General features: G+C 37.5%; 7 protein-coding genes across 8 annotated transcripts; 4 read left to right on the top strand and 3 right to left on the bottom strand.

Annotated features, from left to right (window-relative positions):
* Window positions 1-9,420: 9,420 nt before the first annotated feature.
* Window positions 9,421-14,631, bottom strand: LOC149010741 (caffeoylshikimate esterase-like). The gene is made up of 9 exons (XM_089161582.1): window positions 14,504-14,631; window positions 14,223-14,310; window positions 14,009-14,102; window positions 13,880-13,912; window positions 12,639-12,785; window positions 12,321-12,451; window positions 10,823-10,960; window positions 10,245-10,343; window positions 9,421-10,151 (listed from the first exon to the last, which is right to left on the bottom strand). Exons 2-9 carry the CDS (start codon window positions 14,280-14,282, stop codon window positions 9,708-9,710), a joined length of 1,146 nt encoding a protein of 381 aa, XP_089017708.1. The 5' UTR covers window positions 14,283-14,310; window positions 14,504-14,631; the 3' UTR covers window positions 9,421-9,707.
* A 9,112-nt stretch (window positions 14,632-23,743) lies between these two features.
* LOC149010740 (large ribosomal subunit protein eL22z) lies at window positions 23,744-26,375 on the top strand. Its single transcript, XM_089164054.1, has 3 exons — window positions 23,744-23,852; window positions 23,966-24,210; window positions 25,968-26,375. Exons 2-3 carry the CDS (start codon window positions 23,981-23,983, stop codon window positions 26,110-26,112), a joined length of 375 nt encoding a protein of 124 aa, XP_089020180.1. The 5' UTR covers window positions 23,744-23,852; window positions 23,966-23,980; the 3' UTR covers window positions 26,113-26,375.
* Window positions 26,376-33,949: 7,574 nt separating this feature from the next.
* MHX (magnesium/proton exchanger) lies at window positions 33,950-45,676 on the top strand. The gene is made up of 9 exons (XM_089163169.1): window positions 33,950-34,405; window positions 36,032-36,486; window positions 38,640-38,815; window positions 40,606-40,724; window positions 40,860-41,002; window positions 42,663-42,793; window positions 43,592-43,808; window positions 44,049-44,178; window positions 44,975-45,676. Exons 2-9 carry the CDS (start codon window positions 36,090-36,092, stop codon window positions 45,270-45,272), a joined length of 1,611 nt encoding a protein of 536 aa, XP_089019295.1. The 5' UTR covers window positions 33,950-34,405; window positions 36,032-36,089; the 3' UTR covers window positions 45,273-45,676.
* A 1,519-nt stretch (window positions 45,677-47,195) lies between these two features.
* On the bottom strand, window positions 47,196-55,702 carry LOC149010738 (blue-light photoreceptor PHR2-like). The gene is made up of 4 exons (XM_089161856.1): window positions 54,596-55,702; window positions 48,525-48,739; window positions 48,330-48,431; window positions 47,196-47,530 (listed from the first exon to the last, which is right to left on the bottom strand). Exons 1-4 carry the CDS (start codon window positions 55,580-55,582, stop codon window positions 47,449-47,451), a joined length of 1,386 nt encoding a protein of 461 aa, XP_089017982.1. The 5' UTR covers window positions 55,583-55,702; the 3' UTR covers window positions 47,196-47,448.
* Window positions 55,703-63,053: 7,351 nt separating this feature from the next.
* On the top strand, window positions 63,054-98,976 carry GCP4 (GAMMA-TUBULIN COMPLEX PROTEIN 4). 2 transcript variants are annotated; one of them, XM_089161231.1, is made up of 16 exons: window positions 63,054-63,445; window positions 63,929-64,220; window positions 64,642-64,778; window positions 65,349-65,447; window positions 73,718-73,829; window positions 75,437-75,709; window positions 76,882-76,962; window positions 77,032-77,115; window positions 77,734-77,820; window positions 83,822-83,877; window positions 83,965-84,165; window positions 84,300-84,525; window positions 85,469-85,557; window positions 89,890-90,043; window positions 98,099-98,221; window positions 98,395-98,976. In XM_089161231.1, the coding sequence occupies exons 1-16, from the start codon at window positions 63,276-63,278 to the stop codon at window positions 98,461-98,463; spliced, it is 2,253 nt and encodes a 750-aa protein (XP_089017357.1). In that variant the 5' UTR covers window positions 63,054-63,275; the 3' UTR covers window positions 98,464-98,976. The 2 variants fall into 2 exon arrangements, with proteins under 2 accessions (XP_089017357.1, XP_089017358.1); XM_089161232.1 differs by having other exon boundaries at window positions 98,398-98,975.
* A 9,936-nt stretch (window positions 98,977-108,912) lies between these two features.
* Window positions 108,913-110,648, top strand: LOC149010736 (dormancy-associated protein homolog 3-like). Its single transcript, XM_089161896.1, has 3 exons — window positions 108,913-109,087; window positions 109,204-109,332; window positions 109,625-110,648. The coding sequence occupies exons 1-3, from the start codon at window positions 108,973-108,975 to the stop codon at window positions 109,726-109,728; spliced, it is 348 nt and encodes a 115-aa protein (XP_089018022.1). The 5' UTR covers window positions 108,913-108,972; the 3' UTR covers window positions 109,729-110,648.
* Window positions 110,649-113,167: 2,519 nt separating this feature from the next.
* Window positions 113,168-114,069, bottom strand: LOC149010735 (protein LURP-one-related 8-like). Its single transcript, XM_089162476.1, has 3 exons — window positions 113,812-114,069; window positions 113,400-113,633; window positions 113,168-113,302 (listed from the first exon to the last, which is right to left on the bottom strand). Exons 1-3 carry the CDS (start codon window positions 114,067-114,069, stop codon window positions 113,168-113,170), a joined length of 627 nt encoding a protein of 208 aa, XP_089018602.1.
* Window positions 114,070-119,086: the final 5,017 nt, after the last annotated feature.

Below are 119,086 nucleotides of genomic sequence, written 5' to 3'. Positions count from 1 at the left end.
TCTCTCTTTCTCATGGAGGATTGTACAATGTGGGCAGTAGAGAAATTTGGTAATTACTATGTTCGATCGGCATATTAACTACTTAAGAATATGCAAGATGAGGAGGATAGTATACAACCTTCATCATAAAGGATAGATGCTCAGACAATGGTCCCTACAGAGGTATGGAAGAAGGCTAATGGCTTGACTTATGGTGAAGCATTTTAGAAACAAAACATGAGAATAGACTCATCGTGCAATTGTTGTGGATGTCTAAGTGAATCAGTGGACCATATTCTCCTTCACTATGCTTTTGCACAAGTAGCCTAGTTTGGAAGTCCCCTCTCCATCAACTTTGGCCTAAATCCAAATTTAAAGCTTGCTGATAGGATTTTGCAGTGGAAAGCTTTTTATGCAAGCGGTAAAGAAGAAGGTCAATGGTTGGAGTGTTTTGCTTCCTTTATGTTGTGGTCACTTTGGTTGGCTAGAAATGATTGAGTATTTAGGAAAAGTACACTTCTTCCATTTGAGGTGATTGAAAGAGCTGTCAGGTGTGCTAATGAATATATGGACAACAGATTACCAAAACATAGAGGAGAGCAACCAGCCCAGGCAGATGTTAAATTGATTCCTCCTAGAACCAGTTTTTACAAATTGAATGTGGAAACAACACTTTCTAAAGGAGATGATAAATCAGGAGTAGGCATTATTATAAGAGATGTGGGAGGCTAAGTTGTGTTTGCTCGAATCAATCCCAATGGTGTTCATGGATGTGCTTGATGGTGAAGCTATGGCTGCCAAGGGACTACAACAAGTTGTGGAAATGGGTCTTGGGTCCTTGAAAATGGAATCTAATAGCCTTGATCCAAGGTACAACTTTTCACGGAATTTCAGTCATTTTGGTGAACACCAAACCAAAACTAGGGGCGATATTCGAGACTGCAAAATATCGCCGATATTTTGCGATATATTTCCGAAGCGATCAAAATATCATTTTTTTTGCAATATTTAGGCGATTTCTCGCAATTTTTAGGCAATTTATTTTGCGATTCTATATCGAAATCTTCAATGTCAATGGACGATCTTACCAATTATATCCCAATGATTCAAGATTCAAAAGACAATGTGCCAAATGTGGTTAGGGAGGAGAATCTACATAGAATAATTTATGGAAATAATTCAAATTAGGCAAACATTTTGTAGCAAAATTGTCAAGATTAATGAACAACCTTATCAACCATATCATGTTAAATGATATATGGAATCTTCAAGGTCAACGGGTGATCTTCTAATTATGTCCGAATGATTTAGGTCTCAAGAGGTAACATGTTAAATGTGATTAGGAATGAGTATTTATATGGAATAATCTATAGGAAAAATTATTCAAATGTACTAAATATTGGCATCAAATTAGGGTAGATACCAAATTTAGGCCCAAAATGACCAAAAATACCCCCCGAAATGGGGCGAACCGAAATCTGCCGATATTTGGGCAAAATTCGGCGAGATTTTGCCATTTAGGCCGGTTTGTCACCTGGGGAACCGGCGATATGGAACGAAATTTCGTTCCTTGCCTCGATCTCATTTCTATTATGAGAGGAGATAAGAAGTCAATACCACTCATTGCTTAGCCGATGATCTCAAACATTAAGTTTTTAGTCTCTTGATTTGTTAATTGTCTATTTTCTTACATTCCTAGATTGGCCAATTCTGTAAAATCGCCTAATTCCTAGCACGAAAACCCATCATTTTAGGACCGCAAACCCGGAGTTCTAGTAGGAGACAACTATGGGTCATGCGAGTTGAATCCGAGAGTTCAGAATCAAGCCTATGGAGTTGGATAAACTAGAAGAAGACCCAACCACCCTATTTGACTTCAAAATGAGAGATGAAGTTAGTTAGGAAGGCATAAAAAAAGAGATTTTGGTATGCACGAAAACCTATGTTAGAGTTTTCAAATGCCAAAGTAAATTATACCATTGATTGAGAAATGTTTAGAAGTACCTACCCTTTGAAGCCTATAGAAAGCGGATTTCACAGGTAAAGTTATGGGGGCGGTTGATTGGAGCAGCAGGTAAGTTTCTACTCAAAAAAGGGGTATTTTCGAAAATCTAGCCTTTAAAACCCAATTTTATTGCTCAAGTTGCTCACAAACAAATTCTTTAAGGGCCTGTTTGGTTACTTGAGTGTGTAGATTTCAAAAATCTAGAGATTTCAAATCTATAGTCTTCAAATCTCTGGAGTCATGGTTCATAAAATTAACTGTTTGGTTAGCTTGAATTTTTTGAATGAAATTTGTAGATTTATCCTAACAAAAATAATTTATTGAATTATGGTTCAAATGTTTAACGTTTTGATAGTAGGAGCGAAATCTCTGGATTTCACCTCATACCCATAAATCTATAGATTCACATTTTTAGTGTAAAAAGGTGAATCTCTAGATTTCATGAATCTAGGGATTCACACAACCAAACGAGTAAAAATCTCACAGTTGTGAATCCAAAGATTTCAAATCTCTAGATTCACGTAACCAAACAGGCCCTAAGATCTTTGGGAGGCTGAAAACTTAATTTGGGGAAGATAAATGTGGAGAGTTGAGTCAAATGATTGTGGATTGAAATGTGCTGAAGTGTGAATTGCGGAGTTTATCGCGTGAGAAAGTAAGGAAACCATCTCTCTTCATTTTCTATAGGTTATTTAGGTTGGTGGTTAGCATTTTATGTTGGAGAATGTTGGTAGAAAATTAAATATTTGCTTTTGAGTATTGTTTGAAGCTTCCTTTTATGCTTCTTAGTCTTATTGAGTGTTTGTTGGTCTCATTTCACCCATTTGAGACTAATCGAGCCTTTATGAGATGCTTGCAAGCGACTCTCTGATAACCAAATTGGGGCTTTTTTATTTGGAAATAATTGGGATGATTGGAAGATATTTTTGGGACAATATTACTATCACATTGAAGTCCCAAAGAAAAAACCCCCCAATCAATTTGATTTCGAAATGAACTCAAAATGGGGCATTGTTGGTCACGACCCTGGGGAGGCGGTCGACCAGCCCTGGTAAGCTTGACCAACTGGCCCCCTATCTGGGAGCTCAAATTGGGTTCGTTTGATGATCAGTTGATTTCCAATTAATATGTAATTTAATCCTTCCATTTTCTAGGGTTATTGTGGTTTGTTACACTTTTGAATTGTGGATTTCTTGGGCATTTGGAGGTCATTTTGTCTTGCGTGAGATACCTCTCATATATTGTATATTTAATTTGAATATAATTCTTATGATTACAAATGCTATGTTTATATTCTTATAAACTGTTGTGGGACTTTGCACAGACACGAGGTAATTTGATGCTTTGTACTTATGATATTATTAAACTCATTCTAATGATGTTAAAATTGTGATGTGTGATGAAATTGGGTGGTATGGTACTACCATGTGTATTCTGTGTGTATAATATATGTACCAACCTGGTTGTGAGTTCATCCATCCCTGGTGCCTTGCATCCTCGCGGACTCATTGGTGCATGGTCGTGTGTCTGAGGTGTTCGCTAGTTCTGTTGTGCTACTCCCTTTTGGTGGGTTTGGTTGAGTGCATGTGATGGCGTGGTTGGGTCCTGTGACCATATTTGCAGCCCACCATTATCATGTGTGGGGTTGCATATGTCGTGTCGTGCTCTGGGGCATCCAAGTAGCTTGGTGTGTGGGGAGCTGATGCTTTGCCCCACGTATTGGATGGCCATGGGTTATGGTGGTAGTTGCGGCTTGTGCCATGAGGTATGCATTCTTAGGTGAAAATGATAGCAAACCAAAAGGGCACTAGGCATGAGGAAAGGTATTCAGATCACATGTAGTATGAGACATAATTAACATAGCATTTGGGCTAGACTTATCCCTGACATGCGCCATTTCTCAGGCCAAATGGTGTCGGTGAGAGAGTAGTGACCTAATCCCCAGCCACGGTATGATGTGACTTGATCCCAATTGTCGCGGAGAATCCGCGCTTGAGTATCATGAGGAGAGTGCGGCCGATGAGGGGCTGATGTTGTAATTTAATGTGTGCCTACCATACAGACTATACTTGTGATTGTTGTACGATGTATGATTATGTTGACTTCACTAAGTTCTCCAGGAACTCATTCCTCTATATATGTTATTTTTAAGATTTTGTTACAAATTATGAGGACCCCATTTACTTGGAGAGTCTGTTGCCGGCAGAGTCCAATGAGGGACTGGCGGGAGAGAACACAAAGATACAAGAAGAGTCGTGTCCATGCTCGGACTGTACTTGTGGAGTCCAACTATTTTGAGGCTTTGGAGTGTTTAAGAAAGTAGTTGTCTTAATTGCGATGATGTATGTTCTTTATTTATTTGTTAGGCCGGGGCACTACTTATACTTTTAACTTTCCTTGACATCATTTAGACTTCCGCTGTTGAATACATTCTTTCTTTTATCCTCTTGACTTTAACTTTGATTATAAATTAAGGATGACTGTAATAACAATTTAATACTTTGATATTTAATATTTGATTTCTTTTTCTGCTATTGGATTATGTTATGTTGTGTTTTATGGTTATGGATTGGATGTGAACCTAATCTTATAGTGTTATACCCCCACGGATATTCGGGTGTGTTCGGATTAGGCTAAGTGGGGTGTGACAAACTCAATTGTTGATAATCTTGCAAAGGAGACCTTGTCGAACCTGTGTGCGACAACATGGCTGAATTCCACTCCATGGTTGGTTGACTTTATTTCTCCACCCCATGTGTAATTCACGGTTTTATCCAAATGGAGTAATTTCATACCAAAAAAGAAGAAGCAAACAACAACAACAACAACAACTTGGATTTGATTTTCACATGTCTAAGCCACAGCCCACAGGTCCACAGACAAGGCATCCTTTAACTCAACTCAAACAACCATAACCCTAAGTTAGGGTTGATAAATCTCAACCCAAACATGACCTTTTCAAATACAATCTAGCCTAGATCTGCCTTAATTGATTCTAGGTTGGAGGGGATGGGAAAATATTACCCTTGATTCAACTATTTGGCCCTGCCCCCTTTTTAAAAAAATTTGTACCCTTCTAAATTACAAAATCATATCTTTATTTTCAAGCTTTAAATTAATAATGTCATCATAATTCAAAAATAAATGAGTACAAAGAGGAAGAGTACAAGAAACATTAAAAAAAGAAAAAAAAAGAAAAAAGAGAAAAGAGAAAAGGTAATGATACGGAAAATTTTAAAGACTAGGAGACTCATGACTAATTCAATTTGAACAGCGCACAAAACCTCAATCTTAGCCCAACCAATTCCATTTAGACTAAAACAGGTTCAAGTTGTCAAGGCCAAACTTGCACTCCTAGCATACAATCCATAAAGTGTATGCATACCCACCTTGCAACTAGGGTAACAGATAACAAATTAAAACCAAAAGAAGGAACATGTAAGACGTCTGTGAGAGGTAAAGTGGGTATAGAGCTGCAATTCCCAATATGTGTACCAGGAGCAAAACCACCATCTGGGAAACCAATGGATTGGGTGTGGGGAACAAGACTATCTGAATGAAATAAAGACAAATCCGAAACCATATGAAGACTGGTACCAAAATCAATAACCCATAGAGAAGATACTTTACCTACAGCATTTGCCAAGGGTGTAATGTTACCGGATTCCAACAGAGATAGGAGTTTATGGTATTGATCTGTAGTGAAAGATGGTCAACAGAGAAGGACCACGGTTCACAGGTGCTTTGGAGATGGCGTGCGTGGCTTTGTCCTTTGGGAGGATACCCTGTTTCTTAAAACAACAAGATTCCAATGGCCCCACAAAGTCACAATGATGTGTTTCTTGGTACCATTTTTGAACTATATCGAGAGATGTACCCAGCGAGTGTTCGGCATGGCCTCATGATTGTGCGATGACACTCGTCTTGAAATAAGAGAGACAAGCATGATTCACCTAGGTAGGGTAATTGGCTCGTGGAGTGAGCCGTAGGATCATTATGTCCCTAAAAACTAAGAAGCTTATCTCTATGAATAAGATCGATGCTTCTTTAGAAGACCACATGTACAAAGTGGTAGATCACTATACAAGTTCATCTTGGCCCTTTAAGACCGTATAATAAGAGCCATGAGCATGCCTTGTTGTGGTAGTGGCACGAAGAATGTCAAAGATGCGTGCATTTTGTTGAGAATAACGCCCCAAGGTCATCCCAAACCTCATGAGCAGAGAGGCTAAGGACACTATGAGCAATATCTAGAACAAGAGCATTGCGCCGGAGAGAACCATATTGTTATACATCCATTGAGGAAGCAACTGATCAATATGTTTTGAAAGAGGCCGTCAATGATTGAGTTTCTTTTTCACTTCGAGGCCATATGCATAGTGCGTTGCCGTCGATAATTCTCACCCTTCAATGGTTGGGTGACCAAAATGGCACCCGGATAGTCCGAGTGATGAAGGAAATATGGAGAAGAGGAATCCAAATCAATAGACTTAGTATTGGTAACTATTGAAGAGGAGGTAGAAGATGCGAGAGAGCGTGTGACTAAGATGTCAATCTTGTTTGGCTGATATAATATTAAGACACAACCTCGGAAACGTTGATAATTTCATATGAGAGAACCTCAATATATCTCCTCATCCCATGTTGTTAGGTATTATGTACAATAAAAGAAGATATACTGGAATACAATACACAATGTTTGTATAGAAATATATACTGAATGTTTGTATGGAAATACATGTATGAAATGATTTAATAAAGAAACCAATCAGCCAATTAGGCTCGTGAATGGAAGGATGGCGTTGGAGATTTGAATTGAGGATGATGATAAGAATTCAAATGAGAGGAAGAATAATATGGAGGACTCATGATGAACAAATATATGGAAATAATTCAAATTAGAGACTTAGGACCGCCTATTTCCCCACTTGCTTTATGCCGGTGGTAGGTGATCATTATTCATCCGTTGATTCTTGGGTTTGTCCTTTCCGTCTTCATTTATTCCGGGTGATGCATTTCGTATATTTTCATTGTTCATGATTGTTCCATTATATTCCCCAAAAACCAAGACAATATATTCTCGTTATATTGGCATATGATGGTGGATTGGGTTTTCCTGAGAATCTTTCGTGGGTTTCCCCTTTTTGTGATATGATTATAGTCTTCGTCATATCATATCAACTTCTATTAATGGTGCGCTCGTGGCTATGATCCTTCTCGTGGTATCGTCGCTCCTTGTCTCTGCCCGTTTATTTTTTGCTCATGCCTTTCCGTCTCTTCCTGCCGGTGGGTGTTGAGTTCGAATAGGGTCCTGTTTTCTCATTTGCTTTTGCGTGTTCCGCTATTACAGCTTCTCTTCAACAGTCATGCATTAAAGCTTTGTTCGTGTCTTAAAGGTTCCCGTGCGCGTCATCTTTAACTTTTTCCCCCACTCAGTTTGGTTCCCTTTCTCTCGTGTTGCATATTTCTTATAATTCCAAATATCTTGGTTGCCCGTCTTGGTGGTCTAACTGTTGTTCAAAGATCTTGCGGTGGTGTGGTCTGTTGGAGTCAAAACTATTAAGCCATGCTGAAGAAATTCTTCTCGTCGTGGTTGCGATAATATCATGCTTCGCTCATTTAAACTTCCTCATCATTCTAAGAAATCGAGTCCCCGCAGGTTTTATTGGGGAGATTCGAAATCAAGGGAAAATTTATTGGCTTTGGGACAAGATGTGCAAATCAAAACAGTCTGGAGGTGTGGGTTTCCGAGATTCATATCTTCATAATCAATCCCTGCTTTGTAAAATAGCATTTCGGATTTGGCCTAATCCAAACTCTCTTCTTTCTTCATTCTTGAAGGCTGTGTATTTTCCATGTACAGATTTCCTAAATGCTACAGTGGGAAATAATGCTAGTTGGGGATGGCAAAGCATAATTGGGGGAAGGAAGCTCTTTCTCAAGGTTTGGGATGGTCAATAGGGAGGAGAGATCGAATTCACCCTTGGGACTGATAACTGGTTGCCTATGGATGGAGGTATGAAACCGGCTTCCCCTCTTGATCCTTTTTCCACAATTGCTTCTATTGAAGATTTTATTGACCATGATTTGAGATCTTGGCGGGAAGATGTTCTGCGGCAACATGTAATTCCCTCTGGTGGACCAAATCCTTTCTATAAATTTGAGCATCTTCCAACATGAAGATGTACAACGTTGGTGTGCATCTCGTAATGGAATTTTTTCGGTGAAGAGTTGTTATCATATGTTAAAAAAATTGTAGGAAGAAAGGTGGGCAGCAGCAATGACTTCCTCACAGGGGGTGTTTCTATAATTCCAAAATTGGTGTGGAAGACCATTTGGTCGTGCCAAACCTTGCCTAAAATTAATAGATTGCTATTGAGATGTTGTGTGGATGTTATTGCAACTGAAGACGCCTTGCAAAAGCGACGAGTCCTATTAGATCCATCATGTAATCGTTGTGGAGAACTTGAAATAGTGGGTCATATTTTTCTGGGTTGTAGCTTTGCGAGAGCCGTTTGGTATGGCAACTCAACTGGATACTCAGATGCCAAGTTCCTCTCCTTCTTTATCTGATTTTATTTTTGAATGGTTGAGTTTCAAGCAATTGGGTAAGGAGGAGTTTCGTGTAATCCGTACAAGATTTGGTTTCATTTTATGGCATACATGGCTTGCTCATAATTTGTTGATCTTTCGACAAAAAGACACACATCCGATTGTGGTGATTCAACAAGCACAACAGGTTGCTGATGAATTCTTGACAGTATTGAAGAAAAATAAAGGAAATGATGGTCATACGGTGGATTCTCTACAAGAATATAACAATTCAAATCAAGTGTCTTCTCTTCTTTTTTCTTCCCAATCTATATCTATAGTTCTTACTATATTATATGATGCTAGTTTTACAACATCTGAAGAGCAAAATGGGATTGGTTATGCTTTTCTTTCTCCAAGTGGAAGTTTGTTGCATGTTGTTTCGGATCCAGAAAAGATTTCATCTTCTTTAATGGGTGAAGCTTTGTGCCTTCGTGATGCTCTTCCAGAATGCAATTCGAAGTGGATATAGATGCATCCAGAATATGTTTTGATAATCAATCGATTATCCATTTCTTAAATGGCATTAATTTATTTTTAGATTGGGATGTTAGTCTTATTTTAGGAGATATTTTAAGGCTATATCAGGATATTGATGTTTGTAATTTTCTTTTTATTTCAAGAGTGTCTAATGCTTTAGCAGACACCTTGGCTACGAGGGTCTGGTTAGTGCCGAGTTTAACTGTTTGGCCCGTTTCCTCTCCCAAATTGGTGGATTTCTTACCTTTAGGTTGTTCCTCTCGGTAGTTTTTTTTTATAAATACAGTTCTATTACCCAAAAAAAAAAGCATACAATTGGTGCACCACAGCTACAATATCCAACAACAGACCAACAGAAAGGCACATGCATATGCATTTAGGTGGTTCATCATTATATTCACAAGTCACCTCGATCTACAAAGTAATACACCTTATATGTTCCTTGACCATCCTCAACACCATACAGAAAGCCTACGAAACGCAAGACCAATATATTCTATCTATACCTGATTTTTAGTCTATTGTATTTCTTCATTTTATTTCATTTAATTTGCAGCTTTCTTTAACGTTGATGAGAATTATAGGGGAGCATGAGATTAAGAACAGCGAGGGAAGGGAGGACAGACAACAACATCTACATGAAGAGTTTTAACTACATAGCAGAGTGGTGATGCTGGTGGTGGTGGTGGTGCATACGTCGTCCCTTCCAGCCACATAGATAACTACCCAAGTGGCGTGTGCTCTGTTTGTGTCGCCGTCGTTGCTCTCTATCCTTCTCCATCGATGATGTCAAAGGTGTCAGACGACCCAACTGCTCTAATGGCGGTGGGTCAGAACGTAGAATCAGGTGTTGATCCGCCATGAAGACTGCATTTTCGTCACTGATATCAGTTCGCTTGTCCAGCCAAGCTATGATGTCTGCAAAAACGATCTCTATATTGTGATCAGGTTCACCAGATGTAAGGCCATGCCACATTCCGGCGTACAGCTTCATGGTCTTGTCTTTGCTGGCTGCTTGTTCGTATAATGCTCTACTCACTTCTGGATCAGTCACTGTGTCTGCTTCCCCATGCAGCACAAAGAACGGAATTGTCACCTGTTTGCAAGAAAACATAAACCCTAGCTTAGCAAATGAGCCACGGATGATGAAACTCTAGGACCCAGAGAGCGAGAAAGAAAGGTAATTAACCTGGTTCAAGCTGTGCTCAAGGCTCATGCTCGTTCTGAGCATCTCCAGAGCTGTCTTCAGTCTGGGCTTGTCTTGGTATATCAGCCTATTGTTTCTTATCTACAAGTCAATGCCAAAGTGAACCTTCCATTATTGGTGCAAAATGAAGAACAGCTCCTAGTGTTGTATGCATGAGATATAAACATATTGGGTCAAATATCTTTCTTTGCGACAATTAAATAAAACATATTTCTTTTTTTTTTATGTTATGTGGAGTAACTTTTCCATTTCCTTGTCTACCTCTAGTTTCCTTTCTTTTCTTTTTTTTGCCAGAATCTAGAAGTGGAGTTCTCTCCTAATGTGTGATAAAGATATGCGAGAAGAGCACAAACTCCACCGAAGATTAGATCCAACTCATAGTATCAACCATGGTATCATCTCTCTCCTACAGAAAAGTGTATAATAGTGCTATTTTCATATTTTCATCATATAGAAGCTGATAAAGTAACATCCCATGACTACTAGAGAGGATGAAAAATAATGTTATATACCACGCTTTATTTTTCAAGGGATGATGAAGAACTGAGATGCATTTGTACCTCTTCTCGCTTGAAAGGATCTTTAAAGGTAGAGTCAATGACATCCTTGGTAGGAACAATCTTCCATTTGGGAATGATATCTTCCACTTGTGTCAACAGATTCACAACCATCGGGTGCGGCTTCACCTTCTCCGATATCTGCACCCGAAACAAATACCAACTTAACCAATCATTTTCAAAGCAACTAAGTATGATATCGTGCTTCACGCAATTAATGCATAGTACCACATAACCTATGGTCGAGATCTACGATTGAGATTAAGATCTTGACTGAAATTTCAATTTCGGCCATCCGTCCGCACAAATAAGTTTTAACACTTTTGCAAAACGGATAACCAAAATCAAAATCTCAATTGAGATCAACCCCCGAAATCTCAATTTCGATCCTCAAGATCTCAATCTCGACCGTATACTACTGGTGTTGTGCATTAATTATGCAGTACCTAAGCAAAATCTAGAAGAATTTTTCTAATGAACTCTTTCAAAAATTAATTGACTGCCAAAAGCGAAATACTAAATTACCATCCGAGTCAGTCAACTGAAATAACGTTTGGCTTCGATCTAGATATAAAGTGGGGGTCGAGATTTTTTTTTTATTCAGTGGTGTAGTTCAAAAAATACAAAATACAAAACATCTACAACAAGTGGTTAAGATTCACGAGATTGATGTGGAGCATAGACAGCTCAGCAGCAGTGAATCTCAACCACCGAATTAAGTCAGCCATTATAAGATTATAAAACCTGGACCTGAAGTACATAAAATACGGTCTCAGATATAAATTATCAAATATGAATTGACAATCACAAAAGACTCAATGTTTCAACCGTTCACATGGAACGGGGCCACATGCAATCATTCTTTGTAGATATGGCGCTGATCAAATCGTGACATTTTTTATTCAACTCGGATTAGTCAAAAGAATCATATATGTTCTTCCTTGGTGACTCAGCTCTTATTCCTCTTACGTTTCCTTCTTGTAAGTTGTAACAGACAACTGGGTCCACTTCACGGTGCACACTTGTCCTTTTATCTATTTTCTGGGTCTGCAAATCGAGGAGATGACTACACATGGGGCTGGGAGACCTTATCATTAATTATTATTATTTTTTTATATATGAGAAATATTATTATTATAGGTGTTGTCGGATAAGTGCAAACCCAGAACCCAGGACCTCTCTGTGGAAGGGTAGCTTATTTTATTGTTGGTTGCCAAACCCGGTTTTCAAGGCATTGTCCTGACTAATCCGTGTTCGATCCGAGTCGCACACCTGGCTGTGGTGGGTGAGTCTCCCAGCGGAAATTTTTTGCATCCACAAGATTTTGATACCGGAACCTTGCTTAAGTGGACCAAGCTGCTTACCACTTGGACCAACCCCATTAGTAAGGTGGCTTTTAATTGCTCTACTAATCCACCTTATTTTTAATTTTAATAACGTGGCCCATGGAAAACCCTCAAAAGATTTTTTGCATTGAAATTTGCAAGAAATTAAACGGTACCTTACACATGGGAGCCACGAGTACAGCGCCGTGCCAGAAGGCTGGGTCCTTCTTGTGAAGGAGAAGTGCCACCGCTCCACCCATCGACTCTCCATACAAAAACCTCCGTTTCCCTCTGTGCCCTTCTTCCTCTGCATCACAGTAAATGCTATAGACTATCAGAAACAACATGTTCCAACTTCCAATCCTGAAAATTGGAAGAGAATTGGTCGAGCCAACTCGGGTCTTACCCAGATCAACCGATTCAATCCATATTTTTCAGAGAAAATTAAATCGATATTTTCAAGACAAGAAAAGGTTGATGGGGGGTTGGCTTACCACACACAGACTTGAAGAAGTTGCTGCAATCAGAGACCATATCATCAAACCTCTTGATGTAACAACGGGACCCCATAGACCTGCCGTGCCCTTCATAGTCCATACCTACCACACCATACCCTGCACTCGCCAGTCTTGTCCCACACCCTTAAAACAACACCAATTCAACAGCAGTATCACCATATCATTCAATTCCTCACACCCCACAAATAGTAACCAAATCAGAACTTAAAACACAGAAAGGAACTCAATCAACACCCTGCACAAGGCTTTGGGTTGGGATCAGATCTCCCAAATCCTAAACAGCTACAGTAACAGGACTGAAAAGGCAAAATGTGGGCAAAGTCAACTGGTATTTGTTCTATTATGTTCTACCAAAAGAGAAAGGAAAAAGAAAAAACAGGTCCTTGTGTTTCGTGGCCAACTGATATTTTGTTTGGTTTATTGTAGTTTAGCAAATACCACCAACCAATTAGAAATTAAACAACTAAAACATCACTAACTCTATTCAAAATCAATGCAAAACTACAAGTCTAACACTGGGATGGGAAGCTGCAACCATAATTACACACCCACTTTCATAAACACCTCATTAATTGAATTTGAAGATTTTATACTACTCTTGTCTTAGAAATTTATTGAGAAGCTTCAGAGTTCCCCACCTAAAGCTTCTAGTTTCTTGTCTAGAGAAAGTGACCCAAGATTCAGCATAGAACGTTAGAACCTTACTCTCCTAGGGGGAAAAAAGGAAACAGAAATAAATACACTCTACTGCATAGGTGTCAGGTGAACGGACAAGCTTTGCAGTTTCACCCTAGGGCTTCAATGGTGTTTTACAAGAGAAAGGGACCAGAATTCACCCATTAATACTTACAAAGGGAAAGAAAGAAAGAAACAATATTCAACATTACTGCATAGGTGTCAGATGAACCTGTTTGTTTACCCAAACTGGAAACTGAGTGAATATATTCATGGTTGGTCTGCTGTTTACTTTGAGTAGTTGCTATTGGTAAATGCAAAATTCAGAAAACATTGCAGGAAAAAAGAAGAAGAGAACAAAGTAGATGAAAAGGCTTGAGTAAAGGTTTCCAAATCCAAATTTCAACTTTCAATTTACTTGGACATTTAAAAGGAGAAAAGCAGGGACGGTGGGGTTGGAATGAAAGAAGAGAAAGGGAAGAAGTAGCGTATTGATTGTTTTATTGCGAGTAGAGGAAAACATTGATGAATTCATTAATTACCTCTCATGAAGCCGCTGCATTCCATGCCATAACCTGCAAAACCATTATGAATCAATTAGTAAGAAGATGACTAATGGGGGAGATAGTGGAGTGACGTGATGGCCTGTGAGAAACTAGAGAGAGAGAGACCATGGCAGAGGAAAACTAGGGCCTTCGGTGAAGAAGATGTAGGTAACCATCTGCAGGTAAAGAGCTGCACTCCTCTGGAATTCCTGATATACTCCTTCACAATTCCAACACAGACATCCATTCACCAAATCAATCTTGAATTTAATCATATTGATTTCAACAATTTGAAAGAAAATTGAAATTATGGATATTAGCAGGAAATTAATTCACTTACCTCTTGATATTCCACATCCATCTCTAAAGTAGTAAATGTCGAACACTCTCGATCACGCATCAAATGTAGAGAGATCAATTCTGTGAAACTAAGCATAAAATAGGACACGGAGATTCAAATGATTTGAAACTCACAAACATAAAAAAATCTACACTAGATACGAAATTAGAAGAGCACTGCTCGTGAAAGAGCGAGAAAAGGGAAGTTGCAGAGACAGATGACATTGAAGATTTCAAATATTGTTTGAATAAGAGATGATGACAAGAAATCAAGAATCTTACTTCGTGCTGATGATAAGTGTTGGTGAAGCTATTTCCTTGAATCTTCTGATCTTTAGATTGAGAAGAAAGAGAGAACAAGAGACAGAGACGCTGCAAAAGGATGGAGAGTAAGGAAGGGAGATGGGGAAAGCGAGCGAAAGATAGGAAGCTTTTATTAAAGAAATAAGGCGGCACTTAAGTATATGTAATGTCATATGTGTTATGTTTCCCACGCCCGATATGCAATGAATCCGGATCCTCACCCCGTCGGAGTAGTACAGACTGCTCTCCGACGGGTTCCGACCACACAAAACAGTGGGCCCACTGATAAAATTTTAAACTTTTTTGTTTTTTTCCAAATAGTGTTTTTCACCGTGGGCCCCACTGTTTTGTGTGGTCGGGAACCCGTTGGGGAACTGATCCGAACTCATCTGCAATGGGTTTAGTTCCGGCCTTCCAGGTCAGCACAAATTGGAACGGTCGATTTTCTGATCCATCTGACATTGAATCGGTGGCTCCTCGTATATGGGACACTCTAAAAACGTAAATCGTATGCTTCTCTTCAATGTGGGGGAAGAAGGACCATTATCTTGTTCATTTCTGCTTGTAGATATGTGATATGTGTCCCAACATTACATTAAAAGGTTGAGGTCCATTTATAAGTCACATCATTTAAACGATTGATGTAACTTATAATTGGATTTCAACAATTTGATGTGATGTTAGGACACATGTCATACATCTACAAGGAAGTGGATGGTATAGACGTACAATAGAAACTAACGTCTCATAGTAAGAGGTAAAGAGATCAAATATTCTTTTAGGGTGTAGTCTCGCCTTATATATTATCTTAGGGCATGTTTGGTTACTTGAGTCTGGAGATTTCTAATCTATAGAGTCATGGTTCATAAAATTAACTGTTTGATTAATCTGAATCTATGGTTCGGAGAGTTTTGTCAACGTGATTTTGTGAATGTGCAAATCGGCAAATGTTTAGCGCTTTTATAGTAGAGGTGAAATTTACAGATTTACGTTTTTAGTGTAAAAAGGTGAATCCCTAGATTTCATGAATACAGGGATTCACACAACGAAATGGGTATAAATTTTCCATTTATGAATTTAGAGATTTGAAATTTTCGAATTTATGCAACCAAACAAACCCTTAAAAAATGTAGTTGACGTTCACGTAAATTAACTCGGAAAAACCTCCTTTATGAAAAATAAAGGAAACAACAACAATAAATTTACACAAATTTAATGATAATGAATCCCTTTAGTTCCTCACTTTGTACAAGTTGGATTGGGATTCTTGTTAGTGATCGCAGGTCGATTGATCTCTAGAACATATAATGGAAGGGGATTTGAGGGGAGTCCAAACATCTCTCCTCTACCCTTCATCCTTGCATATATGATGAAAGGGTCTGAGGAGAGGGAGTATAGGAGTCCAGATCCTCTCCACTTGGACAGACCATCCTTCTATCCTTCCATCCTTCTACATTTACACAAAACTTTCCCACGGTACATGGGTGAGACCTATGTCAGACCTTCTGTGAATGTGGGAGGATGGATGGACGATCCCTCTAAGTGAGTACAATTCTCTATCTTCTACGTTGCATGCAGAGGATCCATAGTTCATATCCTTTCTACCCAGTCAGACTATCTACCCATTCTTCACACACACTGAGTCCACACACGAATTGATCTATGTGAGAGTGTGGGAAGACAGGAGGACGAGCAATTGGATAGAAAAGACCTGCAGTATAAGTTCCTATTACGTAGCCTACATGTTGACAAGAAAAGAAAAAGGTTGACACACAATCAAATCTAGGGATATCGCCAGTTAGGCGAGAAAAGGCGAGATATCGCCGATAATTCGGCGATATCTGCGACAGGGGCGGACCTGCATTGGGGCCAGGGGGGGCCATGGCCCCCCCCCGGATTTTTTAAAATTTGTTATAAATTCCTTAATTTTCTGGTTTATATGTTAATTCCTTTATTTTTCTTCAGCTTTTTCTCTTTTTACATGTGAAATGTCACTATTTGGCCCCCCCCAATATTGAGAACCATTTTTAAAGGTAATATAATGGATATAAATGTCATTCCAAATTAAAAACTAGTTCCTCAATCCCTATTTATTCTCCCCTTTTTTCTCTCTCATGTTTTCTTCCTATTTATTCTCTTATCTTTTTATAAACGTGGGTTAAGGAAAATTTTTGAAAAAAAAATCTTGTTAGGTATTCAAAATTTCATTCCTAATTAAAAATTAACTCCTCAATCCGTATTTATTCTCTCCTCTCTCATATTCTCTTTCTATTTATTCTCTTCCCTTTCTATAAGTATGGGTTAAGGAAAAATTGGAAAAAAATCTTCTCCACAATTAGGTATTCTTTCTCTTTCTCAATTTATTTATCGTTTCTATTTTTTTATTATTTTTATTTGATTTTATACTATTTGTTTCTTTATTTCTTTTACAATTTTTGTTATTTGATTTTATACTGTGAATAAAATGTCTATAGTTAGTAAGGTAAAACTACCATTGGTTTGCATCTACTAACAAAGAAAATTTTGGTTTGTGTATGACTTTCTAGGGTTGAATTCATGTTTTTTTTTTTTTTTTTTTTTTTTATCTATATTTGTCAAAAAAAATTATTATCAATAATGGGCCCTACATAAATGAGTTTTTGGTTTTTTGGTGTTGTTGTTTTTTTTTTTTTTTTCTCCCCCCCCCCTCTCCCCCCCCCCCCCCCCCCCCCCCGCCCGGGCGGCCCCCCCCCCTCCTTCCTTTCTTCTTCCCCCCCCCCCACAATCCGCAAAAAAAATTTTTTTTTTTTTTGTTTTAAAAAAAAAATATTTTTTTTATAAATTTGCCATAATTAACAACACATTGTATAATAGCAACTTAAATGACAATACAATTAAATTAAAGAAACTAAAAAAGAAAAAAAGAGATTAAATGATGTTGCTGCACATAACCATCACCAACTGCTATTGGTTAATTATTAGATGTTGAACAAGACAAGTACACTCAAAGAGAAAACACTAATGTGGGTTGTAAATAGAGTGGGGTTCGTCTACTTATTGAGTTTCGTGTTAATCATACTTCAAAGCTCCGTCTACGTATCAAAATAATTCACATTTAATGTTTGAACCAACTTAATTCACCGAACAACTCAACCAATTCGTTGTAATTTCTAGAATTTGATCTAGTATTTTCTCACAAGAAAATGAATCATGCACAAGTCACATCAAATAATTTTAATTAAATTAAAATATAAAAATATTTATATTATAAATTTAATCTCAACATTTTGATGTGATGTAACGACATATGTTACACATTTACAAGAAAATCGGCTCGACGATTTCTAACATGGATAAAATCATGTAAATTCTCCACCAATTTAACTCGGTAAAAATTGAAATTCTTACAATATCTTATTAAACAATGTGTCACTTTTGTAGAGATCCCTATAGAAATCCATTGCCTACGTTTTTTTGGATGGTTACGTAGTTGTTTTTTATTGAATCTTAACATATTGCTAAATATTAATTCGTTTTTAGGTAGAAAGGTAAAAAATGTATGAGACAGTCAAAGACAAAATTTCATCTATAATTGTTTGATTACTTATAATATACCACGGTTAATGTATGAGACCAAATCTTTTTTATTGCAGTTTCACTTACTACATCGATCAATAAAAAATGAAGAAAACCAAAAGTGCAAGGATAAGAAAGAATGTGAAAATTAAATCCTTAAATCCTCTCGTGCCGTCTTTTTTTTTTTTTTTTGTAAAGATTTTGACCATTGTTTGATTACTTATAATATACAACAGTTAATTGATGAGATATTTTAGTATTATGAAATATTATTTAATTATTTTTCTCTTTTAATAATTACACTATAGAGATTAGAATATATGATCTTAATTAAAAAATGGGGATCAAGATCCAAATAACTTTATAATGGTAATAGGTAGTGATGAGGACAAAAGAACATCTAACCGGGTTTAGCCACGGTAGGGTCGTGGACTTTGGTTAGGACGGAACGATCATGGTTGAGACTGGTTTAGAATTTGAACCAATCAGTTATGTAGATGAAAAGGAGCTCCACGGTTATGAAAATGAGCGTGATCTCATAGGAATATTCGGTAGATGTGATCGTGTTATAGAAGGAAAGTACCATTAATAAGAGATGGATGACCGTGCTAGGTAAGGTAACTGTCCTTACCATTGAAAGAAGGGTAAAACCCTAAGATTGAACATCTATCAAGAAGAGGCATTAATGAATCAAATAGTTAAGAAATGAAGGTAAATCCTATATAAACAAATGCCTAACACCCAATAGAGATATTTTAATCATTTCTCTTCATTATTATTTTCAATTAAAGCTCTACAACTAACTAGAACTCTGTGATCTAATTCATTACTGACTTAGCCTTTAGAAGTGACCATTCGATCCTATGGTTAGACCATCCATCTTACAGGTTTTTCATAAAGGATCTGGAGGTTAAACAGATTTTGGACGCATCATACAGTTTTCAAAAATTGTGCTATTTCAAACAATAATTTTCAAAATTTTCTAAGGGCCTGTTTGGTTACATGAATCTAGAGATTTCAAATCTCTGGATTCATGAATCTGAGAATTATACCCGTTTGGTTGTAAAAATCTCTAGATTCATGAAATCTACAGATTCACGTTTTTAGTGTAAAAAGGTGAATCTGTAGATTTATGGGTAAGGGGTGAAATCCAGAGATTTCAAAAAAGCTATACAATTGTACATTCACAAAAATCACGTCGATCAAATAGTTTTTTAAGATGAATCCATATATTTCATTCCACAACCAAACACTTAATTTTATAAGTTATGATTCCATAGATTTGAAGTCTATAGATTTGAAATCTCTAGAATTTGAAATCTCCCAGACTCATGTAACCAAACAGGCCCTAAATTTACTTGACCATGCAGTCTCTATTATATATACAAGGCAACAAGTAGCAAAATAATGAAAACAGGAGAAGTTTTAGTTTACCCTCATGACTGTTCTTAACTTCTGAATAATTGGAAATTTCGTGCCTGCACCGAATAGTTCAAGCTCGTATCCAAAATTTAGTGGGCCTTCACAATTTCCTTCTATCTGTGAAGCTAGGTCTTACCACATTCACACATTCCAAGTCCGAATCCCTTTTATTATTCAATATATATTCTTCACTTCCACTCCAAAAAAAAAAAACACAATACATTGCATTTTCTACATTCAATAGCTGCAAACATAAGAATAGGACATTTTTTTTAATCATGGTAGAAAGTACGAAACATAGTCATTAAATCTCGAAAATATTGTGTCTCGGGATTGCGACAACAAACAAAGATTTAGGTTGAAATTGGTATAGCTCTATGCATCTCTCACACTTCTCCATCATAATGAAGAGACGGGCTACCATTAATTCTAACATGACGAATCACAATGGAACCCTTCTATAGACCCCACTTATAATGTGCGGTGAAGATGTATAAGGGGATCATAGGCTAAATCCAAACTCCGACGATTGTGACTGAGGTTGAACCAAAGAAGATCTCAAGTGGTTCTTTTGAGGCTCTCAAGTGAGAGTTATGTAATGGTTTTTTCTGAGAATTACGTTCGAATCGTTTTCTAGCGTTTTTTATCAAAGAACGGTGGTCTGAATAAAATTTTGATCGTTTCGTAAAATTTGTATTGAAAACACTTGAGATGATGGATATTTAACTTATGAAGCCTGGAAAGGAATTATAAGTTGTGTGTGAATGAAGTTTGGGTTGAGTGTCACTCTTTGATGTGATTTTGACGTTCTTTGACTTAAGTATCCATCATCTCAAGCATTTAACAAGTAACCTTTTCAAATACGAAAATTGACTGGTTCGTTTCCTGAAAGCGAAAGAACGACCCATTTTACCAAACGCCTTTTGGTGTTCTTTGGCATTCTAAAACTGTTATTGGACTGTTTTCAAAAGTACTATAGTTATCCCACTATTATCTCATAAATTACATGGAACCCACATGTAAATTACAAGTTACCCATAATAAACTTTGTTGTTAAAAAGGATTATGAAATTACCTAAATGCCATTACTTTTATTTTAAACATTTAAAAATTTAATTTACCTAAATACCCTCGGGATAGGAAAATGAATATAATACCCCCAATTTCGATTCAGCAAATGACACTAATACCCTCACTATAAATTTAATGATTCAAAACCTGAAGTCAAATTACAAAAATGCCCTCCCTTAAGCGAAACTACTAAAATACCCCAAGCATACCCCCCGTGTCTCTTGCAACCCATGTTATCCATATTCTCCAACCACCCCTCCGCTACTCTCCACTGTGCTACTTCTCCAGGCACAATACTACTCACTATGAGATGATTAATTTTGGGCTACTCAGTCTATCAGATGGTGAGAGAGAGCTAGAGAGAGAGATTTTGAGAAGAGAAGTTGGGGGTGATGTCACACCCCACCTAGCCGGATTCAGTCATACCGGATACCTATGTGGATGATACATTGCAGACATAGGTTCAATGACAATTCCATACAAATATATGATATAGCATAATCAACAGTACAATAATAAATCAAGTTCAAATATCTAATTCTAAAATCTGAAATATCAATTACAATCATCCAAGACTCGAACCCAAAAGTTAAGCATCAAAGTTCAAACAAAGAAAGAAAGAGTGTTTATAGTGATAAATATTCAAGAATCTTAGTAAAAGATACCATCGCCTTTCTCAAATAAAATCAAAGTGTAGATATAGAAAAGTGTCATAAATGACATAAGAGATTTCCTAAGTACGGCGAGATCTCTACTACTAAAGGCCAGCTTCGTAGGAGCAATTAAAGCACAAGCACGAAGCCTCGTGCACTTCCACTTATTCTTCAATTGTTCATTCCAAATAGTCTCCCTGCGACGAATCCTCCATTTGAGAGGAGTCCTCATAACCTGTAGAGAAATCTAAATAACATATACATATAAATGAATGAATACCACAGAACTCAGTGAGGCCAATTAAACATTAATGTCATGCATTCAATCATAATTTCTACATCATATTCATAAATGATGATAATAGTAATAATATTAATATATAAATGCAAGATTATGATGTATGCCCCTAACTCTATTATGAAGTCTCTATGGTAGACATGCATTAAATTTAAACACCAATTTCCTTTGGGCGGTCTCAGTCACTCTTCCTCAATAAGAGATGTCTATTGGGTTTTCTAAGTTTGTTTGGTAAAATCTTGTCAAGCCATGGTTGGTGTATAGGTCACCACTTTCTTACATCACATTTTGGCATGAAATTTGACGTATGTTAGGGATAACTCTAGGCCCAATGCAAAGTCATATGGTCTCGTACTACATATGGTTCGGATGTTCTCCATGTCCTCTCACGGATTGGTTACCGATCTTGAGTGCCTAGGAGCCTTTATCTATTATATGCAACCCTACAGCTCTATGATGACAGTGAGCCTGCTTGATACTCAAGACCATCCATTGACGTCACGCGTTAACCGGCTTCAATATCTCTACCAGAAGGGTAGTAGCACTCATAAGGGTACTTAGCCCAACACGTATAGACACCTAGCATTCATTTATTAGGTCTAGATGCAATCATATAAGGTCACTAGGGTAATGGGTGGACCCACAACCCTAGTTCGTAAAAATAGAATAAAAGGGTAATCTCATTCAATGTTATTCATTCTCATACATTCCCATATTATTCTCATATCGATAGTATATAGTTCAAAATGAATAATAATACACAATCATATAATCTTACCTTCCATTCGCTCAAAGTCACAGACAAGCATATCATAATATATGTAACTAAAGCAATTTATATTATTAATATAATGAAAATAATAATACTTAAACATACAAGACATGGTTAATTTATTCATCACTTTTCGATTTGATTTTCATTCTTCAAATTCACAATTTCGCTCACAACAATCGTTGGTTATACTCACAATCAAGTCTTTAACCACTCTTCTCCTTAGTTTCTCCTCTTCTCTTAGCTTTAGTCTCGCACTAGTATTATATAATTCGTGTAGGGTTTTAAAACACAAAATCCTGATTCTACCTTGTCATTGAGGAGGGGCGGTCGATCTAGCGCAATCGACCTATTCGATCAACTAGCACTGGCTGACCCCTCAACCAAGGTTAGAATCTAGTGATTTATGGCTTGAAAGAAAGATCTTTTGATTATCTTTGTTTGGGTATATTTACCTCGTCGATCGAACTCTCCATCATCGATCTACGGACATGCCAAAATCGCCCCTTAACGCCGTCATGATTGACATTCTCTCTCCTCTTAAACCATATGAGAGAGGTCGAGTCATCACAAGGTTCAACCACTTGCATTGGGTTCACTTTAGAATTTTCGGGCTCGACTTAATGATCCATAGTTGTCGGCTTGTCGCAGATTCGAGGCCTGGGTTCGTGGTCTAAAAATTATGGGTTAATCGTTAAAGGGTTAGAATCCGGGGGATTTCACAAAAGATGACTGTTGTGAGACTTGATGGAGTTGATGAAACCAATGGTGTGGCCCGAGAAGACGGTAGCGCGAGAGTGGCGGAGGGGTGGCGAAGAAGATGGGTTGCAAAGTGAGAGAGACGAGGTATGCTTGGGGTATAATGGCCCTATTGGGTAAAGGGGTATTTTAGTAATTTTGTTCAAGTGGATTCTATGCCGAATTAGGAAATTTGGCATAGAATCGTTACCATACAACCCCTAAATTTATAGTGAAGGTATTAGTGTCATTTGTTGTATAAAAAATTGGGATATTATCATCATTTTCCTACCTAGAGGATATTTAGGTAATTTGAAATTTAAATTTTAAATGCTTTAAATAAAATTAAAAGCATTTGGATAATTTCATAATCCATTTTAACAACAAAGTCAAGTGTGGATAATTTTTAATTTATATATGGGTGTCATGTGAATTTATGAGGCAATAGTAGGTGATTAAGAGTTTTGCCCCAAATATAGCTGTGTTGTGTAATTTGCTGTGTAATTTCTAATGCTAAAAATAACAAAAGAATTCAACCAACTCCTGCTTGGCATATTTTTTGGGGTGCTAAAAATAAAATTGTGGTGTCAGCAGTGGAAATAAGAGATCTCGGCGGTCCGTTTCGTACATCACAGATTTGTGAACTTTAGATGATCCAACGGTGTATGTTACAAAGTGCTTGAACTGTTACTAACACCGTCATGAGTAACCAAACCCTCGAAACCCTAATCTTGACCTCTCAAAGTTTTAAATCCAACCTCCATTGCTAAACTTCCCCTCTTCCCTCGCAGCTGCGGCGAATCTTGTTTCATCAGATCGGTATGTGGAGACGGATTTCAATGTGCTTATGTGAAAGCATTTGGGAAATCACTGTTTAAGAATTGTGAAGCTAACAATGGTTGTTATTTTTTTTTGGAATTTTTAAATTGCAGGAGCAGAAGTAAAAAATGGCTCGAGGGAGCGTAGCAGTCACGAAGGGAAAGAAGAAGGGAGTAACCTTCACGATTGACTGTGCTAAGCCGGTGGAGGATAAGATCATGGACATCGCATCGCTTGAGAAGTTCCTCCAGGAGAGGATTAAGGTTGGAGGCAAGGCAGGTGCTCTTGGTGATACCATTACTATCTCCCGCGAAAAGACCAAGATCTCCGTTACCTCTGACAGCAACTTCTCTAAGCGGTATTTCTGGTTTCATCATTTGACATTATCTTGATGTTTGTTCCTTTTTGCGCTATCTGGAAGTGAAACAGTGAAGTTCTAATCCAAACCATTGCTGCAAACTCCGTATTTTGTTAAGAATGTTCTAGGATTACAGCTAGTGGAATTAGATTAGCTGATGGTGATGAGCTGGGTTTCTAACTTTTATCTAATCATTTAGGTGTATAATCTTAGCAAATTTCATGATTTTGACCAGTCAGTTTCACCTGATAACTACAAACTTCATCGAGGAAAATTTGATCCTATTTCTTCTTATCCGTTACTTATTGATTAATTCTGAATACCTTGATGAAATGCTGATTCAGTATTATCAGAAAAAGGATGGATCACAATATGTATAGAAGTACAGAGATAGGGAATCAGAATACAACGTGACCCACTAGATAAATCTATCTAACTGTATAACCGCAACAACAAGAAGAGCTAGGTGACACCTGTTAGTTTAGTCTTCTCCACAGCATCATTCCACTCGCTAAACCATCAAACACAACCTTCAACTGATTTCTAGACCTATTTTCCTTTAGGTTCTTTGTCATGGTGATCATATTTTAATCTGGCTGATGATTCTGTTTCCTGTGTTTCATATTGTCTTGCAAATGGTTCATACATGATTGCTCATTCAAATTTTTGAGGAGCAATTTTGGTGATATGAATAATGGACACGAAAGAGTAAAGGAGCCAGATAATGAGATAACCAGAGTCATTATATTGGTTATGCCTTCGTAAAGATTGATATCTATAGTTGACTGATGGACTAGGTTAGAACATGTTAATGATAACTGGATTGCAGCATTTTTTGTGAAAAATGACTTTTGTAACATGATAACATAGGATGAAGAATATAAGACTGCTGAATATCAGATACCTCCGAGGACCTGTTTCCATGAGTGTCTTGATCCAATTTTTCCACTAGTGTTGTAAAATTGTAGTTTATCGACCATTTGGTTAAGTGGGTGTATAAACTGGGCAGGTGTGGTTTCATTCAATGTGATCTGCTGCATTCATTATGGCCTTTAATGCTGGGCAACCAAGGTTCAGCACAGATGCCAAACAGTTTCTGAGATTTGATCACTAAGATGGATCAAGGACATAATCCTCCTCCCACCCCCATACAAAAAGAAACGTCAAAAGGAATTAGGTTGGTGGCAATTGTAGTAACATGTTAGACTATGAGTAAGCACTTTGTGCTGTCATCTTTGTTTAATTTTGTTCCCCCCTCCCCCATATTTGTAATCTCAGATTCAATCCATGGGTAGTAATTCTATTGCTAAATAATGTGTTTTCCCCTTTTGTTCCTCCCTTTCTTTCCTCTTGAGTATTGTAATTGGCTCTTCCCCAGAGTGGGATGGTGTGCAGTGTGCATCCAATGACTGGAAAGTGGTTCTAACTGCTAAGATCTGTGCCTTATGGCTCCCCAGCAGTTAGATGTTTGCTATCCACCTTCCTGCATTGGGAAGGAGCTCAATCCTTGAATAGTCTCTTGGTGGGTTCACATCAAGTGGATGCAATCATGTGTTTCTTTGTTACCATGCTTAAACCAGAAGAATGATGTTTTGCAATTTCTCTAGTTAATTTCAAATTGGATATGTTAGCTAGATGGTTGTCAGACCATGACTAGATAAACTTTTGACAAGATTTCACTTATATAACTGACTGGTCTTTGAGAATTTTGTTAGAACTGCCATATATGTAAACTGATTCATTGCATCTTATTTCAGGTACCTAAAGTACTTGACCAAAAAATACTTGAAGAAACACAATGTCCGTGATTGGCTTCGGGTGATCTCATCCAACAAGGATAGGAATGTCTATGAACTGCGTTATTTCAACATTGCCGAGAATGAGGGCGAAGAGGAAGAATGAATTTTCTTTGTTCATCTCTCCTGTGTCTTTCTTGCATTAGAGTTATTGAACTTATCTTGAGATGATTGCTGGTAGCTTGTTTAGTCTCTTGTTTTAAGGTTTATCTCTTGGTTCTTTTTGAACCGGAGGCCGCATTGAAATTTTGTTACTAAGTTGACTATATGATCTTCCTTTAGTTGGTGGTTAGATAAATTGAAATTTCTTCAGTCAGTCTGCATCATCTTGGCAGAGATTCTTTTCTTTCCTTAGCTTCAAAAGTTTACTGTCGTAACTGTGTTTTCAAGGATTGAAATCAGATGATCATGAAATTGAAATGTGTTTAGCATGCAAGTCATGCTTGCACATGTCACCAGCATCCAAAAGAGAGAGACAAAGAGAGGACACGGAGAAGGGAAGGTAGGGTGGAGCCTTGGAGGTTCCGAGGGTGTTGGGTTCATGGGTCCTGTCCTGCCAATAAATGCCAATAAGTCATCTTTCCTTTTATGTCCAGTGCTGCTGCCCCTTTTGGGGGTTTTATCAGTGTGAGCTGTCTGGTTGGGTGGGTTTGATTTTTGTCTGTTGGTTCTGTCTCTGTGTGGTGGTCTGGTCGGTATAGTCCTGCTTCCATGTCTGTTACGTTACAACCCAGATTCGTTGTTTTGCTTGGTTGCAGACGGTTGGTGGGTGATTTTGTTATTATACAGCTTATATTTCTGCTGTACTCTGTTTCTCTTCACTTTTTTGGTCTATTTCTCAGGCTGGGGATCGTGTTTTATTGCTTGTCAAGTTTTGAATATTGATTCTTTCTACGTCTTCTCGGATGGTCTATCTGTGGTTGGAAGTTTTCAAACTTGCAACACAAAATTAATTGGCCTCTCGGCCCTCTCGGATTGAATTGGAAGACATTTATCTTTTTACAAACTTTTCTTACAATTCTTCTTTTTACTGTTTTATTGTAATGGTGATGAGCACATTGTAATAAAGGGAGCTTTAGGTAAGGATTTAGAGTTAAATTCAGGATCAAACATGGTGGGGGTGGGATCAGGTCCTTAACTTGAACCTGAGTATTTCAACCTTTAATCTGCCTTAAGGACCAAAATCTTAATCCTAGACATTCTATTCTGGTTCAGGCCTCAGAGTGGGTTAGGGTGGATTTAGGCCATGAAAGTTTACCTCCTTTATTAACCCCTAAGTCTTACATGGTTTTGGGTCATCCTGAAAGATTTGAGTTGCTCACCCACCTTGGCCTTTTCCTTTTACATTGTTTCCTTTCCTTTACTCAACTGGAGTTTTTCCTAAACCCAACTCCCTACTCAATAGCTACATAGTTATAGACTCTCCCTTAACCAAGTGGGGCTGGCCCATGGTTCAGCCCAGCTGTGAAACCCATTAGTCTTTTTTATTTTTTTATTAATTTTTAGTGGACCTGACTAAATTAGTGCAAATATAAGTGGTGCACACACGCCTTCCGTGGTATCGGGAAACCCTTAAGGAAATACCCTTCAATTCTTAATAATGTGGTTCATCACTAATGCCTTTTAACTATTCACAAAATATATAATTTTTTTAAGATACCCCTCATGCTTAATTTAACTATTCACAAAATATATTAATTAAGCTTTTTTTTTTTTTTATTTTATAGATGTATTAATTAATTTATTTTTTGTCATTAAAAAAATATATATTGTGAATAGTTAAAGAACATTTTAGTCATAACACATTGTATTAAATAATTTGAAAGGTATTTTGATCCTTTAAAGTTTTTTTTTTTCGTACTGAAGCTGAAAAACTTCATTCATGAACTTGAAAGGAAATACAAACACATATCAAAGAAAAGAAAGAAATACAAAAGATAAATGCATGAAAACACAAGGTTTGGTCTGAACAAGGAATATAAATTGACCATGTGTCAGACATGCAATAGACAACGTCATCCTAGCTAAGGAATGGGTTGAGCCCAATAAGCCTTTAGAAAAGTGGTTGTAACAACCACAACAACAATTAAGCACAAGGAATACGGCATACGTATTTTCCATCACAAACACCCAAAGAAGCAACACACCACAAGGGTAGGAGAGATGACACGTCACAAAGGTCGGAAATAATAGCCATGACGAAGACATATTGACGGCGACCAACAACACGAGACTCTCGCAACAGCAGAGCTTTTAGATCCACGGGAGACACTTCCAACTCCGGCATAAAACCTTCATATCTGCGGAATGCACTACTGAAACTCGCATCTACCTTTTTTTTTTTTTTTTTTTTTTTTTAAGCTGAACCTTCCACCGGTTGGGGGAAAAGCGAGAAGCGGAGAGAGATGAAGAGAATGAGTAATTGAGAAATGATTTTTAATTTTTAATTTTTTCTAATCGGAACTTCAAGGGTTAGGGAAAGACAGAAATGGAGAGAAACAATGAGAGAGAAAAACTGAGAAAGGAGAGAATCGAAGAGAAAGAGGCAAAGATGAACGAAGTGTGAAATACCAGAGGCAAAACCAAGCAAAAAAAATGAGGCTAAAGCAAAAAAAAACTAAAGAAAGCAAAAGAGAAGGCGGAGAGAGGGAGAGATGGAGGCGAGGAAGCAGAAACGGGGTGGGGGTGGAGGTGGAGAGAAAGAGGCTCTCCACCTCAAAGCACGGCGGCGTTCGTTTTCCTTAGACCGGCGCTCCGCTAGGGTTTTCTCTCTTTCTTTGTTATGGCGCTTATCAATATCAATTGCCAAAGTTTGAAATTTTAATGTACTTAAAAGACGATGTTAGTCTAGTTGGAATCCATAAGTAATATATTGTACTAAAAAAAATCTAATATTAGTTTATTGTTTATTAAGGAGACCCATATGTATTTTTTTTAGTGGTGGAAGAAATAAATATTTCAGTCCAAGTGATCAAAACAATTTTCATTATTTTTAAATGAATAATTTATTCGCTGCTTGTCTTCACGAAATCTGTCCAGATGTCCTAAAGTAAAATACAAATCGTATTAAATCTTACCAACTACATGTCTACATTATTATTATTTTTTTCATCTGATATTATCTATTTCTTCTATTATTTGATAGTTATGGGGACAATGCGTCAGAATCGCAAACCAGAGAAACCATAATCTAAAGTAGAAAGCTCTATAGTTTACCAAAAGAAACAAAAAAATTAGATAGCTCTCTATATTGTTTTCTTCAAGGGAGGATTGAATAATTTGATCCCCTCATACTACCATGGTTGTAATTATTAAAAGTATAAGAGATAATTTTCATCTGGAACTCTGATATTAAAATGAAATTTTTTGGGGGCGCGGATATTAAAATGACTTGGATCAAACTTATGAGTACAAACGATAAAAACAAACAAAACTCAAGCGTATCATGCACCTTGAGTTTGGATCTACTCATATCGAGGGAAGGAGGGAAGTTTCACACATTATATTGGATGGGTTCCCCCACTTATGAGTGCAAGACCCATGAGTCCTGGGAATAGTGGGTCCAAAAGGATTTAGATCAGCTATATTTAGTAGTCTGGTGCTTTCTACTCTTCCAGTCGTCGAATGAATGCCATGTGGACTAGTTAATTTTGTAGTAAATTCCACATATACATAACACTTCTAACTTGAATACTATTGAAGGGTGCTTTAGTCAGTAATGACTAACAACTTTGAGTGAAAAGATTGCGAGTTTGACTCTTCCTTTAATGTATGTGGAAGTCCCCTGACCACTCCCTAATACAAAGCTACAAAAAAAAAACTACAAATTAAAATCCAGTAAAAGTGCATTTAAAGACTTTTAAGTTATGATTTTATGCATGTATATGTATACAAATAATTCACTTAGCCTTCTCTAACAGCCAGAAAGAAAGACATATAAACTGAACCATATGTATTCGGGGTCTAAACTCCATGCACCCTTTATTGAGAACGCCCAAACACTTTGATTAATTTATTTTCAGATTAGAAAATCACGATGATCAATTTCTAACGGGATGGGGAAAATTTTTATCTATACATTTTTGTATCAAATGATTGACAGAGATTAAAAGTTTAATTTAAAATTTTAAAAATCCTCAATAATCTTGTATTTTCTTTGTTTTTTCAACCAATTATGGTATATATGTGTACTATTTGTTAGGGACAACGGATGCACAATCACGAACAGAGAAGAACACAAGCAAAGCACACAAGGGGAATTTAACATGTTCGGCAAAACCTTGCCTACGTCCACTAGAGAGAAGAAGTTTCACTATTTCCAGAAAAACCTCACACCTACAAAGTACTATCCTTTGCTTGCCTCCAATCTTTATCCTCAAGATGGGTTCCCCAATCTCCTACAGAGATTGATTCCCCAATCTCCTATAGGGATTGATGCCTATAAGTTATCCCACAAAGACTATTTATAGATAAACCTAAAAACCCTAATCTCAATGTAATTATAATTTTACCCCAGTATTAATAATTAACCAAAATCATGTTTCAATTATAAATACAACCAAAATCATAATTATATGAACCCATAAAATACAAGACATCCAAACCCAACACTGCTGTGTACACAAGAGAGACTTGTAAACAGCCGAAGATGTTTTCCCACGGGATGAGCGTAAGTACGATTTTCTTTTGATAAATGCAAATGAATTACTAAAGCTGACCCCAAAAAAAATCTTATCCACAAGCTTTTGTTTTATTGTTTGAATGGCATTACTTTATTCATCTCCTGAGTATGAGAATCTTCGAGATCAATCTTTCCTTACTTCATCAAAGTTGTTGCTTTTCAATTTTCCAGATTCTCATTTCTCTTTCAGAAAATGAAAGTTTCATGCATGGGAGATCCACATGTCGATCGATCTCCAAGCCTTACAAGGCTACAAACATATTCAGAGTCTCATTTCACGCGTCTCTCTCTCTGCATTAAGTAATAATATTATAGCATAGCACTTCGAGTTCGATAGAAGCAAACCTTTATTGTTTTCTTCATTCCACCAAAAAACGGTGGAGATCTGTGATAAAAAAGAAACAAAAAAAAAGAATTGTGAAACTCATGCATCTCATCCACATCACACACGTCGGCAGAGAAACCGAACAAGAAAACTGAAAACTACAACATCAAACACCTTTTTCCATGTTTGTTAGACGAGCTAGAGAGGAGATCAAGCCAGCAGCTATACTTTTCATTACGTGGTTCATGCATATAGAAGATTTGAGAAGAAATAAAATTCGGATAATCAATATATCTAGGGGCGGACCTATGAAGGGGCCGGACCATGGCCCCCCGGATTTTTTAAAATTTTATGCATATTCTCCTAATTCTTTTAATTTTTCGATTTTTCTCTTCCCCGTGAATGTCCTATTTGGCCCCCAAATATTGTGCATTTTAAGGTAAATGTGGGTATAAATGTCATTCATAATAAAAAAAATTAATTCATCAATCCCTATTTATTCTCCCATCTCTTCTCTCCATCTTTCTTCCTTTTATTCTCTCCTGTTTATCGTGGGTTAAAGGGAATTTTTGGAAAAAAAAAATCTTATTAGGTATTCAAAAATCAAAATGTTATTTTAATTTAAAACTAACTCTTCATCCCTATTTATTCTCTTATCTCCTATTCTCTATCCTCTTTTTTCCTATTTATTCTCTTCCCTTTCTATAGCGTGCTTGAAAATTTGGAAAATCTACTCCAAAATTAAGTCTCTTTCTCTTTCTCAATTTATTTATTGTTTTTTTTTTTTTTCTTTTCTTTTGTTATTCTTTTTATTTGATTTTATATTCTATGTTTCTTTATTTCTTCGCATTTTGTTTTTGTTTTTTTGTGAATAAAATGTCTATAGTTAGTGGTAACTAACTACCATTGATTTGCATCTCTTATCTAAAAAAAATTTTTGGTTTATATCTCCTATCAAAGAAAATTTTGGTTTGCATTTAACTTTTTAGGGTTGAAGTCATATGTATATTTTTTATATTGTTGCTTTAATTTTCGTATATTTTGTCGGAAATATATCATTATCAATAATTCATCATTTTTTCAATAGTGTGGGCCCCACAAATATATGTGGGTCTATTCTTTAATTTAATAAAATAATTTAGCGGTGGGATCCCAAATAAGAAGGTTACTGGCTTTCATTCTTCGCCCCCCCCCACTATTGAATCCTGGGTCCGCCATATATCACGTATACGCAGATATTCTCATATATCATAGTAGTCGAACGCACGCCTTGCTCGGACGCTGAGGATCTGATTTTGATCAACCATAGGCAAGATTCAATTGAATATGAAATCTTAAAATATCAATACGTGCTGATGATAAAAATCATAAAATCTAATCACTAGGAATGAAGAAGGTAACCTCATAAATTTGAGTCTTTGTCTTTGAAAAATTTTCAAAACTTACAACTCAACCTCTCTCCTCAACTTATTTCTAGTGATAATTTAATTATTAGTCTTTTTTTTTACGAAGTAAATTATTCGAAAAACATGCAAAATGTTAACTAATTATTAAAAATATTCTACAACATAAGGGTTGATTACTAATTGTAAGAGACTAATAGTAGAGTAAATTAATAAGCATGAAGAATGATAAAGAGCTAGATTGGTGCACTCTATCATGTTGTGTTTGGAGATTTTCTTCTCTCTTGATGAATTAAGTTTGAAGAATCTTATTTGTAAATCCATTGAATTGGAGCTAGTCAATTATCTATAAAAGTGAGGCTAATTCGTAAAAACTAATATCTCATAGAATGAGGTGAAGAGTGATTTTTTTTTAGTCGGAACACTTCTCATTGTATATTCAAATTATACAGAAGGCTACTCCTAAAGATGTAGTTGAAAATGTGCGTAAACTAACTCAGAGGAACCTCAATTCTTAAAAAAGTGAGGCCAACTCCCTCCCCATTGAAAGTGAAGTAGTAGAAACCAACAGGAACTTTAAGCTTAACATTGCTAGTAACTGTAGAATGCCCTTGTTTTCAAGCCTTTGAATTCGTCATCGGACATTTTACAAGTGAACACTTGACCGACATGCTAATAGATAAAGAAAAGTGGTGACCTCTTTCCTTGAATGATGCCTCACTTATAATCATTTTTTTTCAGAAATTACTCCCTACTTAATCTTAATCACTCCTGGTAACAAGGACCATGTTGCCATGTCGGTGGCTGGCGACATCAGCGACTTTTTGCAGGGTATCGATGAAAATTCGACCCTTCGCAGGGTGTTTAGGATCATTTTGGCTTGAATTTTGTTGTATAACCTAATTTGATGCTAATAAACACACTGATAACATTATTTTGGTATGAAACATCACTTGATCTAAAGTTTTTTATTGGCACATGTCCGGCTATATGCGGGCAAAACTAGAAGTTTAGAAAAATTCATATAAACTAATGTAAACATGCAAAGAGAGCACAAATACACAACTAGTGAATAGATGTACTAAAGTTTACAATTAATTATATAGTTATGTTGAGTATTGCTCATGCTTCACATTTTGTTGCCGACGGACACGGGGTCCATGAATTTTTATTAAATATGGTGAATTTGGTGATATATCGCCGCAAAATCGACTTTTCGTGATATATCGGAGATATATCGTCGACTTTTTGTATAAGTCGTGTTGCCCCCAGCAACTTGGCAACATATCACCGACACACTGTATCATATCTGGTAATAGTTAAAAAAAATACAGCAAGTGAATATAATTAAACCAGATTATAGGGAGGTGATTGTAAATACAGCAACTTGGGAGAAAGGCTTTAATCAGTTCGTTACATCCTTGAGTGGTCAGAGGATTTCCATACCATAATAGGAAGCATCAACAAATCTCAAATATATATTTATTCACATCAAATGAAGAATTTCACATTTTGTTTTATGAGAACATGGAAAGGAAACAACAGAATGATCTGGTTCTCTGCTTCTTGCCACCCGAACCCTCTTCCTCTACCACCTCCTCCTCCTCCTCCTCCTCCGGTGATCATCAGTCGAAAGGTGGAGTAACAGCGACACTACAAAACATCCTTCCATTGATTTGAGAATCAGTAATCTTTAATTTCCAGCTCCGGCGATATCTCTCTCTCGTAGTCGAATGATGATTTGCTTGCACGTTAAAGAACGTAGTATTATCTCTGAAATCTCCTCCAGCACCGTGAAGTTGTTTTTGTTACTTTCCAGCTCCGGCGATCTTTCTCTCGACCTCGCTCTCTTGCTTCTACGTTAAAAACGCAGTATTATCGTTAAAATCTCTTCCGGCATCATTACAGGGCTCCATAACTGGAACTTGGCCTGAGAGCAGAAGCGCAACTAATTTCTCGACTCTGTTATTGCAGCTTGTATGCTTGTAAGGTGAGGCGTTCTCGCATTGTCATTTTGTTTATGTATTTTTCGATAACCGCATTTCTTGTTCTAGGTTTGGGAATGAAATGCAATATTAGAAGAAGATTGGTTTTAGAGTCTTTATTTTATTGTCGGTTTGGTTGGCCACTACAAGTCACTATAACCTTCTGATTTGGAAAGACGTGGGTCTGATGAGCTTTTTCAAAATCTGCAATATGTAGTTGGATATATAAGGAAAGGATATTTTATATATATCCGAAGCAAGAAAAGGGAAAAGAGTGATGTTGATATAGCAAATTTTGCAAGACGAAGAAAAGAGGAATTGGATGAGATTTTTGATTGAAAAAACATAACCCAATTCAGGTAAACATCATGCTGGAGAAATGTTTGAAGTACCCTTGATCTAAACATAGTGATGGCACTGCCACGGGGTTATAGTGTCACTGGTAGTCTCATTGGGATTCAGATTTGAAGTAGCTGCTCTTTGGCGTTTTGATGTAATTCGACTCTGTAGGATTTTTGAAAACGGCATCAGATTTCCTTCTCTTCTGCTTCATTCTCCAGTCGTTTGCTGCACATTAGAGGATCACTGTTTCATGACTAGAAATCATTGACAGGAAAATAAATTCTAATATGGTACTATGTTTTCACCATAATCTGATTTACCTTACTTTTTCAAGACTTACCCTGCTTGGATGTTAATCTACTTGGACTTCCGTATGCATTCAACACCATGCTTGGATCTTAACAGACTTTCCAACATTAATTCGTGGTTTCAATGGAAAACCACGATTTCCCTATATATTGTCATCCTAGCACTAGTTTTCTTCAACAGATTAGCAGTTTAGGGATGGACTGATGCACATAACATAAAAGAAACACCCCCTGGTTCTGCTTCAGAAGCAATTGCTTATGCCATGAAGTAGTAAACAAAACTTTTCTTATCCATATATTTTTCTGAACAAATGTAGCTTGGAGACAAGACTGGACAACAAGTTCTTAATATCCTATTTTGCTTGGTCTGTAATTCTTATAGAGTTTTGACGGTTCAGATTCTCCTTGTTTTCCAATGAATGAGACGCCATTTTTTTTTTAATTGTACTGTTTTCACATGAGACTTTGGTAGTCGATCAATCTTCTCTATGATTATGTAGTCTTTGTATTGCGCCCCACCCAAAAAAGATAAACCAAAAAGAAAAGAGAAAATATATTAGAGGGTATTAATGAGAATGTAAATAAGTAGATTTCTGACCTGGAAGAGAACAGTAAGAAACCTTCGAAGGTTTCATTGGTAGAGAAAAGCACTACCTATATCTTTCTAAGACAGAACCATCACTAAATTTTTTTTTCTGGATTTCACAACCCTAGGCTTTATCCACATCATTTGCCATGTCACTGCTGTCTATCTTTTTCAAAGAGATAAGCATGATCAATTCTCCTGCTGGGGGTGGGGATACTAGTAAGTAGGGGTGATTTTTTTGCTAATTATTACTTAATAAAATAGCCACCATTCACTGTTGATTGGTCTTATATAGACCTGCCCTCTTACCATGCTGCACCTTTGTCTTCTATTTCTGACTTTACAACATGATACTCAACTTGTTCTGAAATTCTTTTGTTTTCTATGAATCTCAGGTCAGTATAATGCTTTGTTCCCTTGTGATATCACTTGTGCATGTGATTTCATGAGGTGATGATGGGTCCAAGATATAAACATAAACTAGAGATGTTTTTTGAAAATCCCAGCATTTCAAGGCAAGAGCAGTGTGAGAACTACTTGCTTTTTCATGCTGAAACTTCACTCAGTGATGGTTTGCGAGCTTCCTTGTATCTTCTTGGTCTTGCCTATTGTTTCTTTGGGTTGTCGGCCATTACTGTCCGTTTCTTCCGGTCAATGGAGAATGTTGTAAAACAAACTCGGGAAATAGTGGAGGTAGATCCTTGCACAAATACTGAATCAATTAGACATGAAAAGTTATGGAACTACACAATAGCTGACATCACTCTTCTGGCTTTTGGGACGAGTTTCCCCCAAATTTCTTTGGCCACTATAGATGCTTTTCAGAACCTTGGTCAGCTTTCTGCAGGAGGTTTGTCTCTCTTTTATTTGTTAGTATTATGGCAGTGTTTTAACTTATCTGTAATGTTCCATGTAGAATAAAAATGAGGCACCTGATCTTATTATTGTGAGCAATCATACAGCACTGTAGAGGGCAGACATAGGATCTCTGTTGACCTTCTGGCTGCAGTTTCAAGTCAATAAACAGCCTCTCTGTGAACTGGGATAAGGCTGCATACATTATGACCTCCTCAGCTCCCCTAGCAGTGGGAGCCTCATGCACTTGTATGCCCTCCTGTTATGCAATGCTGTATAACTAAAATAGATGGTTTGATAGTGGTCTCATCTGATGGAGTTTATGTTAAGGATTGGGATTTCTTGTCGTATTTAGCTCCATCATAACTAGTACCTACCTGCACCAACTCTCGAATGGTCATGCATGGCCCTGGTAGTTTCTTGTCTCACTTCTACATTTCCAAGAGAAGTCATGAGGAAAGACTTGCGTGGTTTTGGTCCTGATTCTAGTATGATGTCAAATAGAACTAACTGAAGTGCTAGGATCCACATAGCTATTTGTTTTTGACTGATTCATAGAATTATAGATGTGGTTGTTGTGTTCTCTTTCCGTTATTCTTATAAATTTTTTTGAGAGACTCATTAAAGATCACTGTAGCCAACCCTGTTTAGTTGGGGTAAGGGTGTAATGGTACTGACAGTAAGCTGTAAGAGATCTTTCCATTGAATTTATGCACCCACTTTGTGGTATCTGTTGAGAATTGTCACCTAAGTTCTCTCGTAGGAGAGCATCTTGGTGTGTACTACTACATTTCCAGATACACTGTGTTCCTTCCAGCCTCAGTCTGGTCTTTGTTTATTTTTATCACCGTTGGTCCTCCTGCTATTATCTTAATAGTTGATTCTTATTTTCATTTTTATCTAGATGATGGATTTCTAGGTGGTAAAGAATATATTTCTTAGGCTCAATCAAACATGGTTTTGCTGGGAGCCTGTGCCAACCTCAATATAAATGGAGCCTTTGAAAAGATTAGTTGAATGTGGGTTGGAGGAACAATTTCTGAGCTAGGGATTTCATTCACTTCAAAGGGTTACAGCTCTTGTATCTATACTTCAATGAAGTCTTGAAAAATATCAAGGAAAAGTGAAATGACAATTAAGGGAAAATTACCTCACTTTTGTCCTCCAAGACCCTGCAGTGTGAGGGCCTTGTGCAGTGGGTGCACCCTATTTTACCTCAGTATTCAATTTGATAGTACAGATAATGAAACATATAGTAAAAAAATGCCAGTGGAAATACGCATTGTGAGAAAATATCGATGGAAATATACAAGATTGGAGACTTATTTTGTACTCAAAAGCACCCCATGATTCATAGAACTGGCATATCTTTTCACTTCCGCTCCTACTTATGTTCAAAGTTTTTGGTCTTGTTTGTTTTAGTCACTGAGACTACCATGTTGACCATTGAAGTTATTTTTCCTGATTTGATACTTGATGTTTATTATTATTTTGAATGTTAGTGTATTTTATATTATTTTATTTTTTGCTTGTTGATTATGATGAATAGACTGATTGGAGGGTAAGGATCCATGCTAACTCGATTTAGTTGGTATAAGGCTGAGATTTTGTTGTTGATTATGATTTATAAACTTGGGACGCAACACACTAGCATTTTGGATTAATCATGAGCAACTCCGAGTAATATACATGACTTCCTTTATTGAAAATAAATATTAACTTGTGGTTATACTACTATTACAGGAAATGCCATAATGAAAATTTGATGATCTTATTGTCTCCATCCTTTGCAATTTCATAATTTAAATGCTTTAATTGAAATTTCCCAATCTGATCTTGACTTTTAGTTATTTACATAATGTAACTGAAGTCTTGTTGCTAGAGAAACCAGTAGTTGTGCTTCTCCTGTGTCTTGACTGTTCAAAGTATTCACAAGGAATTTGGTGCTGCGTGTATATGGGTGTAACACAGATAACCCATCATCTATGCATTTCATCCTTGTTTGGATACTTTTTCATGTTATCAGTATCACCACATGATTTCATATCCTACCTCTTTAGTTTATGTTAAAATAGTTGTATATTCTGTTTAGTAATTACTGGTTATGGAGTATACCTTATTGACACATGGTATCTGTCTGACGTGTAGGTTTGGGTCCTGGAACGCTTATTGGTTCTGCTGCATTCGACTTATTTCCTATCCATGCTGTTTGTGTAGTTGTTCCTAAAGCAGGAAAGTTAAAAAAGATATCAGATATTGGTGTCTGGCTAGTTGAACTCTTTTGGTCATTTTGGGCTTATGTTTGGCTTTACATAATACTAGAGGTAAGTCCCACATACCTGTTGAGTCTTAGATCCCAATGGATGTTTGTTTGTTTGAATCTGTATCTCAGTTCTGGAGAAAGCTACCATACTATGACAAGGCGTTGTGATTCACCTGCTTTCAACTCACCTTGTAATGTTTTTCAATTCATGCATAAACACCTCAGGGAATAGCATTCCTCAGCCAATTTCTATGATGAATCTATAGTTATATTTATTGGCAGTGTGACAATTTTATGAACTTTTTTTGTGCTCTTGGATTGTTCATTAAGTTAATTGGTTCTCATCACAAAGGGTTAGTTGCCACCCCATCCCCTCCTAAAAATTCTTTCTAGAAGTTAAGATTAGCCAATCTAGGAACCTCCGGATGTGTAATAGTAATGGGATAAACATTTGGGCTGTCCAAGGATACTGTTTAGTTGTTTTGTTCAGTTAGCTACTGCTTCACATGCTGGTAGGGAAGGCAGCGTAAATGTATATATACAACCATAGTTAGCAAAGTGGTAAAGTGACCAGGTGTTTGAGGGCTCTCCAGAGCACCTTAGTGATTAGATGGCTGAATCGCGTCACTGTGGTGAACAAAGCATTCTAGTTTACATTTTCTTTCATACAAGTGTTTTATGTGGCACAAATAGCATATTAAACTTGTATATTTTTACATGTAAGCTAAACAAATAGTAAAGAGTCATAATAATGCAAGATATTCATGAAAAGAAAAAAACTAATGTAATTTCATCTCATCATAATACAATTACAATATCCATAGTGACATATAACTACGTTTATATTTATACAACTCATGTCATCATGGATGTTGTAATTGTATTACTTGGTAATGATGAATATAAAAACCATCCCACAGTCCAACAGATAATTGGTGGTTTACTTTGTAATGATAAAACGAGAAGCATGGGATCAATTAGGATACAAAAGAAGGATGGGATCAATTTAGGATCAAACACGAAGGTTTTTTACCATCATTCTTGTTTATCCTAAATTGATCCCATGCTTCTCGTTTTATTATTACAACCACCAATTATCTGTTGTACTGTGGAATAATTTTTGATCAATTAACAAAAACCAAAAATATAAAAACTAAGTACAAAGTGTGCAAAAAGTAGCCACTCGGCTCCTGTAGCATCATATGGCATCCAAGGCCCTCCAAAAATGCCTTGACACCTAGGTTACACTTTGATAACTTTGATTCTAACACTTTCCTGTACATGCAGGCCAAGATCACATGTTTGTTGCATGTGGCCATTCATGCAGCACCCAGGGAGAAGAAATGTCAGGGGAGGGGGGTGGGGGAACTTTAGATGCACTTTCTAGGGAGATTAACTCATGACCTCCTTATCTAAAACAATGTTAGCTACCATCTTAACTAAAAGCTCAAACAATTAGGGAAGGGCAGTGTAAATGTATACATCAACACATACCATATGATGTTATGTTTAGTCCAATATAGGACAGACTTATAGCCATTCTTCCCCAAGGTATGAACCATGAAGCTTTAAAGGGTATTTTCCCTCAATTATGAAGTTTTAAAAGGTATCTTCCCACAATTATGGATTTTTTGAGATGTGCCAATCATCTGAATTGCTCATGACCATGCTTGATATTTTACTAGCGTTGAAATGAATATCTAAAAAAATGGTTGAATGTTTGAATCAAATGAATGTGAGAGACAAATAGAACCCATATATAAAAACGCATCGTGTGGGATGTCATGCAATTCTTGATTACTGTTGTAGAGTGCATAGGAATTTAGGAATGTCTTAAAAAGTTTTCTGTAGGTATGGACCCCAAACGTGGTTACCCTGTGGGAGGCCTTGTTGACAGTGCTGCAATTTGGATTACTGCTCATCCATGCCTATGCTCAAGATAAACGCTGGCCCTTCCTATCTCTACCACTGTATGCTCTCTACTAAATTTATGCTCATGACCTCCACCTTTGGGTTTTCCAAACGGTTGGTATTTATCTGTATGAAACTACACATGACACCCCTTGCATCTAAGCAACGATTGGTCCTTCTTGTATATATCACAGGACAAGAGCAGACAGACCTGAGGAGTGGGTGCCAATAGAGACTTCCCCTTATGAAGATAAAAATGACTATGACAATTCTGAGATACTTCAAGTTGTTGAGGAGGATGACAGGAACATAGCTGATATCTTCTCCATTCATAAAGGTATTCAAAACTCTATTCTATCAAATTTTTGGATTCTGATTGATGTTCTTTTAAACCATGTATAGATTATTCAATCAGCGGTTACCATTTTCATTGTCCAATCAGTGACTTTTTTTTTTGACTTCCTGATGTTGAATATATTTTCTGAACTTAAGAGAATGTCTACATTCTTATAGAGCTTATGAAGCAAATCAAGCGATTTCATTTTACAAGTTTATTTTAGATGGTTATCGGATGTGCATTTGAAAGGAAAAACAAAATTTGAGATGCTCTTATGGGCACAAACTTGATGAGCAATAAAGTTATAGGATCTTCTAGGACCAAGCTAATCTATCTTGATATTTATTTACTTTTGGTGAATAAAATTTTATTCATATTCTTTCTATATTCATTTTAACCGATGTGCATGTTTGATTGAAAAAAAAAAATAGGAAACTTGATGTGCACATGTACTCATAGGAACTCCAAATTCTAGGTAGTTCAACCCTGTGTTTTCGTTCCATCCTTTTGCAGCCTATAAAGGACAAGCATTGGTGCAATTGTTAAGGTTACTCCATTGTGATCAAGTGGTCACGGTTCGAGTCTGGAAACAGCCTCTCAATGAAAGCAGGGGTAGAGGGTTGTGTACATTAAGCTCCTCGGAGGAGCCTTGTGCACTAGGTGTGCCTTTATTTTGGTGAAATACTTTATCTAGGATCCCCATGGTAAATGTTTTTGCTTTCTCCCCTCATCCATTTCTCCAGCAATGCTTGCTGCCAACCTGATCCCCCAACAATCCTTTACTCCAGCTTGGGACCTGGACTCAAAAATACATGCCTGTTTTCTAACACCTTCAATCATGCACAATTATAGGTGCATTCACATGGGCCCTAGATGTTTCCTGTTTTGTTAATTCTGTACCATCATCTCATTTTCAAAGTTTAAGCAGTGGATGTACAAAGAAATGATTCCTCCACATTTCGCAATCACCCGAACAGTAGTCATTGCTTCCGTACCTGTTGTGTAATGCTATTGGATGCATTTCTGTGTCGTATTTCTGTTATTTTTTCCTAAGATATGATGATAAATCTGGGTTGCTATGTAATGGAAAATACCCTGAAATGCCTGTTCTCACCTTCCATGGCAGCTTCTCAAAAGGGTATCAGTGATAACCACAGAAGACCTTGTACTGCATCAGGCGATCTACCTTCCACAGGATATAGCAATGCTCTTATATCTACCCTTTTCTCTATTGAGAAATAACTGCTCAGTGCCATAGGATACATTAGAGTTTCTCCTTAGATATACAGTGTACAGTACTTTAACATAAAATATGTATATGGAGACATAACTATCCATTGATCTACTAGTATTAGGAAATTACTGTTCCCTGACCCATCTTCATTCTCCTAAAATAGAGGTATATGGTATCCTGTGTTTCAATATAGTCAGAAAACTGGAGAATCTTATTTGTTTGGTATCCAAATAGTGTAATTTCTCTTAAACTTTATAGCTTGTATTTACAGATAATCTGTTTAGAAGGTCTTTGAAAGAGAGAAGGGGTAGGCAAGGATTATGTTCAGTGATTCAACTGCATTTTCTGTGTGTTTTTATTTATTTTTATTCATTATGTCCTATAAGCCTCATATCTAAATGTATTTTAGGAAATTTTCTTTGGCAGATCCAGTGTATCAAACCGTGCCAAATTCTGTCCTTGCTGAATCATGTAATCAGAACTTTCTCAAGAAGTCCATTCAAGAGGAATTTGATGTGGTCTCAGCTTGGAAACAGCAATTTCTTGATGCATTTGTGGTGAGACTCTTGTTATTTGTTATGAACCATATTTGTTGAACTTCATATTACATTTCCATAGGATTAAGCAGCGGATAAAACTAGTATGAAAAAATATTAGTAAGATTAACTGTGAGTTTCTTAGTTCCTGTTTCCCAGTGTTTGTTGGATGAGGCCCAAAGGAAAGAAAATTTATAAATAAATGTTAAAAACTTAAAATGTCAAATTTCCTTCCATTAATTACCAGAGGATGTCTTGCATAATTATATGATTTTAGGGAGGAAGATTTAACTCATCTTTCTTGTACAAATTTGAAGACTGGATTTACTTCGAACTGTCAGACAATTTGTAAGTCCTCAGAAGTGGCAGCCTTCTCCAGCTGAATAACACAAAACTAGAGGTAGTCCAAATATGTTATTTTGTCCTGAAGCACGGGAATTTTTTTTTATTTTTTTATTTTTTTTTTGGGGGGGGGGGGAGATCGGAAGAAATACTGTGAGGCATTCTGATCCCAATCTTAATTGCCTGACATGCTCGACAACCCTGATACCTGAATTGTGGGCACTCGGGCTCTTGCCTTGCATTGCAAGACTAGGAAGGAAGGCATGTTGCAGGGTATCAGTGCATCTTCCACTGCTGTAATGTGTGGCAAGGGACTCTGACACAGGGTCACCTTTGAACTTCAGTGCTAGTACAGACTCAGGACTTCACTTTGCCTAACTTCTTGGCCAAGCTGTTGAATTCATCATTTATCAAATACCTTTTGTCCTTTTCTTGGTATAGTGCAATGGACTTTTCTGATTTCCCCTCCTTCGACAGTTACAGAATATTGAATCAAGAAAACTGGACAATTTGTATTTACGGGTTGCAAGAATTTCCTGGCAAGTAATCCTTGCACCATGGAGAGTTCTGTTTGCTTTCGTGCCTCCTTATCAAATCGCCCATGGATGGATTGCCTTCATATGCTCTCTGACATTCATTAGTGGAATAGCTTATATCGTAACAAAGCTCACGGATTTAATAAGCTGTGTCACAGGTACCTCACCCTAATTTTTGTATCCCTGCTTCTCTCTTGCTTGGTTTTTATGAGTAACAAAAGATGACACCCCCCCCCCCCCAACCCCCTCAAAAAATAAAAGGGGGGAGAGAGAGAGAGAGAGAGAGAGAGAGAGAGAGAGAGAGAGAGAGAGAGAGATCCTTTCCACATATGGAGAATTACCCTGCTTGGACAGTGCAGTATAATCTGGAGCTACAAAATTTTTTTTTTTTTTGGCAGGAATAAATGCATATGTCATTGCATTTACAGCACTGGCAGCTGGGACCTCATGGCCAGATTTAGTTGCAAGCAAGATTGCTGCTGAACGTCAAACAACAGCAGACTCTGCTATTGCAAATATAACTTGCAGGTTCTATTTTTTCTAACTTCTTTTTAGTTAATATCTTATGAAACCAGCTTATTGACTTATGCTGAACAAAGTGGAAGTCTTAGTTACATGAGAAAAAGGCCCCATAAAGAAAAGATCACTTTGTCAGGCATGTCATAGGATATTATTATAAATGAAAAGCTTGAAACAATGTTAAATCATTTCAGAGAAGACATCTCTAAATGACTTTAGAACAGAGGTTTGCCAAAGTGGCAGAGTGGGAAACCTCGCCCATGCAAGGGTGGAAAGCAGATAATTTTGTTAGGGAACCCCACATAAAATTGAGAAGAGCGAGTGTCTTTTACCAAAAAAAGAAAAGAAAATTAACTTAGTGTGAGTCTGGTCTAATGTTCATTCTGCGAGGGGTCTTGGAAGGAAGCAACACTGTGTCAGTGTGAGTTTTTCCCATTAAATTTATATTTACTGGAAAATTTGAAATTGAAAACTCATTTGAGAAAATGATAATGGAAAAAGTGTGTTTGGGTACGTAGGCTCTAGATGTTGTAATCCATGTAGACAATAGGATGAGTAGTAAGGATAATTATAGGGTCGAAGATGTAATTAACATAGGGTGCTTATTGTTCTTCACAAGCATTCTGTTTTTTTGGATCAATGTGTGCATGCATTTGTTTTCCACTTTGAGCTAAATACCAGTAAATAGAGGACATCCCAGTAGATTGTGATGTTGCTTTACCTATGGATGCCTTTCTTTCACGTTTTGGTCATGTAGCCTATGATGCTGATTTGTAGTTTTTACCCTTGTTCCTTTGTTATGCAGCAACTCTGTCAATATTTATGTTGGAATTGGATTTCCATGGTTGATCAACACAGCCTACAACTTCATTGCTTATAGGGAACCACTACGAATCCAAAATGCTGAAGGTCTCAGCTTCTCATTGCTGGTTTTCTTCTTGACTTCCATAGCATGTATTGCTGTCCTGGTATTTAGGCGCATTACACTGGGTGCTGAGCTTGGAGGCCCAAGGATATTGGCATGGGCAACCTGCATTTTCTTCATGTTCCTCTGGGTTGTTTTCATTGTCCTTTCTTCCCTGAAAGTTTCTGGCATCATTTGACAGCATCCGTCTCTCTCTATCTCATCTTCCCTGAAGGTTTCTGGCTCATTATACCGTTTGTTTAATTTGTAAAACTTGTGTAAACAACGGTAATAAGTGAGAACTATAGCCACAGGCTCTTTGCAAGTCCAGATTTCTAAACACTGGAGTACAAAGTCGTCAATATACCTGGTCATTGGTGGAACTACCAAAGTACCAACAGCTTACTCTTTCCCTGAAGTCTAATGACATGGAAATAACAGAGAATTGTCGCATTGACAAGTTAGCTTACATTATATTTCACTAGTTGATCATTCACAAGTTAGCGTAAATTATATTTCAAAAGTTGATCATCGACAAGTTAGCTTAAACTATATCTCACTAGCTGATCATCTGGTAAAGTTGCATTTTATTCGTGAAATCCTCTTGGATTCAACATTAAGCACTAATCAAATTAAACAGACTTACAGATTACAACCAAAAGCAGACCTGCCGAACTAAGCCATATCAAATCAGTCCCAGAGTAAAAGAAAATCCTGTATAATATACCTGAGATGCCTTGGAATGTATTGAGTCTTCCCAGTAAGGAGACTCCCGTTTTCACTATTAGGTCTGATTCCTATCTCTCTGAGCAAAAGAGGGCTTGCTGGATAAGCTGCTCCCTCTGCCACAGAAGTGTGTAATTGCTCCCACAAAACCCCTGCGGAGGCAACTGGGTACGTACCTACTAAATGACTGACTTAAAACCTCCTAACCACTGCTCCAGATTGTCATATAAAATTGAGTTTTATCGCACAAGCATGCATAAAAGCTTCCCTTGATTTGAAAGGATAATTAAGGCCTGTGTTGTATATCCTGAAGTAGTTAAGACACACTAACTTCAGCCAGTGCTCATAGGAAAGGACCTTCAGTGTTGCTGAGTTCCCCACTCCACATTCGCAAACAATGCAAGTTAGACAGAGTGACTAGATCAGCAATTATCTAGGAAATTGTGTTGATCCCAAAAATTTTCCTGATAAATATGACTGTATCCATTGCACCTAAGGCTCCTGCAATTTGGAGGGTCTTAGGAGTGTCAAAAGCACATAGCCTTACCCTTGTCTGCTAGCACTGCTACTGATACAATAAGAAGGCAAAATCTCAGAATTACCGCCAATAAGAAAATAGTAGCTTAGATAATGAGAACCTGAATTGGATTGTGCACACTGAGTTAAGAGTAACTAAGCGCCTAGCCAAAAAAGTTGATGTGAATGCATTGAAGGGGGTGGAATGCAATACCACGTTTGCTCTGCCCTTTAAAAGACGTCTTGAGATCTTAGGCAACTTGCTGGTTCTCAGAAAATGGTCAAAGTCGAGCGTCTCATTTGGTCATGTATGAGGAATTGAGGATCCTCAAATGGAAGAGAGGATCTATGATCAGTATACAGTGCTGCAACTTCCGCTAGGCAGTTGGAAAGAAATATGAAACATAGTGAGCTCATGCTTCCTTGTCATGCTAAGAGTTTCACCTATGGGAAAGTAAATATTTGCAATCACATGATGTAACCAAAGAGTCAATGGTTTTGGAAAGATTGCCTGTAAAGATAAAATCTTCATGATCCATGGTGGATAAGATTACAGCCCATACACTGATCTTTGTGTATTTGGAGTCAGCCCACTTATGGAGGCAATGGAAGGCAAGAGTTCATACTCTCATCATTAACAACAGGTAGATTCTGGGTTTATTTCTCGAGCACAAATTCTTCCTTCCCCCTCTCCCATGGCATGGAGGAGACAGGGCACAGAAAAAAACTGTTAGGTCTACAATGGTAATATGCATACACCGACATTGATCATTAAATTTCCTAGCTAAAGAAGAAAATCACAATCATAGATGACTACAAAAGATCCTTATTCATTGAACCACACAGGAAATCAGGATACGCGATTTAGTAGAGAAGAATGTTAGGTGCAATACTACCCTTTCACTTTTAATATTTAGGTGCACTACTACAACAATAGATATCCAAGAGGTTTTCCTCCCTTCAGGAGTTGTCATTTTTTACGATATACAAACATACAAAACGTCATTGGACAAAAAATTTCACATCCCAAGAACCAGGAAAAAAATAAATGATGCCTGTATGCTCTAGTGCCCTTTCACTGAAAGCATTAACAGATAATTGGAGTTTATTTTTCAACCCTATTCTGAGCTCTCTCAAGCAAGGGCACCGCTACAAGTTGTTGCTGGAGCACCAGTAAGCTGTTTCTTGGCAGAGCTGTATTTCTTGGTAATGAATCTGAAATGGAAATGTAAGATAAGCATGAGACAAGCCAACTAACCCAATGTCAAATGGCACTGTGAGACAGAATGTTAAAGTCCTAGTGAATTCTTAGCTGGTCATTAAATTCAGTATGGTCTCATATGTGCTATAGCTTCTAAAGTAAGCTGCATTATATTTACTCTATGGCCACTCGCTGGACATCTATAGACCTAATTGATAGCTGTACTATTTAACAGTGGTCAGTGGTCACAATTGTCAACTAGTTCACTGATTCAAAACTGTTTCCAGCGACAAAATGATGATGGATTTAGTATCATTCAGACTCAACCAAAATACCCACTAGCAGTTTAGTCCATTTTGATCCAGAGCTGGATTTGCATATTGAACCCACAAGCTTAGGTTCCAGGAAATCTAGCCAATAAATTGGCTGTAACAATGCAAATACCACTGTCGGTCCATCAGAAAAGCACAGTAATCTTAACCTAATCCTAACCAGGGGTTAAAAATGTACATCAGCTTGTAATGTCAGATATCCTGAGCTGGACTATCACTTTCAGCCTCCTCCCTAAAGCTGAAGCATATTTACTGCTATGCTGTGAACTAATGTTTCAGCAGCCTGGCAGGGATCAGTCTTACATTTCCTCATCCCAAGAACATAGTCAAGATGTACAAACACTATGTTTTGATACAAAGGAAGGGGAGGGGATTGTGAGTGCAAATATCCTTGCTTTGCTTTAGAATGGAACAGAAGGGCAGGTAAACCCTACATCAGGGGGGCAAGGCAAGCTACAAGGCTCCATGATAAAGAAATTACCTGAAGAAATCTCTCCATAACAACTCAAACATCAGCCAGTTCATTCCAGTATCAGATGGGCTGGAACCACCATCTTTCTGAGCCGAAGCAGCAGAAATTGGCCTAAAATTAAAATTTTGTTCAAGTAAGAACATTTAGTGTAAAGTTGATATAATTAGAAAATTATATGCATCAGAAAGATAAAGAGTATGGCACCTGGTGGCAGATTTCTTTAGCTCATCAAACATGAAACGTGGAGAAAGGCATCCTGTGGCCAACCACGGAGAGATTTTACAGGAGAAGTTTGCACCATATATACTATTGTCTCCCTTTTTTGGTTGTACCTGGCATTCCACTGCAAACTTGCTAAGCCTCTGCAACGCATTGGTCTCCCCTCCGACAAAAGATGCATTGACAGTTGGCTTCCCATCCTAGTTAACAATAAACAATCTCATCACTTAGAGCAATAACAGCCACCTCATTGGATCAGCAGTAATAGGTAAGTTCCCCCCCCCCTCCCCGCTTTTTTCATCTTGGAAAGAGAAGAGCATTGATCCATCTCAACACCTTAATGTGGTAAAATCCAGAATGAGAACAGGAATTTTTTACCAATGCATGATCACTATAACACACCAAGTCTTAAGACATGATCATATTAAACATCATCAATTAAAAATTTATATGTACATAATGTCCTTGTAAACAATCCCAGAACCTGCAATCAAAGCTTCGTAAAGGGTAGATATAGAAAGAACTTGAGAGATACCGGGGATGAAAAAGGGGAAAAGAACAATGGGAGAAAAGGGCTTATTTTAAAGCTAAAACAGAATTACAAAAGGAATATTATTTTTATCTAACCTAAACACATGAGGAGGAAACTAACTTAGACTGTCAAACAAACAACTAATGACATAAGCAATAAAAGAAACCACAACAGGAGGACTACCCCAACTGTGTTATATATATATATATTCAAAGAAAAGCTACAGCAGGGATGAGAAAGAACAACTATGAAAGGCAGCACCAGTCTTGAACACATTTAGTAATCATAGATGCCAGCAAGCTCAAGGTGGAATCCCTGACAATTTTCACAAATCCATCAACAATAGCAGCCTAATCAAATCCAGTTTGTAAAAAGAAAACTTGCACCAAAAGCACCTCGCAAGGAAGACAACAAAAGGCAACATTCAATGGTTACATAAAATGTCTTCCCAACGGAAGCAACCAAATGCAGGTAGTGACCTGCTCAAACAGAAACATATAAAAGTGTAGCTCCAATAACTAGACAAAAGCCTATAAATGCAACCCCAATGACTAAACAAAATCCCAAAAAGATGCAGCTCGAATAGTGATACATAAACCTCATCTCAAAGGCTGGGTATCTCATCAAATCCTTATAGGCAAGAGCACTAACAAATAAGATCTCATTAAATTGATCTTTCACTGAAAGCAGCCACATATATTCACCAGCACCCCTCAGAATAGCAAATAGTTGTCCACTGATACAATTTCCAACCTCCCCTCATGGTAGCAAGAAAATATCACCATTCTATACAAAGCAAGTATAGAAGGCCAATGACAAATGTGTAATTAATCAAAGCAATTCCAGATTGAAAACCAATTATTCGCTATACTTATGGTCCCGCCCACGCAAGATAAAACTTAAACCAAGAGAGAAGTGGTAAATTATAGGTAAAGCAAATGTAGGAAAGAAGCTGGTGGCTGATGGGTGCATGGGTTATATGAGTGACATTGTAGACATGCAAGGTAAAGAGTACCAAAGAGAGATTGGCAAAGATAGATGATGAAGGGAAAGAGAACAATGGGAGAAAAGGGCTGTGTGATAAAATTTATTTACCACGTACCAGTCAACGTAAAATTATACTAATGGCGAAATAGGATTACAGAAGGAATTTAAGTCTCACCTAATTTAGCCTAGAGAGGAAACTTACTCAGGTAAGAAAACTAACAATTAAAGACATAAGGCAATAACCACAATAGGATAACTTTATATTATTTTACACATTGTAACACTCAACAGTTCTAAACAACATAGAATGATATAAGTAACGTGAAGCATTTCCTAGTACAAGAATCAAATCTGTCTAAGTCTTCATTATTCCAGTGTCCCAATGCACTGTAGATCTAAAAAAAAGTAATGCACAACTAAACGGAATGGTTAAGTGTAAGCAACTAAGCATATCACAGTTCATACTGATAGATCATAAGTGATTACGTCGTAATAAGACTATCCCGTCTACCTCAACGAAGAAAGAATGAAAAGAAAAAGAAGAAAAATCAGCTGCCTTGTCCTCAATAGAGAAAGGAAAGGAAGTAGACCAAAGAACATGGAAAACTAACTTTAGGTCAACATATCCACATAGCGTATTCTGTTTTTTGAAGAGTTCAGGTCATGAATTCCCTCTCTTGAATATCAGGATGCATAAGTGATGCAGAATTGGCAGCATATACAAAAAAGAGAAAAGCCCAATGGTCAAGCCCATCAAAGCCTAAGGATATTATCCAAAACAGCCCATGGCTTGCATGGGCTAGGACTATTGTAGTGGGATAAAATGAGCCCATGGTTTCATGGGCTTGGATTACTTTAGTGGGAGAATATCAGCCCACTATTTTGAACTAAGCCCAAGTCAAGCTTTGAAAAGTCAACAAAAGGAGCTAGTAGGTGGTGTAGGTTAGTGGTGGGTGTAGTAGGTGGATGTTTCCATTATTGTTTTGACTAGTGGTGTTGGGTAGTAGTTGGATGTTCCATTAATGTTTGTAGTAAGTTGTGTTAACTAGTGGTTGAATGTTACTATTAATGTTTATGTCTCTTTAGAATGCTATATAAAGAGACTTATGTAAGCATGGTAAAAAATTCGAGGGAAACTCAAGTTTTGACCGGGTGAAAATGGGAAACTTAGGTGGAAACTTGGGAAATTTCGAGGAAACCGGGGACTTTTTCGTACAAGTTTCGACATCAAATTTTGACAGGTTTTAGAGAGAATTTTGGGGTGGGATCCTGTATTTAAGCTAATTAGAGTATAAAGAATACATTTGTTGTATTTTGCTAAAAAAATCAATGTAGATATGTCATTCAATGTACATAACATCAATGTAGAGTTGTCCAAAAAGTACATTATAAACTTAACTACTTAAGCACATAACATTCAATATATAATTTCTAACTTCAAAATAATTGACAATAAAAGGAAAATACAACTTAGTGTTAAGAGGAGTGCCAAGAGTGGATTCATCATGTGAGTTGAGTAATACTATGCCTGTATCATCCTCTCCTCCAACCAACGAACATAGACATCCCATGACATTTTATGCCTATGGTTGTTGTTGACAACTGTAACTTCATGAGTCTAATCATCAATATGAGTCTAATCATCAATATGCTTAAGATAACCAACCTGAGGGAATACGCACTTTGGATAGGGAAGTCCTGATGGAGGGGGTATTTGTCGTGGGTATTTGGGGAAACATGAAATAAACAAAAAAATCGAAAATTTGGGAAAGCTACAAAATTTACAGGAAAAAGTCCCAAATTTCCACAAAATTTCCCAGGTTTCCACAAAATTTCCCAAGTTTCCACGAAATTTGGGAATCTTTTTTCCCTTATGAACCAGCTGGTCCAACTGGGTTGAACCAAGTTTAGACAGGTTTTGAGGTTTCCACAAGTTTCGACAAAATTTCGACAGTTTCGATCGAAACTGAGGACTTTTTTTCAGTCCTCATGAGTTTCGTTTCACATTTTCCAAAATGGAAAGCTTCGGTGGAAATTTCGCAAGTTTCGATGGAATTTTGTTCTATATATGTAAGTGGTGAAGAGACAACTTATGAATTCAAATCATATTGCTTGCTAGCATTCCTCCTCTTTGGAGAACCCTTGTGTTTGATCAAGGTAGGTTGGTATTCGATCCAATCGATCCACCTTGCGGTGTGAACCCGAGTGTTACATGTTACATTGTTATTGTCACTTTATTCATTATAGTTCTACCCCTATTTGAAGATCTATTCAACCCGTTTCGTTATATGCTATTATCCTTATAATACCATTCTAGTTTCAGCCCTGTTTCCCATCTAAACTCTATTTTCACCTTAAGTCCATCAAATCTGAAACTGATTCCCTGTGAAAGGTCCTATTTGGCTTCTGTTTTGATCAATCAAATACAGTAGTACTACATTAATAAGATAGCTCTTGTAATCCAAATTATGAAGGTTTGAGCTGCACAAAAGATTTGGTTATTCTGTCCACCTGTTCTACTATCTTTTACCAAAATTTTAGTAACTTATCCACTCCTTCACATTCAGAAAGACTAAAAGCACTAACATTTCTGCTCATGCTCAATGGTCTATGGAGTGATGATAACATGCAGCAGTTAATGAAGAAAAAGACACATTGGTTATAGAAACAACAACAATAACTCATGACTAAAGGAATTACAATGTGTTGGGTTTGGGCATGTCTTGTATTCTACAGGTTCATATTATTAGAGTTTGACTATAATTATAACTGGAGCATAATTTGGGTCCAATACTTGTATAGAAGTAGAGTTCTAATTATATAAGGATTATGGAATTTGGGTTTCCCTATAAATAGTCCCTGTGGGATAATCCAAGTAAGATTTGTAATGATTACAAGGATTAGTTTTATGTAATCATTATGTTTTAGAAAGTAAAAACAATCTCGGTTAGGTTGAGATCGTGAAAGAGACTTGCGACTTAATTTTACTGTATATATATTCTTTTCGCCAATTGAATTCGCCTCTTAATAAGATGAATAAGGATTTCACTTTTGCTTCAAGAGTTGTTGAATAGGTTTTCGACCGACCAGAAGAGAACATAAGAGTTGTTCGTCGCGATGGTTTTCTGCGAAGGATTTGAAGAGAGCTGGATCGTGGAACGATGAAAATAAGAAAAGATAACGATCAAATGAGATCGTGGGAGATAAACAAGGAAGAGCTTGTTGTGATGATTATTATAGGTGTAAAGGGAGAAAAGAAAAGGGAAGAAGAAAAAAAGAACCGAGTCCAAAACACCCTAAAACTGGAGTTAAAAAAAAACACTTAGGAATACCTAACCCCATACCAAAATCTTGTGCAAAACAACTGTATGATATTGATTCGATAGAAACAAATTCTTTTTATTATTTTTATTTTTTCCTCCACCAAAAACTTTTCTGTCTCTTTTTCATTGCCACGTTTCCACTTCTGCAGTTCCTTCTTCTTCTTCTTCCTTTTCCCTATTCTTTAGACTAATAATCATCACAACAAACTCTATCTCCCATGATCTCACTTGATCATTTTATTTTTCTTCCTTTTCACCGTTCCATGATACAACTCCAAATCATTCTCTCGCTCTCTCTTCCCTTTGCACAAAACCATCGTACGAATGCAACTCCTTTTTTTTCCCCTTCTCGTTCGAACTACTATTTAACACCTCTCAAAGGAAAAATAAAATTCGATTTCATCTTATTACCAGATGAATTTAATCGATGAAAGAAAGTAAAATTAGCCACCCAAAATTCTCTTTCACGATCTCAACCCAACCAAGAAATTTATTTTATTTTTTTTTCACTTTTAAAACATAATGGTTATAGAAAAGTAATCATTGTAATCATTACAAGTATCCCACAATGATAATTTTATAGGAAAACCCTATACTCTAATCCCCATATAATTAGAACTCTACCCCTGTACAAGTAATTGACCTAAAATCCATTCCAGTTATAATTACAATCAAACTCTAATTATATATGGAGTTCCTTGATGTTGTGAGTGTGTTTGTTGGTGTTCTTCTTTGTACTTGTGCATCCATCCCAACACAATGTACCAACTCCATGCTTGCAAAATCAAATAAACAGAGAACTCAAGAATACTCAATACAAACTAGCAAATATTGTGGAGGTTAAAAGGCAACCCAAAAGAAAATTGCGCAATGGCTTTGAGTACGAATTGAGGTGTTAAGCCTACAACAAATAATAAATTATGGGAACTCAAAAGCATGACTAGACAAAATCCAATCTGCATTTATGTTAACAAGATGAGATCAATCTTCGGTTGCATAGTGCTACATTGAAAATGGAATGGTGGGATATCAGAATCCATCTGTACCAAAAACATGGTTCAGTCCCGTCACAATCAAACTGAGCACTATCCAGCTTTTCCTATATTCTTGATTGTTCTTTTTTTTCTTTTCACCAGAGGCAAGGAAAGAGGAAACCATTGCTTAACTAAAAAGGAAGGAAATTTTGTATAACAATAAATGAGCAAAAGACGAACCTGAGCAATTGTTGCAGTTGGGCTGACACCGAGATCTAACAAGGTCGGAATCTCTCCAGGCTCAACATCTCCTCCAGCTGGCAAGCCCCTCAATTGATCCAAAGCCGCAATTGTCTTCCTCGTTTCTAGACCTTGCACCTTCTCCTTGAATGCACCATAATTGGACGGCATTTCCTCCAGCTTAAACGGCAAATCATCGACGTGATACAATGTGCTACCCCAGAAAAACTTCACTTCCACACCTTCCTCCTTCATAGCCGCCTCAATCTTCTCCTCCTCCCGAACCTCATTGTGTGAGACCTCCTTGTGCGCATAGAGAGCATCAGCCCCAATAGCCTTCGCCATCTCAACCAAAACAATCTCTGGCTTCCCAATCCTGACCACGAGGTCAGAGCCTCTAGATTGCAAGTTTCGCCGGAGATCAGAAACGGACTCAATCAAGAAAGCAGCGCGATTTGGCCCCGTCTTATCAAATCCCGACGAGGACTTGCCGTAGTCCCTCGGGTCGAAGCAGTAGACTGGGAGTACTGAAATGGATTCGTTGTTGGCAGTATTAATGCACTCATTGTCGTGTAAACGGAGATCATTACGGAACCACACGATACACGAACGACGAACTCCGGCGAGATTTGATGGTTCTGAGGAGCGACGGGGTCCGCGAGAGAGAGGTGCTTGAAGGGGGCTAGCCGAGAATGTAGAGCTGAAAGATGATTTGGGAGGAACAAGGGATGAAGAGAGGGAGATGTGAGACAGAGAGGAAATCTGAGAAGGGATTTTGACTTTGTTGTTTGGAGCAGAGATTAGTGAAGAGGGTTTTGGATGGATAAGGAAATTAGCTGGGAGAATGGATGAGAGCGAGAGAGAGATTGAAGCTGTCAACAATGGAGGAGTGGATTTGGCTTTGGAAGATGATGAGACTACAATTTCTTCTTGGTCTTCTTCAACCTTGCCCTCTGGCAGCTCCAGAATCTGTAGATTGGCATCCATTTTTAGGGTTTATATTCGGTAATGGAACTTCGACTTTGAAGAACTCTGGCAATTAAACTTATTGTCTGCAACTTCCAACGTCCTTTAAATTTGTTAGATTTTTGTATCTCAAATTTTTTCAGAGTGCCACTCACTGAGCTACCCCTACCTACCGTCCATTTCTCCACCAAACATAGGATTTGATAACATGAGAATCATCATTATAGTGGATGATGTTGCTGTGCATTATTTACGGTTCCTGATTCCATTGAACTGAAATTTTCAGTTTAATCACGTTTTTCTTTTTTCTATCGTGTGATTTTTTACTCTCCTAAAACTTTTTTTTTTCCGGTAGAAATGGGTTTATCCTTAAGCTTTTTATTTTTAAAAACTTTATTTTACCTCTAGTAATCTTACATTAGAGAGTGTAATATAATTTGATATTTAACCTGAAAAAATGAAAAAACACTTAAGCTGCTTTTGTTTGCAAAGGTTGGGTGAAAAAAAAAAACATATAGGTCCCATGTGTAGAAATGTGGGGGAGAAGAAAAGGAAAGAAAAGGGTTTTGTGAAAAAGTGATAGTGGTGGGTCCTACTTTTTATTTTTCCCAACTTTCCCACAAAGTTCCACCAAATATGTGGAGTTTTAAAATGGCTTGAGATGAGAAAATTGGTCTGCCACATTAGGAGACAAGTTTCCTCTCTTACTTTCCCACCTCAAGCAACCAAACAATCTACCATTTTAAAATTTAAGGGAAAAGTAAAAAATATGCACTATTTTCAAGAATTTTTCCATCACACATTTATTCCAACAAACAAACGCAGCTTTATAGAGTTTAAGGTAAAGCCCCAACGGAGGACTATGGAATTATATTAGGCTCTCTAGTGTAAAATTACTAGAGGCTAAAGTAAGGTTTTGAAAACAAACGGTGGTGGGGACTACAGCCAAACTCTAGACAACCTAAATTTTTTAGCCCCCATGACTAAATAATTTGTCAAAATTTTTTCATCTTATCCTATATATGTATGTAACGAAAACATAGAACATTGAAACTAGATTTAAACTACTTCATCTTATCTTATATATGTAAATAACGAAAACATAGAACATTGAAACTAGATTTAAACTTCTTGACCTCCTCAGATTTGCTGCTACTAGTCAAGACTAAGAATAGGGATGCTCATTTAGAGGCATCACAACAGACTTGCAATTTGTATAAACATCTAATTTGTTGATTTATAGATATATGGTCATATGGACTGCATCACAAATTGCCTTAAGCTCTAATGTTGCTATAGACAAACCAACAGTAGCCACTGCTTTAGAAGCCATAACCTTCACCAAGATCCCATAATAAATACCCGAGGCTTCCTCTTTTTGCATCATAGTCTCAAATCGCATTTTTAGATGCCTTGAAGAAGTTGCCCCTTAGTTGTTTAGACCAGAGGCGGAACTGGGAATCAACTTTGAGGGGGCCCAAAGAATGAAAGTCCATAGATAACATTTTCATTGGGGAAGCATTAATGCTTTTTCGCTGCATAGGTCCTTATGAAAAAAAAATAAAAAATTGATGTGCATCTTCAACCAAAGAAAATGTTGGTTTGCATTTAACTTTTTAAGGTTAAAGTTATGTATATATATTTTTTTGTATTATTGCTTTAATTTACCTATATTTTGTCGGGGAAAAAATTATAGACATTTTATTCACAATATAAAATCAATGCTTCCATGTGTAAGATGAACTCAAAGAAGGCGCCATGTGTAAGATGCTAATCTAAAGGTAAGGATTAAAACCCAATTATCCCTCCCAACATGATTTGGTTTCCAAGCTTTCCACCCCTTTTACATCCCTTGGAGGCTTCATCCCTTCATCTTCTTCATACAAAGCTCGCAAATAACTTGCTTTGGAGATTATTGCTGATTATTGTTGCATTCGAATGACCTGGGGGAGCTCCCAAGCAAAAAAGGGGTTCCCATCTATGGCAACAACTTGAAGAGATAATAGCCTAGAAAAGAAATCTTCTGGAATGGATGAGAATTGGATGCCATTAAGAAGCAAAACATGTAATGAACTCAACCCACTCAAGCTTGGAAGACAACCCGACATGTTGTTATTCATCACCCTCAAAACATCGCAAGGCAGTGAGGTTTTGGAGACCTGTAGGAAGAGAGCCTAAGACCTTGATTTCCAATCTAAATCGCAATAATCATTCCCTTGACACAACCAAGGGCGGAACCAGGATTCAACATTGGGAGGTGAAAGATGAGAGTCAATATCACTTCTCCATTGGGAGAGCACTAATGCTTTTTCACCAGACATATTTTGTGGGCCCATGTAGGTTCCACTGGGGATTATTCAACCTCTTAATTATTTTATCATATTCAGACATAGTCCCCGCATATATTCTGTGGGGCCCACACATTAAAAAAAAAGGGTAAATTGTTGATAATGATATTTTCCCCCTAGAGGGTTCAAACTTTGCTTCAAGGCCATTATTACTGTAGAATCTCTTCAATCCATCTGTGTCCCTGACTTTACAGGAACAAGCCATAAACAAAAAATTGAATAAAAAACTCTACAACTCCATATCCCATATGGGTATTCTTCATCTTTAGCACCTTGAGACGACAATAGTAATTACTCCAAGAGAAAGCAAGAAATCAATACATTTTGGATAGAGAATTTTGTAGAGGTTCCATTGCAGTTGAAGTCAGCATTATGTTTATAACGTTTTCTTGTGTGAGCATCTTGTACAAGGTAGAGAAATCAGGTTTGGAGAGATAATCGGGTTTCCCTGTTTAATTGGGTTTCGAGTAGGGTAAAAAGTAGAGGTTTAATCCTTACTTCAAATTCGCATCTTACACGTGGCGCGTTATAAGATATTCTTCTTGGAGAGGAACCGAGGAACCGAAACCCTACATAAGATCACTAAACAAAGGACAAAGAGTCTCATCTAACTCCTGAGGAGGATCTGAGAAGAGCATCAAAGAGTCATCAGCTTAGTGGTTCTTAGTGTCATAGGATTGTGGTTTTTGTAAAGAATATGTTTGCAGAAGTTTCGCATAACCCAGTTGTGGGTAGTGACTGATTTTATATCAAGTTTGATACAAACTACAATATGGGAATTTTGAAAATTCAAATTCCCTAACAACCCCCCCCCCCTCGAGGTGAAGGTAGTGGCTTGCAAATCTTCAGCTTGTCTCCCAGTAGCATGAACCTCTAGCTTGCCAGTGGCTTGGTGAATATATTTGCAATTTGATCTTGAGTGGCAATGAATCTGACCAGTAATTGTTTTTTAGCAACAAGATGGTGGACAAAGTGGACATTGACTTCGATGTGTTTGGTTATTGCATGAAAGAGGGGATTAATGGTGAGATATGTAGCCCCTAGGTTGTCGCACCATAGAGATGGTGGTTGAGGCAAATGAATTATAAGTTCTTGTAGTAGGGACTTGAGGCAAACTAACTTAGCTATTGTATTTGCAATGGCACGATACTCTGCCTCTGTGGAGAATGGAGCAATGGTATGCTACTTCCTTGTAGACCATGAAATTAACTTGTTTTCTAAATAAATTACAAATCCTCCGGTTGAGCGTCTATCATCAACACAGCTTGCCCAAACTGCATCACTGTTGGCAAGAGATGATTTGTGGAGTGCTTTGAAATGGCTAACCCATGGGTCATAGTGCTATTAAGATAGCGCAAGATCCTTTTGATCACTTGCCCCATCCATTATATGTGGATGACCAATACGGTTAAGAGAAGGCATAGTCTGAGTTGGTTGGTGTCGTAAGATACATTGGCATTAGTAAGGGAGGATACTGAATCAAGAGTGTGAGATGCATAAGGGAAAGTATTTGAACCTAAGTTGATGTGACTAGTAGTTGTCTTGCATTGAGCTATGTATAACCATAACACGCGCTAATAGTCATACTAATGGTGTGGTGAGTTAAACCTCAGCCATGGTGATAGTCCGAGAGGATGCCTTTACCCCTTACCCAAGATCTCAAGATCGGTAACTAACTCGTGAGAAATCAGAGTGACGAGACCTACCCAGAGAAGGCTGGTGTTCTGTCTTAATGAGTGTTTATCATTAGAGACTAACATCTATTAAAGCATAGTTGCATTCTTGCATTCCACCTCTTGTCATGTTGCACTATGTGATGTATTGATTTGGATTGTGATATTGATTATTTGTTTGTGAACTATTCTCTGAGTTCTTTTGAGCTCATCCTTTGGAAAATTTTTTGTTTTAGAGTTTGTTGCAGATCCAGTTGTCACATAAATTCAAGAATATGAGACACTGGCGACCAATCTGTACAATGTACAAGATTTTAGGGACTATGACTTTACAGTGAAAAATGTTCATGTCTCGACTGCACATACTAAAATTAATTCAACTCATGAGTTGATTTATACCATTCATGATATGGAGATTTTTGAGTTTCAAAACTATATTTTACTTAAGGACTTGTACTTGATGTAATACTTAGGAGTTTTGATTATACTTTCTTTTTCCTTCTAGTTGTAAAGTTTTGTCATAATTTTTGCACTCTGGTTTGGATTTGAGATCCTTCTGAGATCCTTATTAGAAAATTTTATTATTGCTCATGATTGAACTATTGTGTGGAATGGTTGGTGATTGTCTTGGACTGTGCATCACTCCCCCGGTATTCGGGTGGATGGAAACCTTCTGGGTGGATGTGATAGGTATTAAGTTTCTCATATTCACCACCCCAATCATTGAAATTATTTGATGTGTCTTGCAAATTGTTTTTAAACCATTGTATTGAATTGAACAAAAATATAAGACAAAAGTGATCTATTAGCAAGAATGTGGACCCATGTGTACTTGGAAAAATCATCAACAAAGATAAAAAAAAAATCTATTGCTCGGATAGGATCCACAGGCTTTGGGATAGCAAGCACTAGCTCCCAATGCAACTTCATAAGAAGGGGTCAAGGAGGAAAAGCTGGATCATTAGAGAAACGTAGTGCTTACTATGGCACTTCCTTTAGAGCCCAGGAAAGGTCCGAAAGCACCTACAACGGAACTATTGAGCAAGGGTAGCAGAATTATTAGTAAATACATGAATCGAATTTGGGGATAGATTGGGAGCTACAATGTTGGTTGGTAGAGACCTTGTATGCATGCAATTCTCTCATGTAGTAGAGAGAATTGGGGTAGGCCCTAGGCATCACCCAAAATTAAATCTAATGGGGTAGCATCAACACTGCATATATTAGGTAATGGAAAATTTTGAAATTTACCCAAAAGATAGGAAGAACATGGACTAAAATTACTTGAAGGATGTGGCAAAGAACTATAACTAATAATGCGACAAACTGTATTGGATTGAGGATGTCCAAGAAGAGCATGCCAAAGATCTAGGGTTGGTGAATGGAGATGTGTAGAGTGGGCGATGGTAGAAAGGAATGGCACAGATCGGGTAGATGATACAACCCGTCTTTATGATCCGGCCTGCGTAGCAATAGTTTTTTGGTCACCTGATCCTTCACAATGAAATAAAAAAGGTGAAACTCAAAAAAACAATTATTGTCTTTGGTTAATTGATGAACAGAAAAAAAAATTTAGTAATGTCAGGCACATGCAAAATATTTTGAAATTTTAAACAAGATTTTGAAGAGCTTTGAAAGAGAACAGTACCAATATTTTTAATGGGTAAACCAATTCCATTACCTACTTCCAAATTCTCGTTACCAGTATAGGGGGTCACATGTTGCAGATTGGCAGAGTCAGGTGTGATATGGTGAGTGGCTCCCATATTAGGAAACCAATCAGTCATGGCCGAAGGAGTGGGTAAAATACTACTCATGTTTGCTGCAGGCGGAGGGGCTGCAGAAGTTTTTTTTTTTTTTTTTGGATGAGGTTCATCTAGGCCAGCTTACGCGCACCACGATTACATCATCAAGGGAGATTTTATTTATATATAATTAATGCCGCCGAACGGGTGCAAACCCAAGACCTCCCCTAGTGGGCGACCTGTAGTGGCAAGTTGATCGGAAAGATATTTTACCTCACGAAGGTAAGTGGAAACAAATTTATCACCCTTCGTGGCGTTTTGTAGTTGCATGTGCAATTGTAAAATGCTGGCGTGAGAAAGAGTGTCAAATACATTTTGTAAAAAGCAGTTTAGACTTCAGCAGATGTAGAGAGTCTTAGGACAAAAGGAAACACCTTGGGGCTGAGAGATGCAATTATCCAACTTAGAACAAGTTGGTCTTTGCGATGCGAGTCCTTATAAGAAGAATATGAGATGGGTGTAGTTGAGTCTTGAGGAAGTATAGTTGGAGGAGGAGAGGTTGTGGTGCGGTCAATGAAACCCATGAGATCTTGGCTGTTGAGAAGAGGAAGCAACTGGGTTTTCCATAAAAGATAGTTATCGGCAGTAAGCTTGAGGGTAAAATGCTGCCTGAGGTTAGGCATGGCTCCAGTGGATGCAAGAGTGCTAGAGCAGACAGAGGAGATAGCATACCCCAATTGTGGGTAGCAATTGGTTTTTATATCATGAGAAACAGTTACAATTGGTAAGTACAACTGAGAAATGTATGAGGTGATTGAATTTTACATGAAAATTGTTTTGCAATAATAGACTTTGATACAAACTACAATACGATAATTTTCAAAATTCAAATTCCCTAACGGTGTTGAGGGTGTTACCTTCACAATATGTCAAATCTAGGGTGCAAGTTTGCCCTTGATGGCTCAAACATACCTTAAGCTAGAACATGATCTAATCTTAAAATTCTAACCTTGAGGGAGGAGTGTGGAGTGACTCGTGATTAGGGTCAAGGTTAGGTCAGGCTGCCAAAGATTGAGGTGTTTATCGTGGCCTAATCAAGCTCAATCAACCCAACCCTATCTCTCTATAGGTTATGAGGTTCCAACTTCCAGGGGAACCATAAGACTCCTACCCCATCCCCCCGTTAAGGTTCAAGGTCTAAGTCATGATTTTTTTTTTGGAAATACGTTGATCCAAATTGATTCGGTTGGAGTCACAATGCCAATCTAGTAACCAAAACCGGTGTTCATTTTTCAGTCCCGACGGACCCATAGTGCAAGCTCCACTCACTATTCAAATCAACTTAACCCGATTGTAGCCCCATCTATGCTACATCCAACATCCGATGCCCGTATCTAGACTCCCCTCGTCCCCCCTCCGATCTTTATCCTGTCCATTTTTGATATGGCTATTGGATGAGCTACACATGTCCAAGATTAATTCCAAGCGTTGAGACTAAATTGGAAAGATACAAAATCTTATATTTTAATTTAAACTAATTCTTTAGATTAATTTTGGATACATGTCACTCATCCATGGTACATTTTCACGTCAGAAATCAAAACGGTAAAAATTATCGGGAGGTGCGTTTTTACCGAAAGTTTAGATAACTACTTTTTTGAATTTTCAAACCCCCCGAAAAAAGAGAAAATATACTACTTTCCGGATCATTCCCTTAAAGTTAAAAGTTAAAACTCATTTCATGGGGAAAAGCCCGATACGGTGAAGCTACAAGCGAGCACCAAGAGGGCGGGAACTCATTTATACAGAAATCAGATGGTGTAGGTGTTAGCAGCGCCTTTTCAGTTTCAAAGCTTGTAGTCACCTGCCAGTACTCGTTAGCCAATCTATTGCGTTTGTGTGAGGGATCAGCGATCCTTCATCATCATCATCATCATCCTTAAGAGTAATGTTGCACGAATTGCTTTTAGCGCTCTTAGGGTACACTGGGGATCTCATTGTCGACGAAAGAGAGCAGCAGAGATGTATGGGTGGAAGTTTCCCTTCCGACGCCCCAGTATCAGAGGAATGCACCTTCAAGCTTGCTCCTGATATTTCATTCTTAGAACCATCGGAAAGGTAAATCGTTTCACCGCTTTCTGAATCTCTGAATCTTCGCCGATCACTTTGATTTTTTGATTTGGTTCAATCTTTATCTCGATGGAGTGTGTTTTAACTAGTTTCAGGTCTGAACACCTCTGTTACCGTTCAATTCTACGATTAGGATAATATGAATTGTTTAGGTTATTAATTTTGAGCTTGCAAATCAAGTAACCGTAACCACTTTGTGTGAAGTGGAGGATACCTTAATTTGAGCCTGTCCATTTGGGAATTGAGTAAAGAGTGAAACTGTGCACTCTCTGGTTTTTACACTGCCAATAGCAGACCTTAGCTTTTTTTGTTTCTCTCGGTCAGATTAGTATCTATAAGCTGCCTCTTTCCTGCGCTGTTTTGGTATTCTTGACTCCTTCCTGATTTATTTGTGCACATTTTTCTTTGCCGTCTATGGTTGGATGAGTGAAATACTATTTGAACAAAGAAACAATATACTTGTAATTGCAGGGATGCCATAGAGAAGCTTATTTCCTTAGGTTTCTATTATAAAGAGCTTGATCGGTTTGCGACGAACTCTCGGGACTTAAGTTGGATACGTTGGAAAAATGAAGTTCACATTTCACAGGCTTCTGATTTGCCGAAGGAGAAAACAAAACAGCCAAGCGTGTACCGTAGGGCTGTAGCAAATGGCATTGTTGAAATACTATCGGTTTACAGATCTGCTGTTTTACACGTTGAGCAGAAATTACTGTCAGATCCTACACCAATTTTGGCAACAGTGACTCAAGGACTCAACAAGGTATGTTGATTCAAGGAAGAATAAAGGACAGTGATTTGGATTCTTCGATTACATTTTGTCTTTATTTCCATTTTTACTCGGGGATATTCATATCTATCTCTCAATCCTTGATTTCCTTCTGAAAGGTAAGTAACAATACTTACAGTATCCGTGAAAGGTTAATGGCATAATTCACACAAGTGTGATATTTATTATTTTTATGAATAGGGAGAGAATGATAATGAGCAAGTTTCCATTCTGATGTGGACGTGTCCTACTAATACACCATGTAATGTACAGTACCATTATATTATGTCTCAACTTGTTCTGCTCAAATCGCTATCTGGAATTTCATTATTTTGGTTTATTTTGGGTACCATGATACTTGTAATGTCTTTTGGTCTGCTTTTTATGCTCATGGATGTCTTGTGTATTCTTCTAGTTTTTTATTCTTTTGCCTCCACTTTGTGAGCTCATTGTGGAGATTGAGCGTGGTGATATTCGAGGAGGGCAGCTTCTCAACCTTCTGCACAAACGATGTCACTGTGGAGTGCCTGAATTGCAAGCTTGCATTCAAAGGTATGTACTTGATTTTCTACTTTGTATTGAATTTTTTTTTTGTATATAATTATATTGGTAATATGTTGCTTGTACAATTTCTTGTGTATATGCCACTGTTATATGGAGACTTAAAGCCTTGAGAAAGAGGATCTGTATCATGGGCATGGATAGATTTAAACGCCATATGTTTGGGCAAGTGTATTTATATGATATAGCTGCATTAAACTCAAATTCTTTCTCTTTGAAAATTTCATACATCCATTTTTCTCGTCTTTTGTACATTATTTATCTTTCCTGTGGTTTCTTATTGTTAAGTCCAAGATATATGCTGCTTCCTCTATGTATTCAATTTGCTAAGTAAAAGAATGCTGGTATGTACAGTCTACACAAGTTTTACATGTGCACTGCATTGGTTTCCCTATTGAAGTTGCTTCAAATATGGTGTGATTACTCTTCATTGGGTATTGCTTTAGATTCTTGTAGTACATTTGTGGATTAATTGAAAATTTGAATGCAGATTTCTTCATATAACAATCTGCTAAGTTATTGGCTAATTTCCTAGTGTTTATCTTATGTGACAAAGCATAGGCTCTTTTGGCACGCACATCAGGTCATGTATCAGCAACTCTCATCATGGATGGTATACGGAATCCTTCAAGACCAGCATGGCGAGTTCTTCATTAGAAGGTAGTTAACATCGTTTTACATTAGTCCCCTAGACACCCCCCCCCCGGCCGGCTTTTTTTTGGTTGGTGGGAGCTAATGAAGAAAATTTTGCTGCTAGTAAAGTGAGGTTTGCATTTACAAAACAAATATCAAGGGATGTGATGTAGAAATTTAATTTTTCCAATTCACCGTTGAATCAGCTATGTAATATCTTAACCCTGGCCAATCTACATGAGATCCCTCTTGTACTTTTTTGGCTATAAATCTGGAAGGAACATTCACAGACCTTGATACCCAAAATGACATGAGTATTCAAGCTCATGAATTAAAGCATAAGCCCTCTTATATGATGAATCAGCAGCCATTAGATAGCTTTCACGCCCTGGTAGTCATGGCATTTCCTTGACAACCTCTGATACCCAAAGGCCAATAACAGTTTGAGGTCTAAGGCTAGTACTTTGATCTTTGGAATTACCTCGGTAAGGTTGTCAAATTGCAATTATTAATGGTCACTTTTTCTTTCTTTCTTCTTCCCTTTTTACTGGCTGAGCTCTTAATTTCCTTGCCTTAGCTTAATTGCATAGCTAGTATTGGAAGATACTTGATTAGGAATTCCTTTTTACATCAGATTTAATTTTTTTTTCTTAAATTTATAAACCCCTCAGAGAGTAGAAAATTCATTTTTTTGGAAAGGAATCTCTGGAGACATTTTCTTCTTAAATTACTAGTGATATGTTTATTAGGTTTAGAATTAACCATAGAAAACATTGCTCAACACTATGCGTTGTATCTTTGCTGTACATGATACTTAAATTTTTAATGCAATACTCCCAAAAAAGTTTTTTTTTTGATAAGAAATAAGATAACTTATATTAGGATTTAAAGTTGCAATTACATCCATCATGAGTCATAGCCTTTAAACAAGGAAGTCCTACATGTTGGGTTGTTAGACTAAGTAACCAGTTTTTAGCAATGTTCTGTCTTAAATTACAGAATTCTAGCTGAGTGGTTATAGGTAGAATACTAGAATATGTGCCAAAATAGGGAATAAGGAAGGAGATAAGTGTTTTATCTCTTTGCCCTTTAGCAGATATGTTGCTAGTAGTTGTACTTGCTTCAGTTGGGCTAATGTTATAGCTATCCAAGTGGCTTTTAGTAACTCCTCCAAAAGTTGTCCCACTGGTGCTATCCCTGTGGTAAAGTCCTGGATGGTTCCTTCCCGAAAAAGTCCTACGCTCCATCTGTCGCCTTCTAAGTCATAAGGTAAACTTGCACACATTAAAATTGGTAAGTATCCAAAATGATTAGATGAGTTAAGGCATTTTAAAGGAGGTAGGGAATTGTCTAATTTCTGCATTGATTGTTTCGGGTCTATTTTTAGGGAATGACTTCAAATCACCAACCCATCTATTGACATTGATGAGTAGTCTTAGTGGGGTTGGGATCTTTATTATTATAAACCTTGGTATTTCTTTCTAACTAGATTTGGTTGCAAGTTATTATGAATATAAAGAAGAACCAAATTTTAGTTTCTTTATCAAAGCCATAACCAAGTGGAAAGGAATTGCATAAATTAATGAGAGTTATTATTGATCAATTCCGTCCTAAGTCCCAATGGTCCCGCTGCCCAAATTCTCTTCGTTCAATTGCATGAAAGGAAGATGTGCCAAATAGACTTGTCACTGTTATTGCACAATTCGCTTGTTGGAGTTGTCTTGCCCACTTAGAAAGGATGATTTTGGTTGGCAAACCTGCATTCAAGAGACACCAGAAAAAGTTTTATACTTTGGGTTAAGTGGTAATTTTCAGAAGAATTTCCACCATCTAGAGTGGGGTGTTGATGGCTCATGGTTATTTCAATTTTGACAAGGCTTTTTTTGGCTAATTTAGTCAAGAATTCACCTGTTATTGACAACAGAGATAACCATGAATCATGTGTTGAGGATAGATGAAGTGATAGAATTGATTGAGATAAAGAGGGTGGAATGGAAATAGCATTGGTTGGATTTTGTAACTCCCTTTTCTTTGTTGGTAAGAACTAAGAAGTATGGACTTCTTGTACTATGGACTGCCTTTGCCAAAGATGAAAGTTGTGATCACCTACCATATGATCCCTTGATGTTTGAACCCACAGATCAAACCAGAAGTAAGTATTCTTTCCATCTCCAATTTTTCTTTGAATCATTGTTTGAAGCTGGGGAAGGATACTAGAGATACTCTGCCAAATCCATGATCCTCTTTTATTTTTTCCCTTTGGATCAAAGAGTGTAGAATTCTCTAAGTATCTTACTTTGAGAGTTTTTCCACATAGTGAATTTGGATTGTTGAGAAGTCACCAGCCTTGTTTAAGTAGTAAAGCGTAGTTAATGTGCTCCATTCTCTTAAACCCTAGCCCTCCTTGTTGTTTAGCTCTGCAACATCGATCCGAAGATATGAGGGTTAATTGTTTTGCCTTTCTTAGTTTCCTTAGCCAAAATCTTTGGCAAACAACATCCAATTTTTTTCTGCACACAATTTTAGGAAAGCGAAAACATTGCATTAGGTATAGGGATTGAAGTTGGAGGACCGATTTCATGAGGACTTCTTGTCCTGCATAGGAGAGAGAAAAGGCTCTCCAAGTGGCCATTTTATTTCCCATCTTTTTTTTTTGTGGTACTGGAGCTTTTTTAATACTGGAAATGAAATGCCGTCCGCAAGGGTTGAACGCAAGATCTCTCCACTGAGAAGTATGGATCTTTACCACTCAACCAACCTTGTATTGGCATTTATTTCCCATCTTTGTTAGAAGAGAATCAAAGTTTTTTGTTTTGGTCCTTCCTTGAAAAAAGTTGAGTGCCTAAATACACAAAATTCTTCTTCATTTCCTTGATTCATTGTATCTACAAGATTGCTTTTTTCTTTGCATGGTCCACATTTCTAGAGAAGAAAGCACCACTCTTCTCAAAGTTAATCTTTTGTCTTGTAATGTCAGAGAATAGATCAATTGCGGCTTGTAAAGCCAACACATCATCTTTTTCCGCTTTGCAAAAGAGAAAGGTGTCATCTGCAAAGAAGAGATGTGAGATTTTCGGAGCATTTCTAGCAATTTTGATACTCTAGAAAACAACCCTGTCTGAGTCCTCTAGAACCAGAGAACCAGAGGTAGGGACTTCCATTAAGTTTTACCGAGAAAGAGGCTGAGGATATGAGGGTCTTGATTAAGGCACACCAACGGTTGTTAAACCCCCGCAGTTGAAACAATTTGGTTAAAACTCCCCATTCCACTCGGTCATAATAAGCCTTGGACATATCCAATTTTAAGGCCACGAAGCCATATTTTCCCTTCTTTTGCTCATGAAGTGGAAGATCTCGTGAGGAATCATAATATTGTCTATGATTTGTCTATTAGAGATAGAAGCACCTTGAGAGGGTGAGATGAGGTTAGAAGGCAAGGTTTGAGTCTTTTAGCCAGAATTTTTGCAAGAATTTTGTAGTTGACATTGTATAGACTAATTGGTCTGAAGTCCAAAACCTCTTTTGTTTTCAGGATTTGGAATAAAACATAGCAAGGTATGATTTGTTCCAAAGGGCAAGGTGAGATTGGTAAAGAAGTTATTAACAAAGGATTGCAGTTCATTGTAGATCAGGTCCCAATTTTTTTTGATAAAAGTAAGCATTAAATCCATCAAAACCTAGTGCTTTGTGAGGACCCATGGAGAAAAGGGCTTCTTTGATTTCTTCTAAAGAAGGTGGGCTAGAGATAGCATGGATTACCGCCCGCGCCCCCCCACCCCCCCCGTGGGCCGTGGCCACCCGGGGCTTCCTTTTTTTCTTCCCAGCTCCCCCCCCCCCTCCTCTCGCGGCCCGGCGCCGGGGGGGGGTCGGCTGTTCCGGCCAGTGCGCGTGCGCATTGGTCCCTCGTGGTTTCTGGGGGCTTGCCCCCGGGCTGCCTTCTCTTGTTCCCCCCTGTGGTTTGTGGTTGTCTTCTCGTCCGTGGCTCTTGCCGGTCCTTCGGTGTTCTGGTCCTTCGGCCGGGGTTTGGTCGGCCCGCGGGTTCCGGCTTGTTTCTTCTTTCCTCGGTTCGTTTGGTTTCGGGGTGGTTGGGGCCTTCTTGCGGTTTTCGGGGGTGGGTTGCGTGTGGTCTCTTCCCTTGTCTGCTTCTTTTCCCTTCGTTTGGTTTTTTCTCTGGTCCTTAGTCTCCTTTGTCTCCGTCTCCTCGCGTGTTGGCTTTCTCTCGCGTTGTCGTTGCTTTGGTGAGGTTGGGCCGAATTATTGAAGTCCGCGTTCTTCCCGGTGCCTGGATGTTCTTCTCCGGTGTTGGGCGGCCCGGGTGTCGGTGTCCCCGGTTCCTTGCCTTCGCGGTTCCTGTGCGGCTCCCTGCCGGTCTGGGGGGGCTTCTCGTCTGTTTGGTTGTGTTCTTTGGCTGTGGGTTTCATTTTGGTCCGGTGGGGTTTTGCCGCTCGGCCTCTCCCCGTCTGCGGCCCTGGCGTCGGCGGTTGTTGGGTGTCCTCGCTTTTCCCCGTGCCCGTTCGGTGCGCTGTTGGCCGCCGAGGAGCGGGGGGGGGGTTTTGGGGGTGTGTTTTTGATGATTTTTATCCATCCGTTGGTGGTCCGTGTCTCTCCGCGGCGGGGGTGGGGGTGTCGTGGCGGTTCCCCTGGGGAATTAGGTTATGGTTCAAAGGAGGGAACAATCCTTCAACAAAATCAGGATCTAAAGGATTTGATGAAGTAAAAAGATCTTTTATAAAATTGGCAAAGGCTGTTGCAATTTCCAGGTTACTCCTTAAAGTTTGACCATCATGTATCACAATTTGAATTTTTCTTTGATGGCAGTGAATTTTAGATGCTAGGTGATAATATGTGGTGTTTCTGTCCCCATCAAAGATGAATTTTCTCTGGATTTTTTAAACCAGAACTGCTCCTCAAGCCTGCAAAGCCCATTGGATAGTGTGAATTTTTTGAAGAATTAAATCCGTGTTTGGATGATAGGTAGCCTGTAGGACATCAATTTCACAAGATGTCTAATGAAAAGGATTGTCAATATTCCCAAATACCGACCTGTTCTAGTTCTGAAGAAATCTGGAGAGATTTGCCAGCTTGATGTGGAGATCAGTGTCATCATCCTTAACCCAGGCCTGTTTGATAGAATTTAAAAAATCAGGGTGATGATACCATGCATTTTGGAAATGAAACAGTTTCTTGCCAGAGAGGAGAGTTTGTTCAAGACAAAGGAGCAATGGATTGTGTCATAGCCAATCATAGGTAGGATCTTTAGTGATGCATTGGGGTTGAGAGAAATCCAATATGGATAGGCAAAAACATGGTCTATCTTTTCTTTTACTAGATGAGATGGTTGTTGCATATTAGACCATGTAAAGGGATCCCCAATCCCAAAAGCTGTTGGAGAGAAAATCCAGAAATGATTTTAAAGAGAAGAGGTAGGGATGGGGATGCTTTATAAGAGCCTCCAATTTGTCATTGGATTTTAGGACTTCATTAAAATTCCTTACTAGGATGAAAGGGTGATGGAGAGTCTCAATGAAGAGGTGAAGATGCTCCCAAAACAATTTTCTTTCAGCTTAAGTAGGTGGGGCATAGAGGAAAATGATTGCTCATTGGGTATCTTTGGAAGACAGAAGAACAACAGTGAAGGATTTGTGGGTGTGAATGGTTGAAATTGCTATATCAGAGTTCTTGAGTATGCACAAGCCACCTTTAAGGCCCCTCTTCCCATAGCTGTAACAATAACCCCATTTCTATTGTCAACTTCTTTTTTTTTTTGGGGGGGGGGTGGGGGGGGGGGAGATGCTATGGTTTAGTGGTTATCACGTTAGTCTTACCCCCCAAAAAGTTGACAATAGAAATGGGGTTATTGGTAGAGAGACTTTTCTGGAGTACACTTGATGGTAATGGTATTTAGGAACTCTGTTTCTTGTGTAGTGTATATGTAGAGGTATATACGTAATGGATATAAATTTATAACGAGGGTTTTACTTACCCCGTCAGTTATTTTTTATCATATATAAATATATTGCTCATGGTAGGACTTCTGCAACCAATGTGATCTTTGTTTTCTTCCCCATTCTCTAGTCTCTCCTAGTTTTCCTGCTTCCTCTTCTCTGTGCATGTGCTAGGTCTACTGTTTCAGTATTGAGCTTGGTATCAGAACATAAGATACAGTCTGTGGTACTATTTCTGATGTAGAACCTGAGGCAGATTGGACCATCCAGTTGGCTGAACTAGATGAATCTCTTGTTCCACTATTATAGATCAGTCAACTTGGACTGCTGCAGGGGACAAAACATAAAGAAAAGAGGTCAAAACACTGCTCATATGAACAGTCTCACAGCCCTATTGTTTCACTTAGTGGGAATATTCCTAGAAGATCTCTGGGGGCCTTGACCTGATTGCGTGGAGACTTTAGGAATTTAGTTTAGTTTCTGTTTTGTTTTGCAGCCTTTGTAGTTTCTGTTTTATGTTCCTTTGTAATTGTGAGAAGGTCCGTTCCTCAACAAGGTAGTTTCTAATTTAATTACTTACTATTTCTCTAGGATTTGTGGTTTCTAATTTCAGTTTAGCTTCATTTTTATCTATTTCTGGTAAAGCTTTGCATACTTGAATACTTTCATTGCAACAGAAAATTAGGTATGGAGAAATCAAATTTGTGGCAAGTAGCCTCACTTATGGATTAAAATCCATGTTCAACATCTGAGATAACTGTGGATGAGAGACTTAGGGGTTAGATAGCCCATCTCCTAGCCTTCTTTCCCCTTCCTTTTACCTTTTTTTATCTTCTTATTTTTCCCTCCAACTTTTCTCATCCAAGGTGTGAAAGTTCAGTGGAATTCGCCGGTTCTCCAAGGGTGAAACCTAGCGAACCAGCAAATTTTGCCAGTTTTTCGTCGATATTTTAGGTGCCATTTTTAATTTAATTCATGAGATGGTGAGGTACTGAGGTCAAGTCAGTCAATTGATAAAAAATGTCTGGGCCCCCATTATTAAGTTAATTGATGAAATGGTGAGGTCAAGTCTGTCAATCGATCATAAATGCTTGGGCAGTTGGGGCCCACTCTAAACAACCGTCACTCTTTTCAGCCTAGAGATTGAAATGTTACCCAATTTCATCAGTTCTTCACTTCTTCTTCTTCTAAAGCTGCAAGTCTCAAATACTTGCAGAACCTCTGGCTTTAATCGATCCCACCACTGTTCTCCTTTTTTGTTCCCTTTCTCATCTTCCATCCCTTCTGTGAAGTTAGCCGGGGTCGCCCAAGGGAGGGTTCCTTTGTTCCTTCCTACCTCCATCTGCGAAGCATCCACATCTCCGACGAACAGAGAGTGATCCCACAGCAGCCTCAACGGTGCATCCAAGCATGGATGCCGTGGCAAACATCTTCGGCGAACATGAGAGTGATGAGTGATCTCAGATTCTCAGGTTCCATGAATTTTCGGTGATTCTCGCCTGTATCTCGCCATTTCACTGAAAAATCAGCAATTTTCCGGTGGTATTTAGCATATATCGTTTTCGCTGGTGTTTTTAATTTGCTCCTCACCGAACCATGCGATATTTGGTGAATTTTGCCCGAAATTGCCAAAAGGTAGTACCATGTTCTCATCTAATTGGTTCATTTTATTTTTTCTTTTACCCTTATTTTCATTTCCGTTTGTGTGGTTCTCAATTTTCCATACTTTGTTTTGAAAGGATCCATCTAGCCAACCATTAGTTGGCGTAAGGGTGAATTGTTGTCATTAATTTCTTATGGTTATACTTGAACCATGATCTCTATCTCACTTCTAGTTCTCCTTCTTCCTCTTCATTGTGCAGCTGCTGGTTCTAGTGTTTTGGCTTTGCAAAATAAAGAGTGCAAAGTTATGATTTGGTTATATGAAAATTTATCTGCACAGAAGAAATCTTATAGTTGAATAAATGACCAGGAAGTTAATTTTGGTGTTTCAGGCTTTTAGCCCCAACTTTTACCAAAAATTAATTTCTTTAGTTGAAATTCTGTTATCTAAGTTCTTTAGTTGAAATTCTGTTATCTAAGGACATATATGTATTTGTTCTGACTCATTGCTTCTCATGATAGCCATAGATAGAATCAAACATATGCACGTGTATGGAATGTTTCTTTGTCTATGTACATGTGTACACGGTTTCTGCTTAAAGAAAATCCTATCCTCTAATTTATGAAGCATTTAGAGACTACTTAAGGTTCACTTGTTACATAGACATTATTTTACCTTGATGTTAATCTATGGCAAATAGAGTTTCACTTAAAATATATTTACATCAGATTTCATTTATGATTTATCAGGCTGGAAGATAGGGATGCAGAGAGTGAATCATCTCATCCAGATATGTCGGGAACAAAACCACCTGATGATGCATCCTTAAGAGATTGGCACGTGGGTTTTCACATTTTCTTGGTATGGTTAATTTTTTAAATAAATATTCATACCTTTGGTTGTTAAAATTTTTATTCTCCACGACTCAGCCTTTGAACAGGTTACTGTTCAGAAAAATAATAGCAACTGTATGCCACTGTATCATGTAGCTGATGTGCTGATCTGAGGGAGATATACTACTTTATTCACTTAGCACAAGAGTGATGTGGAGTTGGTTGATCAATTAAGTTAACAATCCTACCCTCATTCATCTAAAGAAAAAGGATAATGGTCCTATCTAATGAAATTGAAAGTTGGAATGAGAATTAAAATCCTAACCATTCATCATCTAACAAATGATAACTAAGCAATAAAGGAAATAACTTAAAGCAATAGATAGGATGGATCTTCACTAGAGAGAGGCATCACGTAGGCATCTCTTATTAAGGATCCATGGGGGAAGGGGAACAAAAATATAAAATAATTGAAAATTAGAATCCTAAATTAAAAATGATTGGAAGTCAAATGAGGAAGGAGGGGGGAGAGAAGGTTACTAACAAAGCCTAATTTTTGCATCTTCTATTACTATTTTTTCCTTTCTTTCTTGAGAGTGGGTGAATACAAAAGTGAATTTGTATGATGAGTATCAGCATTGAAGGTAATTTCTTAATTAAAGAGATCCCTTAATTGATTTCTTTGAACGAATTCCTGATTGGTGCACCAACAATGGCCTGCGATTGGGTCATTTTCCTACTGTTTCATTCCTAGGTTCTGCTGTCTTTCACAATATCGTGGTCCGCATCTGTCTTTTTCTTTTTCTCTTTGTGGATAATATTAAAGGGTGAGCGTTAGTTTAACACCAGCTCAAATGTTAAATTGCACACCCCTTAGATATCCCTTTTTAAAATGAACACCGAGAAATCACGAAGAGAAATGGAAACAAATCAATGCAACACAAGGATCTAATGTGGTTCATGCACCAAAGCGATGGCTATGTCCAAGGGTGAAGAAGAACTTTCATTGTGTATGGAAAAAGATTACAATGGAGATCTCTCACCAATCACCAACATGGCGTTACAAAACTCTCACCCAAAACCCTAATGTGAAGATCCCCTTATCTCACAATGACTCTACAAGAAAGAGCATGACACATATTTATAGAGTTTCAATCGAGTAAATGGGTAGGCCCAAGCCCTCTACGTCCATCACAAATCTCATTAAATGGGTCATTAGGGTTGCCCACCAAAATATTCCAATGTGAGTCATTCTTCAAAACTGGGTAAAAGAATTCAGGTCATACATAATATCACTGTTCATGTCAGGGCATTTGTGACACATCACCACCTGACATGAACAGTGATATGTTGGGGGTTGTGCAAAATTGCAAATTCACTTATGAGCTGACGTTTACCAAAATTTTCCCTTCTATTACTGCCAACATTATCACAAGAAAAGAAGGGTAGTATTCTGATGGTTTATTTAAGTGAACACTTTGTTGTATGATCAACAAAGTCCTTTTTTTCACTAAATAATTTGCCCCCCTGACCTTGCTATTGATTCTGCACTCTTGTTCTGCATTCCAAATTTCATCACCTATTTCATTTGGTTTAACTTTGTTTTTGGCTAACCTTTTTCCTTGTTTTATTCAGGACATGCTGCCTGAGTACATCCTGATGCCTGTTGCAGAATCAATCCTTTTTGCTGGAAAAGCAATACGGGTCTTACGGAATCCAAGTCCTGCCTTCAGATTTCAGGATGCTGTTTCTCATCAACAGCTACCAAGAGGATCACATAGACTTCAAGGGTTTGCCGGACACATTGCTTTCCAAAGAGAGGCTTCTGGAGATGCAAAGTTGATGGCAGAGGATCTACTTCCACAGTTTGAGGCTGATAATATTGATCTTATGCTTCAAGAGCTGAAGGTCTTATTTTTACTACAGTTTTCTCTATCCACTGTAGATACCTCTTTGTAGGGATTGTTTGTTGGTACTGCAATTCTTCCAGGCTGATCAACTATAAGCATAGTTCCTTACGTAGCTATTGCACTTGAATGGACCATCAACTGGGAAAATTCCTGTTCAAGACACCAGCTCAGTTTGTTTAGTGGGTGGTGTTAATAATGTCTATATTTTAATTATAATGTTATACAATTGAATTGCATGAGCATCTCACATTCTTCTTCCCTCACCCTCTGCCTCATCCTCCTTGTTTATTTTTAATCAATCTGAACTGAGGCAATAAGTGGAAATGAATTGAAAAATAATCCAGAAAAAAATAACAAATTCAGAAGGGTTATACTTTTCTTTAGGGTTCTGGTATGTATACTTATTATGGCTGATGCACATGTGCTTTCTTTGTTACTGATTGTTGGGTTAGAAGTCGGTTTTCTTTGTTTTGGGCTTCTTCTTTTCCACTCCTGTTGTGGCTGGTTTAAGACTGGCGAAATAGAAGTAACCTATGAACTGTATATTGCAACCATAAAAAGATCTTAAGAATTAATGGTCAGGGCTTTGAGGCACCCTTTTGGCTCCAAGGCAGTAACATGCCTGGGATGCCTAGGCATCAGCTTGTGTCATGTGACAGCATACATTATATTATATAAATTTGTAACATTTAGTTAAGTTTATGTTGTTTTATATTTATATATTTGCTTTAATAATGAATACACTTATATTATACACTTTGTTTTCTATTTCTAGTTTTATCATATCAATCTGTTAGGCTTAACATCATTCATTATACCATATGGCATCCATGTTACTTATAAGTAATTTTATAAAGTTATAATTGTTGTGTATTATTATAATGCACCCATAGGGCATTTAAGTGTCCCTAAACACCTTGGGTCACCTGGACAATCAAGTTAAGAACGGTAGTCATTGTTGCTTGTGTTTTTTGTTTCTTTGGTTGGATCATTACTTTATTCACTGGTGAAGGAGTATAAAACAAGTTGACAGGCATAACAATGCACTCTGTTCAAGGGTTATGTGATTATCACATTGATATTATTCAAAACTCTTATTCTTCCTGTAATTACAGTTTTCTTCTACTACCATGATGTTAAGTTTTATGCTGAATTGTTTTGTACATTCAGGAATCAACAGAGTTCCACAAGAGGTCATTTGAAAATGCTGTTGATTCTGTTCGTGCTATTGCAGCCACTCATCTCTGGCAGGTAATGAACATGATAGGTTTGTCTCCTGGGTTTTTTGGGTATCCATTTACTAATTTTCTTTCCCTGCAGCTTGTGGTTGTGCGCGCTGACTTGAATGGCCACTTGAAAGCCCTTAAAGATTATTTTCTTTTAGCAAAAGGAGATTTCTTCCAGGTACTGAATGCAATGAATTCTATCTTCCGATAATTTGAGAACCTCTGTCATTCAATCTCAGCGTGGGAGATTTTGTTTAATAAATGAATTTTGATACTGTTTTGGCTGGAGAAAGAATATACGGTTAATCTCTTTGTTGTGGTCTTTTGTGTGGATTGTGAAAGGAGAACTTCCTACAGGGCATACATTGGTTTTTAATGCTGCAGAATTTTATATTCTCAAATATCCAAACCCACCCCCCGCCGGCGCCCGTGGTATCTTAATCTGCCTATTTGTTATTCGACTAGAAGCATGCAACAAAATCTTTTGCAATATTGGCTTCCAGTATGACTGTTATGTGCAACAATGGACTTGAATCTCTGTTCTAGTTTTTTTCATCTGCTTTCTCTGTCATAAATCTTAATTTGTATGCAGTTTACTAAGTTCAACCCTTCTGCATCAATATCTATCCATACTTGGCACTGGAATTGAATCTCTGTTTCAGTAATGTGTATCATTCTCGTCTAGTGCACATATGCCATTAACCATTACTGCTAATATCCTCTATTTGATCATTTTAAGATTGCATTATAGAACTCTCTCAAAATGTCTCAAAATGTCTATTACTTGATATTTCAGTGTTTTCTAGAGGAAAGTCGCCAATTGATGCGTCTACCACCTCGTCAGTCTACTGCTGAAGCTGATCTTATGGTTCCATTTCAACTGGTGAGTTATCATGTTATTGCTTCCGATCATGGTATGAATTTCAAAAAATTTATGCGTGCATGACTCGGTCAGCTGCTACGTGCAGAGCCAGAACCTCCCAAGTGCTGTGAAACCCAATTTTAGGGTTAGGGTTTTTGATGAATTCCCAGGGTTTGACTAGAATCTCCAGCAAATAATCCAACAATTTTATGGGAAGCCTATGGGTTGCTCTGAAATAGATGGGAGTTGGAGGGAAACACTAGGGAACAATAGATGGGTTCTTATGAGTTAGGAGATAGTGGGAAAGCCTAAGTCATTAACAAATCTAAATGGGTTGAGATCAGTTGGGAAAAGGATTAGAGTTTCAAATAAAATTGGATTTGGGTTGGAAGGCAAAAGGATCTCTTCTATTTCTTCCTTGATCTTCCATTCCTTCTTGTTTCTTTCTTTTTCTTTCTTTTTCTGTTTTTCTTCTTCTCTGTTTTGTGATTCTGCCGCAAGGAAGAAGAGGCAGAGAGAGAGAGAGAGAGAGGGCGCAGTGGTGTGGAGGGGGTTGGGGGTCTTGTCGGGTAGGGAAGGGGATGGGTAGGGTTAGGGGTGATCGTAGAGGTGAGGGAGAAGGGTTGGGGAGTCGTAGGGGTTGGGGAATGTTGCTGCCAGGTCACGGCAGAAAGGGGGAGGGGCTGAGTTTGTTGCTCAAATAGGGGAGGGTGTGGGAGGGACTTGCAATGGCAGGGAATGCAGAGGGAGGGGTTGGGGAGGCTGTGAGTGAAGGGGGAGGGATAGGGCCATAGGGGAGCCTTGCCATGGGAAGGGAGAAGGAGGGTAGGGGCTGTGATAGCTGCACGCACTTGGAAAGCTGCTGTGATTGTTGATGGAAGCTGGAGATTGGAAGATGAATGCTAGACTTGAAGAATTGTGCTGATCTTTGATAAAGAACTTAATTTAAAATCTGTCGTGGCCCATCGAAAACAAGAACCACGGTCCTCAACTCAATAACTCTTATTCAAATAATTAGACTTGAAGAATACAAAGAAAGAATAGGCTATTTATTGCCTACTAAAAGATCTGGACTCTAATTGGGGTTCTTTTATAGATTAGGATCCCACCATAATCAATCTCAATCGACCAAATAATAAAAGACCTAATGGACTTTAATTGACGCATGGTGAAACTGAAATCCTAATTGACTAAAACTCTAAATGACATATGCTAATTAAAATAAACTAAAGACTCACATGCTGGAATTAAAACTAGTTACTAAAAGCACATGCTGAAATTAGAATTAATTAATCTAAGGGGGAAATAAGGACAAAATTGCCCCCCATGGTTCGGCCAGCCTAGGGAGGCTTCACCCTAGGTGTGGGTTTTGGGGCTTGCTTAGGGGTTTGGCCAAGGGGAGAATTCTGGTTCACAATTTCACATCATCAAGTTTATGGGCAGAATCCTGCCAAACAACAAGAAGCACAAAGGAGGCACCAACCTTACAACTAAAGCAGTAGAGAAATGAGAATAGAGGCACTAGACTAGGATATCATCCTATGCTTTTTCTTTTTCTTCCTTGAAGACATCAAATCCACTACCATTGGGTTGGTAACTATCCTTTGGAGATCTCTCAACCAAGCCCTCCCCACCCAATCCTTCCTTATTGGCTGCCATATCCCTATTAACCCAAATTGCATCCTATGTTGGAATGGCTTGGAGGACATTGACCACCTTTTCTTTTCCTGCCCTTTTTCCAGTTCTATCTGGAAAAAAGCCCTTTCTTTTATTTTGCCCTGTTCGAGGTGATCTTTTGGTTTTGCTAGTGAGTGGTCTTGGATCTTGAGAAACTTTCCAGGCTCCTCCATTTGTGATCGGGTTGATAAGCTTGTGTTTAGTGTTGTTGTCCACCATCTTAGGTGGGAACGGAATCTTCATAGATGGACTTCCAAATCTCGCTCGAAAGATTTGATTTGGAATGCCATCTATTTTGATGTTTCTTCTAGGCTTGTTGCTCCTCCCCTCCCCCAAATTGCGGATACCCCAAGGAACAAGCTTATTGTTGTCTCCTGGGGCCTTAACCTTTCCTTTCGATCTTCTTCTTAAAAGACCGTCTCTTGTATGTTTGTTTCTCTTGCGTTAATTTAATTATTTATTCATCCAGAAAAAAACTATCCTTTGGACACAATTGCTTCTTCTACAGCCTTCACGATTAAAGGCGAGCAACATGGAGGTTGTTTCAGCCACGGAGGCTAACTCAAGGGCAATCTCCTCTTGCTGTGGGGGAGGGCCTAAGACGGAGAGTTAAGGAGGCAGGGGCAGAGATGACTCAGGAGCATCAATCTCAAGCAAGGGAGAGGGGTTCAGAATAGTAGGGTCAGTCTACCCATACTCAGAAGAGATGAGAGAGAGAGGGGGACAGATAAAGGCTTGGCTAAACTTTTAAGAAAGTTAGAGAATCCTAACTTTTAAGAGGGGACTTTGGGCAGAAACACTTGAATCATACTCAAGGTTAGGGATATTGAATGTTTGATCAAAGTTTGATGCATTTCAATGGCTAAATATGGCTGGGCAGAAATTTGATGGGAAGAAGCAGCAGTCTAGGGTTTTGGTTCCATGCTTGATAATGGTTAGAATTTGACTTCAGAATTCAAAAGCATTAGAGCAGTGGTAGGAGAGGTGGACCTGGACCACCCAAGTACCGCCAAGTACCGAGCTACGCCACTACGACATGCCAATTGGGTCTAGTACCTATTCCATCAGCCCCTTATCTGATGCACTTGAATTTTCAATTTGCCTCAGAAGGCTTTTTATTTCACCCATGGTTAGGCTCTATAAGCCTAGGCTTCTTATTTTTGGGTTTGTTGACATAAACAAATAAAATTGGAGTAATGTCAGTGCACGAGATTAGTAGTTGAGTGTTGTGGATAGATTAAGATATTTAATTGCTAAATTAATGAGGGATGGAATAGAAAAGAAAGAGGGAAATATAATAGGGGAAGCTGGGGAAGAACACTCATAAGAAGAAGAAGCAAAGGAAGGGCTACAAAAGCCTAATGCGAAAGCTTCAATTCATCTTTTTCTTTTTTTCTCCAAAAAGTTTCTCTTTTATTTCTTATTTTTATTGCAATGTAAGGGCCAATTTATAGCTTGGCTAAAGTTTTACAAGAAATAAAAACCTAGTAAATTGAAAATAGAAACTAATATCCTTGTACTAGTGACAATAGAATCTTATGAAAATATAAACTAATTAAAATTAGAAATTACTAGGCTTTATATTTTAGCTACAAACATAAAAACTAAACTAAGGTCCTAAATCTCCCAAGAATAAAATCTTCATAAAACTTGACCTTGGGCCCCACAAAATCCTGTATGAACATTCCCAATATTGCCAAATAATGGGCTGTGACACTGTTTATGTGAACAGTATTTTATCTTCTCTTTGGCCTTCTAAAAGACTGTTTGAACTGAATGCGCTGGCTTGAGCTGGCTTGGTCCATTGTTGGTTCACTTGGTCCTGGTTCTGTGTTGGTTGTTCTGCATCAATTTCTCTCTCTTAAAAAAACTAGACCTCGACTGATATTGTATGGATAGCACTTGTTCAAAGTATGCACTTTTATTTTTATTGTGAAGGTGTGTAGACTAAAGAAAGATAAGGTTTGCAACAATGATATTAATCATAATGGTGAACAAAATGGGAGAAAAAACCCACAGATTGAATAAGAAATAAAGAAGACAAATCAGGAGAGAGAAGAAGAATTAGTAGGGAATATAGATCATAAGAAGAAGGAAATTAGCAAGGGAGAAAAGTCGAGAGCAAGCTTAATAGAGTGAAGCATCCAATTGACAGAGAGGGTTACGCAGGTTTGGTCTCTGATATCAAATTAATGAAGGATGAAGTAGAGAAGAAAGAAGGATAAATAAGATAGGGGGAAGAAGGGGAAGACACTCATTAGAAGAAGTGAAACGGAGAGAGGGGGGGGGGGGTTCAAACGTCCAATGTTATAGCTTTGATTCATCTTTTTCTTTTTTCTCCATAAAGTATTTTTTTTCCTCCAAATTTTATTACAATGTAAGGGCCTATTTATAGATTGACAAAAGCTTTTCAAGACATAGAAACTTAGTAAGTTGCAAATAGAAACTAATATCCCAATACTAGTGAGTTGTGACAATAGAATCTTATGAAAATAGAAATTAATTAAAATTAGAAACTATCAGGCTTTATATTTCAGCCACATGCATAAATAACTAAAATATAAACTAAACTAAGGTCCTAAATCTCCCAAGAATAAAATCTTCATAAAGCCTAATCTTGGGCCCCACAAAATCCTCTATGAATTTCATAGTATGTCAAATAATGGGCTGTGGCACTGTCCACGTGAACAGTGTTTTGGCTTTCTAAAAGACCGTCTGAACTGAATGGGCTGGCTTGAGTTGGCCTAGTCCATTGCTGGTTCACTTGGTCCTGGTTCCATGCTGGTTGTCCTACATCATAAATAGAATTCTGTTTTGGGCTTATGTACTTTGTTAAGTCTTTAGAAGTAGTTAGAAGTCAATTTATGAGTCAAATGAGGAATTTTAGAATGTTTATATACATGAAATACATCCCCTATAGAGTAGAGATTATTTTATGAATAATTTTTGTTTTGAGCATTGCTTTGCTTTGAGATAGTGTTCCTTCCCATCGCCCCTCTCCACTGAAGCTACAAACCTTAGCTCGTTTTCATTCGATTCTCTTAAAGCTTCATCCTTGATTGCTGGAAAGTCTTGCAAGTTCACATCCATCATTAAGCAAGCTGGTGTGAAGATATTTCTTTGACAACGTTATGTTGAATTGTCCTCAACCACAGATTTTCTCTAATCCTCTAAACCATAACCATAGCTTTTCTCCTTCTCTGGAGACCATTCACAAACCTAAAACTGCATAGAACATTCCAACCATCATAAAATTACCTTTATCTGGATAGAATTGCTGTTACAGTTCTAGGAGACTTTGATCCAGGCTGCATCTCATTCTGACCATTAGAAACCCTAGATTGTTTCATTTTCTTCTTTCTTGCAACCCATGAAACAAACCCTAATTTGCCAATAGCTTCAATGCCAGTAATATTCCACCATCAAAACATCATTAAACCCTACCAATCAAAGCCTAGGTTGTACTAAACCCTAATCCTAGTTTGACCTAACCAAACTTGCTAGTTCATAATAGATTCTGGTTACTAGCTTCTAGTTAAATCCCTTCCAATCTGGAACTAAATTATGATCAGCTACAAGATTTTCTTCACGATGAAGGTCAATTTCAAACCTGCAGCTTCAAATCTCTCCCTTTTTTTTTTGAAAATTTGGTGAGGTTAAGAGAAGCATCACAACCTGCTTTATTTGTAAGGCTTAAAGGCCAAGATTACAAATCAGACTAGGCGACTGAAAGGTCTACCTACTGCACCAATTAGAACGCCCATTTGGTTCTAGGTCTTTTGACGAGGTCCCAGATAGTCTATTGAAGAAGGAAAAGGTGGCTGTATGGGTGATGCAAAAGGAAAACTGTAGTTTTCTCTCTCTATGTTCTTTGTATAACTGCTAACTCATTTATGGGCAATACAAGATCTGTTGAAGTAGATCAACTAGAACCTAGAGCTGTGTGAATCATATGAAATAAACTCAAACAGCCAATATCTTTCTGTAGGATGGATCGGAACAACAAAACAAGAACTTCCACTCTTTTTCCCAGAAAACTAATGTTTACCTCTTTGAAAAGGCTGATTCATTAGAATCAATGCTAGGGTTTCCTTAGCAATGTGAATCTGTTTGTTGCCATGATTTTGCCTTTTTGTGCTAGATCCATATGTGCTAAGTTATATGTGAATGGTAATGCTACTTTCACCCCCAAAAAAAGTGTGGTAATGTTACTGCAATCTCTACAAATCAAATCACTGGACATTATCTGTACCTCCTGTATTCTTTTTACTTTTCTATGCTTGTGTTACTTTGCAACCTGTGAACAGTCCGATTCATTGGTTGGCTGGTTGCATCATCAATACAGGCTGCAATAAAGACTATAGGTGATGAAGATAAGTACTTCTCAAGAGTGTCCTTAAGGTTAGAACCACACACTTTCATAATCTCTTTCTTTCCCCCAAACTTCGTGTAGTTGATTAATTATCTTAACTATCTTTGTGATATCAGAATGCCTTCGTTTGGAATCACTGTTACTCGATCCCAAGTTGATTTACCAAAGATGAAAGTTGGTGTTGATGGAAACATAGGTCTTGTTTCACACGGAAATTCTTCTTCCGAGTTGCCTCTTGATGGATGGGATGGAATTGCTCTCGAATATTCTGTTGATTGGCCCTTACAGTTATTCTTTACCCAAGAGGTGATCTCTAAGTAAGGTCCTGTAGCATTGCTGATTGTAGATTGCATTGCTTTGCACTTTATTCTGAGAGAAAAGATTCCTTTTTTTGGGGTTCAAGAAACCAAAACTGTGATCCTTGATGTTTCTGAATTTGAAACTGTTGCAGGTACCGCAGGGTTTTTCAGTATTTGCTCCGGCTCAAAAGAACACAAATGGAACTGGAAAAATCATGGGCTTCTGTGATGCATCAGGATCATACAGATTTTGCCAAACATCAGAAGAATAAGGTGGACTATTTGGCATCTCAGCAGCGACAGCAAAGCTGTAGACCAATATGGCGAGTAAGAGAACATATGGCCTTCTTGATTAGAAACTTGCAGTTTTATATCCAGGTGAGGATCTGATGACATTAGCTATCCTTTGTTAGTCTGCTTACTTCTCTTTGAAAGAAAGAGCTGATATGTACAATCTTGGTGGTTGTCTTTTAATCTTCGTAGGTATTCTTATGTTAGTGCGGGGATATTTATGTTATCTTACATGTTATTTGAATTTTAACTTAGTAAATTTAGGATGGAAGAGATTTCTCTGCAAGTGTTTCTTAGGTTGAGTGTTCTCCCCCCCCCCCCCTGTTTTCCATCCTTTTGTTCCTTGTTAATTGTTCCCACATTTTGTTTTGGATGAATAAATAATCAATTAAAAGACGAAAACTGAATTACAAAGAAGGATCCCAAAAGGCAGGATCAAAGAGGGGGATGAAGTTGGGAGTTGAGCCCCCAGGTGACAACTTACCTTGAGGTTTACTACAACTTTCTTGCCTCTACATTATCCTTCCCCTTACCTCTTTTGAATGTAGCATTGGAAATAAATTACAAATCCTCTTTGTACTATCATATTTTTATGATGTGGCTTGCTAATTTTTTTTCTTTGCAAGTGGAAAAATTGAATGAGTTGCTGGCAACATGAAGAAGAGTATATACATGGTGGTTCCTTATATTTTTATGATCTATTAGAAGAGTGATTAATTTTCATAGAGGTTTGCTGCTTTGATGTTTTCTGAAGTTGCATCTGAGGCAATATCTATGTATGCTTGTTACTATCAGGAAGTTGATTTCTGTTTGTGAAAACAAAGCCGTGGGGATACTCAGTCCATTCCACCCCCTGCCTCCTTTTATTTTTGGGCATTGAATTGGAATTTATATTCAATTAAACAAGCCAATGACAGTTGTTTCAGTCGCCTGGATTTTTGTTGTTAGTCCAAACCATATATGTGCAGTTAGTTAATGTGCTGACTAGTATGAGGTTTCATTTCTCATGGGAATCCAATATTTTCTTCAGGTTGATGTTATAGAGTCACAATGGACTGTTTTGCAAGCACATATCCACAATTCACATGATTTCACTGAACTAGTGGGCTTCCATCAAGAGTAAGAAAAATGATCTTCTCCTGACTGATACATTCAGCTTCATATCTTTGTTTAGTCCATTTATTATCTACATTTCCCCCAAAACTGATCTGCTAAAATAGGAACAAGGATTAATTTAAAGAATGATAAATATAGTGCCTTGGTTTGACCTTTTATCCCCCCCCAAACCAAAAAGGAAAAAACCAAAATAAAATAACAAAATATGGCTGTTCATTCTCCTTGATTTGTCCTTTGTGAGTCATGACAAAGTAGTTGGTTTGCAGGTCCTTGAATGTTCTCTTTTTAGATCCAAAATATGCATGAACAGTAGAGTTTTCACTTTTATTTTTCTTTCCCCAAATAGATAAATGATATTTACAAATAACGAAGGGGAGACATATCAAGGATCTTGGGGAAGGGAAGAAATGAGAGGGAGATCTGAAGATGACGCCTAATGCCTGTTCCAACTAGTCCAGGTCTTAACAAATTACTGGGGGAGAAGTCTTTTTTTAATCTCAAGAGAGATGGTTTCCCAGTTCTGCTCAACTGTATGTGACAATGAGGCCCTTTCTGAACAAAAATAAAGTACTACAACACCCAAGGCAAGTTTTTCTTTGCCATTGAACTTCTTTGAGATCCAGTTCCGTTCTCTTTTGAAAGGGAAGCTTAACTGTTTTGATCTGGCCAGCACTTTCTAAGGATTCCATCCCAAACAAATCTAGAGAACCCCCCCTCCCTTAAAAAATAAGAAGGTTGTTCCACGTACACATTAAGAATTCCGACAGATACAACAATTGGAAATGGCTAGGATACTCTTGAGAAGAAAGTCTTGGGTGGGAAGAGAAAATGTTAAGTGTCTCTGAAGCAGTTGAACTTTGTCTAGGAATATTGCAGGCTTACCAGATTACACCAATGGACTTCAAGATCATGAGATCTAACCAAATTCCAGGCAAAAGCATTGGTAGCAACTTCTGGGTCTCAACAAAGCAAGGTAGAGATAAGACCAGATCTCAATCAGTGGGTTTATTTGAAGTGCTAGGACTAGGAAACTGAGTAACATCTTTCATAATGGAGGAGACCCTAGCCAACAGCACAAGACCCTAGCTGATCTATCAGAACTAAAATCATACTGGAGAAAATCACCATATCTAGAACTATGGAGGCCATCAGAATGCTGGTTATCCAGCCATTGATAAATGTCACACCCATCATCAATTGTCGAATCAATAGCTTCATTAACAAGATATGTATATTTAAGAATCTTCCTCCAAGCCTAGGAAGAGTCCAGAGGTCTAGAGGCATTCCAAATTGAGTGCAACTTAAGATATTTGGAGTAAATTCTTGAAGCCCATAGGCTGATCTTTTTAATTGCTTTCTCTTACAAAGCCTATCCAAGGTTGGGGAACAAAGATGTGGGTTGACAACATTGAATAGATAAAAAGGAAAACTGGATAGGTCGTCAACGAGAGTGTTCTAGTGCGTTGTAGATTCTTATCCATGATTTGTATCATTTGATGATGCCATGTGAATCGCTAGAAACATGTGAAGTGTATGGCTAACTAATAAAACCCTACTAATACTTCCCAAAATCAATATAAGAATTGCAAGAATTAACAAGATAGATTCTGGTTTCTATGGTGCCAATCACCCCCGCACCTCACAGTGGTGTCCCTCAGCCTACGGCTGCCCAAGAACTCTCATAAAACATTCGATGCCCTCTCCTCACTCTTCTCCCTCTATTTATTATCTCAATTAACCCTAACTAACCTTCATTCCACCTGGCCTCATCCTAGGTCCTCACTCTTCTCCCTCTATTTATTATCTCAACTAACCCTAACTAACCTTCATTCCACCTAGCCTCATCCTAGGGTCCTAACAACTACTAGCCTCTCGAAAATCACCTTGTCCTCAAGGTGATGGAAATTTTGAAGAAGTTTAGCCCTTTGCATGCTTGCCACAAAACTAGGCCAGCATCTTGACTGATAGCCTTCTTTGGCTTCCCATACTCTGGGTACCCTCGCAACTGTAAGCAGCCCATATGAAGAAAAAGAAAATCTAGAAAATTACATCAAAAGTACGATCCCTTCTTGCTCCAAGATTTCCGCTTCCATTAAACAACCCAACTCCAAATGCCACAGCCCTAGCAGAAGTCCGAGGAACCTGCATGTGGTTGGAAGAAGGGCATCGGTGGCCAATTTGCTCAGTTTCCACTGTCGCTGCTGCTGCCGTTGCGACGCAAGCCTCACGTTGCATTTGGTTGGAGCTAGAAGGAGGAACAGTACTGTTCCTAAAATGCCCATGGCAGTTTTGCTTTGTCAATGGGTTGTTTCCAAACTGGGCCTCGATTGACAATACCCAAAACAGAATTGCTGGGCTGGACCTGAAACCAGTGAGAACCCATCTGCGAACCTCAATTCCATGACTCAGGTCCAATGTCTTCCCATTGTGGGTTTTAGTTGGGTCTTTTAAAGCCCATAGTAGGTCTTTTGAGTTGGTGGGGTTCCAATTTAAACCCTGGGTTAAGATAAATGGGCTGGGTAATGGTTTGATGGAAGGGGTTGGGTTTTGGGTCATCAAACCGTAATGGGCCCAAATTAATTCTTTTGAATGGGCTAGGTCTAAACACTTAAAAGTTGTGGATGAAGGAATATAGGTTGGGTATTGGGCTAATGGAATTAAAATGGGCTGGGGTTTAAAGAAATAGGTTGGGCCCAAGAAGGTTTCTTTGGGAACCAAGCGGCCCAATCTTTAAACTTGGTTTGTTTGGGCCCTAAGTGTGAGAATGGGCGAACCTAAGTTGGGCCAAAGTTATGGCTCTTAATGAATGAACCAAACCCGAGAACCGATTTGAGGTGAACCGAACCAATTCGAAAAACCCTAACTCTCCATCGTCTTCTTCTTCCTTTCCTGCGAACAGAAACTTCAGCCGCCGTCCGGAGTTTTCCTCCGATTGCCTCTTGCCTCCCTTGAATCTCTTTCTTCTTGCAGGCTTTGGATATGGTGGCCAGATTTCTCGTTGTTGCATCTTTAATCCAGTAGGCATCGATACCTGAAACTCTCATTCGCTTCTTCTCTCTTCTCCCAGTCTGGCATGGAACCACCATAGTAATCGACCAATCGCTTCCGGCGATGTCACTCGGCGTTTTTTCCATCGGTTTTGCTTGGTCTCCTAGTTCCACCACTCCATTGGCATCCCTAAGTTCTTCCTGGTTGCTATCCAAAATCGAGTTCACGTCTGCCGCTTGGCTCGTAACGAAATCAATTTGCAAGGCTTCCCTGAAACCCTTCCAATCAAACACTGGCCAATTTCTCCGGTAAACCCACTCTTAACGCTTCTCCATCCAAATGCTCAAGAGCTATTCCGAGCCAATATTCACACTCAATTTGGTGTTGTCGGCAAAATTGCTCGACTTCTATTAACCACTCATGCGCCTTTCCATCACCAGAAAACTGTGACAAAGCCATTTCACCTCCCAAGATCATTACAGCTCTGATGCCAATTGATAAAACCCTACTAATACTTCCCAAAATCAATACAAGAATTGCAAGAATTAACAAGATAGACTCTGGTTTCTATGGTGCCAATCACCCTCACACCTCACAATGGTGTCCCTCAGCCTACGGCTGCCCAAGAACTCTCATAAAACATTCGATGCCCTCTTCTCACTCTTCTCCCTCTATTTATTATCTCAATTAACACTAACTAACCTTCATTCCACCTGGCCTCATCTTAGGGTCCTAACACTAACCCAATAACGAAAGTTTCGTAAGGGGACTAGAGCATGCTACCATGAAACAAAAGATCTTCTTTCTAAAGAGATTCATTTCGGAACTATTATATGTCCAAGGTCCAATATTGAAATCATTTCAAAGTGTTTCCCTGACTTTGTCCGTGTCAACAAACAATTCAAAATACCTTGACTTTTTTATAACAGGTCCGAGTCAAATAGCAATGATTTAAAGCACTTCTTGTTACACTATTTTGGAAACCTAAGGACTCAATCGTATGGATATGTAAAATACAGGATTTCCAATCCTTAGAGGAAAAGGAGGGAAATGGATACTCAATTTCAAGTGAGTAAACAGAATTCCATACTCGATCTCATAGATTCATATAGAATTCTGTGGAAAGCCGTATGTACAGCTTGGAGGGAGATCTTTCATATCTTTTTGAGATCCACCCCACAATATGGGTCAAAAAGCCAAAATTATATGTAAATCTTCTTTGGGAATTGTGAATGTTTCCAGCAAAAATTTATTATGATACCAATGATATTCATCATATACAAGCAATCTCCTTTTTTGGTGTTGATTGTGAATTCTTACACATACGAATTTGAACATTATGTGCAGATACTTATCAGCATTGATTTCACAATCTTTCTTGGATATTGGATCTGTCTCAAGGATACTGGACGGTATAATGAAACTTTGCCTGAAATTCTGCTGGAATCTTGAAAATACTGAAAGCAGTTCAACTGCTCTTGAACTGGCACAAATAACTGAGGTATGTCAAGACTGTCTTTTCCTATACATCATTCATCTGCACAGTCCACTCACTGGTGATGATAACATAGGATTACAGCAATGGGCTCAATCATGAAACCAAGAACATCTGAGAGCTATTTTTGGCGTTCCACATTTGTTAGAGTACTGAATAGAGTCTACAGGCTATATCAACTGTTATGCCATCTGTTGCTTCTTTGCTTTGTGGCAATGATCCTTATATAATTATGGAACTTCAGGGTAATGGCAATTAATAGTGAGTAATTGCTTTGGTATTAATCATCATACTGTGTCTATGATTGTTGTGTGATCTTATGGAGTTCTTCCAATAGTAGCCAGACTATGGCATATATGGGTGTTTCATGGTTCATGTCCTTTCTATTAAGGGCTGTCTTTAGTAATTGTTCTTTTCCCATGATGTTCAAAGAAGGTTAATTTTTATATGACTGGTAACTCTGTTGCCCTTTTGTTTTTGCACGCCACCTGCCTCATTCCTCGTTCTTCTCTAGTGAGAATTCTAGGCCAAGTGGCACTTTATACCAATGTCAATCAGTGAATATGTGGGTTGTACTGGTGTTGTCCAATTTTGAGTAATCTAATCATTGTAGATATCTGGTTTGCTCATGTTCTAGGCTTTTTTTTGGCAATGAAAAAACTAAATATGCAGGGCATTCTTGTTACTACTGAGTTTTTACATTAAATATGCATGTGTTGCGTTGGTGGATGAGCCATATTGGTTGTGAAAGACTACATCCGAATTGGAGTTTCATCATTCTGATCAGACCATGATCTGCAGAGGGACCACTTATCATATGCATTACCCTAAAAGTTAAAATATGGGAGTATTCTGATTTTGTCTCAAATTTGGGGAACTATACTGGATATTAGGAGTACCTTGAGGCTTGAGTAATAAGTACAAGTCATGTATTTTGGAGCTTAAGAGAAGAGGAGAGTAGGGAGAAAGAAAAACAGAAAGTTTTTTTGGGGGGTGGCGCATTCTTATCTGTATTTCACAAATATTCATATATTAGATGTACTATGAGGAGCTTTTGTCAACAGACCAACTCCAAAGTTCCCTTAAATGACCTCATTTAGACATATGAACACCTCTCAATGAGCTTCCAGCTCAAAAATTACAATTTGAGACCATGCACAGTGTTTTTGGGAAGAAAAGATGAAATAACAGAAGGAAAACTAGAAGGGAAACTGTCACACTCTGATTTCACCAAACCAAAATGCAACACTAGGAACACTTATCAGTATGCTCCCATACCAAACCAGGATCAAGTTACTGTATGCTCCCGCTTGTTAGTTTTTACAAGAATCACCCAAAACAAACTAGCAGGGTTGGACCAATAATCACAACAAATAACTGAGGGCAAAAATGAAAACATTTCTATCCAAAAGTCACTTGTATACATATATAGACAACCTCAAAGGCTGGGGTGCATCACAAAAAAAGATATATCCGATGTCAACCCTGAACATGTGACACACATACAACAAAAAGGAAATAACGTAGAGTCCCATTATAAGGTCCCTTGTTACACACAAACTAATCGTAACCTATAACTCATTGTGATGTTCACTGTACTAAAGTCCACTATGTCTTCAGATGCCCCACATGGTCTATGTGGGTCTATAGTAGACACAAACGTCGCATACACAATCATCTCCATGATTAGGAGGGGTGGAACTCCACCAATCCCCGTTATCCGGAATGTGCACTAATAGGTCCCTAGGCGGGAAGCCGGATGTAGAATGATCAACATCTTCAGGCAATGTAGAATTTATAGAACATACACACATACAAAAGTGAGCTCACTGAGCCCAATGAGGCGAATATCTAATGCATAACCACAACAATATATCACAATGACATGATGCGCAAACATATATGCTCTAACACACAAATGCCTAGGTGCGTGAGGATTAAGTGCTACTCCGGTCATGGTGTAATATTTTTCCATCATGGGATAGTTCCATATTATCCATATAATACCCCCAATATCATCAAGGGCTTCCCAGTGCCCATTATAATCACATGATCCCCAAAGGGAACAATCACATATGACACATACACCAGAATACCACTGGACCGTTGGGTTACTCATATTTCACCCTCGGCAACCACATGGTACACACATACATTGGGCTACTCGAATTTCACCACATCCCATTGGCTGGCCAACACCTAATCCCCTTGTGGAAAAGGGAGTAGCATTGGGGTATGCACCTAGCTATACATTCTACACATGATGATTATGCGAGGTCTGGGGTATGTTCTATGTTTTATACCACAATCATACAACTGACCTCATATGCAATATAGAATCAAAGCAAAGATGCTGTTCATTTACATTATATTTATTATCATCCGATTATCACACATTCATTTCATACCCCTCATCATTAGGGTAGTGATGATTGATGAGTGTAGGAATGTTGAGTGTAGTATCTATAATTGTAACATTCACCATACATTTCCACCTGAGTGGATCACACATCTACTACATCCTTCACTCCACCATTGTGAATACTTCAATGTCATCATCACACACATGTTCACAATTCCACAATATATCCATAATATCATTTCATTGACACATATCAATGCAATAATTAATATTGTCATGCCATGCCATGCCATGCATGCCCTAATTGCATCAAATTCTATACACAAGATATGCATGCACACATAACCAAAAGAAAATAATGTACATGATCCATGATGCATGAGATTTCTACATATCATTCTTACGCGATTCCCCTATGCCTGGAAGTGACTCTTAGGCAAATTAGTACCTAAGCTAATCAATGTATAATGTTAGCGTCGGTTGTATATTTAGGTGGAATCTTACATTCAAGCCCATCCTTCACTAGTTCACTCATTGGGTTCTCCCCAATTTTCGGGGTCTAACAAGGTTTGTTTTTGCTCTTAAGCCCTTTCTAGTTAGCTTTTACATCAATGACTAGTGACTACCTTGGATTGGCATAGTGTGGATACCCAATCGAGGGCCTTATGAGTGTAGAATCTCTGTGTGTAGGATCGACTCAGCCTAATTGTACACTCACAGCCTACATAGGGTTTTCAATCCAAAACTTCTGGGACTTTCTTATACAGGTTATGATTTAGCATATAGGCATTTGGCTTATTATAATTTCAATGTTCTTTTCATGGTGAACCTTATAAAGGAACATACCCTTTTCCTTTCTTTGTTTTAGTATGCATAGTTCTTCATGGGTCACAATTAATTTGCCCATATGTTCTCACCATCCTATGGGTTAAGATTTAAATTAGATAAGGAGAAGATGTGTTTAAGGCCATACCTGAGTTTAGGGATCACCTTTAACCGTATCACATGTAACACCTTCCCCTTTCCTTCTCTTCTCTCTCTCCGCTCTCCAACAAATGTAACTCCTTTCAAAACTCTCTCTCTCTCTCTCTCACTCACCCACTCTCTGTGTGTCCCCCTTTGCATCCTTATTTATAGTGCTAATCCCAAGCCTTTGTTTATAAATTCATTTCTTGTACAATATCTCGTACAATAGCATCCCTTATTTTTATTGTATTACAATTAATTTTTTATAATGAAAACTCCTCCCCACTTACAACTCACCCATTAGGTGTAAGTTTTTGGTAAAATGAGAGGTGCTATGTGTAAGTATAGGATATAATTGGAGGTATAGAACAAAATTCCGTCAAAACTTGCGAAATTTCCCATTTTGGGAACCTTGAAACGAAAAACCAGTGGACCAAAAAAAATCCCAAAGTTTCAATTGAAACTGTCAAAATTTCGTTGAAACTTGTCAAAACCTCGAAACCTGGTTCAACTTAGCTAGACCAGCTGGTTTATGAGGAAAAAAAATTCCCAAATTCCGTGGGAAACATGGGAAATTTCGTGGAAACTTGGGAAATTTCATGGAAATTTGGGAAGTTTTGTGGGAAGCTAGAAAATTTCGTGGAAACCTGGGAAATTTGGGAAGTTTCGTGGAAACCTGGACTTTTTCCTGCAAGTTTCGTAGCTTTCCATATTTTCAATTTTTTTGTGTTTTTAATGTTTCCTCAAATACCCCCTCCATCAGGACTTCCCTATCCAAATTGTGTATTCCCTCAAACTGGTTATCTTAGGCATGTTGATGGTCAGACTTATAAAGTTACAATTGTCGATTACCTTGATAACCATAGGCATAAAATGTCATGGGATGTCTATGTTTGTTGGTTGGAGGAGAGGATGTTACATGCATAATACTACTCAGCTCATGAGGATGGATCCACCGAGGCACTAAGTTGTACTTTCCTTTTATTGTCAGTTACTTTGTATTTAATGTCTTGAAGTTAGTAATTATATATTGAATGTTATGTACTTAGGGCCTGTTTGGTTACATGAGTCTGGAGATTTCAAATCTATGGAGTCTTAATTTATAAAATTAACTGTTTGGTTAACCGAATATGTGGAGTGAAATCTATGGATTCATCAGTGATTTTTGTGAATGTGCAAATGTTTAGCGTTTTTATAGTAGGGATGAATCTACAAATTCACGTTTTTAGTGTAAAAAGATGAATCTCTAGATTTCATGAATCTAGAGATTTTCACAACCAAACGGGTATAAATCTCGCATTTATGAATCTAGAGATTTTCAAATCTCTGGATTCATGTAACCAAACAGGCCCTTAAGTAGCTAAGTTTATAGTTTACTTCTCGAACAACTCTACATTGATGTTATGTACATTAAATGACATTTCTACAATGATTTTTTTAGCAAAATACAACCATTGTGTTCTTTATACTCTAATTAGCTTAAATGCAGAGTCCCACCCTACAATACTCCCTAAAACTTGTCGAAATTTGCACAAAAAAATCCTAAGTTTCCTCGAAATTTCCTGGTTTCCCACCTAGGTTTCCCATTTTTACCTAGTCGAAACTTGAGTTTCCCTCGAATTTTTTCTATGATTGAAGGTGGTGGGAGGTAAGGTGTCTCACCTCCTTGCCACCTTATGCTTCCTTACTTTTTGCAAACCCACTTCATCTCTTCTTTTTTTTTATGATTAAAATAATTCATTACATAGAGTATAAATGAATATATTATAGACAAATATTTTATATAGTGTGTGTAGCCTATATATGATATATATCCATTGAGCTTATGGTGCCACAATTAAAGCAATATCTCCAAGTGGCCCCAAAGCTTATCTAAGACAAACTTATTGGTACTCTTCTTGTTCAGGGGACGAAATATATAAATGTATAAAGCAGCATCATTTCCCAGAGGTGGTGGGTTTAAACGGATTGCCCATTGGGTGTGGCCCAATCTATGGAGCAATTATTTGAGTTTGGCAAAATGGGCATATTAAGTTGATCGGGGTGGAATGAGGTTAAGGTTTCGGCTAAAATGGGAGGCATGGGGGATGCTGGTCCTTGAGAGGAGAGGGAGCCTTCTGATGTGTTTTGGGCTCGCGGGGGCTGTTGATCGTCGTGTCGGAGATCCGGGCCTCGAATGTATGGTGAATTAACACGAGAAATTAGAAGTTGGATTTTTACATAATCGGATCATCTTTTAGAATGACTTTCCCACCAAGGCTTATCCGATGATTCATTCTTTGGTGCGAGGTGGAATCCTTAAAACCACAGATGGTAAATAGCCTTGAACAACAGGTTCATAGGTCAGTTAAATTTACAGCAGCAGCGCAATAGGGGTTTACATGGCCTGGCGAAGGTGGTTGGCCTCTGTTCTTGGGTGTAAACCTAGCCCACTTTCTTTTTTTAGAAAACAAGCTTTAAACAACAAAATAGCAGGATTGAACTTGAACAAAGAAAAAAAGTTGAAGAAGAAGGTTTTTTGAAGAGAGAAGGATTTAGAGGCCCTACATGAAGAACTAGTAGAACGAAGACCCTGCATTGATGCAGAATCTTCAGCCCAAAGAGGTCTCCACCAGAGAAGAGTCAACAATAATAGATCACTATAAAATTAATTATTATGACAAATATTTTATATGTATATATATATATTTTTTAATATATATTTATATATCCATTGGCTTATATGGTCCCACTAGTGTATGGTGCCACTTAATTCTCTGTAGCCCCATCTTGATTTCATTTATTGGTACCTTTGGGTTCAACAAATTGTATTGATCATTTCCCCATGTTTGGTTTAACCTAATTCCATTGGGTATGGAATCTATGGGCATTATTTGAGTTTGGCCAAAATATGAAAAATTGGGTTCCTTTATTATACTTTTTTTGTGCAATTATTGTATCCTTGATTACTCCTAGATTACTTTTGTAGTTTTCAACGATTCCCTGATATCGTGAATTAACGGAAATTAGAAATGGATTTTTACATAATCAAAACATTTTTTAGAATGACTTTTCCACCAAGGCTATCCGATGGTTCATTCTTTGGTGCGGTGATGTCGACTCAAGATTCATTGGTCCAAGTTGGTTCATTAGCTAAAAACCAGAAGTTCATATTATACCGAGATTTAGGGGTGCGGGTACTATGGAAACAAAGACTGCAGATTTGATTTAATCAACTGAACAAATCTTCTCTCTCTGTCTCTCTGACACATCTCTATAGGGACACCTCCATTTTTGCAAGCGCATGTATTCCTTTGTCTATTGTTTCTATCAATGGGTCAACCCCCCCACCCCCCCACCCTTCCCCCTCAAAAAAAAAAAAAAAAAAAAAAGAAAGAAAAAGAAGAAAAGAAAAAGAAGAAAGAAAGAAAACGCTATGACTTGTTCACCTACTTCCTCCTGCCGCAGCTAAAATGCAAAACTGCAAGTACTACAGTAGGAGAGAGGTGATAGAGGATTGTAATATGCACATATAGTGTATAATAAACATTTTTTATATGCGTGTGTCTATTTCTATATGAAACACTTCTATTAGCTTATTATTATTATTATTAAAATGAAAAACTTTACATATAGTTTTTTTAGTATATATCAAATACATTTTGCTTGTATTTAAATATTCATACATTAACTTTTCAGGGCACAAAAACAAATTATATACTTATGTATTTTAGTACGGAATATTAATTTGTATGAGTAATAACATAATGTTTAGGCAAAATGGATGCAATCACAGCAAAGGGTATGAGAGTGCAACTCCTCACCCATATATCTCCCATGTGCTTGCAATGGATGAATTTGAACTGCTGAAAGGGAAGAGGAGACTTGTACTCGTCAGGAGTTAAATTTAGATCTAATTCAATGGTACGAACCGTTGTGTATTGCACGATTTCTCATTTATTTTAAAAGATGCAGATTTTCCAGACATTCTTTTTGACCATTTGTCCTTGGTTTATATCAACACTTAGGCATGTTATACTTTGGACTCAAACTTGGCAGCCAAATAGGAGAGAGTGGGACCTGCTTTTTGCCACAAATTGGGTACCACTTGCCCCGTCATGTGGCAGATACTGGTTGGCTGGTTTCCATCTTGCTGCAATTCCAAACTTACACTCGCCACCTATATTGTATAATGTACATGATGAATGTATTTTCCATATTTTCACAGGCTTGAAGAAAGAAAAAATAGGTATGTTTGGAAAGAAAATGCTATCTGAGAGTGTGCAGCATGCTGCCTTGTGCCAGACACAATGGGATGTGAAATGACCGCTGTGTTCCCTGGAATTTTCACCTTTACAGGGAAGCAGGGCAATCTCCATGCCCTCTGTCTTGGCCCAAGGGCAGTGCCACACCACATGCGCTATGCTTTTTCTGTGAGTTGTATTCTTCAATATTTTTGTGTAGATAGTTCCTTTGAGAGATGGGGATGGGTAACTCCCTTTATCTCCTTTGTCTCTATATTTTTCTTTTCTTTTGATGGTTTAAGACAGCATTTGAAATACTGGAATTTTCTAATGCAAGGTTTTTATTCTGATAATAATAATAGCTAAACCACACAACTGGAGCTCTTTCTTTTTCTGTAGATGCCTTTGAGATCCTCACCCTCTGGTTCTAGTGGCCTTTATTTTACATATTAATTTTATGCCATTAATTTTGTTGCCTTCAGATTCTAATGTTTTACATGCCCCTTTTAGGAGTTCAGCCAGAAATCAAATGCCTTGTACACCATACTTCGCAGTCATAGGCTTGCTGGGAGTCAGCGAGCTCCATTTCTGAGACGTTTCCTTTTGCGCTTGAACTTCAATACCTTCTCTGAGGTAATTCTTTACCTTTGACCAGAGATCCACGTGTGTGTATTTTCCATTTTATTTTTACTTGAAATTTTTGTGGTGGGGTTTTTTTTTTTTTGTGGTCCCCCCCCCCCTTGTGTTTTTTTCTTTTTTCTGGGGGGTCTTCTGTCTAATAAAACTAAATTTCTGTTCTTAATCAGCAGACCACTGCGAGAGCAGCAGCTATGAATGTCGTTAGATCCCGTCCAACACTTCCCATCACGCAATAATATGACTACTTAATTTTGTTAAGAGCTGGATGATGCATATATTGGTTGGTGCTGGTGGCAATTCATGACTGTTTATTTGTTGCAAGTATATGAGAGGATGGTCAAAGATTTTTCCAGTCTTTCACAATGGGGATGATAGTCTACCTTGGCAGCACTGAAAAGGTCTCACATGGAAAGTCTGTGGACGTGTCTAGTTTATCTCTTAACTTAATTTTTTACCAGGGTTATATAGAGGTTTTAAGAGTTCTCTTGTTCACAAGTTTTAGCCTTGTCAATTTTATATACCTAGTTTGTAATATAATTTGGCTTCTTAAAAGAGTCCCCATGAAAAGTGGCAGGAACAAAAATACAGAAAGGTGAATTTGCTTGGTTATCTGTAAATCGTTAGTTGATATGCATAACTCACTGATTATTGGCTGATTATAGGAATCATTGTTCTTGTACCTATTGTCTGTGCTGGATGACTGATCTCAATTTCCTTCATTCCTAGCCTTATTCCATTATGACTCAACTTGATAAACGTCATTAAATTATGTGGGGTTCACAAGTAAAAAATAATAAAATATTTTAAAATAATGAATTCCATCACCCAAATCTTGTGGATCTTCCTGTAATTTGTGGTCAACAGCCGTCAGGGGAGCACAAAGTATTCCGCATCAAGGGAAAACGATCCTGACTTAGTCCTAATGGGGTGTGGAACATTTTTTGGCTTAATATATTTCTTTGTTTCAGGGGTGGGTCTTGGTGCAGTGGTTGGTGGTTGCAATTATAACTTTGAGGTAAAGGCATCCAAATAGCCTCCAAGCAAAAATTGTTAGGGTAAATTGGTAGGAAAATTCCCCTTTCAAACTCTACTTGTACCTTTGGTGTCAATTTGACACTAGATTCGTCCTTTGTTTTTCCCCTCCTTTTAATCATTTTCAGTTCCTTTCGTATTGTCATTCGAGTGGCATTGTGGAGTCCTCTTTACACTGACAGCATGGGAACCTCTTGTATGGCATTTTCTTCCCATTTTAATCCTTGATGAACCTTTCATCTGTTTGGCTTGAAAAAAATCATCATATTTTGTTTTTCCTCGTGCCAAAAAGTAACCGACCTTACACAAGAATGGAAAGGCTTGAGTCAATTTGCTACCACCTAAAAGAAGGACATGGAAGTAATAAGTCAGTGCTTTCATTCTAGTTCTTCTACTCAACTACCAAGTTTCACCAGAGCTTATGATTTCGGGAATCCTCTGAGCCAAACGTTCAAACCTCCAAAGGTGACAACCTCCCACTAAAGACTTATCATGGATTCGTGGTCTGTCTGGTAAACATAAAAGTCAATGTCATACATGTAGTGGTGTGGAATTTGGGTTCTGGAAAAATCAAAGTCTCTTCAATTTTTCATATTTCAGACACAAAGAAAGTTTTCTTTCACCATCTGTGAAAGGGAACTCCAGATTTGATGTCATCAATATACTTCTTAAAAGATAAGTTTGAAAAAAATCTTCCCCTCATTATTATCATCTCACTTCATTAATGCCCCCACCCATACTGAAGGTATAAATCTCTTCATAAGGCTAAACAAGTAAAGTGGTTGTGTGGACATAGATTTGGAGAGAATCAATCAACTAAGTTTCAAAACTTCCATGTTAGTGTTTAAGACCATCTACTATTGTTTTTGTTGTAAGAAATTTCAAAATTCGAATCCCTAAGAGATAGTATGCTTTTAAGGAAAAAGAGGTTATGAGTTCCAACTCCCCCAACAACCCCCAACCCAAAAAGGAAAAAAAAATCACTTTGGGGCCAATTACATGATCTTAATGGATTTCATTGCTCTCAGTTTTTGCTGATTCATTCGAGTTGCAAGCTCTTGCTAGGACCCATGAATACCTGATCCATGTTGAAATAGCAGAAGTGGGTCAACTACAAAGGAGAAAAAAGGGCAAACCCAATGCCAAAGGCTTTAGTGTTTGCAGAGTCAAGGAGGGGGAGTGTTTCATTATTCAATTTTACTCTGTTAATGTCTTAGAAGGGCGGGCCTGGTGCAATGGTGGAGTCTCTCTATTGTGAGCTGGAGGTCGTGAGTTCGAATCAGCCTCTCTGCAAAAAACAGAGGCAAGAATGCTTAGAAAGTTCCTTCCCCAGACCCCACAGTGTGGGAGCTTCGACACTTAGTACGCCCTTCTGTTAATGTCTTAACCTTGGAGCTACAACTGTGGTTGCACCCAAGCCTGCCCCTTAAATGGGTCAATTACCCTCAATAAAATAAAATAAAATAAAATAAATCAGTACCCAAAGGCTGGGCTGCCCATCACTTTCAGATAAAGTTGTATAAGAAATTAGAATCACAGATACACAAATAAAGTCATATTAAAGACTCCCTTACATTGATTGCAATAGAGAATGGCGACCACGGCAAGAGGTGCACACGCCAACTCTGGAATCACTAACTCATCATCGTCGTCATCCCTTCTCAGGCCCTACCACCCAAAATCTTTGGTTATCTCTCTCCTTTGTTTCTTTCTTTGCTTTCTGTTTTTCTCTGAAAAATCTATTGATTGGATCGGATTTGACCACATCCAGAATTATTGTTCTCCCTCAACAAGACATTGCTGACGACTCTTGACGCTCTCCCTCCCCCCACCTTTTATACATTTACTCATTCTGCAGGTCTCTGATGTCAACAACTTACAGGTGTTTGATATTTGGCCTCAATGAGTTTCCTAAGCTCCCAATTCAACGATCAAGATGATGGACATAAACCCAGATGCATTGGAGCCCGGAACTATCATAAACCCCAGCAACTTGTCGGAGCAAGTGTGAGAGTGAGCTGAAGAGTAAAGGCTGAGAAAAAGAATCATATCAACATGAGAAGAGACGCAGGGGCTTCCCTAAAAGTCCAAACAACACACCCACAGGGCACAGTTCACAGCAACTTTCATCAAAATCTTGTTCCCAACACGCAACCCCTTCCACCACCCCAACGCACAAAACCCACTTAAATTATGGTTGAATAAGTTGAATAAATCCAATCAGAAGTTCCAAACTTCGATGGTCTTCCCATGGTTCCATCACCACATTCCATAGTTGATAGTTCCACCTTCACCTTCATCATTATCATCATCTTCAATTATATTCTCTATATTGTGCATTTGAGGTTCATTTGCGCTAAGCTAATACATAGAGCTTCTCTAAAATAATTTACTTGTACATGTCATCGTCATCCATCAATAGTGGGCATGGGCAGTACGGTACTCTTTAGCGAGTTTGGTTTGTCCATTTGTGTCCTCATGACCGACCACCTGACTCTGGCTAGATCTGATATACACTACCTTAAATACAAATTAATGAGCATGAGATGAAGAAGGAAATTTTGAAACCTACTTAGCTTATCAAAGCTGATCTGATCATCAAATGCAGAGACCCCACAGCACAAGTTTCAGAATCAATACCACCTCTTTTTCTCTTCAACCCACCCCCAAAGTCTAGAAAAAAGTCAGATGGGTTTCATGTTTGTGGTCCATCTTCTTTTTTCAATCATCACACCGGATTCTTGCTAGTTGCCACTGCAACTATAATGGGTCATGGCCTCCTAGGTGGCTGTCTATCCTTGCATTAGTTTAAAGGTTTTTAATTTACTGTCCTACAATGTCATTCTTCCTCTGGATTTTCTGGGCCAAGTGAGCTTATCAAATAAGTTTTTATCTTCCATTTCTTATGATTGGCTACTATGTCTTAATTGCTTTTGTAAATTACTATCTGAATGAATTCTCTGTAGCAAATAATAGCAAAGGATTACAAAGGGAGAGGAATAGAGGGTTTCCTCAACTCAAGGTCACTCATCTCTTACAACACACTACTTGATTGCTTCAATAGTGATACAACTTTAGAATTAAAGATAGCCCACTTCAGGACTCCATCCATCCATCCGTCCATCCATCCATCCATCCATCCATCCATCCATCCATCCATCCATCCATCGCTTTTAATTTCTTCCCCACTCTTCAGTCATCACTTTAGTCTTCCCCGCAACCTATCTCTTCTCAGTGCTCAGTTATCATCACACCCTTTTTCAGGTTCTCTACTAATATAAATACAGATAAACCCTTCTTCCCCAACTCATTATCTACTCTTCCTTCTTCCATTTCTCATCAGAATTATATGGTTATGGTTGCCAAAAGCCATTTCTGAATTTGGTGAGCAGCTCCTTGTTGGAGAAGCAGGGCACGTGCAAAGTGCCACCAACCTCCACATTTGCACGTGCTCCCCTTCTCCAACATGGGTTCCTCATCTCCCTCCCTCAGTCCAGGCTTTGCTGCTTCTACACAATTGTGGTAATGTATGTGAATCTCATTAGTAAGAGTTAAGCAGTTCTGTAGTTTCACATAATTTAGTATCTATGATCTTTGCAGTTTTGGGGTTTTCTTGCTATTAGTAATTGTTTTCATTTGACAGATCATATCTCCTTTCACAAGAGCTCTATTCTCCTACCTATGACGATGCAGTGACTCACTCCTCAAATGGTTATCTTGAAAAGTAATGGGAACTGTATATTTTAGTTATTTCCAATTTTTCCAAAAGGGTGATGGTCAATGGAGACCTAACTCACCAACTCCACTTGTGTTATAGTGAGACTGTGAAGCTTTGAGTCTGTTGAGCTCTGCTGTTCTAATACATGAGGCTTCTCCAATTATTCTATCTTCTTCTCCCTTAATCTTTCTTTCTCCTTCTCTCTACCTAGTACTTGTTATAGATTTTTGAATTATTTACATGGTTTCAGATCCATAATTTATATCCGGCTTGAGAGTCATTTAGGTTTTTCCGTTTGAATGAACTTTTCATGGATTCCAAAAATTTTGGGAATTTTATTTTTAGTTTTCTGAGCTTTGATTGGAGGTTATTGAAACTTGCTTTGAGGTTTTGCTTCGATTGGATTTTTTTTTGGAAGTTCTAGTAAGGCGGCAATTGGATATGGTTTTTTTGTAGATCCCTTAAAAAAAAAAAATCAAGGAGGCGACAAAGAAGATGTAGTAGCAAAAGAAGAAAAGAAAGCAGTCATTGAGGTTGAATTTTTTGGCAAAGAGCAAAACTAGAGTCTTGATGATTCAAATCCGCAAAATTGAAACTTTGAAGAAATTTCAGAATATCAATTGTGGAGTTGAATTTGAAAAAAAAAAAACAAAACAAGAAAAAATGTTTCTTTTGTCCCTCCGATTGAGGTCTTGGGAATCACCAAATTGATTGAGGTCTTGGGAATCACCAAATTGAGAGAAGATTTAAGAATATCTGAGTAGCTAAGGTTATGTGTTTGAAGTCGTGGGGAAGATTTTAAAACATTTGAAGACTTAAAAGCATATTTTCTAGTTGTTTATTGGTTCTTTATTTTTTATTGTTTGTTAATCTTTGTTTCCCTCACCCATGGCTTCTGTAGATGTTGAGTTATAGTTATTAAAAATAAATAATAATAATAAATTAAAAAAAAAATCAAAGATAAGTGGAAGAGAAGTGGAAGAAGATGAGGGAAGTTGCGGGGTGCTCCCATCATTGTTGTCCACACTGGTTTTCTGACATCCTTGTAGATTTGTTCGTCAAGAGTAGCTATCTGTTGAAGAAGAAGAAGAAGAAGAAGAAGAAGAAGAAGAAGGAGGAAGCTTTGGAAGAGACGATTGCATTGTGAGTCATGTGACGATTGTTTGAAGCTCTATGCATCGTGTTTCTAAGATTTATCTCTATTTTTTGTAACCTAAGAAGGAACCGATTGGGTGTGAGTGGTATTCAATGGTTTTTTGTTCAATATTTGGATCAGGTTTTGACTTAGGTTCTAATTGAGTTTTTGGTTTGACTCTAGCTCAATTCTTGGTTCATTTTTATGATTCTATTTCCTTATGTTGCTACAAAGCTTCTCTTGGTCCACCAAGATTTTCTGACCTGCACAAACGTACTCGGCTGTGTTGGTAAGGTCCGCCTCTAACGAGCAAGTTAGCCAAGAGATCAACCAGAAGAATGAATAGTAATGAAGTATTCACTATTGCTTACCTTTCTCCCATCCTTAGGTCCGTTTATATAGATTCTAGGAGGTTTACCTGTCCTTTAGTGATTGAGTCCTGCTTGGAGCTCTTGTTAAAGATTTAGTCATGCTCGGACTCTTACTGATGAGTTTGCTCCGAACTCTCTTATTCAAATGACCTCTAACCTTATTTGTCCGGTAGTTTGTTATAGTTAGAAATCTGATCGTTCTTGATGACTGATCTCCATAGTTGTCCGTTATGGTCGAACCATCCATCAACTATATTTGACCGGCTCAACGGATTGAATATTGGTCGAACCAAACCGTGGTCGGTCCGATCTGGATATTGATCATTAACAACTTGAATATTGGTCGAACCAAACTGTGGTCGGTCCGATCTGGATATTGATCACTAACAACTTATTTTGTTTCCTTGTTCTATTCTTGATTATGTTATATTTTTTATTCTATTTTCTAATTTTGTTCTTGCTTCTAGTTTTTTTTTGTTTGGTTTCTAATTCTATTTTCTGGTTCAGTTTCTTGGTTATGTTTTCTGATTGTATTCCTGATTCCTAGACTTGCTTTATTTTGTGTCCATTGTTTCCGTAGATTTAGGCAAATAAGTTTACTCTTTTGCTTTTGTTTGTGTGTTCCTTTTGGGGATTTCTCTAAATTTTCGTTTCATTGAAATATTTACAGATTTGTCTTTCCTTTATTTCTCATTCTCCACCTGTTTGATTTTATTTGTCATTGTGATTGAAGACATTGGGATTTTATTTATGGGATATTCTGTTATGAAAGTTGAGGTGATTACTAGTTGTTTTTGGTCATATGTAATGACACACATGAAGTGATGAAGGAGAGATAGAAGATGTTCTTGCAAGAAACTTTTTCTAGGTTTTAATGGACTCGAGTGAGTCTAATTACTGGACTACCTTCTTGGCATAACCTTTTTTGTAGGCACTAGAGCTATACTTTTATGGAAATTTTTTGTTGTACTTTTCTCAGGTTAGGCTTTGGTGTACTCACTGAAGTACACTTTTTTGAATTTTTTTTTTTGTGTAGTCATGAGAATTGCACTTCCATGGATTCTTTTTTGTGCACGCATGTGAGTTGCAAATTTTTATTTATCTTTTATTTTTTATACAAAGAGAACCAATTTACAACTTAGAAAGGCATGACAGGTTATCCCAACGTCTAGGGTGCATAGTTCCTATCGATTGTAAGGCCAGTTTACTACATACACTTTACATCTTGCAATGTTCTGGAACTTCGATTGAGATGTTATTTATCTTTTTTTTTTTTCTTCTATGAATAGGAGATCTAGGATTGATTCTAGTGGCCATGGTTTTTGAGGAACCAGTATGAGATCCTTAATTCACTCTTGGTTGACCCAAATGGAATCAAGCCGAATTGCGAATTGCAACATCAATTTCAATCCATGAGCTATTCCCTTGGCTATTTCCTTGATAACATGAGCTATTCCATGAGCTATTCCCTTGTTTTTTTGTGCACGCATGTGAGTTGCAATTTTATGGACTTTTATGTAGTCATCAGGGTCCTCCATTTGGTGGAATTTTATGTAGCCATTTGGGTGCAACATTTTGTGGACTTTTTATACCTATTTGGTGCTACATTTGATATATTTTTTTGTTGTTGTTGCATTGTTGTATTTTGAGACCTTCATTGGAAGAGTGTTTGGTGTTCGCTCTCGTTGGTTGCTGTGGAGACATGGCTTGGGGTGCTGATTTGAGCATGTTGGTGTTTGATTGCTACATGGCTCAAAATTGGTGTTGCCTTTCAAGGTTATTCTTATTTGTCTAAATTGGAGCTTTCCTTTGTGTATAGTTTAGCTTGAAGAGGGGGGGGGGGGGGGGGGGGGGAGGGTGTTAGAGATAATAAAATAAATATATGAGAATGAGATAATATGATGTATCACAATAAGAGGAGTCCCTCCATCATGGTTTCCTTGTTGGTTTGGGTTGGGTCTATGATGTTAGTGATTTCCTTATTGGACTGTGGTTATTAATGTCCCATATAAGTAAGTTTCCTATTCTTTAGATTTAATTAGGAAAAAGCTGAGAATTATATTTGACTTTGAGTTTCCTTCTGTTATCCTATTTCAGTTTATTATAAATATATGCTTGTTGGTACAGTAGAAGATACAGATTTTGTCGGTCATCCTGTTCTCCAATTATTCTTTCTTTCTCCTTCTCTATACCTAGTTCTTGTTATAGATCTTTAGGATTGTTTACATATCCTTTTTTTTTAGTATTTAATAAATCAGACTAGAGATGGAGTTCCTTCCCGAATATGTGGTGGAAAAATATGAAAAGAGCACAATCCTGATCCCAATTCCCTAGTTAAAGCTATATAAATAGAATTCATTTATAGTGCAATTGATTCTTGCACATATTTTGCATCAGTAGCAAACTGGCAACTCAAATGAAAGCTCCACTGAGAGAGGAAATCTACAGATAGAATCAATTGAGATAGAACATGACAACCACTAAAGCCCCAGTCTCCTCAATGGGAATGGATAGGGACAAAATAACTTTTTTTTTGGTAAATAAAAGAGGGGATGCAATGGCCACGATCTTGTGCCCCCTGCTACGCAATGTCGAATCTTTGAGTTCAGCCTATACAAGCATTATTAGTCCTGTGAACTAATAGCGCAAGCACTAACTCAATCTATGTAGCTCCACCGGAGGCCTAATATAGTCCACAAAAGTAGATAGTGATCTCATGTCCAAGCCAAAGAGCATACACTACCCAATGCAAAAATAAAGAAGTAGAGAAGATTCGAGTCTAGAACATGGAGACTACCAAATCACTCTGGAGAGTAAGATAGGGACAAAAGAACTTAAAAGTTCAAAACTCAAGGTTAGAACAAGTTACATATACCTCCTAGCTTTGTAAACTATTATGTTTACGTGCCTTTCAATTTTTTTTATTTTGTTTACCCAAAAAGAAAATGTGTTAAAAGAGATTTTTTTTTTTTTTTTTTTTTTTGACCAAACACAGACAATGAATTCATTCAGAGAAACAAGTCTGAGGAAATCCTCCCAGCAGGAATAGAGTACAAAGGATCAAGACCTCGTGGTGGCTGCATCCACCAAACTTTAGAAATACCCAAATAACGAGCAACTCTGGCTAAAAGAGACTGTTTGGATTAGTTTCACATCTGTTCTATTGATAGCATATGTCTAATACGATATTTGTAACTAAAACCCTAATCCTATTAAGCTTAATTATTGAGACTTATCTCATGCATTTCACTATATAGACTTCCAAGCCGCCAGCGTTATCTGAAAGAGACAAGAGTTGAAAGAATCATTAACTCAATGAATCATCAACTGGTGATAATAAACAAAGGAGAAAAGACCAAGGACCACTGCAACCTCCAGTCGCAACTCTTAATAGATTTACCAAAATGCCCATATTGCCTTTCTATCATCCTCCATGCGACAATTATATCATTTGCTCTATTAATCTTAAATCATAATCAATCAATCATAAGGTTTGAAAGTCCATAGGCCCAAAAGATGGAGAGAAGGGGTGAAAGAGAGCAATTTTGGAACCAAATTTTGCTTGAATTTGTTACCTGAATATGAAAGGCTACCAGAAAGGCTATTACCATTGTGCTAGAAGCACATCTATCTAAATTTTGATACGAAAAATTTTCAGTATCCCTTGAGTTATTCCCTAGTATTAGTATCACTCCCTGAGTTATCTAATTTATCAGTCAAAACTCCTATAACAAAACATTGTTAGTCTAATTAGTTTTTATTTATCAATTTGCAATATTAACCCCCCGCACATCCTAAGTTTACATCACTGTTCATGAATCATATCTTTTAAACTTAACGATGATTCATGTTTGAGAGCGGAAATAGTCATACATTGTAGTGGGAGACAAGAAAATGAGTAGAATGAATTTTTCGTTTAAGATTATTCTTGTCTTTATAATTAACTTATTAAAATCAATATTTAATTGCATTTTCTTTATAGAAAGAAGCCCAGAGCGTTTTGATATATTTTCACCCAATAGGAAGTCTAGAAAAAGAAAAAAAAATGAGGTGGGTGGCGCTGAAAATTTCCATTTGGACGAAATTATAAATGTAATTTTTAATAAAAATGAAGGGTAGTTCGGTAAGTCAAACCTTCAATTAAAGAAATGAGGCTAATCACATGACTTCCTTCCAAGACCTCTTCATGTAAAATGCCACGAAGCGTCACTTTTACTTCAAAGATCTCGGGACCTCTGTCTACGTGTAATCTCGTTCTTATCCGACAACCCTGTCATTTTCGTTATAGAGATGCATTGGCTGGCCCACCTTACACTTCCATCGACGGTCCAAAACATATCTGATCCTTTTAGACTTGTTCGACATTTAACGCCGCTCTCCTATTAAACCCCTCCCTTATTCCTGCAACTGGAAATCCTCCATTCTGGGAGTAGCAGTGAAGTGAAGCCCCGGAACGCGAAAATTTTCTTTTTTATCTTAAAACATCCATATGGGTCTCCTTGACAAGCTCTGGGATGACACTTTCGCCGGACCACGGCCGGAAAAAGGCCTTGGAAAGCTCCGGAAACATTCCACCTTCAGTTCCAGATCAAATTCCGGTAAAGGTACGCAACAATGCAGAAAGCAAGCTAGATAGATCCGATGCCTTTCTCGTAGATCTTATTCAAAATTTGTATTCGTCTTTATGATCCTTATGTTTTTGACTCGTTTGGCTTGGCAGAGGTTGATGATCCGTCAGAGGAAGCGATGAGGGTTACGCGTAGCATCATGATAGTGAAGCCTCCTGGAAATTCTGGATCAGCGCCTGTTTCTCCAGCCGGATCTACTCCTCCGGTGTCCCCCTTTTCCGGTGAGTTTGCAACTTCTTCTTGCCTGTTGTGTGGTTGGTTGGTTGGTTGATGGTTGGATATCGTTGATGATGTGATGATCTTATCCAGAAAGTTCTGAACTTGAGGGGTAATTTTGGTATTTTCAGTTTGAGAATGATGTTACGTTTGGACTTTCCATGGAAATTTTGGATATACGAGTCGACAAGACTTCGGAAGGACATGCCCTAATAATGTAATATTATTTATTTTTTTCCAGGGAAATAAAACGATTTTGATTTACTAATTATTGGTGGTGGTGGTGGTGGTGAGCAGGAAGCAAGGGACCTTTCCGGTTCCGGCGGAGGTCGACGTCGGATGTGTACGAGAGAGCAGAAAAGGAGGATCGAACAACGAGCCCTTCTCCCTCCTCCGTTTGATGTGTAAAATACAAGAGAAGCTTAACTTCGATTCCCTGATCTGTTTTGTAATATATGTGGAAGCGTGTATGTTTTTCTGTTTCTGAGAGCTCAGAGATCTTAGATATATATATGGTGTTTGTATGCAATAATGAATGTATAAAGGAAGAGCATGGTTGGAGTGTTGTTGTCGCCCATCAGCTACGATTAGGGAATTAAGGACGAAAATTAGGGTTTGTAGGTGTTTTAAGTATGATGTGCTTATAATGTATGAAGTGGTTTCAGTTTTCTGAGAAGCTTTGCAATTGTTTCTGGTTTCTGAGTTTCTGCAGATCGATGACGTAGGGAAATTTTACACAAAAAGAAATATCAGATAGGGAATTGGATCAATGGGAGATTTGTGAGTGGTGTTCTCATACTTAGATACGTGGAAGTCTAATGCACGGTCCTGTTATGAATGTTAGGGTTAGGGTTTCTATTCTAGAGTCGGATTTTCGTGTTAAGATCTGAATAATCTACTTTGGGAGCAATGGAAGAAAAATGAAAACTTGTCACCAGTGGCTACTGTTAATGCTGCGGCTAGGGTTTCTGAAGATCTTCGTTGCTTCCACGAATGGCTTCTGACGAGCACCAATACCATGCTGTTCTGTTCTCTAGTAAACAAAATTTCTGCGAAACCTCATGGAATCATCAATGGTGAATAAGTTATAATATAATACCTCATCGAATTTGCCAGATTGCATTACCAAGAAAGAACAAAGAACCTTCATTACATATAGGAAGCAAGAGATCATTTTGGCAGCATATATTTGACCAAAAGTACCTTTCCAAGGTGGCTGCTGCTGCTGCGAGATATGGCGGAAAAATCCATGAGGAACATCTCCTCCTCCCGGTGACAGCCATAGTTATCAACTTGGAGATCCAAGTTATCATTTAAATCATCTACACTGTATATCCATTCTTTTTTTTGGTAAAACTTTTAGGGTGTGCAATACTACGATTTCTTACAATCCTGTTGACCTATGCTTGCAAGGATTAAAGTATTGGTATCAAGGATTGTATCGGTCAGGCGATTTTGAGAGACGTATTTTCTTGCATTAAGAGATGTATCGGCCAATATACTTTAGTGTAATTCAATAGAGACGTATCGAGATGCATATGTTACGGCTAGTATCGAAACATGTGATAATTTGGAGTTCTGGCACTGGTATGATCGTACTCTACATTGTATATCCATTACCATTGAAGAGCAAAGATGGGTGCCAAACTGTCAAACAAACCAGGGAAGTGGTTTTAGTTCTCTAAAGCGATGGTCCTTGCCCTTCATCGGATGAAGCAACCATGGCCATGACTGATGAAAGTTGAAGGAACTATTTCATTCCTTGGTCAGTGATTGACGAGTTTTTACAAACTGAATTGTAGTTTGACATGATATACTAGAATTGGATGAAAAAGACAATGAAGGAAAGGAGAAGGAAGCAACGTTGAGAAGACGGAAACCAGAACTTGAACTGCAGTTTTCCAAATGGGTGGCGAGTGACGGGTCAGGGAATGATTTTGGCTTCCTGCTGATCCCTAGTTATATGCACTGATCTGGGGGAGAGAAAAAAAATTTCATCCTCTTTATTTGAAACCAATTCAACTCGTTTACTGGAATAAGATGAAAACTAATCTAATAATTTCCTCGATTTTATCACTTGTAACGCATGATGTCATGTCAAGATTATCAAGTTTTATTGAATCAACTGTTTATGTTACCTACTGGTACATTGAATATATGTTGAGCATATATAACCTATTAAACTTGGATTCCATGAGCCTTATGTGGGTGTATTTGATTCCTTTTCTTTGGGGAAATTTCACAGTAAGTGCCAATGAGTTATAGGATTCTGTTATGTAACATTCTAATCTAAAGGCACTCATTGGATTTGTTCTAGTCTTTGGATTAGAATATTTTATGTAAGCTCAATCTTGTAACTCATGGGATACTCATTGGGAGAGTCTTTCCAAGAAGAAGATCCAAACTCTGAGTGAGTTTGTTAGAGTTTAATTTTCATGAAAGGATTATTTACTTGAAATTCATATATAGAGGTAATTGCAACTAATCCAGAATTGCAGTTTCTGGGTATGTTGGAAGTTTCGATTACCAAACAAAATAAGGAAAAGGTTATGATTGGAAGTAAAGAAATAGAGAAAAGATAAAAAGATAAAAAGATAAAATTTATACGAATTTATAAGGTCAAGCAACGTGGTTAAAAAAAATTGACCTTATAGATGGAGCAAGTATCATGGTTGGAAATTTTCGAATTCAAGGGTTTTCCCAACTCTGAAGCTATAGAGAGAATTTGGTCATAGGTCACCATATATATGCTTGGCTAACATAAGAGTATATTTCGTGTTAGGTATGCATTCTCAGTCGATAATGGATCCAATATATCATATCAAAAACACTATGTAGTTTAGCAGCCTATGTGGGTATGTGATGCCTTATCTATTCGATGTCTATTTGTCATCTCATATTCTCAACCTCAGCTTTGAAAGCACTTGGAATACTATGGTACGCTACTTTTTTAAATTAAGGTCGTATTTGAAATAATATCTTGGGATACTGCATTATGGACCAATGTGTCCCTTTATTTGGTCATTTAAGGTAATAGCATGAGTACATCGTGAGTCCTATATCCTAATTTGAGGTTCGACTTCAGTGTTGCGCATTAAATGCGCAACACCCAAGCAATTTCCGGTAATTTGTTTGTTATTTTGTGGTTTCAACTTCAGTTATGCATTTAATACACAACTTCAAGTATGCTTCGTTATTTGAACTCCTTTCTTCCCTTTGCGTTTGATAGTCTATAACTGCATAATAGCGAAGATCTCAATAATACTTGCAATAAAACACACTCAATAATGCATGTATTCCATATTATTGGTTTCTCGTTGCTTATTTAGCCTTAAAGGTTCCCAAACTCATTGCCCTCTATAGGGTTGTTTAGCAAGATTTATACATCCTCTACTTTCTTTCTTTTTTTTGGTTGTCAACCCCGGTTTCCAAGGCTTTGCCCTGACTAATCCGGTGTTCGACCCAGTCGACACTTGGGGGTGGGGGGTCTCCCGGGAATTTTTACATTCCAAGTTTCGACACCGCTGCGGACCAAGCTACTTACCACTTGGACCAACCCCCTGTTGGTTATACATCCTCTACTTTTATTGTATGTAATATATATTTTTTAAATTTTAATTTGAATAAACTTAAGATAACAGTGAGGAGACATAGCATATGCTTTAAGCTAAAAGAGCCATTTCCTATAAGAAAAATGTTTGTTTTTCCCTTCTTTTTCCCCCTTCTTCCTAGAAGGAATAATAGCAAGTAGCAACCATGTTTTTACAAATTTGCGAGAACATAGAGCTTATCTAGCATGCCTAATCCTCTTGAGAGAAGCAACCAATAACAAAACTCATCTCATCTCATCATGGCATCACTGATCATAACCATTGCCATCACCATTGCTTGATCCACTCTTGGATGGATAATTAGGGTGAAAACATCTTTTCCTAGAGAAGAAGATTCAGGTGTGCAGCCACATTTCCTACTAACCTGTTTCAAAATTGTAAATACATGGATCACTACTGATCGATCCTCGGATATTCAAGGAAAGAAAGAAGAAAATCCCATCGAAACTAAACATTCATACCTGTGCTATTGGTAATGTAAGGCTTGTTTCTAGGAAGATCTTCAACCATCCTTCCTGATTTGACCAATTAATTCGATACTTATCCCCAGTGGCTACTGTTATACTGCAACTAGGGTTTCTGAAGTTCTTCCTTGCTATCATAAATGGCTTCTGATGATGACCATAATTATCATATCCTGCTAGCTGCTCTTTGTCACCCTTAAATGCTTCCCAACTCTCCATTACACAAAGTTTCTGCCATATCAAGTGAAAAATCATCTGACTAAATCACATTTACTCACTACTAGCAGTTTAAATTGTAGAGGAAAAGAAAAAGAACAACCCATTGAGAACCAGTACGAATAATTTATACTAAAACCATATATGGGAATCAAGAAACCAAACCCCCAAGATAAATTTGATTCAACGATACCTCTGCAATGTGGCTGGAGCGGCGAGAGATGGTGAACAAGACATGGCCAAAGGAATCCATGAGGAACATCTCCTGGTTTGAATCACAGGCATAGTTCTCAACTCGGAAAACCAAGTTACCATTTACACCATCGTACACTGTATAGCCATTACCGTTGAAGAGTAAGGACTGACGCCAAACTGTTAGGTGAGCTGGGGTTGAGGTTGCATTATTACTAGAGAAACTCGCTCTCTGTTCTTCATCTGACGAGCCAGCCATGGCCATCAGAGAAGAAAGTGCTGAAGGGAATTAATATTCTGTTTCTTAGTTTCAGGTAGAAGAGCTATATATAAATTGATCAGTTGTAGTCTGGCATGAGATAGATAGAAAGAAAGAAAGAAAGAAAGAGGTAAAACTGAAGAAGGACAAGTAATGGAAAAGAAAAAGAAGAATGAAAAGACAAGATACCATGTTGGACTTTGTTTATGTTGTGTAATTTGAACCGTTAACCGCTTCCCAAATGTGGTGGCTGCTGAGTGATGGGTCATGAGTCACGATTCATGGTCGACTTGGATTTAGGTCGTTTTTGGCTGTATTGTGTTTGGTATGCATTTTTGGTCGATAATGCATTCCATCATATGATATACGTATACCAAACGCAGCATCAGTTTTTCACTCCAGATATTAAGCATCTGGACCCACTATTTATTTAAGAACACGTTTATTTAACGGTCAGAGAACTATTTATTTATTTATTATTATTTTTTTTTGAAAGTTGAGGTTCATCCGGTCAGCTTTCGCGCACCTTGATTACATCCTCAAGGGGAAGACACTGTCTGCAAGGATCAAACCCACCACATCTCCACTGATAAGTATAGATCTCTACCACTTTACCAACCCTACACAGAGAACTATTTTTCATATTCCGTCATTCTCAAAGCATGGAAAAAGGGCTAAAATACATTAATTGAATCGTTTTATCATTTTCAAAAAACGTCTCAGTCAAATTTTTGCACTTGAGAAGGTTTTTAAAGTAATTTTGACATGTTTCATTGTTCTCCAAATTTATAAACAAATTTCATTGAAAATAAAAAGATATTTTATTCTACTTAGGAGTTAGGGCCTGTTTAATTAACTCATTAAGTGTAGAAATAATTATATGTGCTTTAGAAATTGAAACACTTATTTAGGCATTTGATAAAACTCATTTTTGGAAGTAGAAAAATCAAAAAGTTGTAATAAAATTTATGAAATTTGCCATTGTTATATTTGGAGTGTCAAATTCTATAAATACCCTTATACAATTGTCTCGCTTAAATCCTACCTGCACCCAATTTTGTTTCGAGAAACAGACACAACAACTAAGGGTCGAAAGTGTTTCTCGAAGCATAAAATTTCACAAATTTCAATTTATGTTTTTGGCAAAACAAATGGTTTTTGGCAAATTTTTCTGCTTTTCGAAGCGGGGGGTACTAGGTCGCCGCTACTACATCCCCTCTTTTAATTACCAAAAAAAAAAAAAACTGCATGCTAAAATGACCCAATCTTCCATAAGGAATTTTCATTTTCAAATTATGGTTGAAAGAATGATATATATACAACTATATTTAGAAATGCATTTTTAATCACTTACGTACAGGGGCGGAGCCAAGATTAAACATTTTTTTTGGAGGGGGGGAGGAGCATTAACGTCACCACACATATCTTGTGGAACTCAGTAATAGATTATTTTATCATAAAAAAATAAAAAATAAAAATTTATGATAAAATAACCAATACTGAGTAATTTTAGGGGCATCCAATATTATAGTCTTATTGTCTTGTATGTTGGAAGGCTAACAAATCAAATTGAAGGGCAATATGGCGACAATCTTGGATGATAGTTTTAATTTTCCAACAAAGATCTCTATTTGTGTCGATCGTAAGATCAATAACATCCCAATTATCGCCTTCAAATATCAGATTAGTTAGCCCTAGGTCAGTTGCCCAACTTAGAGATTTCTTTATTACCATGGCCTTTTGCTACTGTAGAAGATTGATGAGCACAACCTTCATGGAAACTGAACAACATCCTTCTTGTATGATCATGAATCACACATCCATATCCAGCTCTAATGATGTTGTGGTAATATTTAAAGCTTGCTCCATCTATGTTTATTTTGAGCCAACCTTCGTTTGGTGGATTCCATTTAATGAGATTTGATTCCTTGGTTGTTGGAGTCTTGATTTCTGAAAAGTTAAAATAGTCTTCCATCAATCTCCAGGAATGCTTAACTAGGTCACAAGATGTACTATCTTTCCTGTGGTGAATTACATTATTATAGTTTCTCCATAAGAGCTATAGAGCCCGTGAGATGTAAATGAAGATCTCTTTGCAGTGAAGAAGCTTTGGTATGTGTAAGAATAATTTTTGCCAAATGGAGATGAAAATGTAAATGCTCATCCCAGAGTTGCGAATCAAGTTGATTCCAAACTTCCTTGCTGAATCTGCAATTGATAAGTATGTGTTCTACATCAAGTTTTGGAAAGCCGCAGAGTACACAGTCTTGTGGTAGATGATATTATTTCTTGCGAAATAGATCTAGGTAATTTGTGATGTAAAAGTTTCTCTATAAGTATAAATTGCAAAAATAGGCTATATAGGAGGCATTTACCAATTGGTATAGATGAATATAATACTCTTACCCAAAAAAATACATGAATATAATATAGGCTCCCCTTGTACACATGTGCCTATTATGGTGAGGTTTGCTACGATATTTTTGTTGTATGTTAATAGATCTAGTATTTATTGTTTTACCAAAAAAACCAAAATCTACTATTGCCTAATTTATTCAACAATTGGTAGAATACCACTCTCGGAAGGTCCACTGATAAATCAATCTTTTGCCAAAGAGTATGCAACAACATTAGCATTAAAAAAAATAAAAAACACAAACAAAAAAGAAAGAGGGGTTTTTTTTTTTTTTTTTATATAATATATTTATTATTTTTTTTTTTATTTATATATATATATATATATATATATATATATATATATATATATATTTTATTATTAATAATTTTTTTTTTTAAATTTTAACGAACATACTCTTGATGGTATCGAGCGTGGTTCATGCATCCATCTTGCATCCGGATATTATGTAAGGAACGTTTTCTCGCATCAAATTCGAAGTTATGGTTCAATTTCTATGGAATGCATCCCCTAGCCCAAAAGGAAAGTCTATTATCCGAACTTCGTAGAGCGAGCTTGGCTATAAGTCTCGGCTCGATAATTAGATGGAGCCCCGTAGGCTTTGTGTTTTGCGCCAAACGAAATTTACCATACAATACCAAGAAAGACCACGAGAAAACCACTCCTTCGATATATTTGCATTCATATAGTATAACTTTGCATCAGGCCAAGATAAGTAAGTCTTAACTACGAAGGTAGTACCGAGTAGGATATACAACTTTATTGATCACTCGTTGTATCCAGCTCACTCGTTCTCTATTCACTATTCACTCGCTCACTTGCCGCTAGTAAATTTACTTTTCGAACTCTAGTAAATTTTCCTTACTGTCTTTATAAACTTGCTATAATGAAGGAAGTAGTAGATAAATTTACTGCTTATATTCATCTTTTGCATAATTGTAATAATTTTTCACAAATAAAAGAAGTATTTTGCGCTTTACTTGAATATTACAAAACAATTGTGAATATTATAGAACTTCCACAAACATATGTTGAACAAGGATTAACTCTTCCTATAGAAACCGCGAACTTATCTTTGATAAGTTAGCAATTTCTATTAAACCAACCAATACCGTAGTACAAAAAGAACAATTAAGAAATAAGTTTAAAAATCAAAGACAAAAATATGTGATATATTTGGCAAGAAACATTTTGACAAAAAAGAAACAGACATTACCGTGGTATGATCTTATAAAATGAATAAAATATAAAAGTCCCACATCTATGGGATTTGATCCTTATACATATGAATTACTCATGTCTGAAACTCTAGAAATAAAAAAACATGAAATTAAAATAGAAATTTTACACCAAAGAAATATTGGTGATGAACTTGTTTGTATAAGAACTAAAATTCAACAAAATTATAACAGAATCCATAATATTATGAATAAAGATCAAGTCATAATAAGTAAAAAAGATAGAAAACATATGAATAAAATTGAAAGAAATAATCAAAAATTATTTGAACAAATTAATAATTTAGTAAAAATTTATGGAAATATTAAACAATATATGGAGCTTAAACAAAATACCGCAATTGACATTGAAGATAGTGATAATTACTTAAATAGAATAATTATGCAAATTTAATAGAAAAACTCTAATATTTAATAACATTAATTGGAACATGAGTTCACAAGATAGGCTAAGACAGTTAAGAGAAATAAAAAATTTAAGAGATAAAATAAAAGAAACAGAAAATGAAGTTAATTATTTTAGAAGAAAAATGGCAGAAATAGATCATAATGAACCCTTTGATAATATCCCAGACTATTTACGTTGGAGAATAGATAATCAACCACCAATACTAATAAGAATATACCAAATAGATAGATTAAAGGCTATCTTAGAATATAAACAAAAAGAATTAGCACAATTTGCATCATGAGTCATCTTGGTAACAAATTATTCTAATAATTATGCAAAAACTAGTAGAAACATACACAAGATACATATCTCGTTTACAACTTAGTCAAACAACTAACGGAAAGAAATGGCTTTTTGTAGCTTATTAGAATATTTTAAACATGCAAGAAATATTATTGAACTCCCTCAAGAAACTATTAGTCAAGGAATAACTTTACCCAAAGAAATAAGAGAACCTATATTTGATAAATTAGCATCATCCATAGAATCTACAAATTCAAAATTATTATCACAATATATACAATTAAAAGAAGACACAAGATCAATAAGACAAAAATATTGTATACATAGGATTTCGAGTTATTTCGATCAACCTGACGAAGACCTCCCCTGGTATAAAAATATAGAAAATATGAAAATGAAATTAGCTATATCTTACGGATATGAACCATTTGATAGAAGTTTAACTTTAATCGAAACAATAAATATAAAAACTCAAGAAATGAAAATAGAAATCCAAAAACAAAAAGATATAAGTGATGAGATAGTAATCTTGAAACAACAAATCAGAAATAATTATGATAGTATACATCGATTAACTGCTCCAAGATATTTAGGACCACGCGCCCTACCCTAGAAGAAAGAAAACTTCTAAAAGAATTTAGACAACAAAATTATGAATTATTTGAAGAA

This window comes from Hakea prostrata, chromosome 7 (assembly GCF_041222555.1).
Source record: "Hakea prostrata isolate BN-2017 chromosome 7, UWA_Hpros_2, whole genome shotgun sequence".
In the NCBI taxonomy this organism is placed as follows: domain Eukaryota; kingdom Viridiplantae; phylum Streptophyta; class Magnoliopsida; order Proteales; family Proteaceae; genus Hakea; species Hakea prostrata.
Note: the sequence above shows the minus strand (reverse complement) of the source record. Positions and strands in the feature narration are given on the sequence as shown.

Coding starts and splice junctions, on each gene's coding strand:
- LOC149010741 (XM_089161582.1), bottom strand. CDS start 14,282: ATGCGTGATCGAGAGTGTTCGACATTTACTACTTTAGAGATGGATGTG. Junction 13,913..14,008: donor CCTAGTTTTCCTCTGCCATG/GTCTCTCTCTCT, acceptor ATGGTTTTGCAG/GTTATGGCATGGAATGCAGC. Junction 12,452..12,638: donor CTTCTTCAAGTCTGTGTGTG/GTAAGCCAACCC, acceptor ACTGTGATGCAG/AGGAAGAAGGGCACAGAGGG.
- LOC149010736 (XM_089161896.1), top strand. CDS start 108,973: ATGGGTCTCCTTGACAAGCTCTGGGATGACACTTTCGCCGGACCACGG. Junction 109,088..109,203: donor CAGATCAAATTCCGGTAAAG/GTACGCAACAAT, acceptor TTGGCTTGGCAG/AGGTTGATGATCCGTCAGAG. Junction 109,333..109,624: donor TCCGGTGTCCCCCTTTTCCG/GTGAGTTTGCAA, acceptor GGTGGTGAGCAG/GAAGCAAGGGACCTTTCCGG.
- MHX (XM_089163169.1), top strand. CDS start 36,090: ATGATGGGTCCAAGATATAAACATAAACTAGAGATGTTTTTTGAAAAT. Junction 38,816..40,605: donor GGCTTTACATAATACTAGAG/GTAAGTCCCACA, acceptor AGTTTTCTGTAG/GTATGGACCCCAAACGTGGT. Junction 43,809..44,048: donor TTTAATAAGCTGTGTCACAG/GTACCTCACCCT, acceptor TTTTTTTGGCAG/GAATAAATGCATATGTCATT.
- LOC149010740 (XM_089164054.1), top strand. CDS start 23,981: ATGGCTCGAGGGAGCGTAGCAGTCACGAAGGGAAAGAAGAAGGGAGTA. Junction 24,211..25,967: donor GACAGCAACTTCTCTAAGCG/GTATTTCTGGTT, acceptor ATCTTATTTCAG/GTACCTAAAGTACTTGACCA.
- GCP4 (XM_089161231.1), top strand. CDS start 63,276: ATGTTGCACGAATTGCTTTTAGCGCTCTTAGGGTACACTGGGGATCTC. Junction 65,448..73,717: donor GGCGAGTTCTTCATTAGAAG/GTAGTTAACATC, acceptor ATGATTTATCAG/GCTGGAAGATAGGGATGCAG. Junction 84,166..84,299: donor ACCCAAGAGGTGATCTCTAA/GTAAGGTCCTGT, acceptor AAACTGTTGCAG/GTACCGCAGGGTTTTTCAGT.
- LOC149010735 (XM_089162476.1), bottom strand. CDS start 114,069: ATGGCTGGCTCGTCAGATGAAGAACAGAGAGCGAGTTTCTCTAGTAAT. Junction 113,634..113,811: donor GCTCCAGCCACATTGCAGAG/GTATCGTTGAAT, acceptor TTGATATGGCAG/AAACTTTGTGTAATGGAGAG. Junction 113,303..113,399: donor TTACATTACCAATAGCACAG/GTATGAATGTTT, acceptor ATTTTGAAACAG/GTTAGTAGGAAATGTGGCTG.
- LOC149010738 (XM_089161856.1), bottom strand. CDS start 55,582: ATGGATGCCAATCTACAGATTCTGGAGCTGCCAGAGGGCAAGGTTGAA. Junction 48,740..54,595: donor CAACTGCAACAATTGCTCAG/GTTCGTCTTTTG, acceptor ATTGTTAACTAG/GATGGGAAGCCAACTGTCAA. Junction 47,531..48,329: donor TTATGGAGAGATTTCTTCAG/GTAATTTCTTTA, acceptor TTTCCATTTCAG/ATTCATTACCAAGAAATACA.